The sequence below is a fragment of the Crinia signifera genome, chromosome 12 (assembly GCF_055691185.1).
Source record: "Crinia signifera chromosome 12, ASM5569118v1, whole genome shotgun sequence".
NCBI lineage: Eukaryota > Metazoa > Chordata > Amphibia > Anura > Myobatrachidae > Crinia > Crinia signifera.
In genome coordinates, this window is record NC_139228.1 from 16,751,613 (window position 1) to 16,889,737 (window position 138,125).

Here is a 138,125-nt window from a genome sequence, read left to right on the forward strand (position 1 = left end):
TACATAACAGTGTCCTTAACGGTTGTGTTTTTCTTCAGTTTAGTTTCAAAAGTTGGGTAATATTTATTCATCATAATATACCGCAACTGCATTACTCTGCATATAATTTACCACGTGCCAATAAAATGAATGCAGGGCAACAGACATTTAGGCAGTTATCCGTTTACGCGGAACAAAAAAAAAATAATGGCCGGGGAAAAAAAACGGCCTTCACTTTTTTTGCCCGATGGTAATCCAATTATAGCACATTTTGTTTTGGCCAGAACAAATGCAGTTTTGAAGCAAACATCTAGGATCTGGCATAAGTTTGCAGATAACACAGGACTCTAACTGCTGCCGTGGGGGATAATAGTATATACTACCCTTACACCTGTAGTCCTATATTCCCAAAGATTATTTGATTTATTTAAAGTGTAAAATAATTCCACATAAATGAATAGCAATGAGGAGAACTCTAGGAAGGAACTTTAAGAAAAAAATGTTTACACGGATAATAAATTGTTCAATAGGAATCGGAGGAATGTTACGCACTGCAGCCTATATAATAGCAGTCTGATAAGTTACAATGGGGCAGATGTATTAAAGCCACTGGAAGGAGATAACGCACCAGCCAATCAGCTATATTTGAAAGTGACAGTTGGAAGCTGATTGGCTGGTGCGTTCTCTGCTTCCTCTTTATCTCTTCACCAGGCTTAATACATCTGCCCCATTGTGAGGTATGTGTAACTATCTACCCTATTATTGCCTGAATTACAATTCACATACTATGCATTTTATGTTTTCATATGTTCCATAGTTTCACACATCTGTTACCATCTTTTTGTTGATGCATTTGAGGGCTATTCAAATATATTAAATGATCAGTCGCTTTCATCCACTTAGTTTTGTAGGCCAGTCGGGGACATCGGCTACAAACATCTAATGGGTTCTGTTCTGTAGTGCATGCTCTAAGGCAGAAGCAGCCTGTGGTTCATCAGCTGTGCTGGGACAGATCACTGCTAGTCCCTGACTAAGCTGGGTGTGCAAACCTGATATGACAGCTGGTAAGTCCACAAGCTTCATAAACCTGTTGTAATCCAATGCACCATTTGGAAATGACCTTTAACCTAGTATAAATATGACGACTAGAAGGAAATACCACAATGGTTACAGCAGTTTGAAACGTGCTACTTGCAGCGTACTGTATCTCTGTCATTGGGCTCTTAGCCATCAGTTTGTGCTCCTAATGCTTGATGTCTGTTATCTGTAATGCGTTCCCGATTGTAAATGATGCATCAACGTCATTTAAACCAGGAGCAATTCTCACCGTGTTTCTTCCTAGTGCAATAAGTTCTACATTTAAAATCTTGTTAAAACGAAACACTTTATGTAACAACGTTCAAAAGAGTGAAACAACTGTAAACCATTAAATGGTGTTATTTTCATTTATATTGTGTATATTGACTTTCTAGTTCTCAGTGGATTTGTTTTTCTTATTGATGTTTGAGGCTTCCTCTCTGGAGTCACCATTAACCATAACAAAAAATTGCCTACATAATTCAGTCTATAACTAATATGTTTTCACCTCCCCATTTATGATGCCATGTCTCATCATTCATTCCTGTAACCTTTTGAGTGCCAACATTGCTGTGAGATATGTGTAAAATATCCTCTAAAAATGAAGGGCCTTCGTCGATTAATAGGAATCACTTTAGTTATTGCCGGCAAATGATCTGAAGTCAATTCATTGAAGTTTAGTTAAATATTGCTCCCAAAGAAAAGAACAGTCCCTGTAAGCGGCACTGGCATTTTTAACTGACATTTTGCACATCTCACAGCAACATTGGCACTCAAAGTGATATATTCAATAACTTTTGCGAGCTGTGACAGCGAGCAGTGCTGACTGCTCGCTGTGACAGCTTGGTCAGTCCGTAATCAACTGACCCCCTGCACACGCCATTTCCACGTCGCTAGGTTTTTACAGCAACGTGGTAACGGTGTGTGCGGCCGCTAAAACAGCGAGGGTCGCGGCTAAATGCAGCTGCTTGCATTAGCCACGAACCTTGCTGTTTGGGGGAATCCTCCCAGTCATCTGACAGCGAGGGTTCCCCCGGAACATTGAATTGGGTGAGTGGCCAGCGGGGGGGGCTTAAACGGCGAGGGTCGCTTGTTTTGGCAATCCCCGCTGTTTAACATCCTCACTGGCCACATTGAATACTGCCCAGAGGGTGAAGCTTAACTGTTTTCATGCATTAAGAATTTACGTGCGGAGTAAAGTATTTCAGCAATGATACAAGTTAGTAGTTGCTGTGTTTTGTGTTATTAAATATGACTGATCTATTTCCAGGATAGTGTGATCTTCCCTATTCTGAAATAGTTTATGCTCTTAACCCCCCCCCCCCAAAAAAATATGTGCTATATATTTTGTGTGCAATATATTTAGGCTTTCACCCTCTCCAGTAACCTGGCCATGTGTTGAATGAACAGGAAAGATCTCGTCCTGCATAAGGTAATATGGCTGCTTTCCTTATAAGGTTAATGCATCTTTGTACCAATCTAGTAACCGGCACAAAAGGAGTACATTGAGTGCATATATAATTCCTTTCTGCTCTATGGTAACTAGAACATGGCTTATTACAGTGTTCTAGCTGTGGGATTTTAAAGGGTAATTATTCCAATTTGGTGAGTACTTAATGGGTGTATCAAGTTGACATTTTTTTATTTTACGTTGAATGTAAAGTTATTTTCTTTAGTGCGTGTTAGATCTTTGTGTGGTTCTGCTTTTGAATAGTGATAGAAATCTACATAGCTGGAATACTGTTTTTAGTGAAGTTGAATTGTCCTTGAAATTCATCTTGTATTCCGATTACCCTTGTACTCATTACTAAGGGTGGGATGGTTTCAGATTTAGGGGGATATTCAATCTCCCCAGCCGCTATTCCCGATGGGACCCTTTTCAATGCTGTCTTTCCCGACAGCACTGAACAGGTATCTCTGCAGAACGAGCCCAACTTTAGAAGCAGTCGGCCCTGTTCTGTCAAGAGTGGTCGTGGATTGTCGAGCTCACGGCCACAGCTCGACGATCCACGGCATGAACTTGCGTCCACGCCCCCTTCTCTGCATTTGCCAAAAATCAGAGTTGGGCCAGCCCAACAGTCGTGACCCGGGATTGATTCTCCCCCTTACTCTGTAATCCTGGATGCAGAGGGAAAGAATGGATTGTAGACTAGAATGTCTGTAGAATGTAGACAGATACATTCTTTTCAACATAATCTTTCATATTCCCTCATTGAAGTATGGTCTAGGGCCTTCATGGCTAACCTTGACACTCCAGCTATGGTTGAACTACACATCCCAGCATGCTCTGCTTCAGTTTTGCTATTTGGCCATGCTAAATCTGAAGCAGCGCATGCTGGGATGTGTAGTTCAACAACAGCTGGAGTGTCAAGGTTAGCCATCAACGGTCTAGGCCAGGCATGTCCAACCTTGGCCCTCCAGCTGTTGTGAAACTACAGGTCCCATCATTCCTTGCCACAGTTTTGCTATTAGAGAATGCTAAAACTATTGCAAAGCATGCTGGGATGTGTAGTTTCACAACAGCTGGAGGGCCAACGTTGGACATGCCTGGTCTAGGCTGAGCTGTGACATACATCTTGCCATTAGGTCTATATGTTATTGAATAAAATCACACCGAACATCTGATGGAATGGTTCGTGCCTTCCATTTATTTCTGCCGGATTGTATAGTTTGTCACTTTCACATACAAATAATTGAGTATTCAGTTATCAAATATCACACCTATTTTATTGCTACAGGGCAAACAACATAATGAAGTCATTGAAAATTCACATGACTAAAAAACAAAATGTGAGGGAAGTGGGGGACACTTTCTTCACAATGATGGCTCTACGTTGCACACTTTAAAAGTACTACCCATGTTGAGTAATGATATTCACACACTGATCTAATTAGGGACTTACATATAGTCACATGACCATTGCATTCTAGTATCACAAGACCGGAATCTGCACTGTAACCCACAGCTATGTAACAAATGCTAAACAATTCTATTTATACCAGGACAGGAATTATATTCAGTCTTTGCTGTAGTACAAGACGCTCAGTCAGCAAACAGGAGACTTTAAAGAAATCTGTTCCTGGTATTGGACAGTTAGTGGCAACTACTGTGTAGATATCCTTCTATGTACTCAACTTCATTGACAAGCCCCTCTGTTCTGGGGTATAAGAAAATTGTGTTTGACGTGTGTGTATATATAAGAGCTATGAGGTAAACATTTGCTGAGATCCTGAGTCAGTCCTTGAATGAAAGTAACTGAGAGACGTTAGCGGAAGGAGATTGGTGTTGATTTTAGGCGTACATCGTAAGCTGCAGCCACTGAAATGCAAATAAGAAATAGTGTAGTATTAGCTTGTTGTTCACTTAGGTCTACAAATACCTGAACATATAGTTAAATAAACCATCTAATGATAGGTTGCTCAAACAGCAGCACTGGGGTGAAGAGTGCTAAACTAATCTAAGAACATTTACAGTGATGAGCCATATTACCAACATGCCTGAGATGGTTCAAGAGAAAATAAACTTATTTGTCATCCTATGGGAAACATCTTAAGGTTATGACTGTTGGGTGTATATTCCAACCACCTTCCCAACCTTGTGTAGAACCCCCCCTCCCCCCCCCCCCCCCCCCTCCCTCCCTCCCTCCTACTCTCAAAACAGCTGAGCCATTGGGATATCTGAAGGCTTCCTGTGGTATCTGGCACCAAGATATTCGCAGCAGATTATTTATGTCCAGTATCCTGCGTTGGCACCTTCATTGCATGGAGTTATTTTACCAGCCCATCCCACAGATACTCTATCATATTGAGAAGGCTTTAACTTTAGTATAAAAATGCCATGTTTTGCACACTCTCTCTGGTTAAATATCTCAGCTGAACGGCTATCTTCTACCTATCGTCTGCTGCCAGTAAATGTTTGTATTCTATAGGAAAAATAAGACTTTGAGGACACACAATGGAGCTGAGTAAGTTTCAACTGGGTGGAGATCCAGGTTATGGGGTGATTGTTTTCATTATTTAATGTGAGGATGGGGGGAACCTTTTGGCTCTCCAGCAGCAGTTTTAGCATGGCCAAATAGCAAATCGGTAGCAGGGAATGCTGGGGTGTGTATTTAAACAACAGCTGGTGCGCCATTTAGTGGGATCCTTCATGTTCTGAGAAATGTTCTTTACATCGTTTTATATAAATAACAAAACTGACTACCATAATGCCAAGTTTCAGAGTAATCTCATGATGAAGAGAATGAAATGCTGAATATTTACCTCCAACACATTGAGCTTAATAAGACCATCCCCGTCTTTATCAAAAGCATGGAACGCTCCTAGAGAACAGAAGATAAAATATTTTGTTAGAAATGACCATGGTCTCAATATGGGAACAGTCTGTGCTGTCATAGTTTTTGTCTAGCCACTGCCTTAGACCTGGAGTCTGCAAGGGAATACGTGGGATAATAATAGCTACTTGACTAAGCGACCAGTCTAATGGTGATATGCGGTCGTCGCCGGTTCAGATCTTGACCACATGCATTTAAGATCGTCAGATCGCCAGTGTTTTACCCAGAGAACACTGGTTAGCACAGATCACTCATACACACATCGCTACATGTATATGGGTAATCTAGCCAACGGGAAGCTCGAGGGCAGTTTCCCTAGCCAGCATCACTCCGCATGTGGGCTAGGCGAAATCACCCCGTGTGTACGATACTTTACGCGCTTATTCAAACATATGTATGTTTTATTTGATTCAAACCCCACAGAGCCAATGGGATCTAAATGAGGCCGAATGTCAAACGGTTAACATGCGCTAGGTGAATATTGACGGTCGAAATGAGGGGTACACGTTAGATGTTATGGCCGTGTGGGGATTCGCTCGGCAGGGGGGGGGGGTGGCCTTTACTTGTGCGCTAGGCAGTGAATATACACTGCCTAGAAAGCAGGTCTAAGTCTGCCTAGAAAGCAGGTCTAAGTCAGGCACTAAGTGCAGAGTCTGCATGATACGCAGACCTTCCTTCACAGTTGCTGTGAGAGAACTCCACCTGCGGGCACTTAATGCGCAGGGTTCCTGCAGCTAACTGCATTAGAAGAGTCTGTAAAGGTGCCCATGCACTGTGTGATCATCGCACCCGATGTGATCAGCGGCCAGTACAAAAAATATGTGCAGCACATCCTTTTTGTAATATGTGATACCCGTGGGAGTGCGCATCACACCGCTATCACACAGTGTATGGGCACCATTAGACACAAGGTTTACCCTGTAGCTTACTGAATGCTTCCAAGTGCCTGGACCAAGCCTGGCTTTACATTCTCTGAACATTCCCCTGCACCTGTGGCTCTCCAGCTGTTGTGAAACTACACATCCCAGCAAGCATCGCCACAGTTTTAGCATTCCCTAATGGCAAAACTGTGGCAAGGCATGCTGGGACTTGTAGTTTCACAACAGCTGGAGAGCTACAGGTTGCCCATGCCAGTACTAGCCAATCTAAATGATTCAATATGGAAATACAAGTGATATTTGTGTATAAATATATATTATATCGGCATTCACCCTATAAATGATAGTATTCTCTTTGCTTAATCTGTTGCCTAGATACAGTATACTATAAGAACTTGTGTGTTTATACAGGGATGGAGATTATATCTATCAAATTGTATGGTTTTACAACAATGTGTCACTCTCTGGAGATTTAAAGTATTAGACCCTGAGTCACGTGGCCTAAAGAACATCGATCCCGATGACAGGGGACTGTGGCATCTTGCAAAGACTGAGGAGCAGGAGTCCGAGAACCAGGACATCCAATCATATTCACTAGTAGCCAGAGCAATCGCAGAACTTTAACCCGTTTCAACTACACTGCAATTTCCAGGCTATTAAATCATAATTTGACTTTGTATGTATATTGCATTTCATTAATAAAATAATTTGTACAAATATTCCATTTTATTCTATTCCTTTTTTTTTTTTATGACTACTTAAACTCTACTTAGTCATTCGAAACTATCAAAATCTTATGGTGCCGGCATTGGCAAGTATGCTTGCTGATGCCGGCATGGGCCCAGGGGCAGAGGCTGTGATGGAGGAGGTCATTACCGACCCATGGGAGTGTGCATTGACCTTCGGACAGAGCATACACACATGGAATTATAATAAACGATATTTCTCAAACGTGACAAAGTAATGTCGCTCATTATATTGCTGTGTGTACAGGCCTCTACAGATAAATCATATAGACCATGTAATATCACACAACTAGAGATGACATCCAGAAGACGTGTTCCTGGGAAATGATGAAGGATGTGTTGTTACCGCTGTATACAAATCTATGACTAGGTGTATTATGATTAATATTAATATCGGGGGGGGGGGGGGAAAGAAGCTACTTACTAAACATTCCCTCCAGACGAACAAAGCAAGAGATGAAGCTGTTAAAGTCTATGTTCATGTGCTTGTTAGCGTAGCGCATTGTGATGATGTCATACAGCTGGTTATTCAGATGGAAACCTGGGAAAGGAGACGAGAATTACAATGAGTCAAACTATCTTATTCCTGGCCATTCATTATGCAGACACCATAATGTTAACCGGTACAAAATGTTGACCTGGTTAGAATGTTGGCACCCAACTTAAGCTTATCCCCATAACCCTAAAAATGTTTGCATGTCGTGATGTTAGCAGACCAGTGCCCCCAAATGCAGCCCAGCGACAGTGGGCCTGGGATGACATGCACCGCTTTTGAAGGTTGGTGCTGATTACCACTTACAAATACTGCAGCGTGTTAGACTCCCCGTTCTGCTGACCCACAGACATCAGCTTTGTATGTAAACCAGTTTGTAACATTCCATGCCTCTCTAACCCTAGAGGTGTGTCTCTGCCCCTCATTGGATTGGTTACCTGCTTCATTGACTGCATTCCGCATCTCATAACTGTTGATGGTACCTGATTGGTCTGCATCATATCGCAAAAATATTTTCTGGAATTAGAAAGAAAGTACATTATTTATTAAGCAGAGAGTAATTGAAAGGCATCCAATAATTCTCAGGTTACATACTGTATTAACATTACAATAGAACAGAGTACTTTCCCCATATCAGACCATGCCACGTCCTAAACTGTTCTCTGTCGTATCGCTCAGCAACCTGAGAAGGGGAGCAAGGGCTGATGACACCCATGGCAAATAAATAAATGATGCCCTTTTAAAATTGTTCTATAAAATTCAGTTCTTGGTGTTGACATAAGCACACACTAGAAACAAATTATTCCGCTTCCACATCGCAAATGCTGGGTCGCACTAGAGATTTGGACATGGGTCCATCCCGGCATTTGCGAGGTGAAGCTCCCCTCAGCGACCTGTCAATAAGCCGGTTGCGGATGTCACATGGGGCGGCATTGAGGGGCGGGGGAGGAGGCAGCACTTGGAGTTGACACTGCCTTTCCTTATAGCGGAAGTCGGAATAATGATGGGTTTTACCAAATTTCGCTTTCACACCGCACAGGGACCTGGGTTATTTGTGCGGTGTGAAAGGGGTATTAGAGACATACAGAAGCTAGTGCTGAGTTAGTGACATCACTTGCTCTAGGTATCCACACCATTACGGCATCACAGTCATCATTAACTTCTTTATAGGTTTCGCAGCAGAAAGTGTGCGCCATGTGGACAGATATGCCGGGACTCAGTATGTCTAGTGAGGTTTAAGTAGATATCCAAACACGGGTATTTGGTAGAAGGTGTATCCACTAGCGGGATGCGGTCATTTGGTCTACAGCATTTTGGTCAACAGTCATTAGTTCGACATTGTCTAAGTCGACATGGAGTTTTCACTGTTTTTTGAGCCAACATGAGCCGACAAGCGGTATTTCATGCCCTACCATCCACTAGGGCGTGGTGGGAGAATAAAATAGTGTGCCGAACGCAGCGAGGCACCGTGCCCGATGCATTGCTAACGCAGCGAGCACAGCGGTGCATTTTAAACTGTGTCCATGTCGACTGTTGACATTCAGGTTAAAAAAACCAGTGAAAAACCCCATATCGACCTTTTGACTGTCGACCTAGACAATGTCGAACAAATGACCTGTCGAACTAATGACCTTTCGACCTAGAACCTTTTCCCATGTCGACCTAATGACTGTCGACCATAATGCTGTAGACCAAATGATCCCAACCCAAACTAGCAATGACTGCCGAAGCAGCTGTGGAAGGAAATACGTTCTCATCTGCACAATTCTACATATAAATACTTCTCTTACTCTTTTCTGGCCCCTAAACCATGGGTCCTCAAACTGCGGCCCCCCAGATGTTGTGAAACTACAAATCCCAGCATACCTTGCCACAGTTTTGCTATAGGGAGTGTTAAAACTGTGGCAAGGCATGCTGGGATTTGTAGTTTCACAACATTTGGAGGGCCGCAGTTTGAGGACCCATGCCCTAAACCATACATCCTAATTTTGGCAGGACAGTCCTGCATTTTGGGAACTGTACCGCCGTCCCAATCATGGGACGCAGCGTGGATGAAGTAAGCCACTTCTCACCCATTGCTCTGCTGAGCGGGGCAAGCGGTAAAAAGATGCCATGTGCACAGGTGTGTGGCATGGCATCTTATGTATGGAGAGAAGGACTGTGGGTATGGAAGAGAGCTGGCACAACATCGGCTTTGAGTGATCTTTCCTATCAGCGTCAGTCTGCCTTGGACTTTACCAAACACGGTTTAACAACAATTCAATTCTAATTAGGAGTTTAAGAAATGGCGCTAATAATGAATATGGGCTACTGTGTTTTCTTACTGTACTTATGAGTTTTCTCCTTTGCTGCCTTACCTGCCACTGCTTAATCTTTTTCCAAAGATGCTGAAATTCCTGCAGATTCAATCGCCCACAGCCGTCTGTCTGTAAGGAACTTAGGGTTAAGGAGTCACAATACCTTTTTAGAAGGTAAAATCGATCAGGCAAGAATCCTGCTTCAGTTTTAAAGAAATATGCAATTGCATGTGAATTTACAACCCTAACACTGGCAGCACGGATGGTGTAATCGTTAGTATTACTGCCTCACAGCGCTGCGGTCATGGGTTCCATTCCCAACATGGCCTTAACTGTGTGGAGTTTGTATATTCTTCCCATGTTTGCGTGGGTTTCCTGCGGGTACTCCGGTTTCCTCCCACAATCCCAAAATATACTGGTAGAATAATGGTCTCACAACAAAATTAACCCTAGAATGTGTGTGAGTGCGTGTACATGTGGTAGGGGATATAGAATTGTAAGCTCCACTGGGGCAGGGACTGACGTGACTTTTCAAATATTCTCTGTAAAGCGCTGCGGAATATGTAAGCACTATATAAATAACTGGTAATAAATAATAATAATACTCAAAATTGGTGACCTGCTTCGCTGTATTTCAAAAATAAGAGAAAAAAATATGCGGCAAGAGAATTCTGTGGTGATCCAATTAGGTCTGTGAATAGGAGCCTGCTCGCACCAATGATCATACTAAATTGTTGTGAGATCCAATTAGAAATGCGGTAAGTGCAAATTTTCATGGACCTCAAGAAAAGGGACATCTTTAGCATGTAGCAGATTCACATAGAGGGCTGTTAGGTGGCATGAAGATAATACAGGTTGCTCTAAAATGGGTTCAAATGACTAGCTTGATTAAAAAAAAAAATAAGATTGAAAAAATTTGCAAAGGAATTAAATGAAATCTGAAAAGAAAAGGTGCTTTTGGGGTAAAAATGTGTTTTTTGGGTACTTCTGTAGTTTCACGGCGCCGCCGTGCACACACTCAGAAACTTGGCAGACTGCCAGAGGCTCTGATTAACCGTGCGCGTGCCGCTCTAGCTCAGACAGAGTGTGCTCGCGCCGCTCTAGCTGTACTGACCGCTACGTAAACAGCGTGGCGGCCGGGCAGCAGCAGCGCGCTGCCCAGGCGCTGGCAGGTCACTGTGGTACTTGTAGTTCCACAGTGAAATAGGCAGCGCCTGGGCCCCGCTGACAACAACGGGGGAAGTGGACACACCCCGGGCACAACGCTGACGTGCCGGGGCTTGTAAAGTACACACCCCGGCACACTGCTGTGTCCCCCATGTACACGCTAAATTCAATGGCTTGCAGTCTAGATCTAGGCACTAATGCGCCTGGATTCACACTCCCTGCAAGCCTGGGTGTAGGGGTACATCTAAATTTAGACGCAAAAGCATCTAAATTTAGCTGGGTTTAGGGGTACACTATTAAAACCCGTCCACAGTGGCACTAGTCGACGCAACAGCTGTCGACTGTGTAAATCCCACTATCCACGCCCACCTGAAGCGTGGCGAGGGGCGGCGGTACGCGTCCTACGACCTTTACAGCTATCCGCGTCCCCTCGCGGGCTTCACAGGTGTCAGCGTCCGCTCGCTGCGCTCGCCACACTAATCTATTCTCAACTCCACGCCGACGTGGATAGTGGGGGTATGAAAAGGTCGTAGGACGCGTACCGCCGCCCCTCGCGGGGCTCGCCACGCTTCGGGTGGGCGTGGATAGTGGGATTTACACGGTCGACAGCTGTTGCGTCGACTAGTGCCACTGTGGACGGGTTTTAATAGTGTACCCCTAAACCCAGCTAAATTTAGATGCTTTTGCGTCTAAATTTAGATGTACCCCTACACCCAACTAAATCCAGACGCTTTAGCGTCTAAATTTAGATGCCCCACCACCTTAGCGGCTCCCAGGGAGCCTAGATTCAGACGTCTAAATCCAGACTTCCCCGCATCTTAGCGGCCAGCAGGGTGCCGCCTGGATTCAGAGACTTTTGCGCATAAATCCAGGCGCCCCCCTCCTTCTTAGCGGCTTGCAGGGAGTGTGAATCCAGGCGCATTAGCTCCTAGATCTAGACTGCAAGCCATTGAATTTAGCGTGTACATGGAGGACACAGCGGTGTGCCGGGGTGTGTACTTTACAAGCCCCGGCACGTCAGCGTTGTGCCCGGGGTGTGTCCACTTGCCCCCGTTGTTGTCAGCGGTGCCCAGGCGCTGCCTATTTCACTGTGGAACTACAAGTACCACAGTGACCTGCCAGCGCCTGGGCAGCGCGCTGCTGCTGCCCGGCCGCCACGCTGTTTACGTAGCTGTCAGTACAGCTAGAGCGGCGCGAGCACACTCTGTTTGAGCTAGAGCGGCACGCGCACGGTTAATCAGAGCTGCCAAGTTTCTGAGCCAGAGTGTGCGCGCGGCGGCGCCGTGAAACTACAGAAGTACCGTTTTTTGTTTAGAAAAATCTACTGTAACACTTATAAAAATCAATTACTTTTTCATTGGAATAAGTACATTACATTTGGGGGTACGTACATTTTTATTTGGGGTTAGAGGCCTTTTTAACTACATTTTAAGAAATAAAAATCCCCATTTTATAAATATCTTGCTTATGCATTTTTAGTGGTTAATTCGGAAGCGGGACCATTTGTCTACAGCAAAAAGATAGACATCCATTAGGTTGACACCATTAGTTAGACATGCCAAAAGGTCGACAGTGTCTAGGTCGACAGTCAAAAGGTCGACATGGTGGTTTTCACCATTTTTTTTACCCAAATGTCGACACATTCGACATGGACACAGTATGAAGTGAACCGCAGCACCTCGCATCGCTCGCAATGCTTCGGGCACGGTGCCTCCCTGTGCTTGGCACACTATTTTATTCTCCCACCACGCCCCAGTGGATGGTAGGGCATGAAATACCGCCTGTCGGCACATGTCGGCTCAAAAAATAGTGGAAAACCCCATGCTGACCTTTTGACTGTCGACCTAGACACTGTCGACCTAATGGCAGTGTCAACCTTTTTGCATGTGGACCTTTTGCCATGTTTAACTAATGGTGTCGACCTAATGGTTGTCTATCTTTTTGCTGTAGACAAATAGTCCGGATAGCGCTTAATTCTTTAATCTGTGATGCTAGCAAAATTTAATTTTCTCATTAGGGGGGTGTCCAAGGGGTTCTCAAGCAATTCCCAACATATATATATATTTTAATAAATATTTGCCCTACCTTTGGTCACCGCCACTGGGATTCAAACACAAATAGAACCCACAAATTTACCTCTGGAAAAGCAATGAGAGTTTGCAACAGTTTAAGGTGCAGTGAAAACTGTTTGCACAAGGCAACCCATAGCCCCTTGGAGTAACTGGTATGTTTTGACTTTTTAAATATAGTATACATGTACCAAGCTTGTGGTTATATGCATTTTTTCTAATAGAGAAAATTCTATTATTTATTTAAATAGTTCAGTATGACGGAATGGACTCTCACAGATGTATGTCAGCGGCGCTTACGGAACAACATCTGAATCAATTCTTTTTAAAGAGACACAAACATTCTGAATTTGAAGATACAGCTGCAGATCTGCTGTAATGACATCTGTCACTAAACTGAAGACAAGGATACATCCATTAGAGCAATCATACTGTGGCAAGAATCTAGAGTGAATCCTTCAGACTTCAGATTTTTATCTAGAAAAAAAAATGGCAATACTTATAGCAAAGGTAGGTATAGCGTGATTACAGTCTCAATTTAAAAAGATCAATTATGAAAATGAGATGGTACTTGTGTATTATCTGGGCGCCCGATTTTTTTTATTGCATGCCACTACTTAAGGCACGCAATGCAATGTGATTTTTCATTGTAAAGACCAGATTTTTAATTGTATAGTCACCCATGGGTGATTTCATACCCCCACTATCCAACTACGCATGGAGTTGATGTTATATAGTTTGGCGAGCGCAGCGAGGCGAGCCCCACGAGGGGACGCGGATTACTTTACATGTATTCTGCGTCCGCTCGCCACACTATATAAAATCAACTCCATGCGTAGTTGGATAGTGGGGGTATGAAATCACCCATGGGTGACTATACAATTAAAAATCTGGTCTTTACAATGAAAAATCACATTGCATTGCATTGCATTGCATGCCTTAAGTAGTGCGATACGATGCAATACAATGAAAAAATCGGGCGCCCAGATAATACACAAGTAGCATTCAGATTTATAATGAGATAAATAAACACAGGGATTCTATTTACATTATATAGACCCAGCACAATACCGGTTCTGAATTATCCTGTACTGAACTACTGATTTATTAAAAATCCACCCCCCAAAAAAACTTACATTAGTAATGTTGCCAATTTACTGAATTGCTATACAGGTCGGGTCTCTTATCCGTGTAAAAACTGTGATTTTTTTTTTTTCGGGTTTTGGGGGGGGTCCTTTTTTCATACTTACCTCGTCCCCCGATGGCCTCTGGGATCTTCTTCACCAAAATCTCTGGTCCCAGGGGTGCATTGCCTGAATGTGCGGGCGCGCCAGTGACGTCACCGGTGCACTCGCGCAATGCACCCCTGGGACTGGAGATGCCACTGAAGAGGATCCTGAAGGCCACCAGGGGACCAGGTAAGTATGAAAAAAAAATATTCCAAAATCCCCCAAAAAATCCCTTATCCAAAATGCTCGTGGTCCAGAGCATTTCGGATGAGGGATACTCAACCTGTATTAGAACGTAACTAGTGAGGGAGGAGAGTTAAAGGGCACTTGTCACAAATGCATGGATGGATAGTAGATGCCGGTACCCAGATCAGAGGCGCAGAGTCCAATGCACCAGGGTTTTCACCATAGACCCCGTGCAAGCAAACGTGGACTGTATCTGATGCACTGGTTGTGGAACTCTGTCTGTGCTTCTAAGTATGGGGCGAGTATACACTGGTGAAAGAGAAGGGTAGTCACTTTGAGGCATGCAGTCATCAGACTGGAACAGGACCAGGTAGTAACTAGGGTTACATGGTGGAAATTCCAAATTGACGCTTCCACTCCTTTTAAGTTTGAATTCTGTTATTTCTTCCATAAGATAAATATTACACGTTATCAACTGCTGAATCTGACATGAATAGAACCTGGATTGTAGATGTGGTCTGAGTCTGCTACTTACGCTTATTAACTATTCGGTTCAGAACGCTTTGAAGTTCTTCAGCGCTAATTTCCAGGTCCTAGAAAAGACACAGAACGGATATAGTATTCGTTGCATCCTTCAGTGCAATTTTTTTTTAAAAAATGTTAGAGAAAACATAACCTAGCTATATAAATGTATAGAATTATCTTAGCAATATATAAATACATTAGCAATATAAGTTTTGCCATTTGTGATTATGTCCACATTCAGTCTGGGCACAGAACTGTAGAAGATACAATGCCTGGCTCGCTGCGCTTCTAATGCTGGACAGGTTTCCCCATGGATAGTAAAGCATGAAAAAGTTAAAAAAAAATGTGAAAAACATGTCGACGTTTCTCAGTTTTGAGCTAATGTATGTCGACCGTTCTTCAATATTACCTAATGCGTGTCAACCTTTTGGCTGTCTGCCTAAACACTGTCTGTGAGCCATCCGGATTCCAACTCCTGCTCGCACAATTCATTTGTTATCGCAACCAAAACATTCTTAATGGTGCGTAGACTATGGAGTCGGCCGTAATTAGCTTGGCAGTCAATAGATTTACCCCATATGGTCGACATGAAAGAGTTCGACAGGGAGAAAAAGTTGTCAGGGTCAATTATGTCATCATGTAAAAAGTAGACACTTGAAAAGGTCAACAGGAACAAAAGTTCAACACAGTCAAAACATTGTCATGGAGGAAACATGTAAAGACATTTTTTGGGGGGCGATATTAACCATTTTAAACCATGTGACCCCAATTAGCGTACTGTGTCCCCTTGCCACGCTATAGGCGATGGTAGATGATAAAAAAAGTTAAAAATAAATAAAGGATGTGTTGACACAGATACGTCACCGGTTGTGGCGATACCCGATGCACATTCTGCCTTACTCTTCCCAACTCCATAGGTGCAGCTGCCCGAAAAGGGGTCATGACCTAATATAATGGGGACATAGCCTTGCAGGGTCTCTGGAGATTCCTATACGCTCTGGCTGTCCGCGCACGGAATCTGTTAACAACACCCCTCCAAAAATGTCCGCCACCTATTGGACCGTTAGCGTCAGTCAGGGGAGTGCAGTATATACAGCATTACCCAGAAATCCAAGATTCCAGGAATGTTTACGCACCAGCAAGCAAGAAACTCCTGCAAATGATCATGTAAGCACTGACAACGGGCAAGAAACCCCTGGCAATGTGCATGTCGGTAAAAAAAAAAATGATAATTAACAGCCAGAAACTATTTTGGCTGGGAGGTTGGCAACATTTTTTAGTTACGCCCCTGTCAGGGAATACAGATTAAATAAGGGATGACTGCACAAGATGTCCAATATTAAATGTTTCAATACTCACATCCCCTGCAATTTGCTTGAAGATGTTCATGAATTGCTTCTCCTCTTCAGTCTCTTTGTCAGTGTTACCAGAGGTCTGCAAAAAACAAGGTACAGAGAAGGATAAATGGATATTTTAGAGATTGTTTCTCTAAAACCTGGTAATCCTGGTCTCGTATTTACTGGTCCTCCAAGGAGTAAAAATGTCTCATACTTTGACTTAATCCAATTTACTGTATTATAAACACGGTCCAGAAAGAGATTTGCAATTAGGGTGGATTGGAACCCGTTTGCAATACCTATTGAAACTAATTTTGTAATCATACATCTGAATAATGTATTAAAAAAACTTAAAGCAGTACAAAGGAAATATATTATTAAAAAAAAAAGATGTGCTACAAAATTAACTTCCACATAAACACGTATCCCACTTGTGTTACGAAGATATCTTGTGGATGGAAGCAAGGGTGTAACAGAACTGTGTGGGCCCCATATCAACATAATAAAAGGGGTCCCAGTACTTCTAGAGAGATAGCTCTCCGCAGCAGTTATTCATGTTAGTCCCCATCGTAGTGCCCTAGTTTACAGTATGCCACATTGTAGGGCTGCCAGTACACATTATACCACACAGTACCCCCAATTCACAAAACATTTTCCCCTAGTTCATATTATACCACAATACAGTTTGCCCTGTTCTTACTGTGCCACATTACATAGACTTCCATTTCACACGCATAAGAGCCCTGTACACACTTCTATCACTGACAATGTAATGTCACACAATTCAATTTGTTAATGACATATACATTTAAAAAAAAAACACACACGAAATATAATCCACTTCTAACAGGAAGTTACAGGATGGGTTTGAAAAATGACAGTTAGCTGGTTGGTACTTTATATTTCCCCTATACTTAGTATATCTGCTCCTAAATATCTTTAGAAGCCGGCAGACTGCAACAGACAGGTGGCTTTGTGGCCAGTTTGGATTCTTAAAAGATCAGTGTAGCGGGCTGCCCTGTAATCTGTATAGAGCAAACTCAGCGCTAACGTCCCACCCCTGGAAAAAGGTCTTCCCCAAACTGTTGTCAAAGATGGAAGCACAGCAATCTTCAAAATGGTTTGTTATACTGAAGCTTTAAGATTGCCCTTTACTGGAGATAAGGGGTTTACCCCCAAACCCAAAAACAGAAAACAGTGATTCATTACTCCACAGTACACGTTTGCACTGCATCACAGTCCAGTGTTGGCGTACTTTGCACCACCCCATCTGATGCTTGGCATTGTACCTGGTGACGTGAAGCTTGCAAGCAGCTACTCGGCCATGGAAATCCATTCCATTAAGCCCCCGAAGTACAGTATCTGTGCTTACATTAATGCCAGTGACATTTTGGAACTCTGCAGCTATGGAATTTGGATGACATTTCAAACTGTTATTGAAAAAGTGGCATCCTATCACAGTACCACGCACAGGTATCATTCTACCAAAGTACCATGCACAGGTGGCATTCTATCACAGTACCACCCAAAGGTAGCATCCTATCACAGTGCCACTCAAAGATAGCATCCTATTACAGTGCTACTCAAAAGTGGCATTCTATCACAGTACCACGCATAGGTGGCATTCTATCACAGTACCACGCACAGATAACATTCTAGCACAGTACCACGCACTGATAACATTCTATCACAGTACCACACACAGGTGGCATTCTATCACAGTACCACGCACAGGTGGCATTCTATCACAGTACCACACACAGGTGGCATTCTATCACAGTACCACACACAGGTGGCATTCTATCACAGTACCACACACAGGTGGCATTCTATCACGGTACCACGCACAGATGACATTCTAGGACAGTACCACGCTTGAAGTCACTGAACTCTTCAGAATGACCCATTTTGTATCACAAATGTTTGCAAATGGAGACTGCATGGCTAGGTGCTTGATTTTATATACAGTGCCTGTGGACAGGTCTGATTGAAACAACTGAATTCAATCATTAACAGGTGTGGCCAAATACTTTTGTCCGTCTAGTGTATATAACCAGGTACGATGCACGGTTATGGTCAGCTTTTATAAACATCTATCCAGTATGTGCTGGTCACAAGCTCTCTGATCGGTCCTGTGTAGGAGGGTGGTCCTCATTTGCCAGCTGGGGTTAGTGGGGGTTACATGTGCTCTGGAGTACAAACCATGTGGATTTAGGAATTATGCCATCTGCCTCAGACGCTGTATTAACCCATGGACCCAGTATAGCCAATGGCTCTAAAGTCTGGGGATCGTTATGGAGGCTGATGTGTTTAATTCGAATCCTGTGTTGGGTAATTTTAAGGGGTATATTCCCTATTTGTGGTGTAGGATTCAGAATATTTTTAAAAGGGAGGGATTCCCTCAGTGGAGGAAACTGCTGTTTATGTCAGAGTGCCTGATATTGACAGTAAACGGGATCTGGCTACAGCGAATGGGAGTTTGTAATAGCAGGGTCTGGCTGCAGTGCAGAGGTATCTGACAGCACAGTGTGTCTTTACAGAAGCTACTTTTATTTCACTATATTCAAGTTGCAACAATGTTTTTATTGTTGCTGTTTGAATATTATGTCTGCCAGGGATCGCCTATGACAGGGGTCTTCAACCCATGGCCCGCGGGCCACAAGTGGCCCGCTGAGTTGTTTTGACTGGCCCGCCTGTATATTCCAGTATAAAAAAAACAACAACCCTGTAAGTGCCATTTAAAAAAAGCCAAAACCTTCCACGCTCATCCCTTTACATGGGGGACACGGCGGAGGAGGACGTGCAGTGGCTGGGGTGGACGGGACATGCACATTGTGGATTTCCTGAAGCTGCGCACACGTCCCGCCCGCACCCTTTCAGAGAAGACAGCCGCCACCGCGTGACAACCGGCTCCAGACCTCTGATGCTGCGCACCCGTCCCTGCCTGCCTCCTTCTCATTGAAGACAGCCGCCGCCGCCAGCAGGAGCAGCCCTCTGAAAGGGGAATACGGAGATTAAGGCAGGTTTCTTAAGGGGAGGTGAGCTGCCTGCCTGCAATGCGATGCTGACTGGGGGGGATGAGATGGCTGCAATGCGGTGCTGAATATTGGGGGAGGGGAGCATCTGGCTGTGCAGTGCTGACTATGGGGAGGGGGGCTGGCAGTGCTGTGCTGATTATCAATGGGGGGGGGCTGTGCGGAGATGCCTATGTTTTGGGGGGAGGGAGCTGTGCTGTCTATCTATGAAGTGCTGTGCTTTATGGGGGCTGTGCTGGCTATCTAGAATTACCCCTTTCTGACCAGTGACACTACTGGTGTCATTTTATGGGGACACTACTGGTGTCATTTTATGGGGACACTACTGGTGGCATTTTATGAGGGACACTACTGGTGGCATTTTATAAGGGACACTACTGGTGGCATTTTATGAGAGGCACTGCTGCGGGCATCATATGTATAAGCAGGAGTATTGGGGGCATTATAGTGTGTGGCATAATGTGGTGTGTGGCATAATGTGTAATGGGCATTACGGTGTGTGGCACAATGCGTAATGGGCATTACAGATAAACAGTGTATATTGATTTAAGTAGCCTGTCATTGCTTGGGCTTGATTTGTGAGGAGTTCTAGGTCACTCTGTGGGCCTTCATGTTTATATGTCACTGTGCGGCCTTTAGCCAGCCAACTTAAGCGTGGAAGGACAACAACCATTCCTGCAGTAACCAATATCTGGTCATGCAGGTTGCAAAAGTGAAATGTCAGGTAATGGTGTTCCTGCTAGTTCACACGCTTATAATTAGACCACGCCCCTTAGAATTAGGCCACACCCCTTTTGGGGAGCGCGCGCCTACGGCGCGCACAATTTCTTCTATATAATATTATGTATGGGGGAGCTGCATTTTTTTTCTTTTTGCACTGGGACCCTAATTGTCTAGAAATAGCCCTGCTGCTGATTATATATCGGGGGCAGGGTTTATGTGTATTGGCAGCTGTGCCAACTATGTATGCCAGGGCTGTGATGTCTATCTATGAAAGGCTGTGCTAAATACCACAGTAGAGATTAGTGGCCCTCGGGCTTCGTTGAATTTTTTAATGTGGCCCACACTGTCGGAAAGGTTGAAGACCCCTGGCCTATGAGCTGTTATCCCAAACGGCAGACCATGGATCTTAGAGGGTTAGTCACCCAGAGCGGGTCGCGATCGTCAATACAAATATAAGTGACAGGTGTGTCTGTCAGAGATCACACTTGCCCACCATTACACAAAGGTAGGTAACAACATAATAGTTAGCTTTTCATATAATATGGTCTGTCACTCAATCGCCCAGCCTTCCCAGCGTGTGGAACCCGCTCAGACAGTACTGCACAAAAATAGACGCTCAATCGCCCGGTGTGCACGTGCAATCTGCACAGATGCTCCGTTATTATCGCGCCAGACAATCAAACAGTGGATCTGCTCCTGTATCATGCAGACGAACAGCAATTCAAACGGTGTACACACCCGAAAGCATAGTCATTGATGCCCCGCACTGTATGCGTGTTGTCAGATGACCTTTGCAGCAGATCACAAGATTTTTTAAAGATTTTGTCCCTGTTAGATGACAGGGACAAGTTGCACTCCTGCGCACACACAGCAGACGTATATTCTAAATCCCTATCACAATTCACAATTGGTTATCATTGCACACAGAGATAATGTATCGATAGTAAATTAATAATTTGTCTAGACCCAATCTATCAAACAATCTCTAAAATCACCCAGTGTGTAGGTGCCGATTGCACCAATCGAGAATTATTTATATTCAGCAGTATATTCTTGTGCTACCAAATCGGTTTTGCAATGACCCATTGATTGTGTCCCTGCTATTTTAGTGAAAAGGTCACGTCTGGGTAAACAGTGGTTTAATCTGTTCAATCACTATTTGTCAGGGCCGTGTTTGGCAGAGGTTACACTGAGGAATATCCTCATGTGAGTCAGCCTGGCCCTTTGGTGCCAATCGGATTTTCTGCTTTCTACTAGTCGTGCAAACGTGCATAGGACTAGAGATGAGAGGGTTTCCGATTGGACTGCAGGGTCATAGAGATATAGATAAAGGCAGGGCCGGCGCCACCACTAGGCAGCTCTAGGCATTTGCCTTGGGCGCCGGCACCTGGAGGGCGGCAGTTCGCCCTCACCCCCAGCATGGAGGGTTAGCGAACTGGTGTGGTACCTGTGAAAAAACTTGCGTCCCCGGCATCCCTGCTGAGTGCTGGTGCGTGCAGGGGTGTCCGTGCCGCCGGGGGAACCTGCGGCGCTGTTATTGTGTATAAGCTGGCCGCGGCCGGCGGGGTCCCTACAGTGAATAGAAAATAACTAGCGCTATGTGCGCAGCAGCGCGGGAAGCGCTAGTTATTTTCTATTTCACTGTAGGGACCCCGCCGGCCGCGGCCAGCTTATACACAATAACAGCGCCGCAGGTTCCCCCGGCGGCACGGACACCCCTGCAGGCACCAGCACTCAGCAGGGATGCCGGGGACGCAAGTTTTTTCACAGGTACCATAACACAAACACCCCCTGGCACCAGGGCGCCCCCACCCCGACTCGCCTGGGGCGCTCCGGTGCCTTGCACCGGCCCTGGATAAAGGTTGACACTCCTTTTATTGCCTGCTGTATTTAAGCAGAGCCCTGTTGCTAATTGTAGCAGTGCAGGGTATTATGCTATATACTGTTTAGGCAATCAGTGGAGTGTCCTGAAAACAAGGGGTTAAAGAGTGATTGTGGCTACCTGAACAGCAATATAGGTGGTAATGAGACAGAATGCTGTGAGTTACCTTGGAGTTCTACCTTCTGCTGTTAAGGAGTCATGCTCCAGCAGCGGACTCGATAATGAGAGGGGTAGGTCCTGTAACTGTTTCAGCAGAAGGTACAGAGTAAATATAATCGCTTCTGCTGTCGGAGTTAAATGCCACAAACTTCCCTGTTGTTCCAAAACAGAGCAGGGATAGTTAGTGTGCAGGTCTCCAATGAGAGAGCGATAAGGTACCTGGCTGTGTGCCTAGGATGGCAGAAGGTGCAGACAGGGGTAGGTCCAGTGTCTGTCTGGGGTGTCAGTCACTGTAGTTGTCCTGTATAGGATGCGGCTGTGTTGCCGAGCAGTCTCCGTCCGCACTGACCCGCCGGCGCCGGCGAGCAGTGTCTGATACTGATGACGCGCGTTTCGCCTCTCAGAACGGCTTGATCACATCAAGTGATCTATGTCGGGCTGAGCCCTGTGATATAGTTCGTTCGGGGATACTCCCCCGATTGGTATGGCGCCCTCATCATAGTGTGGGATGAGGGAATGGTGATGGGTATTGCCGCTGCAGATTTTTTGGCATATTTGCGGTACATTTATATGTGATATTAAACTGTTAGGAATCTGTCAGGGAGGCATTGGGACTCAAAGAAAAAATTTATTATTGTATTTAATGCTAGTGTCCAACAATAAGTTGGTAGCGTAGCAGACTAGACCAGGTCTTGGAGTGACCTAATCGGGAGAGAATAGCTGTGTTTTATTCACAGTGTGTCAGTCTCTGTTAGTCTCTAATTTAGGGGAGTGAGGTTTTCTCCCAATGATGGAGAGAGACAGAGTATAATAAAGATGTTTGGAACATCTGGTTGAATTGTTTAGTTAAGTAGTTTAGAAAACCATCATTGAGTATCGTAAAGTTTAGGATTTAGTAAGTGTTGTGGCAAAACAAGACAAAAACAAAAATAAAAATAAATAAACATAAAAAACAAAAACAAAAACAAAAGCAAAAATAAAAATAAAAATGAATATAAATAAAAGTAAAAATAATAATAATAATAAAATAAATTAAATAAATAAAAATAAAAAATAATACATAATAAATAAAAATAAAAACAAAAAACAGAAACAAACATAAACAAACAACAAACAATAAAAACAACAGCAAAAACAAAAACTGCGGAGGTCTTGGAGGTGACTTGGACCACATCTGGGTCTCTATTATCCTCCAGTATAAGGGGGTAAGCGTTTTTGGAGGGCAATGTGTATACCACTTGCTATATGTAGGTCCTGTGGTTACTAGCGGTGTTTAGGACGCGCATAGTGTTTATAAAGAAAAGAAAGTAATGGCGTGTGTGGTTGTGTCACGTGGACTATCCATATGTGTGGTTCGTGTCTGGGTTCCTGTATTGAGGCAGGTCCTTTCTGAAAAATGTGTAAATATATAAGTGTGATACACTCGTGCAAAACAATATTGTGGAAAACAGTGAGGCGTGAGAAAGAAGGAAAGGAGGTCTTATGCATGGCCTGATTAGTGAGGGCTAAGGTGGGTCGTTTCTATAATGACTAGCATGTGGTTACCTAGTGCTGATTAATCGTGTTGTAGATTGTGGTGGGTGGGGTATGTGGAAGGGTGGTATCCTGTTTCGGGTTAGTGTTAGTGTTCATGGGGTGTTGGAAGTAGACATTCCCTTAGTGGTTACCCCTTACGGTGGGGTGTAGACTAAAATAGTGGTGTATGCGCTCCTGAATGTTAGGGGTATTTATAAGGGGTTTTAAAGGAAAGCACTGAAGTTAATGTTTTCATTGAGGCCTCCAGGGGCCAGGGCTCCCAATTCGAAGGTCCAGAAGCTTTCCCGTCTTAGAAGTTCTTGTGTAATATTTCCTCCTCTTATGCCCAGGTGAATTTTCTCCAGGCCAAAGGCTTTGAAGGTTTTTGTATTACCCTTGAGTTTGAGATGAAAGTGCTTGGCTACCGTCGTAAGCTGCTTCATCTTTTTCTTGTCCTGTTCGGCGTTCCTAATGTTGCCCAGGTGTTCCAGTATGCGTTTTTTTCAGCATTCTTGATGTCATTCCAACATATCTCTGTCCGCAGTCGCAGGTTATGCAATATATTACTCCTTCGCTCTTACAGTTTATGTAGTCTTTGATTTTGATCGTATCATCATCTCTGTTTTTCACCTCTGTGGTTTTGGGCATGAATTGGCAGGCCTTACACTCTCCACATGCAAAAGATCCTGTGGTGTGGTTTTTTTTTTGTTTTGTCCTTGTGTAATGACTGCTTACAAGGTGATGCACGTTTGCACGACTAGTAGAAAGCAGAAAATCCGATTGGCATCAAAGGGCCAGGCTGACTCACATGAGGATATTCCTCAGTGTAACCTCTGCCAAACACGGCCCTGACAAATAGTGATTGAACAGATTAAACCACTGTTTACCCAGACGTGACCTTTTCACTAAAATAGCAGGGACACAATCAATGGGTCATTGCAAAACCGATTTGGTAGCACAAGAATATACTGCTGAATATAAATAATTCTCGATTGGTGCAATCGGCACCTACACACTGGGTGATTTTAGAGATTGTTTGATAGATTGGGTCTAGACAAATTATTAATTTACTATCGATACATTATCTCTGTGTGCAATGATAACCAATTGTGAATTGTGATAGGGATTTAGAATATACGTCTGCTGTGTGTGCGCAGGAGTGCAACTTGTCCCTGTCATCTAACAGGGACAAAATCTTTAAAAAATCTTGTGATCTGCTGCAAAGGTCATCTGACAACACGCATACAGTGCGGGGCATCAATGACTATGCTTTCGGGTGTGTACACCGTTTGAATTGCTGTTCGTCTGCATGATACAGGAGCAGATCCACTGTTTGATTGTCTGGCGCGATAATAACGGAGCATCTGTGCAGATTGCACGTGCACACCGGGCGATTGAGCGTCTATTTTTGTGCAGTACTGTCTGAGCGGGTTCCACACGCTGGGAAGGCTGGGCGATTGAGTGACAGACCATATTATATGAAAAGCTAACTATTATGTTGTTACCTACCTTTGTGTAATGGTGGGCAAGTGTGATCTCTGACAGACACACCTGTCACTTATATTTGTATTGACGATCGCGACCCGCTCTGGGTGACTAACCCTCTAAGATCCATGGTCTGCCGTTTGGGATAACAGCTCATAGGCGATCCCTGGCAGACATAATATTCAAACAGCAACAATAAAAACATTGTTGCAACTTGAATATAGTGAAATAAGAGTAGCTTCTGTAAAGACACACTGTGCTGTCAGATACCTCTGCACTGCAGCCAGACCCTGCTATTACAAACTCCCATTCGCTGTAGCCAGATCCCGCTTACTGTAAATATCAGGCACTCTGATATAAACAGCAGTTTCCTCCACTGAGGGAATCCCTCCCTTTTAAAAATATTCTGAATCCTACACCACAAATAGGGAATATACCCCTTAAAATTACCCAACACAGGATTCGAATTAAACACATCAGCCTCCATAACGATCCCCAGACTTTAGAGCCATTGGCTATACTGGGTGCATATTTTCCATTCAAGACCCCCAGAGGTGGAATCACTCTTTTCATTAATTAAATATATTCCCCTGTGCATAGCAAATATGATAAAAGCTCACTGCAGAAGGGACTAATTCATTTTATTTTAAATTTTCTTATCCTACACAGAAGGCCTTTTCTGTCCCGATTATTTTAAAAGATAATAAATAAAAGCTACGTATTAACATATTAAAAATTCAAACAATTGACATAGCAAGAGTGCCCCACAAAGAGAGTCCTCTTTTCTCCTTTCCATTGCCATTGTATATTCGGACTCAGGGGAGCACCACCAACTCTTCAAAATAGCTGCACCCACTTTGGGAATCACATTTTGTTTTTTAGAGACTTGGTTATAGGCCACTCAGGCCGCCCCCCACCACAGGTGAGAACAGATCTCTCTTGATCTCCCTCACCCTAGGTGGGAAGAACCTAGTGCGGAATCCATAAACCAGATTCCTATGCTGTATTAACCCAATAACCTGGATCTGGCATTGTCCGATAATTGAGGCCATATACCATTGTCTAGCATTATCCTCTAGAATGAAAAATGTACCAAACGGTTACCATTAACCTGCCTGCACTTATTCATACTTCTATCTTCTCTAGTGTAGGTGACCGCTTTGTTTCAGGGCAATTGTAGTACAGACACATCACATACTATGTGACTACATTACATTCACCTTAGATTCAGGCTCAATCACATACAAACATCCGCCAGTATATGGAGTACCATGAGCTGGGCCCTACCGCTCCCAGCCTTCCTCTTGCAAAAGCAAAAAAGGACAAACCACCCTCACCCCACAACCCCATTCCTGTATTATAGCATCCATTGTACACTGTCAGCAGTGAGAGAACTGTGTGCTATGGGGCCCGAGGTGCCTCTAGGGCCCACAGCTCCCCCTGTACTACCCCACTGAAAAGGGCCCACACCACAACCCGCCATTGGCAACAGGATCCAGGAGCCCAACGCAAAGACCCTGTTGTAGTCTGGGCAACTGGAATACCCCCCCCCCCCTACCCCTGAATATACCAATTGTCAAAATTAAGCCCTAACCCGCAAATAAAAGTTTAAATATGATCAGCAAGATAGCACACAGAAATAAATGAAAACAATATTCAAGAATTCGGTAAAACTGTGTAACGCACACATACGTAACAGGTGAATTATTATTCTGTGCAATACTGAAACCCTGCAGATGTTTGCTCTGCCTGTATCATGCATATATACACAGCTAACACTATTCCAGGTATAGTATGGACAAGAGTAGGGCATGGAGATGTGCATGTTCTAAAGATGAACCTGTAATAAGACGAGTAGTGTGTCTGGTGGTGTAGGCCACACCACCTACAATGACTACGCAGTGTTGCCCAGCAATGGCACAGTATGAGAAAGACGGAAGGCACAATGACCTTATCTTTTTTCTCTTTTTCATCCGCTCTCTTTTTTTTCTTCTCGTCGTCAGACACTTCATCCACACTCAACTCCTTATTGCTGTTTGCTCTGTCCGATACAAAGATGATTGGCTGGAAAGGGGGAGGAGGAGAGGGGGGAGAGGGAAAGAGAGGGAATGGTTACAAAATGAGAGTGTAATGTGCCTGATGTTAAGCGTTCTGGAACAGTGCTCATGCATAAACCGCTTGTGGGTTAGAAGAATGGCGGGGAGAAGTTTTGGTGGGGATAAGGTCACTAGGTTGACTCTATTTAAGTTGACATGCATTGGGTCAACCACTGAAGGTCGACCCCGTCCCCCTGAAATAGGGTAACATGGCTAAGGTCCACAGGGATGTAAGGTCGACAATTGTCATGTCAACCTATTTCAGGTGGTGACCGGATTTGGTGACACTAACTGGAAGCTCGCTCTGCTTTGCACAGTCATGCAGTGGCCTTTACATGAAAGGTGAGAAGTTATTTAAAAATAAAAGGTTAAAATGATTACAAATATTAGAGAACTCTCTGCGGTTATGGATAGAAATAAATAAATGTACCGACTTGCTTAACACGTTATCATAGACAACAACAGCAACTGTGACACACAAGGGTCATAGATTGTAAGCATGCGAGCAGGGACCTCCTACCATATTGGTCTGTTTATATATAAATAACATAACTATACCCAACATAATAAAGAAAACACGCGCATGGTAGAGTCTTGGGGCTTAGAGCAGTGGGTACCCTCGATTGGGAAAGGGTCTGATAAAGATAACCAGGTCGGGTTACCAGGGATTCCTTGTAGCTACCAGGGTCAAACCTGGAAAAGACCGTTGGCAACAATGCAGTGTTGACACGCAACCAGGATTTTCCAACCCGGGAAATGTTAAAAGTTTAGAGATTGCCAGCTCCCCCACAATTGCAAACTATGTTATTTCCAAGCACTGTCAAAAGGGAGACAAAGCCCCTATCCTGGGACCAGCATGTGGTGTGGACCCTGGGTAGTGGTTTGGTACTGTGCCCAACTACACAGGTTGGACTAAAAAATTGTATTTTTATTTGAGGAGTTGATGGAAAAGGGGTGTACTGTGGCCGTGATCATTAGATCACTTCTCATGGGGAGTAAACTGCTACCTTTTGCACGATTTTTCCTAAAGGAAATTTTATGGGTTATATGAGCAAATATTATGGGCTACAGTATTTCCAGAATTTACAGGCTTTACATGTTCATAGGGATGTACATATGTAGTAGTGCCTACCAGACCCTTATTGCTTTGTCATCTAGTCTAGGTCATCAGTTTGAATTATTCGCCTTACTCTGTCCAAACCTGATGAAATTTGGCTTGTGGGTGGCATGTGAGCGGGGGGGCACTGTATATGCCATGGACCCTAATGCACAGTCAGTATTAAATCACTACTGGATGCATTTGAGATCTAGTGTGTCCAGCAAAACCGCACACGTGGCATGGTCATATATATATATATATATATATATATATATATATATATAAAATGAATGGCGATTTGTGAAAATCCTTACCTATAATTTTTGCAGTGGACTGTGATATTGTTAAAGGTAATGGGATACAGTTAACCTCCCAGAAGCCAGGACAGCAGCGTTCAGTATACAGACGCCAGCATTGTGACTGCCTTCACAAGACTGAGGGAAATCCAAATACATCAACCGGGATCCCAATCAGTAAGTGTGTTGGGCTACCTAGTGTGTGGCCAGGGAAGAGTGGGTTAGGTATGAGCACTAGTTGGGTACTTAGGGTTAGCCTGTGGGAAGGGGAAGGTTAGGGTAAGACTGTGGGGCAGGGGGGTAGGTTTAGGCACTTAGAAGTAGGGTTAGGGTGCAGGCTGGGGGAGGGAGCAGTGTATGGTTCAGGCGGCGGGGTGCGGGAGTTATGGTTAGTCATTAGCAGTGAGGGGGTTAAGGTTAGGCTGCTAGAAGGGAGGGCTAGTGTTATGGGGGTAAGAGAGGGTTAGGATGCCTTTACAAGCCCCTGTCTGCATTTTCCAGATCAAGATGACAGGGCCGTTATTATGACCACCGGTATCCTAAATATCTTGATACCGTATGTACCTCAAGGTAATACCCATTTAAATTCCTTGGTAAGGATCATCTTATCTCACAAATCACCATTCATTACATTTCCCATGTGGGTCTAATATCCTCTGACATTAATCAGGGCTTTTCCCAATTTTTATTTATTTATATTTAACTTCTTCACGTTAATTTTAAATAAAATAACAATAAATTCTGACGCTATAAAAGTCTGTAAGCCTTATGTAACAGCCTGTGAGATGCAGGTAAGGATTGGTGGGATCCTGAGATTTAAGGAATTTTTGGCTGGGATTTCAATTCTGGGATTGGTGCCTCCAATTCAGGTACAGTATTTCGGGTTTGAATTGCATATGTGCATCTGATCCCTTTTGGTCGGGCAGCACTAGCCTGTAAAACACAATGTGCGGCCGAGTCACCAAAAGTACAATCCCGGGAAACCGGGGATTGACAGTTCTTCAATCCCATGATTTAAAAAAAAAAAAAAAAAAAAAAGGGCCGGGATTGGCTTTCCTAGATACTGGCAAATTGGGTCACTCTGGCGAGTTAATTTAGCCTGTATTTCTAATGTAGCAATTATTTCCAATACAAAACCAGGTTGGGATAACATTTTAAATTGAGAAAGCTTTTGATGATTGAAAAGTTATCTTCATAGACAACAGCAACACCGGTTGCTCCTAACATAATGATGCTCTATATATAACTATAATAAAAATAAATTAAAAATAAATATTGAAATTATTGATCCTTTAAAGATATAGGCAGGTTCTTATATTTTTAATAATAATAATAATTGTATTTATATAGTGCTCTTTCTCCAATAGAACTCAAGGCCCAGTATGTGCTTCGTTGCCATCATTAAAGATCTTTTTCATGGACACTCAACTGTGCGTCCAGTATACAGAACAATATTAATTCTATTTAAAATGAGTCAATATAGCTACAGTATATAGGGGCATAGTGTAGTTTGTATAGGGGGAAATGAGAGATAGATGTATGTTGCCGCACTGTCATCTCAGATGATGAATGCAGAATAGTTCTCTATGTGAATGTAACATTAAATACTGTACAAGGTTCTTAACGCATGCAGAAACTTACACAACACATAATACCAGCTTACTATGGATAAGAGAGAAACACCTGCATGCAATAGAAAAACAACACTCAACACAAAGGAATCCACAGTCACATAAAGCCATAAACAGTATGATAAAAAGGAGTACAAAATACCATTGCTGGGCAACACTTCATGCATCTATTAGGAAATCTGAAATGCACACAATTCATAGCTGCGATGCACTACATTATACACACAATACCATGCAAAGGTTTGTTTTATTATTTAAAAATCTCATGCGGTTACACCTAGAACGTTCAATTCACACAGCGGTACACGATCTTGTACGCCTGCCTGCGGTACAGTATATTTATAGCGGTGATCACAGGTGTAACTACTACAGCAACATCTGCTAATGGATTCATGGGGATGGGGGGGGGGGGGACACATGGCGTCTTACAGAATTGCCCGTGGCTAGAACGTTTTAAGTGAAATGTGGTTCAGTATAATTTTGTTTTAAAGCTTCAAACATTTTGTCTTCAAACTTTTTATTGTTATCCAGCATCAAATAAAAAAAATATTTCTTATATGGGGGAAATGTACTAACATGGGGTGTTGCTATGGACATCCAATAAGAATCTACGTATTTATTTTGCACCTTCTAAAAGAGAATAGATAATATCTTATAGGTTGCCCATAGCAACATCCCATGGGAACTAGAACTCCTACCTTAGAAAATTTCGAGTACCGGACAGGGTCCCGACAGTCGGCATTTACCCGACATCGGGATCCCGACTGTCAAAACACAGACAGCCGGGTTCCTGACAGCCGTCGGCTATTTTCCCTCGTGGGGGTCCACAACCCTCATAGAGGGAGAATATAATAGGTGGCTCACGTAGCAAGCCACCGTGCCCGCTACGTGGCAAGCGCTGCGAGCCCGCAAGGGGCTTAGTTGCGCTCACCATGCTGTCTGGGTCCGGCCAGTCGGGATCCCGACGTCAGGCTAATGACTGTCGGGATCCCGACTGTCAGACCCATGTACCACACCCAGAAAATTCCCCCCAATGTGTCGTTTAACTAGAATTGAGTAAATGAGTGCTTACAGATGGAGCAGCTCCTTGTGCTAGAATCGCCAACCGCTGCCATCCGCCGGAAGGGGGTGCGCGTATGAGACGCGCATGCACCCCGATCCGACGGAGCCCTCCACCACCCTCTGCAGCTCCCCCCCCATCCCTGCCCATATCCCTGAAATGGAGACAGACAGGGAAAGCTCTCCCTGCCACTGTGTTAATGGGGACGCACGTGTGTGAGACGCTCGCACGTCCCCGTCAGATGGAGCACCTCTCCGCCAGTGATCGCCAGCTAAGGGAATCTGGCGACTCCCAGTGCTGGCTGAGATGTGCTCCATCTGTAAGTATCGCTTTGGCCATAGGTGTAGAAAGATATTGGAACCTGTCTTTATGGACCTCTCACTTTACATGCAAAGGGAGCAAATAGTTAACTCAAGATTTCCTGTACGTCCCAGTATGGCGGGTGGATGGATAAACACAGACTTTTATGAAAGCAGGACTGCGTTGTGCTCATGGGTCGCTGGTCTTCGTATGATTTGTTATTTTGGTGTGTGATTACATTGTGTATGACGGTTAGACCGGCACAATGACTTCCACGGCTGGTTTAGCAGAAGTCAGCAGAAACGTTAATCGGAGTCACTCATCTAAAAAGTAGGATTCTCTGACCGTAAGTATATAGACCAGAGACTTATTACAGATAGAAGTCATGTACACAGGTTACTATGCTCTCTTACTGTACGTTGTATTCAGCAACATAACAACGTGCTGGTGTACATCTCTTCCTCATACTTCTGGAATGCTCCTGTGCAAGGGCGGAACTAGATATACGTAGGCCCCATAGCAAAAGTTTTTAAGGGCTTTTTAGCAACTGATGGTCTGCAATGTGTGTAAAACATTGCTTAAACAGTAAAAATGGGCCCCCTTCAGCTCTGGGCCCCATAGCAGCTGCACCTATGATAGTTACGCCTTTGCTCCTGTGTATTTAATGAGGGGACTTCATTATTAAGCTGAAGGTGCCCGTCACACATATGGAAGCACTAGTCTCCACATTAGTCACTGATGGGGTCGCCTGATATTCATTAAACTCCAAAAACGGAATGTGTTCAGAATTAGCTTACTGGATCATCTTTAGCGCCTTCCTAAGGGAAGAAGGATTCAAAAACACCTGTTTTTGGGGGTGCAAATGTTATGTATCCCCCAAATGCAGGTAGGCGGAACTGTAGCAGGCATCTGCAATACCTGCCGCGTTCCCTCCAATCCAACGTGAAGCGGCATACCCAATAGGTTTCTATGTGGAATATGATACTAACGGCTTAATCAATTTCAAATACCAAAAATTGACCCCTGCAGCTCATTTCAGCCTATGATCTACTCATCACCTTCCTGGCTGGCATAGGGATCCACTGGAACCCTCCCTGTAAGTGGGAGCCCATGCCCCTCCGACTGCTTATTAATGCATCCCACAGAAGTGATAGCATGTTGGGTAATAATATCATGCCCAGATTGCATTAAATATATGTGTACATCATTTTTAATGTACTAGCGGCACCTGCATGTTTATTCCCTAGTGTGAGCAGCTTTATTGTGTGACAACAACAAAGGATAGTAATGGAATATAGGGTGAGTTATTTTGTTTCTGTGCAGGGTAAATACTGACTGCTTTATTTTTACACTGCAATTTAGATATTAGTTTGAATTACAAACCTTACCCAAATGTAACTCCCTGCACATGTTACCATCAGCCCCACATGCAGTGCAGCATGGTTTTGTCCATTAGCAAACCAAGGGCCTAATTCTGGTTCACTTGCAAAAGCAAATTCTTTCTCTAATGGACAAAACCATGTGCACTGCAGGTAGGGTTGATGTAACATGTTAGATTTGGGTGGGGTGTGTACTTCAAACTGCTAGGATGCTAGCTTCCTCAAAAAGTGTCTGCTGTTAAAGGGGCAGACATTTTGTGTGAGCTAATTTTTTCATTAGCATTGCAGGAGCCAGCCAGGAGGAGAGCCGGGACCGCAGACAAGTAGATCAGCGGGTCCTAGCCACACACCCGACGGTGGCGGTGGTGGCGATGGCAATGGCAAGCAGCACCAGCGGTGTAAGGCAGGGCAGTACAGCGCATCGATGGCCCCGCAGACTCTCGGCGCCCACACCTACTCAGCGCCTCCCCACGACCACGGGGTATGCGGGGCTATTGTTATGCCCCTGCCTCTAACCCATACCCATGCTTTACAGGCTATTATTGATATAGTGAGGTGATTACACTCATGTCTACATCTTCATCCACCTTACATGTATGCTTTTTCTTGCACATGTACAAGTGGATGGTTTGCAGAAGAGAAGGGTGATGAACAATGTTGAAGGCAGCAGAGATGTCTGGGAGGATGCATATGCAGAAGAGACTCTTAGGGGTAAATTAAAGATGGGAGTTCTATTGATAATGGGATATTCCCCATATTAGTACATTTAACTCATAGGGTTTTCTGTAAGTAGATCATTGTTCCCTATTGTGAAGGCAGGCCCAGTGTAACCTTTGGGAGCAGAAGCCCAATTGTAGAGATGTGAACAGGAAGTGAGAGAGGTGGGAAAATAGGCGGTTGTGCACTTTACTCAGGGCAGAAAGAGCCCTGGGCAATAGTTACAGAGAGAGGCTGGGTCTGTATAGCTAAATAAAGAATGTGATGCTATAGACCAGGGATGGGGAACCACCTTCTGGCCCTCCAGCTGTTGTTAAACCACACATCCCAGCATGCCTTGCTACACTTTGCTATTTGGCCATGCTGTTGCAAGACATGCTGGGATGCGTAGTTCAACAACAGCTGGAGGGCGTAAGATTCCCTTGCTATGTACAAATACACTTCAAATGAGTAATCTAGTTAGCAAATATAATGAATGACAGAGGGAAAAGAGCAAACAATAATTTGTTAGGTTAACTTTGATTGCTATGATAAAGTGCAAAAATAACAATTAAGTATTAGTAAAATTAACAGGAAAATGCCGTAATAGTAGTATTAAGAGAAAGACAACGTTCTTTATTTGAAAACACTGCACAAAATACATCAACCATAGGCTAGGCAATACATGCCTGCAAAACCTCACACTGTAGCAGTGCCCTGCTCATGCAATGTAACCACACTGGTGCGCACTACAGAACACCCACCTTGGCTTTTTTCTTTTTCTGGACAAATGAAACAAAACAAATAAGCAAAAAAATGGACAATGAATGTTTCCGTCTGCTAGGACAATAGTCTACAATTACCCTGGTGCAGTCCAATACTGTACATGTAACAGAGACCACGTACTACAGAACTTAGGGCCTTATTCTAGTTCACTCTTTCTGACAAATTCTTAGATGGACAAAACCATGTGCACTGCAGGGGGGCAGATGTAAAATGTGCAGAGAGAATTAGATTTGGGTGAGTTATTTTGTTTCTGTGCAGGGTACATAGTGGCTGCTTTATTTTTACACTGCAATATAGATCTCACTTTGAAGTAAAACCCCACCCAATTCTAATTCTCTCTGCACATTTTACATCCCCCCCCCTGCAGTGCACATGGTTTTGTCCATCTAAGAAGGATTTTGTCAGAAAAAGTGAACTAGAATAAGGGCCTTAGTGCTGATCCTTTCCATATCTGAGTGTCTGGCTCAGTGACACAGATCACACAAGCTGTAATTGATAATACAGTTTTCCGTGCTGCCTCTGTCCTCCACTGACATATTGTATAGAATGTAATCAGCAGGTGAACCAAATGACAGAGATACTTTACAATATAGTATGATCACATATTCAATAAAGAGATGCAAAATGAATCTCCATGATCCTAAAACCACAGATCACATACAGTATGCTTGAAGAACACGTAATGAATGTAGGGTGACCAACTTTCCAATGGGCCAACCTGGGATGGGGGGGTCTGTGTCATTATGGTGTAGGTATCAAGTCCCAGACACAGACACACCCCTGAATCATATAAAACATAATAGACAGTGAGTGTTTATTATCTTCAAAACTCACACTGGCTGGCTGGAATCACACACTGGGGCACAGGCACTGATGATGGTGGCGTCGCTGCTCGCACCTGCCACCACACACAATATGCTGCTGCGTGGCTCTGTCTGCTGTCCCTCCTCCACTACTCCCAGCATGCGCCGCGACGGCTGGCAGAGGTGGGACAGAGTGAGATGTCACGGCGAGCACTGAGCCGCCCGCCGCCAGCGTCACGTGGGGGTGCGCTGCGGCTGGCCGGGCGGACATGACTTAAGTAGCTGCCCCTGCTGACATCATTGCTAGGGCAGCGGGGGGCGGCCGCAGCGACTCAGGAAGCTATGTATGCGGTGAATTCGGGCGAAAAGTATGTAAAGACCGTCCGTCGCCCAGCCTAGCTGAATGCTATGCTGCTGCCCCTAGGCATAGGCTGCCGCCCTAGGCAACTGCCCAGCATGCCTATGCCTAGGGCCGGTCCTGGCTGCCCTTCAATGTACCAACAATTTTAGTTAGTTAAAACCAGGACATTCCGCGTCCCGGGATGGGTTTGGCCGGGAGGTGGGATTTTAGGAGTCAAAACCGGGACAGTCCTGGGCAAACCGGGACGGTTGGTCACCCTAAATGAATGTCAAGGTTAATAAAACAGACATATGAGCTTGTACACTACGTATAACTTCCGTCAGCAAGAGCGATATAAAAGCTTCCAATAAAAAGTTAAAACATGGAACATTTTAACCCAACAGCAGAGAAGCAGCTCAGGGTGCAGCTGCACACTGGTCACATTTCTTCCATGAGCCCTTCAGTGTACCTAGCAACACCAAAGCCTGGCTGGGCATTAGAGAGCCTGGGCGGGCCCAAGTACTTCAGGGGGCGTAGCCTAATCACAGGAGGTGTGGCCACTTCCCCAACCTTAGAATAAAATACAGACATTATATCACTTTAAGAACCTCTCTGGCCATGTGCTGGGGTAATAATGTAACTGGGGTCCCTACATCAGACAGTGGCCCAGGGGATTAGTATACCCCCCCCCCCCCCCCCGTCTCGTGGTGCCACTGATGCCTGGTACACACTGCACAGATATATATAAGATCAGATAAACACTCCGATCCTCGGTACGATTATCTCAGCAGTGTGCAGCCTGATCACACAGCTATTGTTACATCATTCCTCAATGGGAATATGATTGGAAGATCGGGCATCTCCATTTGTAAAAAGTTTATAAGACGCCACATCCCCATTGCAAGAGCATTTACAGCTGCTGGTCAGATAACTCTCCTGCATACACACAATGTAATTATCCGGCCTATCCGCCAATATCGGATAATCAGCACAATCATTGCACACTGTAGCTGTGCTTCCAGCTTACAGTAACTCTCAGGATCAGACGCTAGTAGTAGAAATTTAGGTTGTCTACAAACAGTAGGAATAAAGCATGGGTCTTCAAACCGTGGCCCTCCAGATGTTGTGAAACTACAAATCCCAGCATGCCTTGCTACAGTTTTAACACTCCCTTATAGCAAAACTGTGGCAAGACATGCTGGGATTTGTAGTTTCACAACATCTGGAGGGCCACAGTTTGAAGACCCATGGAATAAAGGGTCAATACAGAGTTTAACACCAGCCGCCCTTAAGTGTACCCTCATCTTGTACGCAAAATAAATATGCAGATGTTTGCCCACATCCATCGTCAGAAAATGGGGAGGGCATGAAATTGGGTGGTATTGGATTGCAATAGTATATACCCAACTTTACATTCAACTATGCCCCAGCCCCAGATTACTGTACTGAGATCTATAGGGAAACCTCCACTATTAATAATACCCCTTTCAGACATACGGCAAAATCCCGGGATTTTTCACGTGCACGCGCACAATCCCGGGACTAGGGTATGTCTGAAAGGCTCTACCCGGGATTTTAGTCCTCTAAAATCCCGGGTCCTGCGCACCTGCAATGGACCCGGGATTTTTAAAAACCCGGGTTTGAACCGGGTCTAAAATCCCGGGTAGTATGTCTGAATGGGGTATTACTTATTCATCCTAATTAAACAATTCTTCTAACAATCAAATGGTCGTCCTTCCTTACGTTTTAACTTAGTAGTATTAGTACCTACACAGTTGAAGGTTGTCAATAGGCAATTACTAAAAAGTCTTTGAAGTTCAATTAACAACCAGTGTCACCCCCCGATGTCAGGTGATGCAAACAGTGCACAATGCTGATGATGTAATAGCTGCCTCCTCATTCACCTGCCATCATGGTGGTGGTGGCGGTGGTGGTGGGAAGGGGGTAAGCAATTGTACGCTGCATTGATAAACAGATGTCACTGGTTTTATTTGGCTAGGAGCAGTGGCGTAAGTTCAACCCAATTGCCCAGAGGCAAGATAAATATTAGTGCCTCCCAAATAGCTCAATCAGTAAGGTGTCTGTCTCCAATAAGACAGGTCATGGGATCTGATACAGGGTGTGACACTTGCAAAAATGATGTTAGGAGGGGGAGTCAGCCACAGAAGCGATCGGCTTTCAATTAACTGATTAAAATTCAAAGGGGAGGAGAGGTGCCCCCTTGGGAGCAGGAGCCCAGTGGCAGATGACTCCATTGCCTCCTAGAGTTACGCCTCTGGCTAGGAGACTGAAAACTTAAAATAACCAAGAACAGAAGTTCCCAAGCACACAGTCCTTAAGCCACCTTAATAGTCCAGTCCATGCTTGGCCACAGGTGACTTAATTAGTAACTCAGTTAATTTAATGTAAGCATTTGTGCTGAGCCATGGATATACCTAAATCCTTGACCATTATTTGCCTTGAGGACCACAATCGAGAATCTTTGACAATGGGGCAGATGTATTAAGCCTGGCGAAGAGATAAAGTGGAGATAAAGTGGAAGGAGATAACACACCAGCCAATCAACTCCTAACTGTCATATTTCAAACACAGCTGATTGGCTGGTGCATTATCTCCTTCCACTTTATCTTAACTTTATATCCAGTTTATCTCTTCGAGAGGATTAATAAATCTGCCCATATGACTGTTATCTGTAAATTAGGTGGGGGTCACTTAAGGTGGATGGAACCCTGGAATGGTGGCATGAATCTCTGTATGGTAACATGCTACGTAGGACATGAAGGGCAATGGTAATACTTACACTTGGTCGGTCTACTTCAATCTTGTTCTCAACTTCTCTAAGAAAAGTAAAAACAATTTACGTTTTCCTATTACACAAAATAGCAATGATTACACAGTCCTGAAATACATATACAGTAGCTATAGATATTATCCAGAAGAAATATGTAGTGGCCACCTGATGTATGTGAGGGTGGAGGCTAGGGTGACTTCTGTGCATGCAGAAGACGATGAGGCTTTGTGGGTTAGATTCGTCCTCTGCCTATTGGCAGGTGGAAAGAGTCGCTGTGTATCATACATAATCGGAGCAGCTGGGTGGGATCTCCTGTCCTCCTCACGGCCCATGGACCTTTGTACAAATACAGGAATGTATTGTCCCAACTTTACTATGGATTCTGCTCTTTCCAGAATTAATTATGGGGTAGATGAATGAAGCATTGATATGGGAGGAGAAGTGAGCCCATGGCAACCAATCAGCACTGAAGTAACATTTATCATTTGCATACTTTAAAATTATACAGAGCAGCCGATTGGTTGCCATGGGCCACTTCTCCTATAGCTCACTTCCCCCTTACCACTGCTTCATATATCTACCCCAACTGTATATTTTTTAACTCAGATTCTAGTTTAACCTCAGGACCAATTTTTGATTACGACACATCTGGGGTTTTATACAATGATTAGTTAAAAGACTGACAAAATGACAGCTTCTGCAATGTACTCTCACTTTGAGCTGTGACAGTTTTTACTTTCACTTTGAGCTGTGACAGTTTTTAGCCCACAAACTCTCCACCCCGCCTCCAATTCCTATTTGCTCCTACCTCCAATCTCTGTCTTCACAGCTCCCTCTCTCCCCATATAAACCAATTCTGATACAAATCAGTGTCTCTGCTAAAATGGCTTTCACTTTCTGTTATGACATCTTTTAGCACACAAAGGAGTCATTTGGTCCATCGAGTGGCCTCTAGTGGTCAGTAGCGGTACTTCACCTCATAGAAGTGAGGAGTAGTTAGCCATATATATGTATCTCATGTAAAAATGGGGTAAGTGCTGCTTACCAGCAAACAGGGTTCACGTTGTCATTGTATATATAGATTTTTACAAATGTCCAAAGTATGTGCTGGGGTCATTACATCCCAAATATCTAGTTAGCAATATTGTTTATCAGTTTACACATATAGGGGAATATATAAGGGGGATATATATTAATCTTAGGAGAGAGATAAAGTGGAGAATTTGCCCGAAACAACCGGTCAGCGTCTGTCCAATTATCTAGCGCAGTCTATGGAATGACGGGTGTGGTATAATACCCCGACAGTCAGTACTCCGACGTCGGAATCCCGACTGCACAGCGTGGGGAGCGCAATGAAGCCCCTTGCGGGCTCGCTGCGCTCGCCACGCTGCGGGCACGGTGGCGAGCTGCACTCGCCACCTATTTTATTCTCCCTCTATGGGGGTCGTGGACCCCCACGAGGGAGCAGTCGGGATTCCGACGTCGGAGTACTGACTGTCGGAATCCCGACTGTCGTGGAGCCGTCCGGCACCCGGAATGACAATTAGAAAGCTAATTGGTTGCTTTGAGCAATTCTCCAGTTTATCGCTTTCATATTCTTGATCAATCTCCCCAACCTATTTTATTATCTGCTCAAATGTGTACAGATGACTGCCCGACAATCATAGATGTCTTCCTTTTTCATTGGTCAACCTATTTCTGGCTGACGCAATAAGCCACACCCATCACATACAATATAATGATCACTGGAAAAGATATTTGCAGGATTTGATTTTAGAATCAGTAATGACTGAGTACTGTGTATGGATATTGCAGGAGACAGGGGTATAGGTCGAAACATTAAATAGGTTGACCACGTCGATCAATTTGATGTGTTGACCTACTGATGGAGCGCCTCCCAGCCAGCCTGCAGGATCGCCAGATTCCCAGGACTGGCGCAGGCTGGCGGAGAGGCGCGCCATCTGACGGGGATGCGCAAGCGTCTCAAACGCTCGCGTGTCCAGTCAGCACGGTGGCGGGGAGCGGCTTCCCTGCCCGTCTCTGCTTCAGGGAGATGGGCAGGGCATCGTGGGGATCTGGGGGGGCTGCTGAGACCGGCGGAGGGCGATGACGGAACAGGGCGTGCAAGCGTCTCGTGCTTCACTCGGAGGGTAGCGGCAGCTGGCAAATGGCGATAGAATCGTCATTGACTTGTAGACCTTTAGTGGTCAACGTAGTGTATATCGACCTTCTTAGTTTTGACCCAGCAACTGTATCCCGAAAACAGAATGTACAGGGGACGATTCATTACATTTGGCAGTGTCTCTCTTGGACTAGGCATATATTATAGAACATTACACCCATGACAATGAGCCTGCACATGCGCTTACTCTGAGACGTTTCTTTTTTCGGAGAAGACTCTTAGAATGAATTCTCCCTCTTGGTGCGGCTCGTAGGTGGAGGGGATGATGACGTATTCGCTGGGAGGTAGTCGGAAGCGTTGGGAGACTTCTCTCATGTTGATGTAGGACTTGCACTTGTCTTTGGACGCATTGTACAGGAAGAAGTCCTTCTGTAGATGCTGCTTGTTGCCATGCATCTGAAGAACGGCAGAAATATCAGAGCTTAGAAATGGCCAGAAAAGGAGCTAGCACATACAGATGGAGCGTCTCCCATTGCGCCGTCCACCATGCAACACCCTGTGCCAGAATGGGACGGGCGCACGTCGAGACGTTCAGGCGCACCATTATCGGCAATGGACCATGAGCATTTGAGCCGCTCGTGCGTCCATGTCCTGTCCCCTGCCGCCAGATCGTCATCCCCGAGGAACCTGTGGATGGCAGTCTGGCGACAACGCTGGGCCTGGCCCCATCTGTACAATGATCTGTTGTAAAAACTAGAATTGAGTAAGGTTTCAGGAACGGGGAAAATAGGACACAGATAGGAATGTACTGTGCATGCTTCAATGAATTGTAATGTTTTAAAGGCTATCCATTCACTAAAGCGGGATAAGCGGGCAGTGGTTAGTACAGCGGGAAAGCACAGATTGGTATTAGTAAAACAGTAACGCAGCCCAAAATACAGCCTGTGCGAGTCTTGTAAACCGTGCAGAGTATTGGGCGTGGGAAGGGATAAGTAGCGGGTTTTGGTGAATCACCATGGGCTGTTGCCCACTAAGATGGGAGTTCTATTTAAAATGAGATGCTGCTATAGGCAACCAATCAGAAACTCCTTCTTATTTATTTAGCACCTTCTAGAAGATAATAGATATAATCTGATTGGTTACTCATAGCAACATCCCATCTGAAATAGAACTCCCATCTTAGTATATTTCCTCCACTGTATCTACGTTGCATTGAGAATTTTTGTGTTTAGGTCAAAAAAGTTGCAAAAACGGTAAAAGTTGTGCGTACACAGCAAGTGCGCAGGCCAGACTGTGTGACGGTGAAAGCATAAGGGAACACTGTACAATTATATTGTACATTATATTATATGAGGTCTACCCATGGTTAATAAAACAAACTGGACAGCATTGCAGTGGCCGGCTCTCACCAGGGGCGTGTGCGCACGATATGATCGCACGTGCCCCATGGCTACGGAGCTTTCTCTGCCTCCCCCGCCACCTCCCCTGGTGCCCCTCGCTGCCTCGACCCCCCCCCCCTGAGCCCTGCCCATCTCCCTGAAGCGGAGACGAGCAGGGACCCACAGCGCCGCCGTCAAGAGACTGGGACGTGCGTGCTTGTGAGACTCTAGCGCAGGCATGTCCAACGTTGGCCCTCCAGATGTTTTGAAACTACACATCCCAGCATGCTTTGCAATAGTTTAAGCATTCTCTAATAGCAAAACTGTGGCAAAGCATGCTGGGATGTGTAGTTTCACAACATCTGGAGGGCCAACGTTGGACATGCCTGCTCTAGCGCTTCTCTGTTCAGTGTAGCCCCTGTCCGCTGGTGCTCACCAGAGGGGAGGCTCCGGCGAGCCCCGGCCAAGGATGGTAGGGGCTACATCTGTACACTAAACATTATGTAGAGAATAGCTGTACAACACTATATTTAATAAGGTGTGCTATAGAAACATATATGACAGCAAATGAGAACCACTTGGCCCATCTAGTCTGCTTCTTTTTTTAACCATATTGTTAACTTTAACCATGGATATGGAACCTTCGGCCCTCCAGCTGTTGTTGAACTACGCATCCCAGGATGCCCTGCAACAATTGTAGAATGGCCAAATAGCAAAACTGAAGCATGGTGGGTTGTGTAGTACAACAGCTGGAGGGCCAAAGGTTCCCTATCCATGCCTTAAACCCTATTTGATCCTTATGTATTTCGAAGGATTACAATATGCCTATCCCAAGCATGTTTAGATTGCTCTACTGTATTTGCCTCTACCACCTCTGATGGGAGGCTATTCCACTTGTCCACTACTCTTTCTGTGAAGTAATTTTTCCTCAGATGTCCCCTGAACCTCCCTCCCCCAGTTATATCCTGGACCTTGGTATATTCCTTGGTATGTGTGAAACTTTCTATAATGTCCCCCCTTTCCCTTCTCTGGTCCAAACTATACATATTGAGATTTTTTAAGCCTTTTTGGGTATGTTTTGTGATGTAGGCCATGCACCATTTTAGTTTCCCTTCTTTGTACAGTCTCTAATGTATTTATATCCTACTGGATATATGGCCTCCAGAACTGGACACCGTAGTCTAGATGGAGGTTGTACCCATGGCTACACCGTGGCATTGTGCACTGTATCAACAATGTTATAGTCAACACTAAATTGATGACATGCATTAGGTCAAAAGGTTGGCATATGAAACGTCGACATTTTATGGTTTGACAGGTACAAAAGATCAATGTTGTCAAATGGTTGACATGACAAGGGTCAACAAAAAAATGGTTGAAACAAGTTTTTGGGGTCAAATCTTGTAAATTTCATGTTCTATGACCAGGGGTCCGGGACTGGGCAGAGTAGGAGGCTCAACCCTCGATTAGTGTTGGTATATAGCTGTCCGTGGAGAAACAGTCGTCTGCATTTTGAATTTTGTGCTGGCAATGAGCCAATCAAAGCTCATCATGGCCAATCAGGAGTTGGCTCTGCACAATCTCCTGATTGGCTGCCAGTCCACAAGCTGATCGGCTTGCGGCCTGTCCCATAATGAAATTATGTTGCCACCGTCTCTCTAGTCTACATAGCTGCCTACAAGCTGATTGTTCCATGCCAATCCAGTCGGCAGATTGGAGGCCAGATGCACTAAGCTTCAAAAGTGATAAAAATAAAGAGTGATAAACAGCCAGCCAATCAGCTCCTACCTGCCTTGTCACAGGCTGTGTTTGAGAAATGACAGACAGGAGCTGATTGGTTGGCTGTTTATCACTCTCCATTTTATCACTTTTGAAGCTTAGTGCATCTGGCCCTATGTGAGAAGTGACTGTGGGGACACAGGAGCTATGAACGGAGCAGGTAGTCACGGAGTGAGTCATGGAATCTAGCCTCCTTATGTGAGACAGCCAATGATTCCTGATGCTGTGGAGCTGTTCGCTTTAACTTGAGGTGACCTACAATAGCATATCACAGGTTTTACCACTTCCTTCACACTCCAAAGTGCCTCCCTCCACCATCATATTTCTCATCTACAATCTTTGCTTCTCTACTCACATATCTGCAGCCAAGAAATGTCCTGCATCCAGCTTCCTCGTGACATACACCACCTGGCACCCACAGTACATTCTTATTCCTCTAGCTCTGTCACACCTCCGTCTCCTGCTGATCACTCTCTTAGTTATGTGATACCCTATGAATTCCCTCTATCGTGCCTTGCTCCTTCTGAGTCCCTTAGGTAAGAGGGTATATCCGCACAGGCAAGTACTTCAGCACTTATTGTAACCCCAAGCGAGACAACCTAAATCTGCAGAACTCATAGGGGGTGCAGCCAAAGACACTATGTAGTATAGATAGGGTGGATAGAAAAGAATGTCTTTTTTTTTGGCGCATAGACTGTGTGCCAAGAAAAAGGTCATTCTTTTCTATCCACCCTATCTATACTACAGAGGTAAGTTGAAAGATTAGGTATATATATATATATTAATTAAAAATTACAACATTTTATTGGATTCCTTTCAAAGCTGTCAAGCATTTGAAATATCTTTGTTAAATAGACAAATAAAAACTCTTTATGTTCTCAAAATAAATACTGCTGTCCTGTGTGTTTTTTCATGTATTTACTTCATTGGAGAATTTTCAATGGTTTCACAGTATATTTTTGCTTTTTTTCAGGGAGCTTTCAATGAGTCAATTGATCTGAGTATACCAGAAAAATGAATTCTGTGTTACATACTTTGTATACAGTTTGCTACTATTTATAATAATCCCTTTCACTTTCTGGGCCTGTAGCGAATACTGAATTATGTTTGTATGTTTGCGCAGAATTTTTCGTAAATGACTCATTGATTTTTTTCTTTTTTCAGTATACCTGTAAATATTAGCTTTAACCCTGAATATGTCAAAATTAAGCTCCAATTAGTATATCAGGCGATTGGCTGTATTATATATATTCTATCATAATACAGTATGTACCCTTTTGTCATCGGCGGCTTCTATTTTTGTTTTATCTCTTATGGTGTGTACACACGGTCAGATGTGCCTTAAGATACTATCCACGATCCGATCAGATCGGATCGTGGATAGTATCTTAAGGCACATCCGATTTGCATACAAGTCTGACTTTATAGTGCAGATCTGCACTATATAGTCAAGGCAGACAAGACTTTCTGCCTTGCGATACGTGAACGCGCATCGGAATTGGATCGGGATCGCAAGGGTTAAAACCCTTGCGATCTGCATCCGATTCCGATCCGATGTCTATATCGTCAACATCGGAAGGCAAAAAGTACCGTGTGCAGGGCCGGCGCTACCCACTCAGCAGCTCCTGCAAAGCAGGTAGGCGCCATGCTGAAAAGGCGCTGTCTCCCTCCCTGCTCTGCTAAAGCTGCCTCAGCCTCCACTGTCACTGCCTCCTGCACGCCGCCCGCAGCGCCTATCTGACAGCGGGCGGCAGTATAGAGAGGCTGAGCAGCTCCATGCACTGTGCACACACTGCCCTTCTCCTGCGACCTGCCCCCTCTTCCTCATGCTCACTTGCGCTGAGGCATGTAGCGCTGTCTGTGAATGCCATGTCATGTCCGGATCCGCCCCCTACCCATTGCTCCCTGCGCCTGTCAGCTGTCAATCAAATGACGAACAGGCAGCAGCACCGCCTCCTCTTCCTTCCCTCTTTTCAGTGTGCCAATCCTCAACACTCTGCCCCCTCTATCTCCTCCCCTCTTCTTCCATCTCCTCCTTCTCTCCCCTCTTGTCCCCCTCAGTCACGAGAGGGGTGTATTGGCGTCCTCATTGTCCTGCCTACGCAGATAGAAGAAGAGGGACTGCACAATAGTTAAACAGCAAAAGAGCAGAGAGTCTTTTATTATACATGTTTATAACAAATTTTTTAATAATTGTAGATTTTTTTTATATTATTTAAGACACTATTTAAATATTGGGCTGGGTTATGTGCTTAAAGGTAGCCGTACACGCTGCAATAGCAGTGTGCAATGTGATGTGTGCTCCTGCGGGCATCGTATCGCACAGTACAAAAAGTATGTGCTGCACATACTTTTTGTACTACTTTCGGATCGCATCGCACACACATTGCATGCATTCCATGGGATGTGATCTAGCCCATAACGTATGCGATTCTCGCAGCGTGTACGGGCACCTTTAGTGCCTGCAACATTTTGCGGACACAGCACTGAGATGTGTATGCATACATGTACATGCACCCGAGTTCCTCCATAGTATCGCATATTGCATATGCTCCCACAATTGGGCTGCCCTTTCACATGGCAATGTGAAAGGGCGCAAAATGTATGGTTTGCAGGAGGGCGCCGGACACCCTAGCACCGGCCCTGACCGTGTGTACACACTATAACTCTTAAAGTGGTCTGTATCTTATGAATTCACTTTAATAGAGATATAGGGCCTTATTCTAGTTCTAATTCATTCTCAAATGGACAAAACCATGTGTACTGCAGGTGGGGCAGATGTAAAATGTGCAGAGGGAATTAGATTTGGGTGGGGTTTTACTTCAATGTGAGATCTATATTGCAGTGTAAAATAAAGCAGTCAGTATTTTCCCTGCACAGAAACAAAAATAGTCACCCAAATCTAATTCTCTCTGCACCTGTTAAATCTGCCCCACCTGCAGTGCACATGGTTTTGTCCATCTGAGAAGGAATTTGCCTCTAAGAATGAACTAGAATAAGGCCCATTGTATGCTCTGGGGTGTTTTTACAGCACTGCGAAACGCGTTGGTACCTTTTTGTCTGGACCCCATTTGCATCAAGGATTTGCCCACACACACCAAAGGACTGCCCCACCTGCTTATTTCTTCTGATCGGACGTTTCCATCTTTGGAAGTCTCATGCCATATAACCGCTGGATACCGGACCACTCGCAGCAGTGGGACTCCCGATAGGCTAATTCCACCTGTGCCATCGGTTGCAGTCCACCATAACAGCTTCAGGATACCACCAAGTGGCCAATAAGGACTTCCTCACAACTCTCCCCAGGATCAGAGCAGGTTTCAATATCCTTGAAATTGGTGACTATACAATTGGGTCCATTTAAATATTATTACTAAACACCATATGGCTTTTTAATGTCATTATTATTGTTTTTAACAATGTCAATTGTTACCATTAAATATTGTTACATTGTTAAAGCGCTGCTTTCTTTTATTTATTTATGTGTTTTTATTTGTGTTTATAATTCACCCTTTGTGTGCTACTCCTCCTATGTAGGAGGAAAGTACAATACAGAAATTGATATTGTCGAGCTTTATCATATGAGAAAGACGAAGCTGATCGAGGGATACGGGTGAGGGGATCAGTCAGCTGATACACTTACACTTACACCTGCGCAGTACCGCCGTCAGTTTTGTATAGCTGGTTATGATTGTGGCTGTATATATAGTATATGTGGCGGCTAAATCTTCAGCCTTATTGCTGCCACTAATTCATGTCTGCGCTTCTGACTTTATTTATTGTGCGTCCATCCGGGTCACATACTGAATGTATTAGGCAGTTTTGCGCTGAATGGAGAATAGATAATATATTAACAGCCGGATTGCATATTATGTTGTCAGTAATTAAGGATACAATTCCCTTACATTAGCTTGATTCTGCAGTCTGTTATTATGTTATTTAGACACTTGGTAAGCGTACACAAACATGGGAGAGGTACAGTTTATATTAACCTTATTGCTACTAGGACAAATGTTTATATACATGCACTATGCCTCTATTAATTGTGCGCCTATCCAGGTTGCATATTCTATATGTTGGGCAGTTAGTGCGTGTAAGAACTGAAATACACGCCTAGAGCTGTAGTATGTAACATGGTATGTAACACAGAATTAATTTTTTTTGGTATACTCAGATCTATTGCCTCATTGAAAGCTCCCTGAAAAAGCAAAAATATACTGTGAAACCGCTGAAAATACTCCAATGAAGTAAATTCATGAAAATACACACACAAACAAAGACATAAGGACACCAGTATTTATTTTGAGAACATAAAGAGTTTTGGTCTATTTAACAAACCAAAAATATTTCACATACTTGAATGGAATCCAATAAAATGTTGTAAATTTTTAATATATATATATATATATATATATATATATATATATATATATATATATATATATATATATACCTAATCTTTTAATTTAAGACCCAAACGGATCCATTTAACGGACCGTGTATGGGCACCTTTAAGGTGCCCATACACGGTCCGTTAAACGGATCCGTTTGGGTCTTAATTAGCATGCATCGTATTGGATTGCATGCCTAGTGCATGCCTAGTGCATGCAATGCGATCCGATACGATGTTTAGCTAGTACAAAAAGTATGTGCAGCACATACTTTTTGTACCGTACTATGTGATGCGCGGGAGCGCGCATCGCATAGTACAAAACGGACGGTCCGGGAACGGACCTTCTATGGGTACCTTTAGTCCCATCACGTTCCTACTTTACCTGCTTTCCTACTCATTCCACATCATCTATGACCTTCTCCTCCAACCTTTGCTAACCCCCCCCACTTGTTTCCACAGTAATCCTTTTAATTCATCCACACAAGTATCAAATTTCTTATAGTATTTTATGTCACCGTTGGCTATACTGCCACACAGCTATTCTTGCCACAACACACCCCTTGCTCATAAATTTTCCTCATGCATCTTCCTCCTATTACCCAACTCATTCTCCTCGCTGCCAGTAATCCTGCCACATATTCCCACTTTACTCCCCTTGTGTGCATTCTGCAGTGCTACAAACTGCCTATATAGCCTATATAGTACACATGGAGTCTGCATGCATTACATAGAGGGACCTGCCTGTATTAGCAGGGGGTGTGTACTATATAGAGGGACCCGTCTGTATGAATGTGCAGGGTGTGTGTGTTATATTGAGGGTCTTAATGTGGAAGGGGTTTCTGAAATTCATACAATGGGAGTTACCACCAAAAGATCTGCTCTCTGGTCTCCCCATTTATGAGCCAGACAGTGGCAGCGCTGAGCAGATAGTTATTTAGATCTGTAGGGGCAAACATTGCAAGGATGTCATATCTGGGATACACACAGGGGCAGAGGGTCTACTCCCTGATTGGTGCCTTACAACTAGTACTATTCTCAATAAATGTCCGATGCATAGTAACCCAGGCAAATGTTGGTAAAAATAACTTTGATCATCATTGAGGCAACATCTTCAACTCGTCTGTCTTAAGCACAGTTGTGCTTTCAATTGCCAAACTTCTGCACCTGTTTACCCTTTCTACTGTCATCCATATCGTGTTGCCCTATTGACTATTGACCAATACATTGTCAATCTATCATCTGGATAACCTTTAAGCAAACTCACTGATTTATTTTTGACATGTGGATTGGAAATGATGCCTTAAAGTTGATTTTTTATTTTATGATTAAAGTCTTGTGAAAGGAGGGCTCTACGATGTATGGTTTAAGGAGGTCATTCTGGTTGACTCACAAAGCCAACTAAACACCACCCACACGAATGCTGCCCCCCCCCCCCCCCCCCGCTCAAACGGCGTATGTCCCTGCATGCTTGAAAATGGGGCCAAAATCATTTGATGGCTGCCGACCATGGAATGATTTCTTAAGCGCTCGCAAATCAAAGTCACTCTGTGGTGACTCAGATTTGCGGCTCCCCGCTACGTGAACAGAGACTGCACATGCACATAAATGGTTATGCACATGCGCAGAAACAAAACATTGTTCCACAAGGACCTCCTAAATGAACTTGTTATATATCTTTTTCCACAGAAATGGCTCTGGTTCTATCTAGATATATCGAGAATACGTCAGAGATGTTTTTGAGGGGATTCTTATGGGAAGGTTTGGAAGCCACCATTGGAAACAGATTAGGTCCATTGCACAAGCTCGAGGGTCATCAGAATGAAAATACTGCAATGTTTGATACTTATCCAATCCACGACATACCTCTTTCGGTACCTTGAAAGGGTAAGAAAAACACAGCGTAAAAATTAAGTATATGTAATTATAACTCTCTACATCAAAAACACTAGTATGAGCCAAAATGTAAACTGTGCTCCAGTATATTAATGTCATGGATAACACACTAAGAGGGGTATTCAATCTGTGCCTATTTCCGCCGGGGGAAATAGTGGCACTCGCCTATTCAGTGTTGCCAAAACTGACAGCACTGACGCGGATTGGCAAATTCACGGTCTTTTTTTCAACAATCTGCGACCGTTTTTGCTGATTTGCCGACCTTCCAACACCCGGAAGTTGGTACATTGAATACGGACTGTCGAGTTACTGTTGGTGGGGAAGAAAACCATCTGGGATTCCGACTGTTGAGGCGTTTTGACAGTCAGAACCCCGACCTTGCATTAAAGGATTTTCAATATAAGCTTTAACTTGTTATTGTAACAAAAGAGATGGACTTGTGAAAAAAAATTATTCACTTGAAGATGTTGCCCATGGCAGCCATTTATATTCCATCTATTCATCTGATTGGTTGCTATGGACAACATCATATTTTCAATAGAACTCCCATTTTAGTAAATTTACCCCTATGAATCTGGGGTGCGATCGTACCACGAGGAGGGCAAATTGCGAAGCCTTTGCCGGCATATAAATGCCATTGCAACTGTAACTGACCGTCATCACACCTAATATAATCAAGCCATCAGGTTTGATACACCTGCCTCTAAAGAAGTTTAGTCATTTATGTAGAAAAGATCATACAATCTATATCTATTCATAAAACAAAAATCTTAAATAAATTATATATCGCTGAAAATACTGTTGAATATAGCAAATCTAAAGATCTAAAGCAAGAAAATGGTTTTTCATCCGTAGCCACTAGGATCTTGAATTATAATAATAAAAAAGGCAAATTTTACCATTTAAAATTTTACCATTTAAAATTTTACCCCAACAATATTAAAAGTACTGTACTTCTGCCTTATTGATCCCATTCAAGTTTATTTTCTACTAAAATAAAACAAAGATGGGAAGAATATAGACCGATGAGTAGATCACCGACTTAAATTGCATGAATTACACAAATGCAACATTTACATTTGGGATTAATAGTCATTTATGGATGACTGAATATAAAAAGTTTTATACATCATCATGACTTGTAATGTTTTATAGGATTACAATCTTTTTTTACACAACAAGTTACCTCATAAATTGCAAAACCAATAGTGAAGAGATTGGCTCCCGCCTTTCTATCTTTCCGGCGGTTTTTCTGCATTAAAGCCACAAGGAAGCTACAGACCACCTCATTGTCCTCTGGATCATCATCTTCTTCTAGTAGCTTCAGGCGGTACTGAGGGTTGGTCCAGTAGGTGTCTGTTAGATTTTAATTGAGGCGGTTACTGAATATTCATAATACTGCAAAAAGTAATTATGTAATGATACCGTATATAAAAAATAAAAGGTGATTATCGAATTAGATGCAGTTAGGTTCAATCTCCCCTTCTTTTAACGATGAGATCAGAATGGACCTTCCAAACATGGGCCCTTATTCTGGTTGGTGCGGTCAGAGCCGCACACGGGGCTCCGGCCGCACAAACCAAGGGCCGCCCACCAGACGGATCGCCACGGCCGTCCGTACACGGACGGCTGGCGATCCGCACAAAAATGGTGGAGGCGTACGCCTCCACCATGGTGGGAGCTGCCCCCTGCATTCGATGGTCGTCGACCATCGAAGGCAGGGCCGCACGCCGCGGCAGCTCCCGCAAGCTGAGACCACACGGACAATCGTCCGTGTGGTAGCTTGTATGGGGGCTGAAAGCTGACATCCGGCGACGTCAGCTTTCCGCCCCCATGTCATGGTAATGAGGGCGTCATGCCCTCATTACCATGCATACGCCCCGCGTTTGCATGGGAACGCCCATGAAACGCGGGGCGTACACATAGGGAAATGAGGGCTTGAAGCCTCTCACGCCCCTATACGCCCCCTTTGCGGCGGACGAAATACGTCTGCGGCGAAGGGGGCTGCACATGCGCAGATTGACCTCTGCGCATGTGCAGAGTCCAAACATCGGCGGTACGGCCGCACGCGGGCCGTACCGACCGAATCAGAATAAGGGCCATGGTGAGATATTGGCTAATGGACAATGTTGGCTAAGCAATTTTGACTAGATCCACAAGAGATTTTGACTAAGCGGTTTTGTGTAAGTAATGTTAGTCAACGATCTAGTCGATATTGCTTTGCCTGCACAGTCAATCTATGCTAAGCAATCTCTGCTAGACAATATTGACTAAGCAGGAGAACACTGGGAGATTTTGGCTAAACTTCTAGGAGATTTTGACTATCTAGTCAAAATGTCCTGCCAAACTCTCTTGGTGTGTACACCCATTAGGGGCCTGACTGCAGAGTCGATGTTTGTGCAGTTGATTGATTTGTGTTCCTGGAAGCCCTCACTGCATGTGCGACAACCCAGGGGTCCAATGGAGTTTGCAGTTGCATAACCAATTAAGAAGCTATATGTTATCCCTGAGGGTCTGAGGAGTGTCTTACAATAAACACAAAAAGAGCCCGTTTCATGGTCATGTTATTGGTATGTCACGCTGCTGTGTTCCCAAGCTATGGCTTCACAGGCCATGATTATTTGTAGTTACGGAGGGAAGACCTACATACATTTGTAGTAACTAGGGAAGACCTACATACATCTCCGATGTTTACTGACCTGCCCAGATACAACACTGCACATGTGCTCACCGTGTGCTAACAAGATCACTCACCGTGTCCTCATACCACATATTGATTGACACAGTGGCATTGCCAGAAAATAGAAGCATATCAACAAGGCTTTCTAGGGTTAGGGTTAGGGTTATACAAGTCCGCCTTCCGGAACATCACTGGGAAGATGGAGCTGCCACAAAGGAGGGCATAAAGATCATGCACTCCGGGGTGCAGAAATTATTATTTTATTGGTAGCAAATTTATTTAAGGGATATGGCTAATCAAGCCACACCCCTGATCCGCATCTGGGCCCAGTGCAGCCACACAGGCCGGATGACCGATGTGCGATTTTGCACACAGTAACTGGGGCTTGTAGAGCTGCCAGTGGTAAAGCAAAGCTATAAAACCAGACGGCTGCTTCAGTGGAAGGTTTTTGCCCAGTCGCTGAGTGCACATTTACAGCTGCTGCGGCATTAATGTACATCTCTGAGCAGCAAATTAAGCCGGGCACCACCACTATTGAGGTAAAAGTGTTGAGTTGTTATGGACTTAAGTTGGACAATGGAACCTTTGTCACCTTTATGTGTTCATTATTTGTGCACAATAGAATAAAAAACAAAAATGTTTGTATCTAAACTAAAGACAATCATTACCTGGAAAATTTCGACATCCCCCAGCTGAGCAACCTCTGACCCAACGTCCCTCATTAACGGAAACGGTCCATGTTTGGAGTTGGTCTGACTCTAGAGCGTCTGCGGTCAGATTGCAGATTTCTAGTTTTGTAAAGTTCTTCATAAAATCATCGAATGACATCCTAATGTGCGAAACACAACCAGGGAAAAATGAAATCGTTATTGCAAAGAAGTTCTAAACATGGTTGTACAGAGAAACGAATCTCTGTGACAATGCCATGCAAATAAAGACTGCATTTCGCTTTGTGTTAGAAATTGTTCTTTTACAGTAAGTAACATTTTTATTCAAATAAGAAAAAAAAGTGTTTTTAAAGCAAGGGACTGCGTGATGTATTTTACTTGGTGAATATATGTGGTGACCAATACATTCCTTTATCCATTTGCCCAGAGTTTCCCCAAACACCATGATTGCAGACCAGGTTTCAAGGATATCCATGCTTGTGCAGTGACTTAATTAGTGCCTCAGTCAATTTGAGTTAACCATGCGGGCTGAAGCATGGATAGCCTGAAATCCTGGACTGTCAAGGTTTGGGAAACTGCACTGGTCATCTTCATCGGGACATAATTTATTTATTTATTAACAGTTATTGATATGGCGCACACATATTCCGCAGCGCTTTACAGAGAATATTTTAACATTCATACCTGTATCAGTCCCTGCCCCAGTGGAGCTTACAATCTATATTCCCTACCACATGTACACGCACACATAGACATTCTAGGGTTACTTTTGTTAGGAGCCAATTAACCTACCAGTATATTTTTGGATTGTGGGAGGAAACCGGAGCACCCGGAGGAAACCCACACAAGTACGGGGAGAATATACAAACTCTGCACAGTTAGAGCCATGGTGGGAATCGAACCCATGACCTCAGTGCTGTGAGACAGTAATGCTAACCATTACACCATTCATGCAGCCCGTGTTATGTGGAGGCATGGGGGTTGCAATATCCCCACCCCATTGTTAATACGACCCTGGATTCATGTGCCAAGTTGTCTCTCAGTGGTGGAGAAGGAATTTATATTAGGCTGTGGAAAAAGAAGGATGGATCAAGGGTGGTTGGTGTAAAAAAGAATCATTCAATGGTAAGCCAAAAATAGTGTCCTGCTATGGAAAGTGGTCCCCCCCCCCCCATGAAAAATAGCTGAAACGGGTGTATGCACTGAGCAATTGTCAGCCCAGCAATTTCCCCCAACATAGGTCTGCATACACGCTAGGCAATATCGCCCGCTGTGTATGCACCTTAAATATAAAGTGATAAAAACAAAAAGAAGATGGTCACAGTTCTGATCTTATTTTTACTTGTTTGTCGTACCAAAACTCTCCGTCCTCTTTTATCTGATGCTGTAGGCGTGATTTCTCTGATTTCTCAATTGCCGTCCATTCCTTAGAGCTATGGAAAGGTAAACACAAAACACAGCCATGATATAAAGTAGGATTACTATACAGTATGTAATATGGCGGAACAGGTAAGTTAGTTCAATAACCTAATATCTCACAATAACATAAGAATACAGTGTAAGAAGCCTTACTTGTCACTCCAGGATCCATTCCATTCAACTTGCCCCCAAGGATTTCTCAGACGGACCAGTTTGACCTTCTCTCCCTTAAATGGCGTCTGGATTATACAAAGGATCAATCACCATATGTATGTAAAATAGTTATCATAAACGTTTATAACAGGGACTATTAACCTTTTGAGTTGTATGACCAGAAACTTTCCAGGCATACTACCAATATGCAGGTGTACGCCAGTGGTGCTTGCAGATATGCACAACTGCCGCATCACCTTTCGGGGCACCCCCCAGTGGTCGATTCCCCCCTCCCCTCGTGTTGCTCCCTCCTGGCTCCGGTGATCGTACGCCAGAGCTCCCCTACATTACGCACATGCTGGCGGCAGGCCCTGCTTGGGAAAGTTTGGGGCTGCTCGAGTGTTCGGGCGCCCGAGTCCCCCTGAGCTTCCCCAAACATCGCCGAGCCTGCCGCCTGGTCACTGCTGTGTATGGGGGAAATCCGGCCTACGACTGACGGAGCGGAGAGGAGTGGGGGGAGTGACAGGAGGGATGGAGAGGGGGGAGGGGAGGAGTGGTCTCCGAATACATACTAGCGGTCAGAATACCAACGCGGGCATCCTGGCGGAGGGAAACCCAACAGGAGATAGGCAAGTTCTCACACAACCCAAGGCATTTGCACTGTGAGAGGAGGGAAGGGGGCGGGCAATGGAACGTCCAGCATTCTATGGGCGTCCCCTTAAAACCGCTGGGCGTTCCCCTGCACACACAGGCGTTGCGATGCCTGCTCAGGGCAGGCGGCTGACTTCCCATTACATCAGTGCCCGCCCCCTTTTTGGTGATCTGTGGCCGGAATAAAAGTCAGTCTATTTCTCAAGGGGGAAAAAAAAAAATCATACGATGGTACGCGACAATCAAATGATTTCTCTCCCATTCAGCCGCATGTGAAGGAATGTGTTCGGGAACACATCCCCTCGCATGTTAGAGAGTGAATTCACGCAACGGAGGAGGAGGGGGGGGGGGGCGCCTAGCAAACCGGTATGAATCAGGCCCTTAGTACAGATAAAGTAATTAAGGAGATATAGTACAGAAACACTTTGTACTCGAGCGCACCCATAAATGACATTAGATGTAGGATCATTTCATACTGTACCTCTTCTACTCCTGTTACAGAGTACGCATGGCCTTTAACCAGTCCACTGGCCATGCGGGTCTCAAACTGCGCAGGAACAATAGACTAGAAGAGCAAGAAAGCAAGACAGAGACGATCAGACTGAGGACACGTCACCCCTGTACACTGACCAATGGCGTCGTCTTCCTTGGTAATAATAATGGTAGTACACATGGGATCATATGCAGCTTTAGGGGTATCCGTTCCGGGACTTATAACAATAATAATACAGGAATCAAGCCAAGTAGAAGCTAAATATCAATTCATAATAGCCACATAACATAGATGGCATTTGTGTACATCGTCTCCTCATGCTGTATATACAGTAGCCATGCTCACATATTGCTCCATGTAACGTACTGCATTTAATATACCTGTGAGAATGCCGACACTGGAATACTGACACCCAGAATCACAAAGTATGTCAGGATGGGATAGAGTTAGGCTGTGGGAGGAGGGTTAGGTTGCAGGGTAAGGGAGGTGTGGTATGACGGGTCGACAGCCTGCATTCCGATGGTCAGCTTCGCTTGTCGCTGGTTTTATTCTCCCTCTACGGGGGTCGTGGACCCCCACATGGGAGAATAGCCCCCATCAGTTGGGATCCCAATTGTCGGGCATTTAAACAGTCAGGATTTAGATGACGGTAAACTGACAGGCACCCCGGGAAGGTTAGGGTTAGGATGCAGGAGGGAAGGTGAGTTCGGGTTAGGCTAAAGGAATTGAGGGGTGGGAGATGCTTATTTTAGTTGTTTGTACCTGTGGGGATTATAAAAGAGTAGGGGGCAGGTGATAGTCACATTAGCATTCCAATAGCAAAATATTCACACTCCAAATGGCAAATTATACAGAGAAGGAAACTCAGTCCATCATGCAGCCACACTCACAGATCTTCTATGTAACAGAATCCTCTGCACTGACTAACACAGAAGCAGCAGAGGAGACACTAGAAGTGGGTAAGCCTGTATTAAGGCCCATACACATTTGCCGATTCCTGCTGTGAGCGACGGTCGTGTTGCCGCCGCAGCAGGGCCACCGTTAGTGAGGACCTCCCTCGCCGGACATGCTTGGACGATGGAGGGGGTCATTAATGACAGGGAGAGTAAACAAGAAAACCCTTTTTTGAATGATAATGTGACCAATTTCATCTAGTGTGTATGGGGTTTCAGAAGCACTTTTGTAATTATCAGATATTGTAGCCATACACTTTGATATACCTCACAGTGGGTGGAATGCTCTAACGCAAAAATGTGTTAAAAACCCAGTTCTGGGGTTTTTTACTGCATTTTGATATGCAGGAAAACCTGCACGCCGGGTTTTCGCTGGGGGGGGGGGGGTATCACCAGCTTTACACAACCCAGCACCGACCACCCCCCTCACCTGTGTCTGGGCAGCACAGTGCTGTGCTTCCCGGACCAGTGACCTTCTCCTCCCTGCACTGCACATCCCCTTCTGGGTGCAGGGAGGAGGAGGCGGAGCCCACCCTGCAGCAGATGCAGCCAGGTAGGAGGTACGGGAGTCGCTGGGGACCTGCCCCCCCCCCCCCTCTGCCAGCTGCATCACAATGGGCAGCTCTTATCGCAAGAGCTGTCTGTTGCTATACTAATCGCCGGCGGAGGGGGACAGTCACTGGCGGCGGAGAATAGAGCATCCAGCCCGGTGTATGGCCACGATATCTGCAGGGCTGGATTAATGGCCTTAAGGGCCTGGAGCTGAAAATTTTCAAGTTCCTATTATGAGAAGTGGAGGTGAGGCCAATGCCATGTAGATATGTAGAACCCATACACCAGGGGTGGCCATTACATCGATCGCGATCTATTGGTCGATCCCGGACCTTCCGTGGGTAGATCGTGATCATTTCTTTAAGTATTGAACCTGATGTAGCCTCTAGTCTTCTGGCCTCAGTGGTCCCAGCAATGCAATGCGCAGGTGCACGGGTGACCTCACCACGCACCCGCGCACTGAGAGGGCTGAGGAGCATGGGAACTCTGAAAGGTGGAGCTGGCAGGCTGAGAACAGTGAAGTCAGCAGGCATAATACTGCGGCGGCTGCAGGCATGATACAGCGGCGGCAGCGGGCAGAATGTGTAAGAAAGTGTAAGTGGCTTTTAGTGGTTGTTGTGGACTTGTGAAGGGGGTGGAGAAAGGGGGTCTCTGTTCATCCCCGTTCAATGGGATGGAGATTTTGGCCCCCATAATCTGTAATTTCTCAATGGAAAAACGCTCTTTTTCTATGGGGCGGGGGGTCCTGAGGGGCACTGTGGGTTTTACATGGCAGGTTTACTTTTTCACCACCAGGTTAGGTAGCAGGATGGATGGGCACAGTATAGGTGACCCTTTGTGTTAGGTTAGTGTGCATCGTTGCTCTGATTATCGCATTCTTTAGTGTGTCATAATGTACATTTTGGCTCATACTGTGAATTTTGGTTTGTACCGTGTGGCATAATGTGAATTTTGGCTCATACCATGTGGCATAATATGTAATTGCACTGGGACGTGAATATTTGTCCCAGGGGGAGACACTGGTAGATCACCGGTACATAAGTGTACAAAAAGTAGATTGTGGGTTACAAAAGTCCAGCCACCCCTGCCATACACTATACGCCACAATGTCTCCCTACATATATACAATTCCAAATATTGCATAATTGTGTGGAAAATAGAATTACTTTTGTAATATGCATGATTTATGGTGTCTATGGTTATATGACAGCCTAAAGCTGCAGTTCCATCCGCCTCATTGGTAATCTAGCCCTGGTAGCAAAATCTTGGGGTTTTCTCAGGGTTTTATGTTTGTGATTGAACATAAATTGCATCCAACTCAGCAGGACGTCTCTCCTGTTCCTCTCTCACCTCTAACAAGAGGATGCAAACAGACACTGACACAGAGATATAGATGCAGAAGATGCAACAGGTATTCCTCTAGGCCACGCCCATTATATTGGGTCACACCCCCTATTCTGATGGACGGGCATCCTGTGCATGGTATGACTGTAGAATGCCCACCGGGTGTCACCAGACCCAATGAGGTCAAGCATTAATCACAATGTTAGTACAGCGGGCAAAAAAACAATAGAAAACATATATGTGTAGACCACAGGTACAGAAGCAAGGCCAAGACACTTAAAATAAATATAATTCAAGTATTAACTAAAGAATCAGCATCAACAATATCATCTGTATTCATATATTTAAAAAAAAAATCCAAAAATGTTATGGTAATAATATCGTAACATTTCACATATATAGGCTCGCAATATCAAATTAAGTAATCAGCTTTGTGGAACTACAAGTCCTAGGATGGATAGGAGCAGGGCCGGACTGGCCATCTGGCAAATGCCAGAGGGGCAGATTTCTTCCCCCAAGGTGGAGACTCCGCCCCATGGGCCATGGATCAACGCCCCCCCCCCCCCCCCCCTTACGGGCACGCTACGCTCGGCACACTATTTTGTTGATGCATTAAATATGGATGCTAAAGTCTTACCTCTGGGAGAGCAAGCTGTTTTGTTTCGACAAACAGGGGCGCCGACAGGTTGGCCGGGCCTCGGTAAAATGGAGAGGGCAGAATGCAGGGTGCAGGCGGCATTATAGATAGAGGGAGAGAGAGAGGACAGGCTGCTGCAGCGGTCTCTCTCCCCAGCTCAGCACATGGCACTGAGCTGGGGAGAGAGGCTGTGGTAAGGCGGCAGCCTGCCTTGTCTCCCCACTGCTCGGCTCCCTGCAACTGGGGAGGGGGATCGGGCCCCTCCAGTAGACCCAGGCCTGGGTGAAAAGTATCCACCCCCATCCCCTCGATGCCACTGACGGCAACTAGTGTAAAACCTCTGGCATATTACTGAACATATTGTTAACATGTGGGATGGGGGGGGGGGGGGTTTCAGGCAGCAGAATGTAGGAGTTAGGCACTAGCTGTCACTAGGTTGAGGCTGCAGGAAGGGGGGGGGGGTTAGGTGTAGGCACTAATAAGTGAGAGTTAGGCTGCAAAGTGGGAGGGTTAGGTGTAGGCGGCGAGGTGCGGGGTTGAGGTTAGGCGCTAGTTACATACCTCCCAACTGTAAAGATTTCCATGTAAAATGGGCAACGTGAAAGGATGAGAGAGTTCTGGGGATGGTAGGGAAGGTGGATATTGGATGGAGGAAGGGTTAATCACATTGATTTGTCACATGATCACTGGCATGTGTAGGAGCTATACTCACATAACATTGCCATTGTATTACAGCAGAGCATTTTTATCTGCAGTACTGTTTGTATAACACAGAGCTGGGCTGCACCCAGGAATTTCCCCGGCTCCAACCCTGGTGCGACCTGGCTCGTGACTTTTTCCACTGCCATTCCTACCCAGCATAATGCCGGGTGATATCAGCGGAGGCGGGACCTGAGCCGGTGCTGGGAGATGAGATCATCTCCCAGCACTGACTATTTCATTGTAGTAAATGGGTCCTGGGTCACATTGACCCGGGTTACCCGTTTACAGTGCATCGCAACTGGGTGCATTTCCACTGCACAGTATCCCGGGGTGGTGCTTGTTCATGTGCAATAACCCAGGATATATTAGGCAGTGTAAAAGCTGTGTAAGTTATGTGAGACCATGACACCATACAGTAGGTCCAGCTCTTTCCCCAATATGGCACCGAGCCATCTAGCTGCAACCAGGATATGAAAGGCTGAGAAGAATTAGTAACATCTTTCCTGTACAAGCTCCATGAGAAATGACACTTTAAGCCATGCAAATGACAAAGATTCCAATGGATGCAACACAAAACATTATGCTATGCACAGTAATACATTTTATACTTCAATCTGGGAGTAATAAACCTTATGACATTAAAAAGCATCATTCCAGTCCAGATGCGTACAGACACCATACCATGCGTGGAGTATACAAACCATAGATTTATTGGGGTCCAAGCCTTTTCCATCTAAATTCGGCTGTATGTCACCCACACTTTCTACCATTCGCTTTAATGATTCCCCCATATCAGAGGGGGGTGAAATCCCATAGGAAAACTCATTTTTATCCTGGCATCAGCAACAGAAAGTACATGGATTAGGACACGCTAAAGTCTATGTTTAGAAGACTGAAATATAAGGACACTAAGGGAAAATTTGCAATAATACCTGATGTTCTATCAGAAACAATGTGGCTTCAGTTTGCACTAGAGTGGAGTGAAAAGAGAAAATGCACTCGCACGCGCCAAGTACTAAACGCTGCTAATCGCAATTAACTCTGCAATATAACAGACAAAAATAGTTTTGGACAAAACTATGGCTCCATCATTGATCCAGGTGACCTAATCTGGTGGTTCCTAATATTCGTGAGGTGCAAGTCCCGAACACAGAACTCCCCCAGCCAGCCCGGTATCCAGGTGGCGGATCAACAGGGTTTATGTTGACAATACCATGGTCGCCAGCATCTAGTTAGATGCCTATACTTGGTCATCGGCGTTTAGATAGACAGTGACGCTAGATCAACACGAGGAAGGCATCAACAGGAACCTGATCTACAGTAGCAAGGTTGACATGGATTTTTGGTCTTTATTTGATGCCGGTGCACTTAGTTCCCATGCTACTATCCAAGTGGGAATACAATAGTGTCTGCGGCACCGTGCCCGAAGCATGACAAACACAGCCAGCCATGTGATGGGACATTATGCACATACACAGTGTCCAAGGGCACCTCTCGGACATTTCGCACCAAAAAAGACGAAAAACCAGTGTTGACTTTGTTGCGGTGGACCAGGTTCCCGTTGATGCCTTCATCCTGTCAATCTAGCGTCACTGTCTATCTAAATGCCCACGACCAAGTATAGGCGTCTAACTAGACACCATCGACCCCTAGTGGTCAACCATGGTATGGTTGACCTAAACTAGGTTGATCCGTTAATCCATAACCTGCCAACAAAAGCCGACTGCCCCAAGGCATTACACCATTGAGAGTTGTTTACATTAGTAAGAAGAAGAAGCAGCAGCAGCAATGTGTAGAGAGTGGTACATGGGTGAGAGGCAATAATTAGGGTGTTAAAAATGGTTACATTGGTAAAAACAATATAGGTGCTAAAAAAAGTGCTAGAATAAGGGGTGAGATGTACTAAGCTTGAAAAGTGTTAAAATGGAGAGTGATAAAGTGCCCAACCAATCAGCTCCAAATTGCCTTTTTTCAAATACAGCCTCTAACATGGCATTTAGGTGCTGATTGGCTGTTGGTTCATCACTCTCAATTTTATCATTTTTCAAGCTTAGTACATCTGGCCTTAAGTGTTAGAATATGATGTATATAATACTAATTTAATACCTTTTAGCATGTAGACGTCTCACTAGTATGATACCTCTGGTGCAGTTGTCTTGTGTTGGTCTGTGGGGCCCTGTGCTCTGGACTTGACCCTTCTATTTTTAAGGACCCACCAGATGACTCACCTGGTTACAGGCTGTGGGCCCATATTTTTGGCCAAAATGATGCCAAGCACCTTAATATTACTCTGTTACATTGCAAAGTTTATTGTAATTATACTGATTAGCAGTGTTTAGTACTTAGGGGTAAATGAACTAGGATGGGAATTCAATAAAGATGGGATGTTGCCCATAGCAACAAATCAGATTCAACTTCTTAGTATTACCAGCAGATGAGCAACGGGGTGGACAGTTTTCCATAGTGTCCTGCTATGGAAAGCAGTCTACCCCAGCGAAAATCGACCAGTGTGTATGCACTGAGAGATTTTCAGCCCAGCGATTTTCCCCATCATCCCTGTCTATACACGCTGGGGGTAAATGCCCAGTGTGTATGCACTTGTAGAGCGTGCACCATCCTTTTCTCTATTTTCTATGTGCATCTATCTCTCATTGGGCGAGATGTACTAAGCCTGGAAAAGTGATACATTGGAGAGTGATAAACCACCAACCAATCAGCTCCTAACTAATTTTTAAAACTCTGGGCCAGGATGCACTTAGCTTCAAAAGTGATAACTGGGAGAGTGATAAGCCACCAACCAATCAGCTCCTGCCTGCCATGTCACAGACTGTGTTTGAAAAATTACAGGTAGGAGCTGATTGGCTGGCTGTTTATCACTCTCCACTTTATCACTTTTGAAGCTTAGTGCATCTGGCCCTCTGTCTGCAACATGGCCGATGGAATCTGATTGGCTGGTGGTTTATCACGCTCCATTTTATCACTTTTCTAGCTTAGTACATCTGGCCTCTTATGTTTAGAATTAGGGAGTGCTTTTCAAGTCCCCCCAATATATACTAAAGCAGAGTGCAAATCACGCTCCCAGTAATGTATAGATGTGGAGCTTACTTAATAAAATGTAGCAGTGTGATCAAACCTGTGGTAAGTCCTAGCAAGCAGACATTCATTATTTTCAAAATGACGCAGACAAATCATGACTCATACGTCCCAACATTTTAGATAGATTTTGCCTTAAAAGTAGGTGTTGCTTTGGGTCTATAGACCAAGACCCCTGCATGACCATATTTTAGCATACCCTCCAACATGGCTCATTCCATTAGGTACAAAATGCTCTGTTCCTGGACTTCCCTGCCAGTGGCAGTTGCAGAGGTGGGGCTCCAGCACAGTCCAATATTCAAATAGGGGAGCCACACCTAATGCCACTCCAAACATCACTGTCCTGGACTCACTGGCAGTTGATGTGACCCCCTCCCCCCCACACCTTTTGAATTTTGGACTGTGCTTGAGTCCAACCTCTGTAACTGCCACTGGCAGGGAAGTCCAGGAACAGAGCATTTTGTACCTAATGGAATGGGCCATGTTGGAGGGTATGTTTTAGGGGTGTATTTGCATAACAAGCTCCCAATAATGTCACACTGGGGGCGGGCCCAGAACTGCGGTAGCATGCGATCTGAGCACGCGTGTAGCATCCATTCAACACTTTTGACACGCATGGGTAGATGTATGAAGCAGTGGAAAGGGAAAAGTGAGCCAGAGGAGAAGTGGCCCATGGCAACCAATCAGCACTGAAGTAACTTCTATAGATTTCATACTATAAAATCATACAGAGCAGCTGATTGGTTGCCATGGTCCACTTCTCCTCCCTTATCACTGCTTCATACATCTCCACCTCAGTTCCCAAACCACCGACAGGACACTGCAGCCCATGGCTGGGACAGCAGGTCAAACCTTGAATATCGCTCCTGCTATAAATCGGGAGGGTTGGGACATATACTGACTGGTTTCTAGGGGTTACAGTACATTAGTGCGCATTGCATAATTTTAATAAAAAATCCCCATTGATGTCACATGTATGTTGCATTATCATGTGTTATTGCCCTTAGGCAAAAGGAGAAATCATTAAATGATTATATTGATATGACTAATATCTAATAGCAGGACATGAAAAACATGGATTAGACACGGCATCATGGATAGCAATCTTGCTTTTTGCTGAAGAATGTGATCTACTCTTTGAAACCATTTTACTCTTATGCGATACCATTTAAGTTTGCTGAAATAGCATTGCCACTTAAAACAAAGTTAAATATATAAAGCAGAACGTACAGTATAGGGCAGCTGTACCATAAAACAAGTGACGTGTAGAGAGATTTATAGAAGCAGGTGTAAATATCGTGTAGTCTTCTGCATTAGTGAACCAAAAATAAAATCTCCCAGAATCCTCTACTTTCTGGACAGCTGTTGGCATCAGTAATGCATCGCAATTATCACCACTTTAATTGGTGGCCTCAAGAGCCATGTTTTGCTATAAACTAATATAAGGGTGGGCAAAACAACATGGCACGGTCACAGAAGATGCATTTCTGTTACCACATTTCTCTTGGCGTAAGCAACGCTGATCCGAGATAAGTGCTTATAAATATAGTCATTGGAACACTTTAGTAGGAAATAGAATAGGTTATTTAGATTTATATTATAAATATAATTCTAAATGTATAGCCCCAGATTTTATTAATGCATTGATATAGTGGATAATGTTACTGATAATGCTTATTAAGAAAAAAAAAAAGATATTGTATATTTAATATGGTGGAGTTTGTTTTATATTTAGTAATGTATTATTTATCTCAAATAAGATCTACGGTAAATCAATGCATTTATGTTGCACTTGCCAGTATAATTTGCAGAGGGTTACCACTATATATAAGGGATTATACCATTAGGTCTAGAAGATTATCGTGAACCAGATTTTTTCGAAGTTGAGTGATTATTGGTAACACAGAGGATTTATTCGCAAAGTTATGGACTGTCAGGGACCATTTGGGGGAGGTAACTGGGGAGTGGCGGTTCACCGCTTGCAGCCTGTGCACAATTACAGTGGCCTTAATGGGTCCTAATGCTATGCAGCCACAGGGTTAGTCAGACATATAAGCATAAAATATACTTACAAAGTGGTGTTGTGTATTTACTGTAAAATATAACCCTGTAAATTTATAATCCATCTTTTGTTTTATTTTAGTTAACCCATAAAAAAAAAGTATATTTTACATTTGCGATCTACTTCAAAATGCATTTGCTTTAGTATACTTCAGGGCACAATGAACATAAAATGTGCATAAAAACCATTATAAATCACTAGCAATAATAATACATGAAGCCAAAAAAGGGACTAGAGAGACAACAAAGAAACAGAATTGAGGGGCAGATGTATGAAGCAGTGAGAAGCGAGGAGAAGTGAGCCAGAGGAGAAGTGGCCCATGGCAACCAATCAGCACTGAAGTAACATCTATAATTTGCATAACATAAAATTATACAGAGCAGCTGATTGGTTGCCATGGGTCACTTCTCCTCTGGCTCACTTCTCCTCCCTCACTGCTTCATACACCAACTATAGTTTCCATGAACTGTTACACTTTAGAGACCGATACCAAGGGCCTTGCTGTATGTAACAGCATGTGAGGGGCAGGTACAGGCGCAATTCCGGCAGAGACTGGCCTGACGAAGCGGTAAATAAACCCCTAACAATGTCGTGACTATTGCTCAGCAGTGCCACCAATTTATCTATTTTTTTAAAATTGAGAGCAAGTATCAAATTCTTATTAGTGTTTTCATACATTTTATACATATAGAACATTATTGTATTATAGCATTTTTAGAAATGAAACTTTTCTTCTAATAACTAGGCATTTTACGAGTTTGTCTCCTTATACTTACATCAATTGAGCATCCAATTAGGGAACCCCTCTCAAAAGCTTTCTTCAGGATTTTAAAAATGTCTTTTGGGGCATCTTTAATCTCATAAAATTCAGTCACACCGCCGGTGAAGTCCTCCATGGCTTCAGTGGTGTTTCCACCCTTGAGCGCCTCATAAGATCCATGTAACCTTAAATAGATGATCAGACACAATGAGACAATGACCATTCCCCTGTGTTGGCAATGACCTGGTTCACCAATACAGAGAAGTCTCTTTTTAACCTAGAAGTCTTAGATTACATTTTATTTATATAAAGTGAATTTTTATTTTGCAAAGGCTTCGTGCCCATTGTACAAAATTTGGCATAGCCGAAATTGTTAACATGATTGGTCACTGACCATTGAATGATTTCTCTCCCCTTCGGAAATAAAAGATGTATTTAAAAACATTTTAAATTAAAAGTAATTAAGTAGAAAGTATATGTATGTATACATTTTTATGTATATTTTCTAGTCTAAAATAAATTATTTTATGTGATACCCAATTGATCATATTATCTATATACTGTTAATACAGTCAAATTGAGCGCTCCACCACCATTCCTTTTCTTCCCTTTTCCGATCTTGCCTGATTTTGACGAGTTGGGCTGAAAAATCAGACGAAAATTGGAAAATCGGATATGTTTAAGCTTCGGGACCATAGATCGCTAGTGATGTACTAAGGATATATCAAACCTGATGCCTTGGCTGGGATCGCATGCAAAAGGACCGCATGCGATATAGCCAGTTGCGGCGAGAGGGTGGGGGTAGCAGGTACTTTTTACATGGGCCTGAGTCTATTGGGGGATCTGGGTCCTGCTCCCCCCTCCCTCATTGCAGGGAGCTGGACAGCAGAGTGAGAGATTGCAGGCTGAGAGATGGCAGGCTGCCACCGCAGCACAGCCTTTTCCCCCAGCTCAGCGCACACTGCTCTCCCTTCTGCTCCACCCCGCACAAATTACAGTGTTTTTCCCATGAGGGCATAGCCATGCCCTACCAGAGACCACGCTGATGTCCAGTGGCCATGCCCCCTCCATTTTACCAGGGCCCATCCAACCTGTTGCCACCCCTGGTATATCACATGCAATCCTGCCACATGGGAAGCTGTCGGGCAATTCAAGGAGGTCGGCTGTGACTTCACCCCTTGGAGAAGTCGCAGTATTGTAAGGGAGCCTTTTGAGTAGGCATTAATTTCAATTTCCTGCAAGACTTACAGACCAGTCATACAGAGCAATATTACGGGGGGGGGCAGTTCCCAAATCCAGAACAGGGGCATTTCAGAGGCGAACGCTTTGTTCTATGCCAGACAAACAAATTCAACCTACTGTACACAGTGGCGTAACTATAGATTTTGCTCCCCCTGCCAAAAAGTGTGTGGCGCCCCCCCCCCCCCCCCTTCAGGCTCCTCTCCAGCGTGTTTCACGTCACACGCATAGCGGAGAAGCTGAAGCAGGAGAGAGGAAGAGTGACCAGCAGCCACTGCTGATTCCTTTGGCTCTGACACATCCCAGGCCGCCCTAGCACGCCCATCCGACCACCCAACCTGCACACAGTAGCCAATAGCTGGCTCTGTGTACAGTCAATTGAATCAGTGGGGGAATTTGTCATCTCTGCCATGACCCCACCCACGCTGCAGCTGACTCGTTTCCAGTGCTCAGTCAGTGCGCAGCGGCATGCAGCAGCATGTCAGTGCCGGCGCCCACACAGACCCTGCTTTTGCTTGCTCCCCCAAGCGGCTGCTGGGGCTGCCTTTCAGTAGTTACGCCACTGACTGTACATACTCGAATACACATGTACTGTACACTAACATATTTCCCATTTAGTCAATGTCAGTAAATCAAACAACGGTACTTACTTTGCATAGGCCTTTTCCAGCAGTGCGCTCCAGAACTCATTGCGCTGAGAAGACTTGGTGAATACTAACTGGTTGTTAAAGGTTGGTAAGCAGTCATCGATGACCACGTCCACCCAATCTCCATAGCGCCAGAACTGTAAGAGACATTCATCAGATCACTGCAGACTAAAGCAGTTGTGAAGGTTCTGTTCTATTCATAAGTCTATTTCTGTACTTATAGAAATGGAATATAACATTGTGACATCTAAAAATAATTGAATGCTTTCAGATCGGTGTTAATGTGTATCCTCAACAATAATTCCTTTACACATTTCCTCAATATGGGGGATTTTAAGTAATATATTTTTACCTAGAATCGACCTCATTTGGTCTTTGGCATGTGCTCCATGTGAAATTCCCCTTTTTCTTAAGCCTGCATTTCAGGACAATGGAAATATTCTATGTTGGGTCTAGGCAGTGTTTCCAAAGTCCAGTCATCAGGGACCCCTAACAGTGCATGTTTTCCAGATCTCTTAGCCGGTGCACAGGTGTATTCATTATAGGCTGGCCCATTTTAAAGATCTGAAGCGTGCTGGATATTAATCGCCGGGTGATAGCGCATCGCTATAGCTATGGCCCCTACACACGGAGCGATGTAGGGGTATTTTCTAAGCGATCTAGTGAGATCCTATAGAAAAGCCCTCAAATCACCCCGTGTGTAGGCTCCATTAGTGCTTTGTCTTATCAGATTTCTTGGTTGAATGGTAGACAGTCATTAGGTCGACAGGCAGAAGGTTGACATAATCAAAAGGTTCATATGGACAAAGGCTGACATGAGTTTTTTGTTATTTTTTTTTGTTTAAAAAAAGACTTGTTCATACTTTACCATCCAAGTGGGCATAGAGGGAGAAGACAATAGAGGGGACGTGGTACACTTATTATATACGGTGTCCATGTCAACCTATGTCGACAAAAATGTAAAAGCTCATGTCGACCCGTTTCCATGTCGACCTTTTTAACATGTCGTCCTTTTTGCTGCATTGACCAATAGTGGTGACCTAATGACTTTTGACCTAGTGACTGTTGACCATTTAACCCACAGATTGACTATTAACCATTCGACTGCGCCCTGGACTTAAACCTAGTATGAAGGCTCACCAGACGAGGGCAGCTTGGATGGGTTATGGTCCTTTGGTCTACAGCATGTTGGTCAACAAGCATTGGGTCGACAACATTAGGTCGACATGGGTCAAGGTCGACAGGTCATTAGGTTAACACAAGCATTAGGTCGACAGTCAAAAGGTCGCCATTGGGTTTTTCACTGTTTATTGAGCAAACGGGCGATACTTCATGTTCTACCATCCACTAGGGCGTGGTGGTAGAATAAAATAGTGTGCCTGAAGCATCGCGAGTGAAGCGAGGGGATGCGGTGCACTTCAAACGGTGTCCATGTCGACTGTGTAGACATTCCGGTAAAAAAAACTGTGAAATACCCGTGTCAACCTAAACGCATGTCGACCATGTCCCATGTCGACCTAGAACCATGTTGACCTAGTGGTGTCAACCTAATGCTTGTCGACCAACATGATGTAGACCAAATTATCCCAACCCGCTTGGACACAGGTTGGTGGGTCTTTATTTTTGGCCAAAAGGTACAGTATGCTAAGCACCTCAATTTTGCTCTATGTTAAATTGCAGAGTTCATTATAATTATTCTGATTAGCAGAGCTTGGTACTATAGAGTATGCATCAGCATTACTTTCTCTTTCTGGGTTTAACATTAATCAAGATATTGTGATCCACACTTTGGACTTGGTCAGGAGACTCATATGTTGAAGTCATAGGTTGTTGGGACGAAAACAGATGTCTATAAGACCTTAAAAGGCCTGCTTCCAGGCAGCCTGGGGCCAGAAGGGCTACTTCTAGCATAAAGCATGCTTACTATGGGGCGACGGACAGTTGTTCAGGACCTCAGTGCACATTTGACTTGGTGCTTTAGCTCAGTAGCTGTGTATTGCCGTCACCTGATCACATGCACTGTATTTGCCTCCAGGGATGACACATGCCAGATAAAGGGTGCCTCACACTTAAATCTTGGAAGTAGCTTTGAGATGATATTGCTGATATTGATGATATATTAACCAATCAAATGGATGTCTATTATTTTCTAGAATGTACTAAGCTAATGATAGACTGAATCTAAATTGGTTGCTATGAACAACATAACCTCTTACTTTTTAAAAGCTTTAGTAAATTTCCCCCCTTAATGTAAATTAATGAACTGGTACTTATGTAGTAGACGGGAGCCCACTAAGCAATTTGCTTAGTGGGCTATTCTGCGTAGGAAAATCACATTGCATCGCATGGGCCATTTTAAGGGCCGTGCGATGGGATGCGATGCAAAGCGATTTTCCTATGTCATTTATTCACTGCTCTCTTAGCCCCGAGGGATCGCATCGTGCCTCCCGCAAAACTGCATGCGATTTCATAGGGTGTGCGATGCCATTACATTAGCTATACAATAATATCATTGTATGACATACAATGAGGTTTTAGGCACCCCCCCACTATCCACACCACCCCAAAGCATGGCGAGTGCAGCGAGCCCTGTGCTGTGCGGCGGTACGCGTCCTCCAACCTTTTCATACCCCCCACTATCCACGTCGGTGTGGAGTTGACTTTCTATAGTGTGGTGAGCGCAGCGAACCCCGTGAGAGGCCACGGAATACATGTAAAGTAATCCGTGTCCCCTCGCTGCACTCGCCACACTATATAAAATCAAGTCCACGCCGACGTGGATAGTGGGGGTATGAACAGGTCGGAGGACGCGTTCCGCCGACGCTTGCCATGCTTCAGGGTGGCGTGGATAGTGGGGGGCACCTCAAACCTCATTGTATGTCATACAAGTGTATATGTAATGTAATGGCATCGCACCCTATAAAATCGCATGCAATTTTGCGGGAGGTGAGATGCGATGCGATCCCCCGGGGGCCAAGAAAGCAGTGAAAAAATTACATAGGAAAATCGCATCGCATCGCATGGCCCATAAAAAGGCACATGCCTTGCGATTTTCCTAAGTAAGCGTACGTATGCATATTGGACGCCTGACTACTACATAAGTAACAATGAACTAATGGACAACATAGTATAATGTTTTATTCCACCAGGAATTCCCAGTCATGCAAAACAAATAAATAAAAAATTAGTATGAAAATTGCAAAATAAACATTTTTATTCATCACAATGACCTGTAATGGTTGCCATATAGAGATTATGGGAAATATAATCTTTTTTTCACACAACATTTTTTATTTCAATTTATATAACAAATGTGAGCGACGGTGTAATTTATTATCAGATAGTTTGCACATCGCTCACAGAGAGGCTGGCATTCAAAGGGTTAAACATTGGGTCACAACAGTTCTCATTCCTAAATCTATCTAGGTGTTGACCCGTCATGTGGCTACAGGGAGTAAATATGATATGGACGGTACATAACCTCATTCCTTTTATTCTTAGAATATCAACAAACAAACAACAGAAGAACTAGGCCTGTTTTTGTCACCTGAAAGTGGAATATTCCGGCATAGTTTTCTGTGAAATTCTGTTCAGGAGGTATGACGCGAAAGAGTAATTTTTCATTGAGGGTCAAGCAGGCAATGGCAGCCAAAAACCAGCAGTCCCCTGGTGAAGCAAGCAGTACAGGAGAAGGGGGTTACCACATAATGCATGTTTGCCACTGTTACCCCCCCCCCCCCTCCCCCCCAAATGAAGTTGCCCATAGTCTTAGGAATAATTTTCTAAATGCCAATATAGATAATATATGATTTGGGGCGGGATGTTGTAACATCCGCAGCCCTCTATCGCCGGGCATCGCATTATTAATAAAGGCATATGCTGTAACATATGCTGTTATTAACGCAAGGGACAGCTCTTGCAATAAGAGCTGTCCCTTGCAATGCGGTGCCGGCACTGGACTTCCGGATCTTTGACCCGGGAGTCCATCTGTGCATGCGCAGAGTGATGCGCCGGGCATGCTGGGAGGGATCCATGACGGATCCCTCAAACAGCGCTGCGGTAAGAAGCCCATAGGCTTCTGCACAGCGCTGCCACTGCAGAGGAACAATACAGCATACAGAAATGCGGTAAAAACCCTGATAACAGGGTTTTTTCCGCATTTCTGTGTTATGGGGAGACTTAAGGTGCCCACAGACGCATCGATCCTGGCGTGCGTTCTGTGCTTAAATAGCACACATAGCATCGCATCGTATGCCTTGTGCATGCGATGCGATAAAAAGCTAGTACAAAAAGTATGTGCAGCACATACTTTTTGTACTGTGCGATGAGGTGCCGCGGGAGCGCGCACCCCATCGCATAGCATCGCACCGCCGGGATCGGTGCGTGTGTGGGCACCATTAGAGAATCGCCCCCTTGGTATGTTCTAGAGATATGGGTGGAGCACCTTGTTTTGGTTTTGACTCTAATTTCCTAGTCGTGTTTTGGTTTTCCAAAACCACCTTCAAGTGTTTTAGGTTCAGATATAAAATCAGAACCTTGAGTTCTGGATTTCGTGCAAATTGATCAAAACAAATCATACTAACCAATGGATAGGGTGCAATTAAAAGACCAAATTAATGACACTTACCTATCTAATGCCTTCCTACATTAGGCCTGATTCTGGATTGTACACAGTGGCGGCCATCATTGAACCTTTTACCAAAGTCATGTGACTTTGGGCGGGATGCAGCAAGCTGAAATATATGGCCACACCTCTAAAAATGCCTTTTTTTTTCCAGAGGTTTGGCTGCTTAACGCGTTAGATTCCGCGGAATACATTTTAAGTAATATGCGTCTGCTCCCCACGCTTCGCGCTCGCCACGCTATATAAAATCAACTCCATGCCCACTTGGATAGTGGGGATATGAACAGGACCATTTAACATTGAATCCTATGGAAAAATCGCGTCCATTGCATCGCATGCGATTTGGTCGCAATGCGATCAACGTGATTTTTCCGGAAAATCGCATCCATCGCATCTGATTGTATGCCTTAAGTTAAGGCATACAATCAATCGCATCGGGCACCCAGATATTACACAAGTACCCTGACCTGCTCCATGTCTGGGTTGGGCTGGCAGTGTATCTCTTGGCAATGATGACATGGCAAAATGCCAGCCATTCACTCAGACGATCAGAGGATGCTGGTCTTTCCTCCCACATGCCAAGCAGAGATGTACAGTGGGTGCCCACACAGCTAGCCTTTACCCTACCCTGATAATGCAATTTAGATGTATGACATGATCATTGAACAGCAGAAATTATTATGGTAATTCATATTTTTTAAAGGATTTTAATGAATGGACTTCCAGATAAATGAGCTGAAACGTTTAACTATCGTAGGGACATGACTTATCTGCAGGCATCTGACCGGTCCGTCTGTACTGTTGCATGCAGAGCTGGCACTAGGAGAACCGGGCATTGCATATATCACATAACATCACACATGCCTAGAATGTAATCTGAGGCATATGAAACACCACCGGTATTTTGGCAGGAAGGTCTCACACACTTGTCATTCTAGATTCTCGCAGGCAACCTGAGCTACAGCCGCTCAGACCTTGTGACTCAGAATAGGGCGTAACTGGCCGGGTGCCTGGTCACCCCCCCCCCCCCCCGCCACCTGGGCAGACCAGCTCTGACAGCTATTCATTCATCATCTGTTCCACCAGAGAACGCAGGGTGAAAGTGGGAAGCATGAACTATACACGTTACTCACTATCAAAGTGGATAATTCAAATTATATTGGATCTATGGTTAATATCACCTTCCATTAGAAGGCCTGACCAAACCAAATCCAATTACATTTCATTGACTTCATACTACTGCAAACCTCCCAACATTACCCACTTGAGTTTGGTATGAGGGCCCAACAGTCGGGATTCCAATGGTCAGTATACCGACATCGGAATCCCAACCACCGGTACGCCGGTGGTGGGGGGGGGGGGGGGGGGGGCGGTGGCGGTGTGAGTGCAAAGAACACCCATTCGGGCTTGTTGTGCTCGCCACGCTGCGGACTCCTGGCTCTCTACCCTGCTGTTGCAGATCAAAAAGATGGGATGTTGCCCATAGCAACCAATCAGATTCTACTTATTTGTTTAGCACCTTCCCATCTTCGATAGAATTCCCATCTTAGTAAATGTACCCCTAATTGTTTGCTACGGAGTCACTAACACAATGGTCGGCCAATCTGGTGTAGTTCATTCTAACTCACATGGAAGTGATATTGTACATGGAACAAGCAAACAATACTCACAAAACTTTGTTCAGAAACACAGGAGATCAATTTACAATTGTCTAGATGAGTAAAATACTTTAACAACTACAGTACTGCGTACAATACAAAAAGTCTTCCATGAATGTGTACATCAGAGGTGGATGTAGGGGGTCAGGGAGCCCCTAGGCACAACATGATTGGGTGCCAGCACCTGTCAAAAAACGTATACATCATACCATCCAACTGTACCGTTTTAGCCGGTACAGTTTTTTTATGATCTACAGGATCCGAGCTGATTTGCACAGGATCGCACAGCGGGTCGGGTCAGGTGTCAAACAGGTCCGATTTGGACAGTTTTCATCCGATATATCTGGCCGATCCACCGAATCAGATGAAAACAGGCCAAATCGAACCTGTGTATGGGGCCAGTACACCTGTACTAGGGGACAGGGTGGTTCCCACCTGGTACTGCTCAGCCCAGGCTGCAGCAAGTGACCCTTCTGTGGATGGTGTAATTGGACCCACCGGTTAACCCTGATTCTGCATGCTGCAGACCGCTGAATCTCAGGAGTCTGACTCTGACCCACCGGCCGTTGTCACACCTGCCAATTCATTGTGGGCTCTGGTCCCTCTAGACTGGCTGAGAGTGCTATCAAGTCAGTCAAAAACTCCCCGAATTTCACCCGAAAAATGGACAAAAAAACAGGTGGATTTTTATCTATCTATCTCCCTATCTATCGTTCCAGGAGTCTACGGAATAGGTAAGTACAGGTATGGACCTATTTGTTGTTGCACAGATACATCTGAAAACATGATTTATTATGTCACTGTGCATTGGTGTGTGTGTGATAGCGCCCAGTGTCAGCCCTTCAGTTGTAAGCGGAGATGCTTTCGATGTTGCCAGCACACCCAAGCAGTTTATGGCCAGCCGGGATTACTAAGAACAGTAGTACAACATTTACAATACTAGAAGTTATCAGAACTCCACCAGGCAAGGGTGTGGAAAAGCTCTGCTGCTAGCTGTACGTGGTTGGTTTTTTGCATTTTGGGGGGATTAATTGTGGCTGCGCCCATGACACTCCCATAACATGCCCACGAGGTGCATTTTTTTTGTGCTCGCTCCCAGTCACCACACTAGAATGTTCATGGTTGCAAGCCCCACATCTTGTCTTGTGCTGGAGAGCAGGTCCCTCCTCCACCATGGCACAAACTTCCCAATGATATTCAGGAAGTTGTGGCATGCGCATAAGAGTGCTAAGTCTTTGCTTTCACTGTGTGGCGCCATCTTCCTGAAGATATCTCTAGGAAGATGGCACAGTGACCGATGGAGCCACATATTGGCACAAGGTAAGTATTCTATGGGTGTGAGGTGTGTGGTGCCATGCCACAGGTGCTCATGTGTACCACACTCCATACAACCATTAAAATGACCTCTGTAAGAATATAGATTTATATCAGGTAAACTCTATAGCATTGTACCATAAGTACACATTAAAGAGACGTGAGCATGTGTCTTACCTAAGTCCCCTTGACAGATATCCGTCCTGTTGGCTCCTCCTATTATAAACTGGGGATTTTCACAGATTTCCTGCAGGCGACAGAAGTAGCACTCTGTGAATAATACACACAGTAAATGCAATACATATGAGAATTAAAAGGCAAAGATCAAGGAAAACAAGAAACTCACTGCCGGACATAAATATTCAGCAATCCCTGATTGGTTCAAAATGGTGTCATATTCTTACACATACTGTACATAACGGAATGGGATCATTGGATAGACAGTAACTAGGTCGACATCACTAGGTCAACATGCATGAAAGTTGACATGGGTTAGGTCGACATGTCATTAGGTCGACACAAGCATTAGGTTGACATGGGGAATGTTGACAGTCAAAAGGTCGACATGGGGTTTTTCACTTTTTTGTCCTTAATTTCAATACAGTCGACATAGACACAGAAACGTGGCACTGCTGTACTCGCCATGCTTCGGTTACGGTGCCTCGCTACGTTCGGCACACTAATTTATTCTCCCTCTAGCAGAAGTAAAGGCCCATACACACTTGAATAATACAATTCTGATGTCTTTAGCGCAACAAGTGAAATTTCAGCCGGGGTGACACAAAGAATGAACCTTCACCAAAATGGTTCAAGAAATAAACAATGGTAGACAGAAGAACTTGTGCACCCTCGGCGATAAATCACAAAGAATTAATAAACACACTACTTAATAGTAGATGCATACAATCCCCCTTGAATAAACCTTGGGGACAGAAACAACCATAGGGCAAATATTGTTTTAAATTGAACACATAAAGGGTAGTTTATTTTCCACGATGCACTCACACGGATGTCATTTTCAAAAGCATATATCAAAGAGTCTTTTCGTGAAGCCTCATTTGAAATCCACTTTGAACTAGTGCAACACGGTTTGTATATTAAAAACAGAATATTTACTGTACAAACTCAGATGGATAACACCGAAAGCCAAGATCCTCACCCACAACACTGACCATCAGGGTAACAGGCAGGTTCCGGCAGATGGTCACAGTCCTCACATCCAGGAGGGGTCAGATCAGCAACAGGGGCAAGCTTGAGCGCGCTTTTAGGCAATTAAGCCCTTCATCAGAAGCATAGCCACTGATGCTGAGTGGGGCCCTTTTAAACCCTGTACATAATTACTAAAACGTACACAGGACACTGGAAATTCCCCAGACCAGGATGACGTCACTACGTCAGGATGAAGAGGCCATGTCCAATGCGTTTCATCAGAGGTAGGACTGCGTCACGTGTCTACCTGTGATGAAACGAATTGGGTGTGTATGGCAATACGCCTGAAAAAGCCGGATGTGGACTTCTCATTACACAGCATATCCCTTTCAGACTATTATAGGCGCATTAAAAACATACCCACGATAGGGAGGCACAAAGTAGATTTCAGCCACAAATGGGCTGCCATCCTCAACAAAGCATCTTTAGATCTTATGCTATTAGATATTTAAGAAGCCACCAAAGAGTTGTAATTGGCTAAATAAAAATAAATTCGAAACTATGAATTTACAACTTATTTATTGACGACAAATCAGAGAATTTCATGGAGAAACTTAAGATCCAAGTGGATAAGTATCGCAAAGACTCGATCCAGTTCAAGCAGGACAAAATTGTGACTGCAAATAAGGTCTACGCTGAGAATAGGGTGTATGAATGGGTTATCACCCCTCCTCTAGACCACAAGTTAAAAGAATGGGAAGAAGTACAGTAGTATTTAATCTTTCCTCTAGGATACTTTCCACAGAGGAGATTGCCGTCTCTTGTTTGTACCCACTAACCATCATGATACCTTCACGAGTAAAGTAGAGATGATAAATGTAGTCGAGCCTTACGGTCCATACAAACTGGGTGACTATGCCCAGCGTGTATGGACAGTTAGGATCACTATCATCGCTGGGGGGAAAGCTGCTCGCTTTCTTGCGTAGCCTTGACGTATACAAATGCACTTATGTTTGAGATGAGGACAAGCTGATCCTCTCCCAACCTGAGGCCAAAAATGGAATTGCGTTTTACATCAGATACATCAATGGATGTCCTACTTATTTGGACTGGCACACGGAAGGCACTGGAAGCTACTATCACATTGGCGAATAGCTGAGATTGTAATATAAAATGTACCTCCAATATTGATGCCAAAACCATCAGTTACCTCGATGTTCAGATCACTCACTGTGGTAATATTATTTCTACCTCACTGTGGGGGTCATTTTGGTTCACCATGTGCACTGCAGGGGGGGGGGGGGGCAGGGCATATGTAACATGTGTATAGCAAATTAGATTTGGGTGAGTTATTTTGTTTCTGTGCAGGGAAAATACTGACTGCTTTATTTTTACACTGCATTGTAGATATGACTTTGAAGTAAAACCCCACCTAAATCTAATTCTCTCTGCACAAGTAATATCTGCCCCACCTGCAGTGCACATGATTTTGTCCTTCTAAGAAGGAATTTGTCAGAAAGAGTGAACCAAAATAACCCCCTATATAACAAAGAAACAGACAGGAACATGCTTCTTGGTGTTAGTAGCTATCATCCACATGCATCAAAAAAGGGTTTGCCGTTTTCTCAGCTACTCAGAGTAAGACGTATCTGTAGTGATGACGTTAACGTAGAGATCCAGATGAATGAGATGGTGCTGAAATTTGAACAAAGGGGTTAGGATGTACTCATTCAAGCTAAGGAGAAGGCACTATCAATCCCTCGTGAAGATACTCTGGTGAGTTCCCCAAAAAAGCCCTTTCAGAAGCTATCCCATTTGTAAATACATTTTCCACTGCCAGAGCAAAAACCATTGGAATACTAAAAAAGTTTTGGTCGATGGTTAATCAAGATCCTGAAAAATGTAAACATCATGCCCTGCTATAGAAGGGGCACTAACATTTGGGACCAAGTCGTTAAGACTGATATCACTCATCTAGGGAAGGGATCAACCAAACATTTCTTATCCAGGAAGCCAGGTAACTACAAGTGCACAGGCTGCGTGACATGTGGCTTTCTGGAACCTGGGGACTCTTTTGTACACCCGGTTCAGTTCAGCGTTCTAAAATTAAACCGATCCTTACTTGTTCTAGTCGATATGTAGTCTACATCATTCGCTGCCCATACGGGCTACTATGTGTGTGCAAGACTAGTAGAACTTTTAAAGAAAGAATGGCAGCACATGGCTCATCGATCAAGTTGACAATTGAAGGTGCGGCATCGGATGTACTCGCCATGCTTCGGTTACGGTGCCTCGCTACGTTCGGCACACTATCAGAAGTAGAAGTAAAGTAAAGTAGCAGAAGTAAAGGCCCATAAACACTTGAATTATACAATTCTGATGTCTTTAGCGCAACAAGTGAAATTTCAGCCGGGGTGACACAAAGAATGAACCTTCACCACAATGGTTCAAGAAATAAACAATGATATACAGAAAAACTTGTGCACCCTCGGCGATAAATCACAAAGAATTAATTTACACACTACTTAATAGTAGATGCATACAATCCCCCTTGAATAAACCTTGGGGACAGAAACAACCATAGTGCAAATATTGTTTGAACACATGAAGGGTAGTTTATTTTCCACGATGCACTCACGGATGTAATTTTCAGATGCATATATCAAAGAGTCTTTTTGTGAAGCCTCATTCGAAATCCACTTTGATCTAGTGCAACACAGTTGGTATATTAAAAACAGAATATTTATTGTACAAACTCACATGATAAAAAGAATATAAAGCATGTAACCCCTCCTCAGATGGATAACACAGAAAGCCAAGATCCTCACCCACAACACTGACCAGCAGGGTAACAGGCAGGTTCCGGCAGATGGTCACAGTCCTCACATCCAGGAGGGGTCAGATCAGCAACAGGGGCAAGCTTGAGCGCGCTTTTAGGCAATTAAGCCCTTCATCAGAAGCATAGCCACTGATGCTGAGCGGGGCCCTTTTAAACCCCGTACATAATTACTAAAACGTACACAGGACAATGGAAATTCCCCAGACCAGGATGACGTCACTACGTCAGGATGAAGAGGCCATGTCCAATGCGTTTCATCAGAGGTAGGACTTCGTCACGTGTCTACCTGTGATGAAACGAATTGGGTGTGTATGGCAATACGCCTGAAAAAGCCGGATGTGGACTTCTCATTACACAGCATATCCCTTTCAGACTATTATAGGCGCATTAAAAACATACCCACGATAGGGAGGCACAAAGTAGATTTCAGCCACAAATGGGCTGCCATCCTCAACAAAGCATCTTTCGATCTTATGCTATTAGATATTTAAGAAGCCACCAAAGAGTTGTAATTGGCTAAATAAAAATAAATTCGAAACTATGAATTTACAACTTATTTATTGACGACAAATCAGAGAATTTCATGGAGAAACTTAAGATCCAAGTGGATAAGTATTGCAAAGACTCGATCCAGTTCAAGCAGGACAAAATTGTGACTGCAAATAAGGTCTACGCTGAGAATAGGGTGTATGAATGGGCTATCACCCCTCCTCTAGACCACAAGGGCAACTTGGTCACAGACATTATCAGCCGAGAGGCAAACATAATATGGGACAAGGCATCTCCAGTACAGGCAACTCATCTGTAAGTGACACTGAGCAACAGAGTATCTCAAACGCATCATTTTCACAAAAAAACCCTTTAGGGGTGAGCACCAGGGCCAAATTGGAGGCCCTAGGAATCATACCCACAGAGGTCACCAGTGGGAAAGAATTCGAAAAAAAGTTAAAAGAATGGGAAGAAGTACAGTAGTATTTAATCTTTCCTCTAGGATACTTTCCACAGAGGAGATTGCCGTCTCTTGTTTGTACCCACTAACCATCATGATACCTTCACGAGTAAAGTAGAGATGACAAATGTAGTCGAGCCTTACGGTCCAAACAAACTGGGTGACTATGCCCAGCGTGTATGGACAGTTAGGATCACTATCATCGCTGGGGGGAAAGCTGCTCACTTTCTTGCGTAGCCTTGACGTATACAAATGCATTTATGTTTGAGATGAGGACATAAATGGAATTGCGTTTTACATCAGATACATCAATGGATGTCCTACTTATTTGGACTGGCAAACGGAAGGCACTGGAAGCTACTATCACATTGGCGAATAGCTGAGATTGTAATATAAAATGTACCTCCAATATTGATGCCAAAACCATCAGTTACCTCGATGTTCAGATCACTCACTGTGGTAATATTATTTCTACCTCACTGTGGGGGTCACTTTGGTTCACCATGTGCACTGCAGGGGGGGGGGGGGGGGGCAGGGCAGATGTAACATGTGTATGGCAAATTAGATTTGGGTGAGTTATTTTGTTTCTGTGCACAGAAAATACTGACTGCTTTATTTTTACACTGCATTGTAGATATGACTTTGAAGTAAAACCCCACCTAAATCTAACTCTCTCTGCACAAGTAACATCTGCCCCACCTGCAGTGCAAACGATTTTGTCCTTCTAAGAAGGAATTTGTCAGAAAGAGTGAACCAAAATAGCCCCCTATATAACAAAGAAACAGACAGGAACATGCTTCTTGGTGTTAGTAGCTATCATCCACATGCATAAAAAAGGGTTTGCCGTTTTCTCAGCTACTCAGAGTAAGACGTATCTGTAGTGATGACGTTACCATAGAGATCCAGATGAATTAGATGGTGCTGAAATTTGAACAAAGGGGATAGGATCACAATGTACTCATTCAAGCTAAGGCAGTGATTTTCAACCTTTTTACCTTGCGGCACACTAAATAAGATTTTAAAATTGCCAAGGCACACCACGAGATCCCCACAGGGCAAAACACATTGGCCCCCACAGGAAAAAAACAAACCTATTGGCCCCCATGTAAAAAACAATCACACTGGTCCCCACAGGTAACAAAAATAAAGTACATTGACCCTTTACATGAAAAGAAGAGACCAGTAAATAACATTTGAACTGGTGGTGGCTGTAAACTGGTTTGGGCATCTCTAGATCTGGGGGCACACTTGAGAACAGCTCAAGGCACACTAGTGTGCCACGGCACAGTGGTTGAAAAACACTGAGCTAAGGAGAAGGCACGATCAATCCCTTGTGAAGATACTCTGGTGAGTTCCCCAAAAAAGCACTTTCAGAAGCTATCCCATTTGTAAATACATTTTTCACTGCCAGAGCAAAAACCATTGGAATACTAAAAAAATTTTGGTCGATGGTTAATCAAGATCCTGAAAAATGTAAACATCATGCCCTGCTATAGAAGGGGCACTAACATTTGGGACCAAGTCGTTAAGACTGATATCACCCATCTAGGGAAGGGATCAACCAAACATTTCTTATCCAAGGAAGCCAGGTAACTACAAGTGCACAGGCTGCGTGACCTGTTGCTATCTGGAACCTGGGGACTCTTTTGTACACCCGGTTCAGTTCAGCGTTCTAAAATTAAACCGATCCTTACTTGTTCTAGTCGATATGTAGTCTACATCATTCGCTGCCCATACGGGCTACTATGTGTGGGCAAGACTAGTAGAACTTTTAAAGAAAGAATGGCAGCACATGGCTCATCGATCAAGTGGACAATTGAAGGTGCGGCATCAGACCAACTGGACCAACTGGTGGCCGCCATTTTCATGACTATAAACATCCTCTACCCACACTAAGTATAAAATGATTGACCAGATTCGTTTCTGTTTCATTAGGTGATGGTTACTTCTTTGTCATTGCCATAAACTTGTCTTTTATTTCCTAGACAACGCTCCCAGAGGAACGTGCTGGCGGTGGCTGATGACATCAAACTGTTGCGCTGCTGATAGATAGGTGACGCTGGTGCCTTGCATGGGTGTTCTTCTATTTAGGCAAGCATGTTTGTATCATTTTTTTGTCTTTGATAATGGTATTAAATTACCGAAATGTTAGCACCTTTCTTGTTGGTGTGGTCTGCAATTCTTTTGCTGTAAAGTCCTACGAGTGCCGCCTCACTTACCCCGGTACTATCTGCTCTGTACTTACCCCTTGGAGGGCACCTAGGCAGCTGAGTGGACGATTGGCGGACCCCCTACTGTGTGTGTGTGTATTATATATATCTATCTATCACATACACAGGTCCGACTTGGGCCGATTTAATCCGATTTCGATGAATCGGGCCGATAGATTGGATGAAAATGGCCCAAATCAGAGGTGTTTCAGATATGATCAGATCTGATTAGCTTTCCCGTGCACATTGGATTGGACCCTGTAGATCATACAGGCAGCACATATAATCTATCTGAATCAGATCATCAGTGGAGTGGCACATCGCGGGTGCCTTTTAGTATCAAGGGAAAGCGCAACCGAGGCTGGCGCTATCACTGGCAATATGGCTGTGTCATTGAGCCAGATTCTCTAAGCTTCAAAAGTGATAAAATGGGGAGGGATAAACAGCCAGCCAATCAGCTCCTACCTGCCATGCCCCAGACTGTGTTTGAAAAGTGTCAGGCAGGAGCTGATTGGCTGGCTGTTTATCACAGTCTATTTGATCACTTTTGAAGCTTTGAGAATCTAGCCTATTATCTGCTGAGATCACAGTGACCCAATGAGAGACCGATCGCATGTAATGAGCATCGTTCTATAGTCATTATAGCTGCAGTGCTACCCGGCAGGACCTGTAATGGTACTGTGGATAACTATTCACAGGTTGCCGCATTCTGACACTTATTGGACAAGTATAAACTAAATATATCCACGGCTGTTGTTTTTTCTTTAGTTGTAATGCAAAAATTACCTACTGACAGTGACAACGCATTGGTGGACAGTTAGTTAACCATGGACAGAGATAAATGGGATACATTGCTCACAGCAACTAAACATTTTTTGGTACTTGTTTCCTAGCACGGCCACAAATCTTATGGATCGTGTACCTTTAGTTAAGGTACACGATCCATACGATGGACCCGATTTCCTTTGAAATCAGGTCCATTTGGCCGGCTAGGACAAAATATCGGGGGCATCGCGTCGGTCGGGACCGTTAACAATGGTCCCGACGCGACCGACGCGATGCCCGCGATTTCCCCATAGGCTTCAATGTTAACAAATATTTTAACATTGAAATCGTGTCGGGAAAGGTAAAATATCGGGGGCATCGCGTCGGTCGGGACCATTAACATAGGTCCCGACGCGATGCCCCCGATTTTTACATAGGCTTCAACGTTAAAAGATTTTTTAACATTGAAATCCTGAAAAAATGTGAAAAATGTGAAATGGGCCAATATGACCCATTTCACATTTTAGATGTCCCCGTCGTCACCCCACGATAGACGCCAACCCGAAGCGTGGCGAGCGCAGCGTGCCCGCGAGGGGACGCGGATACCTTCACAGTTATACGCGTCCCCTCGCGGGCTTCACAGGTGTCCGTGGCGACGCGGACACCTGTGAAGTCCGCGAAGGGACGCGTTTACCTGTGAAGGTATCCGCTGCGCTCGCCACGCTTCGGGCTCGGTGGCTCGCTGCGCTCGCCACACTATTCTATTCTCAACTCCACGCCGACGTGGATAGTAGGGGAATGAAAAGGTCGGAGGACGCGCACCGCCGCCCCTCGCGGGCTCGCTGCGCTCGCCACGCTTCGGGTTGGCATCTATCGTGGGGTGGGGTGTACGCCGTGACATTTGGGGGGGTTGGGAATATTTTACATTTAATCCAATGTAAAATCGGGTCCCAGGGACCCGATTTACATTTCATTAAAAAAAAAAAATCGGGTCCAAAATCGGTCGGTCGCGTCGATCGCATCGCATGCGACCAAATCGCATGCGATGCGATCGACCCGATTTTTCCGACACGACCACCCCGATGTAAATCGGTGTGGCCGTGCTAGGAAACAAGTACCCATTTTTTAAACTATTATTTATCTAGCACAGACTGTACAATGCCGGTTAGAAGCAGAACCTTAGCTGTCCGCAAGATTTCATTAATCTCCCCCATTGTTTTAGAATAAATAAATGGATATTATTATTATTAATAATAATAAAACTATGTATATAATTATCATACTTGCCTACTTTTAGAATTTTACGTAGCACCCCATTGAGTGGGCGTGTCATGCTCCACCCAGAGGGCGTGTCTAGTACCATACATGGAGAGATTGTGAAAAAGAGATTGTGAACTTGGCACCTAGAAGCGTGGCTGTGTACTGCTACATCTGAGAGGAAACTTTTAAAATGACTTATATACAAATGTAGAAGAGCTCCAAAGCAGTTAGTAAGAGTTATTATACTTGCTACAGGAAAGTCTGTTACCTGTGGGGACCAGTGTGATTGCTTATCATATGGGGGCCAATAGGTGTGTTTTTTTCCTGTGGGGGCCAATGTGTTTTGCCCTGTGGGGATCTCATGGTGTGCCTTGGCAATTTTAAAATCTTATTTAGTGTGCACAAGGTAAAAACGTGGAAAATCACTGTTCTAGCATATTCTGTAGCATTTTAGAATTAGAAACTCAGTAATATAACAGTCTGGGCTTCAGTACACAGATAGCTAACATGAAACCCTAGCTCCAAGATAATTTACTGTAGGTGTTGACAGACATGCAGCTGACAGCTTGCACCACATTTATCATATTCCTTGGAGGCAATAGAAGGATTGACACAGTAGGTGTACTATATCATCTATTTACTAATTTACCTAACACCTAGAGCCTGATTGACCAATAGCGTGATTAGGCCGCAACCGAGCACGCCAGGCAGGGCTGCCACTTGAAATTGTGGGGCCCGGGACTAAACAGATACACAGGGCCGAACCCCCATAAAAAGATTGGTTATTATATAGAAATATATGTAAAGCAGTTTAATTGCATTATATAAAATAAATGACATACAATAAAATACAAGCTGGTATGTATAGTATTTTTTTTTTTAATGGATAATAAAGGACCATTATCCTGTCAGTTTTGAAGAAAGTCTTTTTGCATGGAGGAGGGAGAGGGGGAGGACTGGAAAGCGGTCTTCCTCCTCAAATTAAACAGCCTTAAGAATCACGAATGCTGAGTAAGCAGTGAGAGAGCATAAACCGCTGATGGGTTCTCCAGGTTACACTTGGAAGGTGTCATGTGATATGGTAATTAGGATGGGCACAAGGCCTATCAGAGCAGGGGGGGGATGTAGACAGGCTAAGAAAAATCACATGCTAGATGTGAAGCTTCCTCTGTCCTGCAAAGCATCTGACCAGGCAGCTGACCAGAGCTGCTGTACAGCAATCTCTAAAAAAAAAAGTATCTTATATGGTCTCTTTATCTTTGCTAAATCTTTCTAAAATCTTTCACCTTCTCTCTCCCCTGTATATTCTTCCTCTTCTGTCCCTCTCCTATCTGTGTGCAGCAGCATTTAGTTCACCAGGAAGTAAATCAAGTGGGAGGTGTAACACAGGGATGCAGTTAAAATCCCAGCGGTCAGGATCCCGGCGTTCAGAATTACGACGCCGGAATCCCGACCGCCGAAATCCCGACACTTTCTCCCTCCGTGGGTGTCCACAACACCCCTGGAGGGAGAATAAATTAGCGTGCCGAGCATAGCGAGGCACCGGGCTCGCTGCGTGGCGAGCGCAGCGAGCCCGCAAGGGGGGGCAATCCACGTCCCCCCCTTGTCGGGATTCCGGTGGTCAGGATTCCGGCATCAGGATTTTGAACGCCGGGATCCCGACCGCCAGGATTTCATACTGAATCCGTAACACACAGACAGACAGAGCCAAGTGTAACACACAGACAGACAGAGCCCAGCAGCTCCATAAGGCTAATTTACGGCATCTTTAATTACTGAATCTATAGTTAAAAGTACAGCAAAGCCCAGCAAATACAGATCTAATAAAATGAAAATATGCACTGCCTAGCCAAAGTCTATGTGGTGTGTCTGAGTGAGAATGTGTGCTCATGCTGCTCACCTTTCTGTGATACTATCACTATACTATTAATCCAGATGTCCAAACACTTGCTGCTGCTTCAGGTACTGGGTCATGAGCATACTGCTGTGCTAAATCTTCTGCTGGGACCGGTGTAGGTGCTTCTGCAACAGCCCTGTTGTTCTGCTCTCATGCAATACACAGGAGGCAGTACATGATAGCTGCCACAGGTGGCGGTGCTGAGCTCACACATGGGCCCTTATTCTGGTTGGTGCGGTCAGAGCCGCACACGGGGCTCCGACCGCACAAACCAAGGGCCGCCCACCAGACGGATCGCCACGGCCGTCCGTATACGGACGGCTGGCGATCCGCATTAAAATGGTGGAGGCTACGCCTCCACCATGGTGGGAGCTGCCCCCTGCATTCGATGGTCGTCGACCATCGAAGGCAGGGCCGCACGCCGCGGCAGCTCCCGCAAGCTGAGACCACACGGACAATCGTCCGTGTGGTAGCTTGTATGGGGGCTGAAAGCTGACATCCGGCGACGTCAGCTTTCCGCCCCCATGTCATGGTAATGAGGGCGTCATGCCCTCATTACCATGCATACGCCCCGCGTTTGCATGGGAACGCCCATGAAACGCGGGGCGTACACATAGGGAAATGAGGGCATGATGCCTCTCACGCCCCTATACGCCCCCTTTGCGGCGGACGAAAGACGTCTGCGGCGAAGGGGGCTGCACATGCGCAGAATGACCTCTGCGCATGTGCAGACCAAAAACATCGGCGGTACGGCCGCACGCGGGCCGTACCGTGCCGATTAGAATAAGGGCCATGGTCTGGACTCTGCGGATCTACATTGACCTGATGACTCATGAGTCCTGCAAAAAGTTCAGTAGTTCAATTAGTTCACTGATTCCTACAGATCCCTGAACTAATCTCTGACTCATACAGCCGTAATGAGACTGTACAGTACCTCTGAGCTACCATGTGTGGCACTGCTGTGCTCAGGCATGTGTATTGTATGTATGGAGCAGAACTGCAGTATGCACTGCCGTGCTGCCTTCATATTAGGTCACGAGCTACACTCCCAATCAGCCACACACACAGTGATGGGTGCTGTATGTTATATACTGTAGCTCTGTTTACTCCACAGGACAAAGATGGATATGTATGAACCTTCATAAAACATAAAGTGGAGCAGTTTCCCCTAGCAGCCGAACGGCTTAGGTCATATTTTAGACTGTGCAAGATAAATGACAGAAGCTGACTGGATAATTTGCAAACTCTTTACTTTACTGACTCTAAGGTCAGTTACATTGGGGCAAAGGGACATGTTAAATACTGTATTTTGAAAGCAGAAAATAATGACAGTATATTACTCTGAATTTGGGAATTTTACTTGCATATTATGGAAGTTAAAATAATAACCAAAATGGGATAAATATTGCAGAGCTAAACAATAAACAGGTCACTATAGTGCCACTTTCGCACTGCCTTAACGTTTTAAAAAAAAGCTGTATTTTAAAGCCGTATTCAAGACAGGTCTGAGCCTTAACATTGCAGTAGATTGCCGTTTTCAATGCCATTTGAATACCATTCACATCAGTCAACCCATTTTGATCCCCTCAACATGTTTCAAGGCAGAATGCAGGGGACAGGTCTGTAGTCTGTTGTTTTTTGCTAAATACAGTTTCAGAGCCATTCTCACTGCATAAAAAACAGCTCTGAGACGTGTAGGACTCTGCATTTAAATGTTTTGAAATATCGGTTATCTTTAACTTGTAAACCAACTCTGGCACTTTCCGTTTGCCTTAAACGTGTTTGAAATGTGAAAAAACGGTAATATACCGTTTTACAAGTGCAATGTGAATAAAGGTAATAAAGGTGCTGTATAATTTACTGCTTTTCTAAAATGGAAAATAATCTGATTTATTAAACCTATCTGATCATTCTAACAAGACTATACTCCTCCAATGAGCTAGTATTAGAAATCCCTGCTCTGCGTGTAATAATGTAGTCTGCTTCATCTAGTTCTAATCACTCCTCTCAGTCTCTGAGTCAGTGATGGAATAATGAACTAGACGAACTGCCGTATATATACTCAAGTGTAGGTCGACCCGAATATAAGCTAGGCACCTAAGTTTAGAACAAAAACTGGGAAAGCTTATTGACTCGAGTGGGACCCTCACTTGAGTATAAGCCGAGACGGGCATTTTCAGCATAAAAAATGTTCTCAAGAAGTAGGCTTATACTCGAATATATATATATATAGCCACGTACTTGCAGCGGCACTCAGGACCAATGAAAAAACACACAGGGGCAGCCCATGTGTGTTTTTTCATTGGTCCTGAGTGCCGCTGCAAGTACGTGGCTGTGTGGGTGACTACAGCGAGTTGTCCCTTTCGGCAGATGGCAACAGGCAAGATATGGTTTCATTATAGCGAGTGCCAGAACTAGGAACTGTATATATATATATATATGGTAATCTTCTGAACTAATCTTTTGGGTGAACTAGATCATAATGAAATAGTCACAAAAATTAACTAGATTTCCCATCACTAGGGGGTAGGCCGCGGCAATGGCGCCAGGACCTCCAGGCAGCCTGGGGGGTCGGGCAGAGCTAGTGCCTATGGCGCAACTACCCGGGGACGCATCAGGGCCGCCCAGATGATACCACTGCCCAGTCCCCGCCATTGCAGACACCGGGCGTGTGGGGGGTGCAGCAGCCTGGCGTGATGGTCAACGCCGTGAGGCAGGCTGTGGCCCCCATAAGGGGCACCACCATATTATATAGTGATGCCGTTAGAGGCAGGGCATGGGGTACTCCTGCCCCAAGCACTGCACGCCCCTCTGGCATTCCCAGACTGGCCAGCGGGGTGGCGCGTGACGGGGTTGTAGGGCTGGTAGTGCAGGCTACTGGGGACGGCCACAACCCTATTGTGGGACCCCCAGTCACTCCTGTCCATCCCCGTGGACTTGCCTCCTGCAGGACCGGCCAGGCGACAATGGCTGCGGAGGACCAGGCTGGTCCCTCCGCGCAGCGCTAAAGGGGGGTCTAGGGTAGTTCCTGAAAATACTTCCCCTCTGTTGGCTGACGCGGTGCAGGGTCCCCTGCCACCTACTTCCGGTGAGGGAGTACAGCAGTTTATGGCCCTTCTGACTTCCTTCATGGACCGCATGTCTGGGCTTTTCCCTACTGGGGCTCTGCCAGCTCCCAACCCTGCCATTTTTCCAGCCCCTGCTGAGCTGCCTGGGGTTACAGCCTCTTCACAGGTGGCTCCCGTAATTGTGTCCCCAACAAGTGCCGTGGCACTGGAGCTCAGGCCTGTTGCCACTTCGGCCTCGCAGGGCGGGCCGGCTCCTCCTCTGGCGGTTGTTCCTGGAATCTCGGCTGTCGAGACCCCTGGCGTGTCCACAGAGATGAGCCTCGTGCCGGCGACTGGCACTTCAGGTTATGAGCCTGGAATGGAGGGGCTAGCCATGCGGGCTATCGCACCCAGGACACTGTGGTGCTATCAGGAAGGATGGCACGAGGGGGAACCGTTTAGGCTGTCTGCCCCTCATGCAGGTAAGACACCTGGTGCGGCCATGGTGGCCTTTGTCTGGAGTTTTTACTCCTTGGGGCATTCTGTTGCCTCAGTACGCAGGATGCTGGCAGGGGTGTCTTTCTTTTCGTCTCTGCACCAGTCCTTTCTGGTGTCCAGGGCATTGCGTGGATGGCTGCGCACCTCGCCTGTGCTCCGACTGCAGGCGACCAATTGATTTGACATTGCTCCCAGCCTTGCTGGGTGCCCTGAGGGACATTCGCTGGCCTGACTATGAGCTCCTGTTGTTCTGAATGGTGTATGCAATGGCTTATCACGGTGCCTTCAGGATCGGGGAGCTGGTGGCGCCGTCAAAGCGAATGCCCTCACCACTGGCCGTGGATGACCTGGTGGTCCATGTGGATTCGGTGCTATGTCACCTGCGACGCTCCAAGACGGACCAGGCTGGTAGAGGGCGGTGGCTGTCGTTGCTCCCGGGCACGGTGGACGGGGTGGGGTGTGCCCTGTGGAGTTGGTTCCGGCCTTCGCACAGGTGCGCCCAGATCTACCGGGTGCATGGTTGATGCATGAAGATGGGTCACCGCTTACTAAGTATCAGGTTTGCCACGTATTGGGGCGGGCGCTGGAGGCCACGAGTCTTGACCTGAAGGAATTTGGGCTGCTACCTCGGTGGCTGCGGAGGGCCGCTCTGATGCAGAGATTCAGTCTCTGGGTCGATGGCGCTCGGCAGCATTCCGTAGGTACATTCGGCCGACTTTATCTGTCACTTTTCACCATGGCCGACTGGACGAATAAGCGCTCGCCAACTTCCCGTGGGGGCCTTGAGGTGTGTTTTCGCATTCGCCTGGGGGTACAATTTGGCTTTAATTACAATGTGGCATGGCGTACCGGTTAGTTTACTCCAAGTGGTGTGTTTTGTGCCTCAAGAGCTGGTCGGCCATGGTTTTCCCATCATCTCTCTTTCTAACATGTTTTTGTGCTTGAGTGCAGTATGAAAGGATGTCGACAGATTACTAACCTCTTGTATGCATATTTTCAGGTCGACAGGACGTAAAGTCCGTGTTGATGATGGGCCATTCCTTTGTGTATTGGGCCTCACAGGCGAACATTGCCTCTGATGTATGTGTGTCTCCACAGGCTGGGGATGTTAGGTGGCTGGGTGTAAGGGGGATGATGTGGAGTGGACTGCAGACTGGGCTGATTCGAGCCCTGAGGATGTTTGGGGTCCCGGAGGTCATTATATTCCACCTGGGTGTAAATGACTTAAGGCGGGGATCCGCCTTGGAGCTGGCGCTTCGTGATTGTCCGGGACCTACACATCATTGCCCAGTGTTTGCCAACATGTAGGTTGGTGTGGTCCTCCATGATATCTAGGAGAGTGTGGAGGAATGCTAGATCTTGCCCCCGCCTGGAGCGTTCGTGGAAGAAAGTGAACACTGCAGTTGAGAGATACCTGCTGACCAATTGCGGGGGCGTCATTCGCCATGACGCCATCGGCTTTCAGCGACCTGAGCTATATAGAAGTGATGGTGTTCATTTGAGCCCGGAGGGCGTGACTCTGTTTTTGGGCGATGTTTTTGACTGGTTGGGTACACAGTGCTGAGCGTTTTTACTTAGGTGGTGGCGGTGCTGCGGCTTAGGGCCTAGCTGTGGCGGTAAAGAACGGTCATCCTTGTAAGATCTGTGTGTTTGTGTAGATAGTGGGGTGCACTCTCCCTTGACATCGATTGTCATGGGCCTTTCTTCTGTCCGGGGAATGGCCACACCACCTGCCTGGGTGGATGACCAGGGAGAGTGATCACCAGCGATGGTGTGTATGTGTATTCATCTTTAAACTCCACTTTCCTATAGTGACCGTTCTTTAGTGCCGCCACCATTTATAGTTATAGTTATTTTTCTAAATAAATTTGACATTCATTTTGGAACGCCAGCACTTTGTGTCCGTGTCTTTTTTATTAGATAAGTTAGTTGATTAAGGTTAAGTTAAGGTTTAGTGTGTGATTTGTAAAGTGTGGACCTGGGGATACCCAATGGCGAGTTTAAGAATCACGAATGCTGAGTAAGCAGTGAGAGCATAAACAGTTGATGGGTTCTCCAGGTTACACTTGGAAGTTGTCATGTAATATGGTAATTAGGATGGGCACAAGGCCTATCAGAGCAGGGGGAGGGTTGTAGACAGGGTAAGAAAAATCACATGCTAGATGTAAAGCTTCCTCTGTCCTGCAAAGCCCCACCCACCCTTCCCTATTTTTCTCTCTTCTTCGGCGGAGGTAAAGAACGGTCATCCTTGTAAGATCTCTGTGTGTGTAGATAGCGGGGTGCACTCTCCCTTGACATCGATTGTCATGGGCCATGCTTCCGTCCAGGGGATGGCCACACCACCTGCCTGGGTGGATGACCAGGGAGAGTGATCACCAGCGATGGTGTGTATGTGTTTTCATCTTTAAACCCCACTTTTTTATAGTGACCGTTCTTTAGTGCCGCCACCATTTATAGTTATAGTTAATTGTCAAAATAAATTTGACATTCATTTTGAAACGCCAGCACTTTGTGTCCGTGTCTTTTTTATTAGATAAGTTAGTTGATTAAGGTTAAGTTAAGGTTTAATGTGTGATTTGTAAAGTTTATTTCAAATGCAAACTTTCCGGCAATGTTCTTCAGTCCTCAAGGGCTGCATGTGTGAGAAGTCCTGCAGGATGTCAGTGTTCTGTCTCTCTCTCTCTCTGGGCGATATGTACTAAGCTTGAAAAGTGATAAAATGAAGAGCGATAAACAGCCAGCCAATCTGCTGCTTCCTGTCATTTTTCAAACACAGCCTGTGACATGACAGGCAGGAGCTGATTGGCTGGCTGTTTATCACTCTCCATTTTATAACTTTTCAAGCTTAGTACATCTGACCCTCTCTCTCTCTCTCTCAGAGCAGGACTCAATGGCATCATGGGATTTGTAGTTTATCTTTAGCTGCTCAACGTCTGAGCAGTAAAAAATGAACTACAATTCCCATGATGCCACTGTTTCTGCTTCTCTGCCTGCCCAGCCGGGTCAATGATAGCTGAATCCTGGCGGCACCTTGCACCTATAACTAAGCGCATGCTTACCCAGTGTAATGGTCGGGCCGGCCCTGCTCCCAAAGTCACTGAAGGGACAGTGGGATGAGCAGCCCGGGCCCTACCCTCTCTGTCAAAGTGTTGGGGCCCGGGACAGGTGTTCCCTCAGACCCCCCTTCTCGGCGGCCCTGGCGCCAGGACTGGGGAGGGGGGCAAACCTTGTAGGTGACAGCCGGTTCATTCCATGCTTATTAGCTATCACCCACCCTGATGTCTGTGCCAATGTAACTTACTGATGAAACCATTACTTTATGTACATACATACATACTACAGCACCAGCTGGGCAGCCTAAAGCCAAAGTCTCCTTCACACCCTACAAGGAGGGACCCCCGGGATTAACCCTTCTTCTAACCCAGGTCGAATTGCCGGGTTGGTACGCCCAGGTTATTAGGTATAGGGTTTTCACACTGCACCTTGACCCGACAGCAACACAGCAATTATCCGGGTTCTCACCTCTGTATAAGTGGGAAGCCCTGGAGCCGGGGTATAGGTCATTGGGTCAACAAGCCTTAGGTCGACATCTGAAATAGGTCAAAATGGCTAAGGTGGACAGTTTTGGAAGGTCGACAAGCATTAGCTTGACAATGTCTAGGTTGACATTCCAAAGATCGACATGTGTGGAAGTAAAAACTGTCACAGTTTAAAGTAAAAGTACATTGCAGAAACGGTCATTTTAACGGGCTTTTAACTTGTTAAAAGCTCTTAAAGCTTTAACATTATTTTGGCTACTGCAGTGCGTACAATAGGTAGACATTGGTAGCCCCTGCCAAATCACATGAACCCCAGCCTGTGCCCAAGTTAACTCATTAGGTCCTGCTATTGCATCATGTTTCCGAATCCGTTTGCTAAATAATGATTTGTTCGGGGTTACCCTAGACAAGCAACCTCTGTGTTGACTTTGAATACTCATGAGTAATGAGTACGTAGTAGGACATGTTATACAGCATTATATGCACTATGCGTTCTGTAATTCTCAATATATACATTTAACATGTCGCTTGTCAATCAGATGGAGGCCTAACAGAGTTCACTGGAACGAACACTTTCTAAATGTGCTTATCTGTTTGGAATGCACTCACAATAGGGAGAACACTAGGGTCGACCCTGCTGCTACCCTGTGTGGCCCCTTCTGTGTTTGATTCTGGTAAATGACTATTGAAGCTAACACCAAACTATGTTCCATATTAACAATAACAAATAAACAATCACAGACCAAAATAAACTTATAGATGAAATCCTCTTTGAGTATCGATCATGGAAAATTATTATAAAATGTTCATGGAGCACATTCTGGCCTGGTTTTGAGTTGAATAGTTAGGTGGCCATACATTACTGCAATTCTGCCCGATTTCACCCGATTCCGACGCATCTGGCAGAGACATCAGGTGAAATCAGGACAATCGCATGCGTTTTTGATCTAATGTGATCCGATGTGCAGTCCTGTGTGCATCGGGTCGGAACCCCTTGATCACAAGTACTGTGTATAGGATCTGTTGGGTCAGACAGCTTCAGGTAGCACTTGCTGGGATCACATGCGATCTATATCACATGCAAAAGGGCCGCATGCTATATGTCGAATGCGATCCTGCTCACCGGGATGGTCCAGGACGCTTCAAGGAGGGGAATGCGTGTGACGTCTCACCTCAAAGAGGTCATACAAGGTGATTTCTGCCGGGATATGGTCACTAGGTCACCCCTATGACCCATACACTTTCTGTACCCTTTCTGCCAGTATGATTTTATCAAATAATAATTTGTCAAATAAATACAAAAACTACTATTAGGCCATATAACACCATTCTGTCAATCAAGTTCTACAACTACACAATGAACTGGTACAAGATAAAAACACTAATGCTACCTCTATTGTAGTGCGATAGGAGCGTTCTATCAATGGTTATAGATCTGCTTTCTGCGATCACCTGCGTTTGAACAAGTGTTTTATGTAATACATGTACAAGGATGAAACACTCAGAAAGCAACGGGGGCAAACTGCCCTTGTTCTGACCCACGTTACAGTCTAAACTTTGAACTAAAAGAATATACAGTATAAATATTGTGTAAACATAGCTGGGAGCACTTTTCATGCAAACCAATGATAAATCCTTCTTGTTATCTATCCAGGGTTTTATTGTTAATTATGGGAGGTGCTTTATGTTGTATGACTATTTTTTTTTTACGCTCTACATCATGGGATAGGGTCCACCTGATATGACGAACAGTATTCCAGAAGTAAACGTTTGTCTAAATACTGTGTGTATGAGGGCTTCTTTGCCTGAGTCCCTAAATCCCATAACCATCTCTACATTTTCTTGCTCAAAATAGTCAAACCAACAAAACAACTGGAAGCAGCAAAATGTATTTTATAGACAGCACAGATCAGTTTGATGAGTGACATTTGTATATGTGTGTGCGACTGAGTCTGAACCTGCATACAGTTCTACGATGGAATGACCCAGGTAAATTCACACACTATATCCTTGTGCTTCATCTGCAACGTTCTATGTGTTTAAATCAAATTAAAGTCGCAGCCCAGCATCTGTGGTGAACCGTGCGCTTCACTTTGATTCATATTAGATGCAAAATAAAGAAAAGGCAGTACGCAACGATACTCAGAGCAGCTCACTCAGGCCTGGGGGCGCCTTGCACCGTAAGGTACATCGAGGCAAGGTTTATGTGGCCACATCATTACCTAGCAGGAAAGCGCTTTCCCCTGGTAAGAGGTGTGAGGATCCCACCTCATTTCTGTCCAGAGTAAATCTGGAGGATTCCTATCAGGATTATTGTGCACAATTGCTTGCCTATTATATCCTGGTTATAGTCTGGTTTGGGAAAGACAATTACTGTAATTCATTTACAGAAAATAAAATCGGTAAAATAATATACTTGATAAAAAAAGTAATCAAAACTTAAAGACAATCATATTTGGAGACACATTTCTTGTTCCCAGTAAATAAGGGTTAACAACAGGGCATCTGGGGTAATCACCAAGCATGTAGCTACACCACCAATGTGGGGAATTGTGGTATATGTGAACTGGTGTTTCTGTATGGCGTAATATGACATGGGGGCAATAGAGTGTGTGAATGCAGTTTTGGAGCTGGGGGCATTTTCACATTATACTTTAAAAAACATCGTCAATATATCTTCTGGACAATTTTATTCATGAGGCCTCTACACGTTTGTTACCATGGAGCTCCCACAAACTTTAACCGTGCATTGGTTAAGAACCCCTTGCAGTATTTAGATATTCCTTACAGATATATCAAACTATTAATGGAATTTGTATTTGAAGTGAGGGATTACATATATCACAACATACACTGTATACTTGTATATATATATATATATCTGCAAACTTCCTCAGAAAAACAATTATTAAAAAATAATATTCTAAACCTTTCCATGTTTTGAGGATTAAAAGTGGTCAACAATGATTTCAAATACAGGAGAATTGTACAAGACCTATTTCGACAGCTCAACACAAGAGGAGAAGTTGCCCAGGGCAACCAATCAGCTGCTCTGCAGAATTTAATAGAAGGCACTTATTAAATGATACCTTAAAATTGATTGGTTGCATGGGCAACTTCTCCACTGACTCACTTCACCACTCTTTTCATCATGAATAGATCCCATTCTCAAAGCCAAAGGGCATGTAAGCAGATTAAACTAAAGCACCATCCAACCTTTGGTCTCTTCCAGACGATGTTCTTCACTTTGGTGGCTTTTTGCCCAAACTCTTTGTAGCCCAGTGACTGCCCTCCGGCCGGAAAGATGTCGTCCTCGAACAATTTCTTCTTGTTGATGCACTCCTTTCTTAAGGCAACATAGTCCTGTCCTTCAAACTTCAGTGGCTTGATGAGCGATCCTTCCCCGTTGCGACGATCTCTTTCCCGGATCACCCGGTCACAAAAGAAACCCGAAGGGATGAAAGGCATGGCTTCGGACAGGATTGGATGGGTGGCACTAGTAATCAGCCTCTTCAAAGTGCACTAGGCAAATATCCAAACCAGATAATTCCCCTTATGGCTACAATGTGGTAAAATAACAGTCCGAGGTCACTAAAAGCTGCAACCGCTCTGAGCAAGTGATCTACGGCACTCGTATGTTTGAAGGCTTGTAAGCTCCAGCATGTATGTACAGTAAGCGGTGTTCATATATGAACTTGAACAGAGCAACAGCTAGTGCAGAGCTTTACTTAAATTTTTCCCTACTCTTTCTTTTGTTCCGCTTTAACATGTAAAACAAAATAGCGCCCTGGCTTGTCCCTGTCTCAGCAGAAGGCATTCATCCTTTTAAAAACAGTTGTCAACAGAATAGTGCACAAGCCTTTCTAAACAGACAGTATACACTAATCCTATACAACTGAATGGATGCATAGGGGCTCTGCTCTGCCCTATTGTACGTGGCTAATGAAGCCGTCACTCATGTATCCACATCATATTTCTGGCATTTCTACACGGCTACATGTGGACACGGTTAAATGTGGACTCAACTGTGTGAAGGTTATTTTTTCCTCTGCAGAATGACAATACAATGTATTTGAAAGTAAACAGCAATGCTCTATAGTGTGATTTTTGTCTTCGGGGAGCCACACTGCAGTGTTATCAAATGTGAAATAATCATTAAAAAAAATAGTGTTAATTAACTATTTGTTAAGGGCCCTACTTTTTTAAATGAAAAAAATAAAGTCAGTCCTGAAACTGGAGGATTGTGGGATAAATGAATATAATTCCCAATATTGGCCATCTTTAGATGACGTTAGATGACGTTAGCAGTCACGGCCCACGGGCTTCGGTATTGCAATTAGTAAGTACTGCTTGTACATATCCTGATGTGATTGCATGGGAATCTCTACAATTTAGCCTTCGTTGAGGTGAATAGTCCAGAAGTGGGGAATTCAATTGGCCACAATGTTTTCTCATGGCTAAATGCCAAGACTCTGCCTATTCAATTATCACGATAAACCATAACAAGCAGTGGCTTAACGGGGATTAGGAAACAAATTCCTGAAAATATAGCAGCCGTGTTTTTGGGTGAAAATAGCCCTGTTCTTAAAGACATTTCTTGAGAATTTGTTTTCTTTCAGGTGACTGAAAAGGACCCCCCCACAAAAAAAAAAAATTGGGGAATCAATCAAAATGTTTTCCTCCTCTAATTATACCCCCCAGTATTCCAAATCACTGGCGATAAAGAGCCTGATTCAGATGTACTGTAGTTGCTATATCGATATTTACACAGTTGAACGATTAATGTGCATGCAGTTCACCAGGCATGAGCTGTAAAAAAAGAATCTCAGTTACAATTACTGTACATTAGTGATCACATTTTAAATCAGCCAAAAAAAGAGTGCTCATTTTTGGGGAGAAAATATGGTAGACCCCTAGGATACTCATGCTTTGGAGTTGGCATTTAAAAATATGGCCTCAGATATTTGTGGTTTAACCATCTTGATCCTTTGGCTATTAAACAACTAGAAAACTATTCTCTGAACATGTTTAACACATCCCCAGTGGAGTTCTGTGTGAGCAGTCCTTAATACTTCCTCAGCTGTGCAATGTCAGTTGTTGGCAGTGTATAAGGAGAACCTGCTGTAGCTGCCGTGCACTATACAGAATACAATATAGATCATTGCACAAAACCAGGGGAAACAATACAATATTCTATGAATGAAGACAACATTAGCATTTACTTTTAGTGCTGCACATATTAAACAGCTCTGTACAAAGAATATGTAATCATTCACATCAGTCTCTTCCCTACTGAAGTACATTCTAGAATTTCTGCCCCCCCTGCCGCCTCCTCTAGCATCCTCAAAAAGTGTCTGTTGTAAGGGGGGGCAGCCATTTTGTGATGGTCACTTATTACCAGCAGCCAGGAGGAGCTTTGCGGGTCCCGGCAGCGTCGGCACCGGCACATTGTACAAGGAGCTTTGCGGGTCCCGGCGACACATTTGAGGCGTAAGGCAGGGTGGTCCTGGAGTGCTGCGTATCCATAGCCCCGCAGATCCCCGGCGCCCACACAACTCAGCGCCTCCCCGTGACCGCGGGGTCTGCGGGGCTATTGTTACGCCACTGATTGTGGTGACCTAATGATCCATACCCGACACATGAATGGGCAGTGATATAATGGAAAATCAACAAGGATGGAAACCTGGAGGCAGCAATTCCTCTGATTGCAGGCACAAAGACACAGCAGCCCCAGAGTCCAGAGACAAGTGATGATCCAGCACTAAATAGCCAGGACTCAGGTGTATCCATGGTGGTGATTAGGCATTTACTGTACCTAACACCGGACCAGTGACAGTCAGATTGCTTGAGGAAGCTGGTGACCCCTGGTGGTGAAGAATGGATACTGCTGGGAATCATGACAGAGGTATGCTCATTTTCATCAATAAACACCTCCTCATTTGATACCATAATAATAAGCTGATTTTGAATTACTATATACATTTATACTTGTGCAATGCATTGTGGGTAATGATGACCTTTTTGACTCTGGGGCAGATGTATTAAGCTTGGCGAAGAGATAAACTTGAGATAAAATGGAAAGAGATAACGCACCAGCCAATCAACTTCCAACTGTTAGGTTTCAAACACAGCTGATTGGCTGGTGCGTTATCTCCTTCCAATTTATCTCAAGTTTATCTCTTCCCCAGGCGTAATACATCTGCCCTATTGCGCCCTAACTGCAAAATGCAGTGAATCTTGACCGTCTACAGTGCTCCATCCCTTACTGTTGCAGCGGAGATCCTCTCTTCAGGATCTCTTGAAGGGGAGTCCCAGAGTGTTACTAAATATGGATATCATATTATTCATACACATTTTAAAGTATTTCATTCAATCTCAAGATAAAAAATAGAGGGTATTATCTAAGTGAAAAAAAACCCATAGAAATCAGTATTTATTGGTGGCTGTTAGAAACGCACGCCAAGTCTGTGTGAAAAAAAAAATTGCATATGTTGCTGCCACCTGGATATCTAATGTCATGTCCATGGCCATCCTGAAAATCTCAGTGGCTCTGTACAAAGGGCCCAGGGCCGCCGACAGGGGGGTGCCGTGGGTATAGCTGTCCCGGGCCCCGGCCTCTGGAGGGGCCCATGCAGCTGCCCCCAGTGGCACGGATCACCCTCCCTCACACCCGCACCCCACCTCCGGGCCTCCCCAACCTGGCAGACCCCATCCAGGCATGCACAGTACACAGTGCAGCCTGCAGAGTGCCGAGCCTAGGACACAGAGGGGCTAGGTGCTCTGCACGCTGCACTGAGCAGTGTGCACTCCGGACCGTGAAGGAGGGAGACAGAGATGCCGACGCCACCGTCGACGCTGCTGAATGCTGGTAAGTAATGGGGGTGGGGGGCGGGCGTGTGTGCGGGTGGGGGGCACTGTGCCGCTGTGGACCCGGACTGAAGGTCAGTCCCGGGCCCCAACGTTTCTAGCGGCGGGCCTGATTCAGAGATAGACCCTTTTTTGCACAACACGCTTGCTTTGGTTGTGTTGCAATCATTCCAACACACAAAGGACGGCACCAAGTATTTGTAGCAAAGTGCGACTGCTCAGAATGAGTCTGAGGGACCTGTGAAAGAAATGCACTCTGGGAGAATACAGGCGGAAACTGTCCCCTCCCTGCTCTTCCCAAGTGTGAGCAGACATAATGCCATCTAGGGAAGGTGTTATTTTTTTTTTTAACAAAAGAGGAGAAAGGTTTTGCTTCTTTCATCTTTTTAAACGTTATACCTATGAAGCCCTTATTGTAACTTATTATAATTCTGCTGTTTTTCCTCTCTTTCAATGTGCGAGGTATTATTCTAGAAGGCGCCTTCCAGAGAACAAAGGACAAAAAAAAAAAAATTCAAACTGTAAATTTGGACTGGGGCAGATTTTACGGACATATTGGAAGTGTCAGTCTCCAGGAACCAGCTCGGAAGGGACCCTGCATTACCCCGGTGTCTGAAAATAGTGCAGAATAACTAAGGCCATGGGGTGAGCAGCCGACGGCGGACTGTTCATCGAGCAGTGCCAATAACTCACTGTCAGAGTATTCAACCCCCCCGCCCCCCTTATTACCCATTTCCACCTCACCTGCTCCCTAAGGCGAGATGGAAATGGCAAGTGTGGTCATCAAAACGCAGAGGCTCGCCTCAAAATGCAGTGGGCTCACTGCATTTGTGTCGAACCTCGCCGTTTCCTGGAATCCTCGCTGTCCTCTGACGTCGAGGATTTCCCTGAAACACAGAATATGGTTAGGGGGCTGGACAGCGAGGATGGCTTTTCCTCACTTAATAGCACCATCCTCACTACAGACAGAATATAATTAGAGATGAGTGCCGGGGCCGAAGATTTGGATTTGTCGAGCGGCGGTGGAAAGCTTTGGATTTGGATTTTTCGAAAAATGGTCAAAAAACTCCCAATTCACGTAATTTTTGCATTTTTTTTGTCCCTTGAGTAATATTAACCCCAATAACATTAATTTCCAGCCATTTCCAGACAATTTTGGCTACTTTACACCTCACAATATTGTTTTTAGGGCAAAAGGTTGCACCGAGGTAGCTGGATAACTATGCTAAGCCACACAAGTGTGCAGTACAAACACGTGGTTCATGCAGCATCGGACAGGATGGCAGTTTGAAAAACTGGGCCCCAAAAAGCACATAATGGCAAAAAGAGGTGCAAGATGGAATTGACACTGACCCACAATTAAAGAAGCAATGATCAAAAAAAATAGTGCATCATTCATATAATAATTAAGTTTTATAACGAAAAGCAATCCATATAATAATCTCATTGCTGAACTCTGTGATTATTACCACTCGTCTCTCAATACATTGCCTAATGGGTGGAGGGGAGGTGTGTAATTAGGTGGCAGATGGAAAAGAGTTTCAGTTTAGTTTAGGCACTATTGAATGTTTGAAACTCTCTGAGGAAAAATATAAACTCAAGGGTTTCTCTTATTAAAGCACATTGCACAGATTGAAGGGAATCAAGAAAGGGATTGAAGGAGCAATTAAGAAAATAGTTAGGAGGTAATGGATTAAGGATAAGGGGGTCGGGGGGAGGAGGGGGGGTATTGGGGGGACGGAATGTAGGGAGGACTGTGTCTCTTCCCTAAGTTATTTATGTACTTTATTTTTATATATAAAGAATAAGTGAATTAAGAAAATAGTTAGGAGGTAATGGTTTAAGGATAAGGGGGTCGGGGGGAGGAGGGGGGGTATTGGGGGGACGGAATGTAGGGAGGACTGTGTCTCTTCCCTAAGTTATTTATGTACTTTATTTTTATATATAAAGAAGAAGTGAACTGTTATAAAACACAGAAGGTGAATTAAGATTTTTAGAATGAGCGGTGAAACCCCTAGGAAGGAATGAGAAAGAGTAAAGAAAAATAAAATAAAGAAGAAATAAAAGTAATTATAAGTGTATGGAAATCTTTTAAGAAAGTGATATGATTTTAAATATCTATCATACATGCCAATACAACTTAATAAGAATAGACCCAAACTTAAAATAAAGAAATAAAAGGGCAGCTTAAGGGTCTCTTTAAATAACCCTTATTCCCTCCCTCCCTCCACAGTCGAAGTCACACCTTGAGGATTTTCCCTCAATGAGGGTTATCTCCAAGAAAGGCGTGAAAACCCGTAAATCTAAAAACCTACGGGTATACTAAGATACCAAGATGTGCAGACGCACATCTTTTGTTATGTGTTTGTCCGTGATGTATTTAATTTATGTACTGTCGATTTCTTGTTATCCTCGTGTCTCCTCCCCCGGGTGTTTCCAAACTAAAACTACCCAATTAAACACACATCTCATGAAGAGATTCTACCATCAAATGATTCCATGATGTTAAAAATAATGTCTTTAAACGTAAATGGTTTAAATTCACCTCGTAAAAGAGCGATGGCATTGCAGTTTTTTAAAAGGCAAAAAACTAATATTATATTATTACAGGAAACACATTTCAAAGAGCAACACCCATGTATGGCCTCTCGGGAGTTTCCTAAAGCGTATTTCTCAACATTTGAAAAAAAAAGAAAAGGTACAGCAATACTACTTCACAAGTCATTGGTATATAAAGAAGAACACTCTTATTCAGACCCAAAGGGGAGATTTAATATTTTGGTGATGCAGCTATCTCAGGGGTTCCTGACAGTGGCCTCAATATATGCCCCAAATATGGAGCAAAAAACCTTCCATGCAGACTTCTTTAAGCAACTTAACAAAATATCTAAAGGGAAGATAATTATAGGGGGCGATTTTAACGCAATCCCAGACTTGAAGTGGGACAGAGAATCAAATTCTACCCCTAGCCCTGTAACAGTTAAAGAATCAAAACGACTCAAAGAAACGATGACCTCAAACAATTTATATGACGCATGGAGGGTGTTATACCCAATAGAACGTTCATATACACATTATTCAATTCCGCATAAAATTTATTCCAGACTGGATCTGTTTCTGATAGACGCAAGCGTGACCTCAGACCTGGTCAAAGCTTGGGTTTCACAAGTGGTTTGGTCGGACCACGCGGCGGTATCGATAACAATACAGTCTGGAAATACAAGTCACCCAGAGTTTCGATGGAGACTTAATTCCTCCTTCCTATCAAAGGCAGACCACACTATGCAGATAGAGGGAATGCTGAAAGAATACTTTGAAATAAATAATACAGAAGATATGACACCCGCGATAATATGGGAAGCACATAAATCAGTAATCAGAGGTCAAATAATAAAATTGACCAGAGCTCAAAAAATAAAGGAAAATGAAATATGCAAAGACTTGGAGCAGGAGATAAATGAGCTAACAACGAAACATAAAAAAAATCCCAAACGCAGTATCTATAGTAAACTTTTGGCCCTAAAAAGTCAGGTACTTGTGTATTTTGGCGGCGCCCATCGCATCGCATACCATAACACATACGATGGTATGCGATGCGACGCGATATCGTACGATAGTGCACGATGGCATACAATTTTGAAATTGTATGCCATTGTACATGGCATACGATGCCATACGATGCGATGTGATGCGATTAAACATTGTATAAGCACCCTAATGGGTGCTTATACAATGTTAAGCACCCAAATGGGTGCTTACAATGTTAAATGCACCCCCACGCCACCCCCCACTATAAACGTGAACCCGAAGCGTGGCGAGCGCAGCGAGCCCGCGAGGGGCGGCGGTACGCGTCCTACGACCTTTTCATACCCCCACTATCCACGTCGGCGTGGAGTTGAGAATAGAATAGTGTGGCGAGCGCAGCGAGCCACCGAGCCCGAAGCGTGGCGAGCGCAGCGAGCCCCGCGAGGGGACGCGGATACCTTCACAGGTAAACGCGTCCCCTCGCGGGCTTCACAGGTGTCCGCGTCGCCACGGACACCTGTGAAGCCCGCGAGGGGACGCGTATAACTGTGAAGGTATCCGCGTCCCCTCGCGGGGCTCGCTGCGCTCGCCACGCTTCGGGCTCGGTGGCTCGCTGCGCTCGCCACACTATTCTATTCTCAACTCCACGCCGACGTGGATAGTGGGGGTATGAAAAGGTCGTAGGACGCGTACCGCCGCCCCTCGCGGGCTCGCTGCGCTCGCCACGCTTCGGGTTCACGTTTATAGTGGGGGGTGGCGTGGGGGTGCATTTAACATTGTAAGCACCCATTTGGGTGCTCAAAAGCACCCTTTAGGGTGCTTATACGATTTTTGGTCGTATAGGGGGTCAAAATCGCGTCGCATCGCATCGCATGCCATCGGGTGCATGGCATGCGATGCGATGCGATCTGTTCGTCGTACGACGGACATCGGGGGCGCCGCCAAAATACACAAGTACCAAAAGTCAATTATATCAGATATACTCCGAAAAAGCAGCAAAAACCATGAAATGGCTCCAATATAAATTCTACGCCAAAGGAGATAAGGCCGATTCCCTTTTAGCATACCGTCTACGTAAACGAAAACACCGGGATCGGATATTAGTAATAAAAGATACACAAAACCAATTGATTTACGATCCAAAGGGAATGTCACGATGCTTTAGGGAGTTCTATCAGACCTTATATAATATCCCGGGGAATACGGAAGAAGGATTTAAGGGCCGATTGGATAATTTTTTAGCAACATGTAACATACCAAAACTGACCGTTATCCAAAAGCAAATACTAGAGAGAGCAATCTCAATAGAGGAGATAGAAACAACAATTAGAACTCTAAAAAATGCCTCGGCCCCGGGACCAGATGGCTTTTCGGCCGTATACTATAAAAAATTCGACAAAATCTTGTCCCCGAATTTAAAAAATCTTTTTGATTCAATATTAGAGGGCCAACCATTTGATAGGGCAACAACTGCAGCAGAAATTATAGTAATAACAAAACCAGATCGCGATCCCACACTATGCAGTAGTTATCGCCCAATATCATTATTAAACTCAGATTTAAAACTCTTTGCAAAAATTCTATCAAACCGCCTAGCTAAGGTTATCCCCTCACTGGTCCATCCAGACCAGGTAGGCTTTATACCTGCCAGACAAGCCTTTGAAAATATCAGACGGGTAATAAATACAATACAGTTTGTTAATAGCTCTAAGACACCAGCTATGATTATGAGCCTTGATGCTGAAAAGGCATTCGATAGAGTGTCTTGGGACTATATGAACCAAATATTAGAGAGATACGGAATAGGAGGGCGTTTTTTGACTGGAATTCAATCATTATACAAATTTCCAATGGCCTCAGTAATTATAAACGAAATCAAATGCCCGCCCTTTGAGATAAAAAACGGGACCAGACAGGGTTGCCCCTTATCTCCCTTAATATTTGCTTTAATGATAGAACCCTTAGCAGCGAAAATAAGAAATGATAGGGAAATTGGGGGAATAAAAATTGGGACGGAGGACTACAAAATAGCGATGTATGCGGACGATATTCTCCTCACTCTGTCGGAGCCAATGCCCTCCACGACAAAATTATTTGAGATACTGCATGAATTTAGCAAGGTGTCGAATTTCAAGATCAATGAGGCAAAAACTGAAGTCTTGGACTTTCATTTACCCGACATGGTGAAAGAGGGGATATCAGCCGCATACGCACTTAAGTGGAAAAAGACACAATTGAAATACCTAGGAATTAATATTACAAAACAATATAATCAATTATATGAAGCCAATTACCCTAAACTGATAAATGAAGTTACAAGGGACCTTACGGGATGGTCCGGGCAGCACATTTCATGGACAGGTAGAGCAAATTCCCTGAAAATGAATGTACTGCCACGCTTCCTATATTTATTTCAAGCACTAGCGATAACGATACCACCAATAATCTTCAAAAATCTACATAAAATGTTTTCAAAATTTCTATGGCTAGGAAAGAGACCAAGGGTCCGGTTAAAAACTCTGCAAAAGGGTACAAGAGAAGGAGGACTTGGAGTACCAAATCTGAAATTTTACTATTACGCAGTTCACATGGCCCAGGCGGTACTGTGGCATACAGATACGGCTAAGCGTAGATGGGTCCAATTAGAATCGGAACTGCTACAAGTACTATCTCAACATTACTGTGGTTACCTAAAAACCATAGACCAATAAAAGCTAAAAACTCTGCAGTAATCTCATTTACATTAAATTTGTGGGACAAGTTAAATAAAGGATTTAAATGGCTATCCTCCCCTCCAGCATTAATACCCATGTGGGATAACCCACAATTTAAGGTTAGTAAAGATAGACAACTTTACAAAGACTGGGCAAAAACAGAAATACTATTTATAAACGATCTAGAGGTGGCTGAACACTTCCCTACATTCGCGGAGTTACAATTAAAATATAGTCTCCCAAATAAATGATTTTATCAATATCTGCAGATCCGCAGTTACTATACATCAGTCCAAAAAGATAGGGCTAAAACAAAACTAGAAGATCTGTGCCAGAAAAGGGTAAATTCTAATGGTCTAATCTCAACAATATATAAACAAATGCTAAATTATGGTAAGGAATTACGAACAACGTATGAAACGGCCTGGGAGATAGATTTTGGAAAACAAATAAAGCCTGAGATATGGGATAAGATAAAACAAAACCTGATCTCAATTTCCCCTTCGATCCGATATAGGGAGAATGCTTATAAACTATACACGCGATGGTATTTGACACCAAGTAGGCTAGCACATATTTACCCAGACGCCACAGATCAATGCTGGAGGGGATGTGGAGAAAGAGGTACCCTGATTCACATCTTTTGGGAATGCCCTCGAATACGGGATACTTGGAAATATATACATAAACTAATAAAGCAAGTTACTGGCCTTTATACACCAATGTTGCCAGAATTTATGCTACTCCCACAGAACATACCAGGGACATCAAAGTCGACTCAAAAACTTATATGGTTTATGACCAGTGCAGTCAAAATAAAAATAGCGACACACTGGAAAGCAGATACAAGACCATCTAAGAATGCAATAAAGGAGGTAATTTGGGATTTATATCAAATGGAATTTTTAGCAAGTATAGTGGAAGAGAAATCACTAGATTTCAGAGAAATCTGGACCCCATGGCTAACATACCATGCGTTATCGCCCCTATAAATAGGATCGAGGAAAAATAAAATAAAAGTAGATACAACAAAACATGGAATAACGAATCAAATTGAGTAAATCAGAGAGAATGAAGCAATAAAACACCCCCCTTCCCAAACTCTCCTTCTACCCTAAACGTCGTTCCCTTCTTTGCTAAGAGTACCCCACGGTGCGTGAGTAGAAAAATTACCGCTATGGGCAACTCATGAATGCATATAAGGTGATCCCTCATCCTTAAGATCTGAACATCTTACTTACATGTCGGGAATTGTCTAAACCTGGGCATACAAAGTAGATGACAATGTCCCAAACTTATAGGGTAGAATAGACCCGGGAAAGAGCCCACCCCTCTCCCCCCCCCCCCCCTTTAATTTGTCTGTCTTTTGTGTTTGAGTATGTACACGTATTTGTATGTCGGTAAAGGCGCCTATATAGGAATACAGATTAAGGTGTATAGATTTATGTAAGTGGTCGTATTTGTATAAGGTTAACGGTTACTAATACTCAGGGCATTGTCGGAGGGAAATTTGAATAGTTGTGAAAAAAGGTTAAGACGTTATCCCTGTGACATGTGATTGTTTGCTGTCAGTGATCCAATTTTGCATTTTATCTATTGTAATGTATGAACACAGATTGGTAAGACTGCTTTTCCATATGGCAAAAAAAAAAAACCCTCAATAAAATATTAAGTTAAAAAAAAAAAGGAAAAGAGTTCCCCTACCTCTCTAGGGCCACTTTTACCCCTGGGTTGGAGATGTATACCTGTTCAGAAACCGGGGCTTCCGTCCTAATTGTACGTGTCAGTTTAACACCCAATAAGATATAGTAAGATATACTATGACAGTATATACTATGGGTGCAGTACACACAAATAATGAAGAAAGACGAGAAAAATTTATAAGAATTTTTTACATTTCATTTGTTTTTAATGCACAGCTTGTATAACGCTGCTTGGACGCAGAACAATCACACACCCACCTTCTGACAGTATATACTATGGGTGCACTACACACAAATAATGAATAATTAACGACGAGAAAAATTGATTAGGATTTTTTAAATGTCATTTGTTTTTAAAGCGCAGCTTGTATAATGCTGCTTGGACGCAGAACAATCACACACGCAACTTGTTCTGCTTCTGACAGTAGTATATGGTGTATTGGATTGCAGCGCAGCACACCACAGTGACCACACACAATGAATTTTACCAAAAAGCTGACAGCCTGCCTGTGTACTACTGTATCCCACTACACTGGCTGAGAAACTGCCTAACACACGACCAGTACAATCAATATAATTAAGTATATTCAATTATATAATATTAATATATATAACCCAGCACACAAACCCCTCTGCACTGCACAAACCCCTCTGCAGAGTCTGCACTGCCACAAACTCCACTGCACAGCACAACACCCCTCTACACTGCACAAAAAACCCTCTAGTCTGCACTGCACAACACCCCTGAGTCTGCACAGCACAAACATCTCTGCAGTCTGCACAGCACAACACCCATCTGCAGTCTGCACTCTGTCTGCATTGCACCCCTCTGCACACTCGATTGATGTGACAACTGACACGTGATTGATGATTCAAGTTCACCCAGACTCCTGCACGCAGCACAACTAGAAGAGCTGTGCGCAGCTGGAATTGTGAGTGTGAAATGGCGCAGAAATCTCAGGACGCCGAGCTTTTATAGACTCAGCGTCTCGCGAGAATCCGACTGCAGATTCCCACGTTCGGCCTCTCTCTGGTTTCCGAACAAAGCTGGAAACTCGCGAGCGCGGCTTGCGGGCACTCGGGCGGGCTATGTTCGGAGCGGTTCAGATTCCACGGAATCCGAACCGCTCATCTCTAAATATAACAGAGGGGCAGCACTTGTTTGGGGGCGGCACTTGGATGCTTTTATTAGTACTGTTCGGCAGAAATGTACCAGTAACTTCAAACTATTTCTGCTGTACTGTACTATATGCCATTTTAAATGGATTGTAAAAAAAAACATTAAAAAAAAATCATTGTTAGTAGCTTTTCAATATTATCCTATTAAATTAGTGATCATCATAAACTGAGGGCTTTTAACTCACGAATCAAATTAATTATTTTATATTAGGCAGGGGGGGGGGGGGCAGTCGTCACTGTTGTGCCTGGGGGCACCCTCACGGCCCGGTCTACCACTGTAACGCAGACGACACACAACTGTACCAGTTCTTCGCTCAGGTACTGAGACCCCAACAACAACCCTAAATGGCTATCTAGCTGAGCTCCAGAAGTGGATGATGCCAGTTGGCTGCAACTGAATTCCAGAAGTCCTTATGATAGGTATCAGGGCTGCAGCATAGCCAAACAACAGGGCTTATGCCTCATACACATGGTGTGATTCTGACTAGCTTTCATTCCATTTTTACTATATAGTCAAAATCAAATCGAAGTCGAATACACATAGGTTTTCAGCCGCATTCGATGCTGACTCGATCCCGATGCTTGGCCCCACATCATCGAAATCGGATAAAAAAACTGTGCAGGCAAGACTTGTATAGTACAGATCTGTCCTATATAGTTAAAATCAAATGTGTACACCGCACCATGGGATTGGATCGAATCAGGATCGAAGAGAAAATTAATTGCTCTCTGTGTACAGGGTTTATACTTGGAGGTTCGGAATTACTAATCAGCAGAGGTGGCTCCAGAGAAGAGGGCGCAGCACAGCTCAAAATTAAAATAGGGGAGACAACAACTGTCAGTGAGTTAGTTCGGAATGACAGTTGGTGGCAGTGGGTGTGGTTCCCCTATTTGAAGTTTAAACTGTGCTGCAACCCCTCCTCTGTAGCCACTACTGTTAAACAATGATTGTGTGTGGAATCTTGGCATTGTCCTGGATGTTGGCTTGACACTTAAACAGTTATAAGCCACAATCAATTCCTCATTCTTGTATCTGAGGCACGTAGCCAGAATCAAACCCTTACTTCCCTCTGAAGTTCTGCCAAAAAAAGTCATGCATTTGTATCATCTCAGTTAGACAAATGTAATGCCCTCTACCTTGGCATTCCAGCAAAAAGAACTGTATTGCTTACATATACAGCTGGCACAGAATGCATCTGACAGACTATTAACCAACCAGCCCTGTTCCAGCCATATAACACTCATTCTCCACTCCCTTCACTGGCTGCCTGTAAGATGGCAAAGCCTTTTCAAGATTGGCTTATGTGACCAGGTTCCCCGGAGCAGCTTCTGATTCCATACTTCCCAGCTGGATTACTGAGATCTGTACATGAAGGACTTCTAGCAGTACCTAGAATCTCCCAGAATTCACTTGGGGGGGTCAAGCTTTTAGCCATGTGGCTCTGACTCTACAGAACTCATTGCCCCACACAGTCCGAGAGGCCCCCACTCTAACATACCCTCCAACATGGCCCATTCCATTAGGTGCAAATGCTCTGTTCCTGGACTTCCTCACCAGTGGCAGTTGCGGAGGTTGGAATCCAGCACAGTCCAATATTCAAAAAGGGGGGCACATCAACTGCCACTCCAAACATCACTGTCCTGGACTCACTGGCAGTTGATGTGACCCCCCCCCCCCCTTTGAATTTTGGATTGTGCTGGAGTCCAACCTCTGTAACTGCCACTGGCAGGGAAGTCCAGGAACAGAGCATTTTGTACCTAATGGAATGTGTCATGTTGGAGGGTATGCTCTAGAATCCATCAATAACAGACGCAAGACTTCTCTGTTTATTCACATTTCCTTAATGTCCCATCCTGGTCAAAAAACAGAAGTGGATCTAGATGTTAACTGATATATTCATAAAGTGTGGTGCATCCAGTGATTTCACAGCAGCTCAAATGACTGCAGTCTCAGTTTTAGAACCTACTGTACATCATAAAACTTCTTCGGTACTTGTTTCCTTAATAGGTGCTTACAATGTTAAATGCACCCCCACGCCACTGCCACTATCAACGCCAACCCGAAGCGTGACGAGCACAGCGAGCCTGCGTGGGGCAGCGGTACGCGTCCTCCGACCAATCCACGTTGGCATGGAGTTGATATTATATCGAGCCCGAAGCGTGGCAAGCGCAGCGAGCCCCGCGAGGGGCCGCGCATTACTTCACATGTATTCTGCGTCCGCTCGCCACACTATATAAAATCAACTCCACGCCGACGTGGATAGTGGGGGTATGAAAAGGTCGGAGTACGCGTACCGCCGCCCCTCGCGGGCTCGCTGCGCTCACCACGCTTCAGGTGATAGTACGGATGGCGTGGGGGTGCTTTTAACATTGTAAGCACCTATTATGGTGCTTATACAATCATTTATCTTATAGGGGGCACATTTAACATTGAAAACACCCATAAGGGTACTTATACAATTTAAAATCGTATACCATTGTATATGCCATCCACTGGCATACAATTCGATGGTATACAATTTAAAATTGTATAACATCAGCTAACATCGTATCGTATCGCATACCATCGTATGCCTTATGGTATGCGATGCGATGGGCGCCGTGCTAGGAAACAAGTACCACTTCGTCTTAAAGATATGGGTGATGGCTTTGGCTATCTGTAAACAAATGAGGAGGCGGTACTTGTGTAATATCTGGGCGCCCGATTTTTTTATCGGGTCGAAAAAAATCGGGTCGATCGCATCACATGCAACCAAATCGCTTGCGATGCGATGGACCCGATTTTTACATTGGATCCAATGTTAAATGGTGCCTGAGACCCGATTTTACAATACATGTAAAGTAATCCGCATCCCCTCGCAGCGCTCGCCACGCTTCGGGCTCGGTGGCTCGCCACACTATATAAAATCAACCCCATGCCCACTTGGATAGTGGGGGTATGAACAGGGTGGGTATACAATAGAAAATGGGGTCTGGGGGGCATTTAACATTGGACCCAATGTAAAATCGGGTCTCAGGGACCATTTAACATTGGATCAAATGTAAAAATCGGGTCAATTGCATCGCATCGCATGCGATTTGGTTGCATCGCATCTGATTGTATGCCTTAAGTTAAGGCATACAATCAAAAAATTGGGCGCCCAGATAATACACAAGTACCGAGGAGGCCATCTTGTATTATAATTTACATTTTTTACAATGTTAAGCTAATAAAGAAGTAGATCCATTTCTGCTTAACATTTGAAATGAATCATTTTGGAGATTACTCTGCTTTTACAGTCTCACGTATTAAAGCTTTCCAGAATTAATTGGGCAAAAAAATATAAATCACATGACATACTAAGTTTTATGTTTATGAAAGTGACCTTTGAATATATATTCCGTGCCATGTGGGCATCTTGCTTACCTTGTAGATAACTTGGCCTTGGATGCTGTCTAAAAGCAGCTGTCAGTACGATCAAATGAACAGGAACCTTGAAAGTATAACTCCTCCATTTCCCGTCTGACTCACAAGCAATTTCTAGAAGTAGTACAAGTATGGCATGGACTAATACCTACTGTACTGTACCAATATTGTTTCTGAGAAAGTTTGTGATTTTATAAGAAGAATAGTTGTCAACATTTAAAAACTATTTAAAAGGCCATTTCTTTTCCAAAAAGCATAACAAATAACATATATATATATATATATTATAATAGTAAGACAAATAACGTCTTCTAGGACAGCAGATACTGATATAATTGCATATTTAATTGCATATTTAATGAAGGGTACATGCATAATTCTAAATTTTGACAGTCCAATAGATAGAAACAAGAGGATTTTACTGATGGAGCATGTCCACATCATGGAAACACAACTAAAGACACCAGCGACACACACACAGAGCAGAATTTAGAGTACACTTGAAGGCAGAGATGCCATTTGTCTGGAACTACTATAGTTACCCCTTCCATCCGTCCTTAGTTTTTTATTTTAAATTAAAGAAAATTCCATTTCAGGCTTGAACTTAGAATTGACCCCCATGTCTGACACAGAAAAAAGCGTCCATATCTGTTATGCACCGTTTCCCCACCCTATAAGTGATGTCACAACCAAGTCCCTGGGGACTGGTTAATTAAACCAGGATGCATACTACAGTAGGTCTGTCCTCATAAATCCACTTAAGTGCAAATAACTTTACCTAATTGATCTTGCATACTAGCCCCATGAAATATGGGATGTTTATTTTAATCGTATTTAAGATATAAGTGTAAGCAACACTGTTCTGTGATGGGTGATTGGATAGATACCTAATTTCTCTAATACCATAAGCTCCACTGATTCCAAATCACCTCAGACCCAGATTTCATGATGGTATACAAAACAAAAGCGCTCCAAGCTGATGCAGGAGACAGAGCACAAAGATACTGACACAGGAACCAACGTAGGTCAAAGGCTGGTGGGTTAAAGTACGCATTAGAGCAGCGGCACAAACACATGGAAGAGCAATAATCAATTACATTTACAAATTGAGTATCCCGTATCAGAGTATCCGTTATCCGAATTATTCCGAAAACCATACATTCCAGAAAGTGAATAAAAAATATTTTTTTTGCTAAAAACTCACTGGGGACATTTGTAACAGCACTACTGGTGACATGATATGTAACTGGCACTATATGTGTGCAAGAAAATGATTGCTTGGCATTCAAATTCAATATCTGAGATAGTACACACATTTTGTTTCATGTTTTGAAACCTTGTTTTTTTGAACAAATAAAATATATTTGGGTGTATTTTATGTGGTAATAAAATATATTTGTGTGTATTTTATGTGTTTATACAGCATACATGCAAGATACTTCAAAATACATAATTGAAATATTAAAATATTCCGAAATACGGAATAATCCGTTATCCAAAATTCTCCTGGTCCCGAGCATTTTGGATACGGGATACTCAACCTGTATAAAGAATCTTGTATGGAATATAATAGCTTAAAAGTAGTAGTTAGAAAACAGCAAAAAAAAAAGTGTAAAATAGCAACAGCAGACATGAATGCCCCCTACACAAGTGCACCGGTATGGAAATGTACTTTGTTCAAGGGCTAATAATAAAAATATGCTGTTTAACTTTTTATTCTGGTGTGGCTGATTTTCAAACACCACATGGCACATGCTACTTGTTTTCTATTTTTTTTCCTCTCCGGGAGAAGGAAATGCTCATCTGTGATTTGTGTCTGTTTAGCTATGCCCCCCTCCCCCAAAGACCTGCAATTGACAGCAGAGCCGGCCCTAGCCTAAATGACGCCCTAGGCAAGATTTTGGCTGGTGCCCCTAGCACCGCCACTAGTTCTGCCTCTGACCCTGCTCCCCTTTCTCAGCACCATCAACCCTCATCATAGCAGTCATCATTTTGGTGCCCCTAGTGCACACATTCGGTGCGCAGCCCAAACAGGGGTGTGTTCTTGCTGGGAAGGGGCATGGCTACCCAATAGTTCCCCCAATTCAAATTATGCCACACAGTAGTGCCACTTTATTCACATTATATCATGCAATGGTGCTCCTTATTCACGTTACATCACACAGTAGTACCACTTTACCTTATGTACATCACTCCTCACATTATTCACATTATACCCTTAGAAAAAAATCCTGAGAAAATATTGTATTTTAAGCACCTCCATGGCCAGACTGCAACCTAGCACAAAGCAGTGTGTGCTGGGCAGAGGAGAAGAGCTGCAGCTGCTGTTGTCACTTAAGGGGAGGGGGCCCGGGGCCCCCACTGGGCCCTTCCATCAGATTTTGGCCTGGCTAATTTTTACCCCCTACTCCTTTCTCTCTGCACCCCTGATAATACCACACAGTAATGCCCCTTACACATGACACACATTATTAATTTCCTTATAACCATAATGCCCCTTACACATTATGCCAACCTTTATTAATGCCCTTCATACACATAATGACACACATAATGCCCCTTACACATATGTTGCACATTATTAATGCCCTTATACACGACACACATAATGCCCATTACACATATGTTGCACATTATTAATGCATTTATACATGACACACATAATGCCCCTTACACATATGCTGAACACTATTGCACAACCAACCCACCCACAAACAGCACTCGCACAGCCGCTAACACTGTGACCTCTGCCTCTGCTTGGATACAGATGTTTCCTCATACATCTTGCCTCTATAGGCCATGCAGTTCCTGGCCAGTTCTGCTAACAGTGGGTGCATTTTTTGCTAAAAATTCGTCTTCTTTGCATTGTTATGACCATCACACACAAGGAGCTTCCGGTGATTAAAATGATATGCGGCATGACTATATTCTGGGTGCTACTGTGGCTGTACCTGCATACGGAATGCTATGTTACAGTCAGTTCCATGAATACACCATTTCATATGCAGATACAGCCTCACTCACACACAGAATATAGGCATGCTGCATATCATTTTAATCAGCAGAAGCTGCTGATGCCCCTAGGCATTCCAAATGCCCTAGGCAATTGCCTAGTTTGCCTATGCCTAAGGCCGGTTCTGATTGACAGTATTTGATGGGGGAGGAGGGGTATGCGGGGGTCCAGGGGCATGCAAAAGGCTTGCCCACATTTCCAGAGGGTAGGGAGGGCCACCAAATTAATCGGAAGCTTTCCATATGTTCCAGGAGGGTAAGCAAGTATGTCACACGTGCATACGGAGGACCACCATGGGAACTTTCGGGGGCCTGAATTTGGATAGAAATGGCCGAGTATGTGGCAAACTTGAGGGTGTCCTGCATCTCTCTGGCATACATGGATAACAGAGAGACCTAAGTCCATCTCAGTGCTTTGCATATGCACCACCAATGGCACTGCAAAGGCTACCCTTCTTAGCCAAGCTAGATTTTCTCTAATACCACTTAATAGACCAACCAGTGGCGGTTTTTACCTATGGGTTGCAGGGCTGCAGCACCCCCCCCCCCCCCCGCAGGTAAAATCCACCACTGTCTCCGCCTAAAGTGAAGCCAGATACAGTCTGTGAGACTGCTCTGGCTTCACTGTGACTGGCAGTGACTTCCTATTGGAAGTCCGACCTGCCAGTCACTCAAGGCATCCCATTGGGAGGTGTTCCGTCCCTCCGGGATGCCTCTTTCTGTACAAATGCACAGCAGCCCCCAAAACGGGTTCTGCGCATGCTCATTACCGCGGACCATACTGCGCATGTGCCGGACCCGGGAACCCGATTAAACCTCCAGGGGCTGCTGCTAAGGGGCGTGCAGGGGACTCGGCAGCGCGGCGGCCTTTGGAGCACGCGGTGGCAGGGGACGACGGCGGCAGCAGCAGCAGAGGCAGCGGAGGGGGGGGGTGCATTGTGGCAGCCCCTCTCCTCCATACTGGTAAGAGCCACCACTGAGACCAACTAAACTTTGTGGGCTAAAAACTGTCACAGCTCAAAATGAAAGAACATTGCAGAAGCCATCATTTTGACGGGCTTACTAATGTATTAAAGTACATAATGTTTAATAAGGAAATGCAGATTTTTTTCTTAAAATGTCTGTGTTAAAAACTAGATTCATATATTGTCCGCTACATTGATAAGTGCTAATCCCAGAATCCTAAATAAATCTATTTAGCAGAAAACTAGCAGTTGTGTTAGTCAGTCAATCTGGTGAGGGTGTTTTACATATACTGTAGGTCTGAAATCTAGACCTCTACCATGATAGAAATGTCATATTACATGACATTTGGCTCATAATGGGTCAGTGCTTAGGTTAATAATGTGGCTTAACCTTTGCAGTACAATTTTACATTTGAAATGCTCAGTAGAGGATGACTATTGCAGCACTTCTAACAATTAGGACGCCTAGCCAAGCATGGTCTAAGTAGAGATGAGCACATTGACAAACTTTGTGTGTTTTGAAGAGCAGCCAATCAGTTGCTTTCCCTTCCACACCCTGCAGGAGGCTCCCGTTTCTGCCATAAATCTCCTGCTGTCCTGCATTGTGCTCTTAATCTGTCTGATTCTTCAGCTACTGCCAGGGATGTTCTTTGCAAGAACAGTTAATTTGCTATAAATTAATCATTGTGATTTGCTGTAGCTGTCCAGACATCCCTAATGATGACTCGCATTATCCTCCCTTGTGGGAACCCCTGACATGGTATGGATCATTGGGTACACAGCAGTATAGTCAACAAGCATTAGGTCGACATGAATTAAGGTTGACATGCAGGAAGGTCAACAAGTCGGCTCAAAATAAATGTGAAGAACCCCATGTCGACATTTTCACTGTCAACCTTCCACATGAAGACCTAATGACCCTGTCAACCTAACCCATGTCGATCAACAGTCCTGTTGACCTAAATGCATGTCGACTTAATGCTTGTCGAGCAGGATAAGAATTTCTGCAAGTAATCTTTCTGTAGTTAAAACACATTTCTTTAGAGCAGGGGTGGGGAACCTTTTTTCTACCAAAGGCCATTTGGATATTTATAAAATCCTTCGGGGGCCATATAAAAATTATCAATATATTCATGCGGGCATTATACACACGGGCAGCGGCATATACATGTGGGCATTATACACACGGGCAGCGGTATATACATGTGGGCGTTATACACACGGGCAGCAGCGTATACATGTGGGCATTATACACACGGGCAGCGGTATATACATGTGGGCGATATACACACGGGCAGCGGTATATACATGTGGGCATTATACATACAGGCAGCGGCATATACATGTGGGCATTATACATTCAGGCAGCGGCATATACATGTGGGCATTATACATTCAGGCAGGGGCATTTTCATGTGGGCATTATACACACGGGCAGCGGTATATACATGTGGGCATTATACATATGGGCAGTGGTATATACATGTGGCATTATACATACGGGCAGTGGTATATACATGTGGGCATTATACATACGGTCAGCGGTATATACATGTGGGCATTATACACACAGGCAGCGGCATATACATGTGGGCATTATACACACAGGCAGCGGCATATACATGTGGACATTATACACACGGGCAGCGGCGCATTCATGTGGACATTATACACATGGGCAGCGGCGTATACATGTGGACATTATACACACGGGCAGAGGCGTATACATGTGGACATTATACACACGGGCAGCGGCATATACATGTGGACATTATACACATGGGCAGCGGCGTATACATGTGGACATTATACACACGGGCAGAGGCATATACATGGGGGCATTATACACACGGGCATCGGCGCATACATGTGGGCATTATACACAGGGCAGCGGCATATACATGTGGGCATTATACATACGGGCAGCGGTATATACATGTGGGCATTATACATACGGGCAGCGGTATATACATGTGGGCATTATACATACGGGCAGCGGCGCATACATGTGGGCATTATACACAGGGCAGCGGTATATACATGTGGGCATTATACACAGGGCAGCGGCGTATACATGTGGGCATTATACACAGGGCAGCGGCGTATACATGTGGGCATTATACACACGGGCAGCGTCGCATACATGTGGGCATTATACACAGGGCAGCGGCGTATACATGTGGGCATTATACACAGGGCAGCGGCGTATACATGTGGGCATTATACATACGGGCAGCGGCGCATACATGTGGGCATTATATACATGCGGACATATGCATAACAGTTCTGCCCACCACTACAGAGACACCAGGGTGGGCTAATTAATGTACAGCAGTGTGAGGGTGATATGGATGACTGACAGATCCAGGGGATGGAATTTATTCATAAAAAGTGGCAGTGTGGAGGAAGGGGGGGGTGTCACCCCCAAACAGGTTTATGTGATTATGTCGGATAATCAGACATACTCACATAAACCTGTTTGGGGGAGACACCCCCCCTTCCTCCACACTGTCACTTTTTATGAATAAATGACAACCCCTGGATCTGTCAGTCACTGGGGAAGGAGGTCGGCATGAGTGAGGCTGGGTGGTTGGCAGCTAGGGAAAGTGATGAGCCAGGAGCAGCATTTACCTTTTTTTTTTTTTTTTACAGTAATTACTGTATTTCCGGCTGCACAGGGTAATGGCGGCTGCTGCTGCTGTGGCTGATGGACTCCGTCCTCTCGCAATGCTCCCGTCCATGCAGTGCATGATGGGCGCATCACAGCACTCGTGAGAGGATGGAAGTCCCTACAGCCCGCAGTGATTGGCCAGCGTGTCTCCACAGCTCTCCCCCTTATCTGGCCAGGCGATCGGGCGGCGCATCACCGCTTCTGTTTGACAGGAGGGAGGGTAAGCGGGCATGTGTGCCGGCGGGCAGCCGGGCCGGACAAACTGGCTGCGGGGGCCGCATCCGGCCCGGGGGCCGTATCCGGCCCGCGGGCCGGAGGTTCCCCACCCCTGCTTTAGAGTATCTGGAGTCCATAATGATTTGGCTAATGCTATAATGGTATGGAATACATCACATCACAATTATTATCGTTAATTTATATGGCATCTCAAGGGTTCTGCAGCACCCAACAATACATAAATAAGCAAAAAAAAAAGAAAGAAAATACCAAAATTAAGGTACAAGGCAATGTATATGGTAAATAAATATAGTTGCATCAGGGGACAGGACACAGAATATCTATCTCTGCCACACGAATTGCTTCAAAGAAAAGCACAACAGGAGAGAGGGCCCTGCTCGTGAGAACTTACATTCTATATATCTCTTATCTATATATCTCATTCACACAAGGTCAGATTGCATTTGGAATTGTTGCTCATGCTCACTGTTGCTGTGCCAATTGGCAGGTGTGACATCTGTGGTGATTGGCCCGGTTAAGTCCCCATGTTCATGCATCTGATTGGCTCCCTGGGCTCATAGAAACACATTAAGTGGCCACGGAACAGCATTGCCGGTGCGAGTTTGGCGCTACAACCGCACGTGTCCGGCAATATCGTAGCACTGATGAGCGCGGCTACATGTGTACATTGTGATGAGCGAGAGGAAAGATCACAGCCAGTATATAGTTGCAATCAGGAAACTCATATTGAAGACACCAATGTTAGTATCAATACAGGTGGAGTATCCCTTATCCAAAAAGCTCGGGACCAGCAGCATTTTGGAGAACGGATTATTCTGTATTTCAGATTATTTTTTTATTTCAATGAGGTATCTTCACAAACACATGAAATATATACAAATATTTTATTAGTGCATAAAACAAGGTTTTAAAACAAGAAAACAAAGTTTGTGCACTCTCTCAGGCACGGAGGGCCAGATGCATATCATGTCCCCAGTAGTGCCAGTTACAGTACACATGTCCCCAGTAGTGCCAGTTACAGTACACATGTCCCCAGTAGTGCCAGTTACAGTACACATGTCCCCAGTAGTGCCAGTTACAGTACACATGTCCCCAGTAGTGCCAGTTACAGTACACATGTCCCCAGTAGTGCCAGTTACAGTACACATGTCCCCAGTAGTGCCAGTTGCAGTACACATGTCCCCAGTAGTGCCAGTTGCACATCATGTCCCCAGTAGTGCCAGTTACAGTACACATGTCCCCAGTAGTGCCAGTTACAGTACACATGTCCCCAGTAGTGCCAGTTACAGTACACATGTCCCCAGTAGTGCCAGTTACAGTACACATGTCCCCAGTAGTGCCAGTTACAGTACACATGTCCCCAGTAGTGCCAGTTACAGTACACATGTCCCCAGTAGTGCCAGTTACAGTACACATGTCCCCAGTAGTGCCAGTTACAGTACACATGTCCCCAGTAGTGCCAGTTGCACATCATGTCCCCAGTAGTGCCAGTTGCATATCATGTCCTCAGTAGTGCCAGTTGCACATCATGTCCCCAGTAGTGCCAGTTGCACATCATGTCCCCAGTAGTGCCAGTTACATATCATGTGGATTAAAAAAAAAAAAAAAAGAACATTCGGGAAACTATGATTTTTGGAATAATGTGGATAACGGATATCTGGATAAGGGATGCTCAAACTGTACTTGCAGAACTACCCAAAGTATATTGTTACTAGTTATATAGAAATATCTTGCAACAACATACATGTAAGCATAGACACGCCCATATTTGAAGCTAGACACGCCCTTTTAGCAGATTGGGACACCCCCCCTAGATGGCATGCTACATTTTGCACAGCGCATCCTACTGTAGTCTCCATTATTCTAGTTTTCAAAAGAAGCTAGAATGATGCAAACGTCTGGCCAAACATTTCCATGAATTTATTTTTCTCTGCCATTGCTGGGATTACCACTGTGCCCTGTGGAGCTGATATTTACAGTCCTGCACCTAACTAAATAGAAGAGCATGTGGCACTACTGCCAAGGGAATGGCACCCTGCAGCCACTAAAACAGCTTTAAAGCCATCAGGAGTGTCCAAAAAATGCGCTGTGCAATCTGCGTAACAATGCCACCACAGCCCAAGCAGTGAATTGGGGTATCCAGGACCGGGTGGGGATGGGGGGCACAGGGTCTCTGCAGATTCCATGCGGTCTGGCCGTCTGCACGGAATCTGCTGAAAACTTCCCTACAGAAATGGCTACTGCCTTGGTGGAGACTGATGCTAGAGGTCCAATTGGACCATTAGCATCTGTCATGGAACGCAGTGTTACATGTAAGTGACAGATTGCCTGCAAGCATGGAACCCCTGGCAATGAGAAAAAAAAGCATTGGCAACAAGCATGTAACCCTTGGCAATGAGCATGTAGGTAAAAAAACAAACTATAAATAATGTATGGGATTGGCACCAATAACTTTGTTGGGCGCAAAATTTCTCACTACGCCACTGTTCCATACATTAACCATGCAGACCTTTACAGCCAATCGGAGTGCCCCAAGAATTCCTCAAGCAGTACTCTACTTCCTGGTGCTGGCAGCACCACCACCTCAGCATGACATCACATGTTTGGGGGCCTTGCTTCTTGTGCTGGCTGCGTGATCCCCAGACTTAAGGTGGCCATACATCAGAAAGATATTGTACCCAATCATACAATCTCAATTGATTGTAAGAGGGATTGTATGCAGATTGTGTGCACATCTTGTGTACACAATCATGCAGCAGATGGATTGTATGACTGATTGTATGATGGATTGTGAGTTGATTGTGTGTCCAAAAACCACCAAGGACTGCCGGGGATTTCAAGGGAAATTGTACACAATCATGAGCGCAATCGATCTTAAGATCGATCTTTCTGATGTATGGCCAGCTTAACTTTGTATGCTTGCATAAGGGGAGGGGATGTCTAATGGAAGCTTAGAATAGTGGATGTGGTTCAATAGAGCTACAGTAAAAAGATAAACAAACAGTTTAACCATATCTGAGCCAATTTAACCTATACCCTTGCAGTCTTGCTTGCTTCCCTCGCTACACTTCAGACATGGTGTATCGCTCTGCTACCACTGCGCTCCGCACATGATACTATTCCCAATCCTAGTCCACGTGAGTGGTAAATGATGAAAAAAATGGAAAGTGACGGAAAGTGACGCCCGTTTAAAATGCCGCACAAATTAAACTAAACATATACAAAATGCATTTCAAGAGGGGAGGGGAGGCAGGGGGGTTTACACTGCGGGCGCAGTCGGTCTGCATACGCTTCGCAGTTAAGCTTCATTAGGTCCTAACGAAGCTTAACTGCGAAGCGTACGCAGACCGACTGCGCCCGCAGTGTAAACCCCCCTGCCTCCCCTCTTGAAATGCATTTTGTATATGTTTAGTTTAATTTGTGCGGCATTTTAAACGGGCGTCACTTTCCAGTGAGTCCGTGGAGCCTGAGAAGCGGTGTGGTGGCGCCACTCACCGCAGCTCCTGATAGGGCAGTGTCTGACCGGCAGCGTTACTACCTGACACTCCAGCACGTACCTGACACCCCTATACTACAAGAAGCGGCGGCGGGTCCCTTCAGACAGCCGGGAACTCCAGCGCTGACTTAGTTGCCAGCACATGGATTTGGCTGCCTAAGTTGAACCCAGCCAGCGTCAGGGAGATACATGCACGCTGCCTTATACTACAGGCTCCGAGCTGTATTACCTGTCTCACATATGTGAAGCACTTGTCATACATACCAGTACCTGTATTGTCACCACTATATATGGGACATCTTATTAAAATTCCCTTGTACATACCGTACCAAATGGGACACTTACAGGATTAATAAAAATCTGTGTACTACTTATAACACACACTAATTAAAATCAGATAATCATTAAGAATTATAGGGGACGGCTGGTCAGTGGGGATCACTGTGTGAGGATCTAGTATCCTTTTAACCACACTGTCCGTGTCTTATATGTTTTGTTTTAGTCTATATTTCGCAACATTTTATTAGCTATTCCCATTAAAAGTTACTTTTTAAGTGTATAAATTTATTTTCTCTGAAGTGTACCACCATAGTGACATTCTTTCTTTTCTCAATAAATATTGATGATGAGGGTGTTGGTGGTGGAGGGTACAAGTGTTTGTCCAAACTGCTGGAATATATAGGAATTCTTGTCATTTACCAACTAGTTTTTCTTCTTATTAATACACTTGATATTATACCGGGTGTGGTATGGGACTCCGACAGTCGGGATCCCCACAGTCATTATCCCGACGTTGAGATCCCGACTGTCCAGAGTCAGACAGCATGGCAAGTGCACCTATTCTATTCTCCCCCTATGGGGGTCGTGGACCCCCATGAGGGAAAATAGCGGGTGGCCGTCGGGCACCCGGCTGTCGGCGTTTTGACAGTCGGGATCCCGACGTCGGGTAAATGATTGTCGGGATCCCGACTGGCACCCATTATACCACCAGACAGAACCATGGTATTTCTACCATATACGTGGGCTCAGTAAAACTATTATTGATTACTAGTCGGCTTTTCTGTAAGAAATTAATTATAATATTCTTATTTATGATCACCAAGGTCAGAAGATGGAATATTTTAACCGCCTGTAAGAAGTGTAACATTATTATGTGTACATTGTTGAAAGTATCGGGCATTGCCACCATAACAGAATAACACAAACCTCTTGTAAATAGTCATACAATGTCTCTACCACGCTCCCGCACACAACGTTACTTACCGGCGGTCGCTTCCAGTCAAACTTGATGGGAAAAGTCTGACTATAGAACAGAGAGCTGTCATTGGCTGGAAACTCCCGATCTTCAAAAAGGACCTTCTTTTCCAAATATTTGTTTCGCAGTTCCACAAAGTTCTTTGATCGTTTGTCTATAATTTGCAAGTTCCTGCTGAGGATTGCAGAGTAGATGCCCCCGCCACCTGCGGACCCCGTTTCATTGGCACTGCTAGTAGGGACAGAGCCAGATTCAGTGGGCTGTACTACCTGGGCGAGCACTTCAGACGGCATGAAGACAGTGTGCCTGGTACAATAGCAGCACAATTAATACACACACGGGTTTCGCAACAGAGAACACAGGAAGTTTACCAGTGATGCAACCTCTGCCTCAGAGGGGGGTTATTTACTTATTTTAACATGCCAACGAAATTCTGCAGAGAAAACCATCACTTTCTAGGTTCTTTGCAAGGAAATCCACAGGGCGGGCTCCGTTATGAGTGCACCAGCGGGAGAGTCTGTGCCTTCTGTGCCCTGTTGCTTGGAAGAAGCTTCTGTCAGGGTGCTAAAAATAAACAAAGTGAAAGGCTCTTTCTGGCCAGCAGATTCCTCAGCCCATATTGTGGCTGCAGGAAAAGAGACGCTCACTCGCAATTTGTTTCAATAGCTTTCAATGAAGGTAACTAGAGAAGAAATGTTGGGTTGCACAGAACAGAATTCTGCTGAATGGGGAATGGAATTCATTTCTATAATAAAATGGCATAATATGAACCAATCGATAAAAGGTTTACATTTAGCTATTGAAAAAGATAATCAGGATATAAGACCCTGGTAAATAAGTTAATGGGCAGGGGGGGGTTAGTACAGACAATTGGATCTGGCCTTTAACACAGACCCAGATCTAGGTTCATGCACAATACTACTGCATGCTGATGGCGTATGCGGTCCTTAGGTTGACACTCCAGTCCTAAGGTTGACCACTGGCTTAGGTCAACACCTGAAATAGGTTGACATGCCGAAGGTTGCCATGGATGGAAGATCAACACAAGTATTAGGTTGACAACGGCAAGGTTGACAGTCAAAAGGTCCACATGGGTTTTTCACTTTTTTTTCAAGCTGACATGTGCCGACAGGCGGTATTTCATGCTCTACCATCCACTAAGGCGTGGAGGGAGAATAGAATAGTGTGCCCAGCATAGCGAGGCACCATGCTTGAAGCATGGCGATTGCAACAAACTATGCCAGGGGATGCAAAGGGTGAAAGGGAGGGAAGAATAACTGTATGTCTGATGGAGGGGTTGAGAGATTGAAAGAGTCCATCAGTAAGATACAGTGGCACAGCCACCAGGCAGTCACCTTAAGAATCTTAATCCCCCCCCCCCCCTCCCCTAGTCCTGGTGCCTTAGGGTGCAGTCTAATCAGCCTATTGGTTTATCAGGCACTGGAAAGAGATACAAACAGCGAGAGAAGGAGAGGTGTAGGGCTGATAGTGGGAAGGAGGGAATGAGGTGCAGGGGTGAGGGTTGGAAATAAGTAGAGGGAGAAGGAAGGAGAGCTGTATTGCTGATAGAGGGAAGGAAGAAGTAAGAGGTATGAGGGGTGCAGATTGTAAAAGAGGGAAGGAGAAAGTAAGAGGGTATGAGTGGTGCAGGGGGTAAGTGAGGGAAGCCCCTGCACCTTCCCTCACTTACCCCCTGCACCTTCCATCACTTATGCCCTGCACCACTCATACCCTCTTACTTCCTCCTTCCCTCACTTACCCCCTGCACCTCTCATACCTATTACTTCTTCCTTCCCTCTATCAGCCATACAGGAAGGAGAGCTGTATGGCTGATAGAGGGAATGAAGTAGTAAGAGGGTATGAGAGGTGCAGGGGGTAAATAAGGGAAGGAATAAGTAAGAGGGTATGAGAGGTGCAGGGGTAAATGAGGGAAGGAGGAAGTAAGAGGGTATGAGAGGTGCAGGGGGTAAGTGAGGGAAGGAGGAAGTAAGAGGGCATGAGAGGTGCAGGGGGTAAATGAGGGAAGGAGGAAGTAAGAGGGTATGAGAGGTGCAGGGGGTAAATGAGGGAAGGAAGAAGTAAGAGGGTATGAGAGGTGCAGGGGTAAATGAGGGAAGGAGGAAGTAAGAGGGTATGAGAGGTGCAGGGGGTAAGTGAGGGAAGGAGGAAGTAAGAGGGCATAAGAGGTGCAGGGGGTAAATGAGGGAAGGAGGAAGTAAGAGGGTATGAGAGGTGCAGGGGTAAATGAGGGAAGGAGGAAGTAAGAGGGTATGAGAGGTGCAGGGGGTAAATGAGGGAAGGAGGAAGTAAGAGGGCATGAGAGGTGCAGGGGGTAAATGAGGGAAGGAGGAAGTAAGAGGGTATGAGAGGTGCAGGGGTAAATGAGGGAAGGAGGAAGTAAGAGGGTATGAGAGGTGCAGGGGGTAAATGAGGGAATGAAGAAGTAAGAAGTTATGAGAGGTGCAGGGGTAAATGAGGGAAGGAGGAAGTAAGAGGGTATGAGAGGTGCAGGGGGTAAGTGAGGGAAGGAGGAAGTAAGAGGGCATGAGAGGTGCAGGGGGTAAATGAGGGAAGGAAGAAGTAAGAGGGTATGAGAGGTGCAGGGGTAAATGAGGGAAGGAGGAAGTAAGAGGGTATGAGAGGTGCAGGGGGTAAATGAGGGAAGGAAGAAGTAAGAAGTTATGAGAGGTGCAGGGGTAAATGAGGGAAGGAGGAAGTAAGAGGGTATGAGAGGTGCAGGGGGTAAGTGAGGGAAGGAGGAAGTAAGAGGGCATGAGAGGTGCAGGGGGTAAATGAGGGAAGGAGGAAGTAAGAGGGTATGAGAGGTGCAGGGGGTAAATGAGGGAAGGAAGAAGTAAGAAGTTATCAGAGGTGCAGGGGGTTAGTGAGGGAAGGAGGAAGTAAGAGGGTATGAGAGGAGCAGGGGGTAAATGAGGGAAGTAGGAAGTAAGAGGGTATGAGAAGAGCAGGGTTAAATGAGGGAAGGACAAAGTAAGAGGGTATGAGAGGTGCAAGGGGTAAATGAGGAAAGGAGGAAGTAAGAGGGTATGAGAGGTGCAAGGGGTAAATGAGGAAAGGAGGAAATAAGAGGGTATGAGAGGTGCAGGGCGTAAATGAGGGAAGGAGGAAGTAAGAGGGTATGAGAGGTGCAGGGCGTAAATGAGGGAAGGAGGAAGTAAGAGGGTATGAGAGGTGCAGGGGGTAAGTGAGGGAAGGAGGAAGTAAGCGGAATTGGGTTGGCATGAAACATTAAGCAACGTTAAATAAAACTAGTATAGTATTAGTAACTTTTGGGGGGAGGGGACATGGCCACACCTGGATTTAGTCACACTCCTTGAATTGGTCACAGTGGGTCTGCAATTTCTATTTTTTTAGATCTATCAACCTTAACCTGTGGTGTCCGGAAACCTCCCTCAGTCCTTGTACAGTACACATTCTATATGAATGCAGTAACGTCATTATTCCGGTGTCTAGTGCAATAGCTTCATCAATCAATGAGATCAATAACAGAAGAGTAGTCTTCTTCTTCCCTTACATTTATGGCATAAACTGTACAGTATGTGCTTCTACATATATAAGAAATGTGTAAGTTGAGAATAAAGTCCCTGCTGTACATTCCTGATTAATACTCTGAACTAAATGAAGATTACAGCCCGCTCCCATTCATTTACCCCTCCGGTTACACCATGGCTTTGTGGGAAAGTGCCAGCTGTTTCAGGGTGTATCATGAGCGGATTTAACCCCTGCTCTGTCACATTACAATGTTACACATGAATTGGTCATTTAGGCTTCCTGGCAACTAACTTTTCAAACTTAAAAAAATAAAAAGACATTTCTGAACATAAAAAATGATGATCAGAATAATTATAATAATGAGCGTATTAACCCTTTGAGTGCCAACATCTCTGTAAGAGATGTGCAAAATATCCGCTAAAAATGCCGGCGTCGCTCACATTTGTTACATAAATTCAAATTTTTGATTTTTTTGTATAAAAAAAGATATTTCCTGTATAAGGTAACATTACAGGTAGGATGAATAAAAAGGTTTGCTTGGCAATTTGCACACCTATTTTGACACATTCATTTGGCACCCAAAGGGTTACATATTGGGATGACATAGCGAGGCATTGGGGGACACATACTGTATAATCCAGTTACTAATTTCTATACAGATATTTGTCAGTTTCATGCTTCTACTTTTAGACAGTTTACAGCAGAAATAAAGATCTAACGGACCCCTAGGCATAGTACTGTACTGGGACTCACCCGGTTACGTTTACTTCGATTGAAGTTCTGTTTAAGATGGGGTGTTGCCCTTAGCAACAATCTGATTCTATTATCTCAGGGGTTAGGGAACTATTTGACCTTTTACCCAAAAATATATTTAGATACACTGATGTTACCCCCTTGATTTGTACCACATACATGGTATTATTCATCATCATCATCAATGGCTGTGTGCTGTATAGCATCTTCATCGGCTGGCAGGCTGTGTGCTGTATAGCATCATCATCGGCTGGCAGGCTGTGTGCTGTATAGCATCATCATCGGCTGGCAGGCTGTGTGCTGTATAGCATCATCATCGGCTGCCAGGCTGTGTGCTGTATAGCATCATCATCGGCTGGCAGGCTGTGGGCTGTATAGCATCACCATCGGCTGGCAGGCTGTGTGCTGTATAGCATCATCATCGGCTGGCAGGCTGTGTGCTGTATAGCATCATCATCGGCTGGCAGGCTGTGGGCTGTATAGCATCACCATCGGCTGCCAGGCTGTGTGCTGTATAGCATCTTCATCGGCTGCCAGGCTGTGTGCTGTATAGCATCATCATCGGCTGGCAGGCTGTGTGCTGTATAGCATCACCATCGGCTGGCAGGCTGTGTGCTGTATAGCATCTTCATCGGCTGCCAGGCTGTGTGCTGTATAGCATCTTCATCGGCTGCCAGGCCGTGTGCTGTATAGCATCTTCATCGGCTGCCAGGCCGTGTGCTTTATAGCATCATCATCGGCTGGCAGGCTGTGTGCTGTATAGCATCATCATCGGCTGGCAGGCTGTGTGCTGTATAGCATCTTCATCGGCTGCCAGGCCGTGTGCTGTATAGCATCTTCATCGGCTGCCAGGCCGTGTGCTTTATAGCATCATCATCGGCTGGCAGGCTGTGTGCTGTATAGCATCATCATCGGCTGGCAGGCTGTGTGCTGTATAGCATCTTCATCGGCTGCCAGGCTGTGTGCTGTATAGCATCTTCATCGGCTGGCAGGCTGTGTGCTGTATAGCATCTTCATCGGCTGGCAGGCTGTGTGCTGTATAGCATCTTCATCGGCTGCCAGGCTGTGTGCTGTATAGCATCTTCATCGGCTGCCAGGCTGTGTGCTGTATAGCATCATCATCGGCTGGCAGGCTGTGTGCTGTATAGCATCATCAATGGCTGCCAGGCTGTGTGCTGTATAGCATCTTCATCGGCTGGCAGGCTGTGTGCTGTATAGCATCTTCATCGGCTGGCAGGCTGTGTGTGGTACAGCCATTTATAATGTGACGTCCAGGTAACTATTAGCGTCAGCATTACAAGATGATATAGTGACAGTCTGTGCACATTGTTTCTCCCTAGACTAGAGCTGGGTATAAACCTGACAGGAGCCTGCAACCAGGCAAAGAAACTTGGTGCCGCAGTACAGACTGAGCACTGCCGAGATGGAGCAGCAACTAGTCCACTCTACTGAAGAAGTGGGCGGACTTGGAGGCGGGGCCCGGGGCATCACACAGGGAAGCGTGTTATACACAAGGGCCTGACGCACTGCACTGTGTCAGGTCCTTGTACACTACAGTACTGTAACACACAAATGCTTATAGAATCTATATATATTTCTCTTTCTACATATATATATATATATATATATATATATATATATATATATATATAATATATATATATATATATAGCGCCGGGTATGCATATAGATTAATTTGCATCCCCGGCTGTCTCTCGGCAGCGCGACCGTCCATTACCCACAGGAATTTCATTTTTACCCCATTTGGGATAATTTACCCCTGTTCCCTGACCAGTGTATTATTTTCTTGAAGGTGCTAAATAAATAAGTAGAATCAGATTGGTTGCTATGCAGAGAGGTTGCTATTGGGAGGCAATGGAGTCATCTTCTGCCGGGCTCTTGCTCCCAAGGGGGCACCTCTCCTCCCCTGTGAGTTTGAATTAGTTAATTGAAAGCCATTGATATGGCTTATGTGGCTGACTCCTCCTCCTAGCAGGACCATAGGTGTCACCTTCTCTTTATTTTAAACAAGATATCCATAACATACATACATATATTTATATAAGATGGTGTGTGTGTGTTGGAGGGGGGGGGGGGGGGGGGCACCAATATTTATCTTGCCTCCGGGCAACTGGAACGAGCTTACGCCACTGTTGCTATGCCATCTTCAATTGAACTCCCATCTTAGTAAATTTAGTCCACCACCTCTTCCAGTACATCAATATCACTGTTTAACCACAAATTTGGTGATATAGATAAGATGGTGACACTGTTCTTCTTACCTAGGCTTCCTAATGATTTATACGGGGAAGCAGTAACTGGCAGGCGTTGTTATGATGATTTAGAATAAATTATAATAAATCCTAAAAATTGGTTATAGAGGACCAGCTTTGAACTGTTTTATCAATTTTTTTACTTTTTAAATCTGTGGATATGGATTTTAAAAGAAATCCAAAACCATTGAAATCTGAACCAAAACACTTGAGGGCAGTTTAGACAAAAGCAAAACATGATAAATTATAATGAAAACATTGAGGTCACGCACATCTCTAATCTTAAGCCCCATACACACTAGGTGATATTGTTCACATTATCACTCAAAAAGGGCCAATATCGCCTAGTATGTACATTTCCCGCGATACACACTCCCGTGGGTCGTTAACGACCTCCTCCCTCATCTGGACGAGGAAAGTCCTCGTTAACGATGGCCATGCCGCAGTGGCACGGCCGCAGCTCCCCCTGCTGTTGTTTCCCTTGGAGCCAGCATCGGCAAGTGTGTGCAGTATATACTTGCCAATGCTTGCCCCCCCCCCCTCCCGCCGCAAATGTGTATGGGGCTTTAATTTGTGGGATACAGCCAAAGTCAGAAATAGACAAGGTCCAACCCCTTCTCTAAGGATCATACTATGGAGGTTATTACATACACAGCAGCTGCACATGCGCAGTCGCAAAAAAATCGGTCAGGACCGATTAAACCAGAATAACCTCCTATGAACAGAGCACAAATCCCAGAGCTAGACTACAACTACCAGCAGCTCCCACAGTACTAATTGGCCCGCATCCAAGCTGTAATAGCAGCCTGGTTCTCATGGTGGCATTGGCGATGCGCTATGACCACACAGTAAACACACGAGGTGATCATCATATTTTTGGTGTTATAATGCACACGCTTGATGAATGATGGTTCAAAAAAAAAAAAAAAAGAAAAATGTTGCTTCAAGGGCCCTGAAGTTTTGGGTTTATTAGTTTAACAGTAGATCTGGTTCTGATACTTGATAAAGCCTACTGTAGCTGGGATTCTATTAGACAGTTCTGTATCCTTTTTGGAACCGCTGGTGTTTTATTCAGTTCAGTTATCAGGATAACTATTGAAATATCTAGTAACATGCTGCCACCTTGTGGTGGCCATGCTAACTGTCTGTGATGCTTAATACAATATATGATATTTATGGTTATAGTATAGATCAGTGGTTCTCAACCTCAGTTCTCAAGTACCCCCAACAATTCATGTTTTCCAGGTCACTCAGTAGGTGCACAGGTGCACTCATTACTCACTGACACATTTTAAAAGATCCATAGGTGGAGCTAATTATTTCACCTGTGATTCTGTGTGGAGACCTGGAAAATGTGAACTTTTGGGGGTACTTGAGGACCGAGGTTGGAGAACCACTGGTATAGATAGACAGACCATGTCTAGGTCGACCACTAATAGTCAGCAGTGACTAGGTTGACGCCTAAGAATAGGTGACATTGACAGAAGGTTGACAAAAGCTTTAAGTTGACGTGGACATGGTCAACAAGACTTTTTCATATTTTTATGTCTGTTGCCGTACGTCGTTATGGAGACCGTATAAGTGTACTGCCACCCCTCGCAGGGCTCACTGTGCTTGGCACACCCTTATATTCTCACTCTATGCCCACTTGGATAGTAAACCACTTTAAAAAACAAAACCCTAGTCTGACCATAGCTTGTGGATAACATTCTTAGGTGTTGACCTAGTCACGGTCAACCATTAGTGGTCGACCCAGGGACCGCTTACCCCATTTATACATAACCAACTGTAGCTCCTTTTGACAGGAAATATTTGCTGTACTATGTTCTGGAAGCAGAGGCTTATGGGGCCCACAGTAACTAACATTAGGGTATTTTTATGCGTCAGCACAAAAACAAAACCTATACAGAATCTAGGTGTCAGAGTTTGCTGTGGTTCCGGCGGAACTGCTAAGGTTTGGACAGACTTGGTACATGGCGCTTGTAGAATAGCTTCATATAATGTCTGTGCATGAACGGTAGGAAGCAGAAACTATCGGTAGGGATTGATGTGACCCAGAACAGGGTCGCTGAGTCTAACGGACCGGGGGTGTTCTCCGGGAACCCCACAAGGAGGTATAGATGTCAGTGGCACATAGAAATCCAGGTTCACTTGTGTGGCTGCTTTTTTTTTTTTTGCACCTGGTCTCCCCGGAGCCCTGTCCTTGGGCTATGACAGTATCAGCTGGCAGCACCAGGTACAGCGGGAGGAGGGGCCTGTGCGGTCTCAGAGTATTTAACTCTTTGGTGCCCATGCTCCTCCAGCTCCCCCTCCGCACTGCTGCTGCTCTGCTTCCTGTGCCACGCCCCCTAAACTACGCCCCACCCTGCTCTGTTAACCTGGCTGCCCCCTCCAAGAGAGGGAATTCAGGACGTTGGCAAGTATGTACAAAAGCACCGCCATGTTTGATGGAGCAGATGCAGGTGAGCACAAGTTACCGGAACGCCTATTTATAATGGGTGCGGAGTGTACAGTATATATGGACCTCGCCCTGTGTATACCTACCTGGTGCCTGTGTGTCCTCCAATGCAACATGGCGTCATCTTCCTAATGAAACCTTCCAAATATGGCACCATGCAATGAAAGCAAATACTCTGGCAACGGTTCTAGCTTTCTGGAACATCACCAGGATGATGGTGCCGTGGAAGAGGGGGAACCTGCTTGTCCGGGAGGTAAACCATTGAAAGGAAGTGGGGATTCGGTCGCTAGGTCGACCACTAAAAGGTCAACAGGGCTTATGATCGAAACACAAAATCAGTCAACATGGAGGTCATTAGGTTGACAAGCATTAGGTCGAAAATGGGAAGATCAATTGTGAAAAGAACGACATGAGTTTTATAATTTTTTGCACCAACTTGTGCCGACATAATACGGTCAATGGGTCTACAGCAAGTTGGTCGACAATCATTAGGTCAACACCGTTAGGTCGCTACCATTAGGTTAACATGGTTCTAGGTCGACATGATTCAAGGTCGACAGGTCATTAGGTCGACACAAGCATTAGGTTGACAGTGTCTAGGTCGACAGTCAAAAGGTTGATATGGGGTTTTTCACTGTTTTTTTGAGCCGACATGTGCCAACAGGTGGTTTATGCCCTACCATCCACTAGGGCATGGTGGGAGAATAAAATAGTGTGCCAAGCACAGGAAGGCACCGTGCCCGAAAACAGTGTCGACGTTCGGGTAAAAAAAAAGTGGAAAACCCCATGTCGTCCTTTTGACTGTCACTAGACACTGTGGACCTAATGCTTGTGTAGACCTATTGACCTGTCGACCTAAACCCATGTCGCCCTAAACCCATGCCGACCTTGTCCCATGTCGACCCAATGACTGTCGACCAACTTATTGTAGACTAAACGATCCCAACCTGTGCCGACCGGTGGTATTTCATACCCTACCATCCACTAGGGCAAGGAGGGAGAACATAATAGTCTGCCGAGTGCAGCATCGCGAGTTCAAGTAAGCCATGCGAGGGGACGTGGCACACTGATACGGTGTCCATGCCGACTTACGTTGAAATTCTGGACAAAAAAAGTGAACTTATGTCGACCTTTTGACTGTCGACCTTCCCATTGTTGACCTTATGCTTATTTTGTGTGTCAACCTAAGCCATGTCGACCTTTAGTCGTCGACCCTATGACCAATACCCAGAAGGGCATAAATACACCTCAAATTCAGGGAATGTTAAACTGAAGCGGTTACCATCCACCACCACTGGGAAATATCGCCGTTGTGTTGTAACGAGGGCACACCGCGCTTCAGGCATGAAAGAAATTGGCATACAAACATCTGATCCATGCACTACGCAAAAGTAAATGTATCATTTGGCCCATTGTCTTGTCACTAATCCACCTGAAGCTGTAGTACACTCCCATCTGGTGAGAACTGTCAGCGCTGTAATCTGGAGGCATTTCCTGAACTTTGGATGTCAGTAAACCATTGAAAGCGAAACACTCCGGCAAAGCCAAAGCTTGATGAGCAATTAGTAGGAGATCAGCAGAGCTAACATTACGAAGGGAAGCCTGGAAGCTGCCTGCAGCAAGTGGAATCCCGGAAGCTGCCTGCAGCAAGTGGAAGCCTGGAAGCTGCCTGCAGCAAGTGGAATCCCGGAAGCTGCCTGCAGCAAGTGGAATCCTGGACGCTGCCTGCAGCAAGTGGACGCCTGAGCACACAAGAATCCATACGGCTGCCTGAGGAAGATACCCCTGGTCTGGACCTGCGCTAGATGGTAATTACTGTTTACAACTGAATGTTTACAAACAGGTCTTATCACTTCTAGTGATATAATTAGATTATTATTACAAGTGCAAAATGTAACATGTCCGGGTTTCAAGCTTGCCCTGTTAAATCCTATTCACACTTAAATATATGCAATCTACAGGCTGTCCAGATATGCTGAATATATCACTCCATAAAATGATTACTATTTTTGTTTTGTTATGTCATTCTTGTGGGTCCTGTGCCCTGAACTTGGACCTTCGTGGTAGGGACCTTGCCTGATGAGGAGGGCCCATGGACATGTGACCAAATGTGTACCCAATATTTTCTGTCCAGCCATGTTTTAGGTATATCCATGCTTGGACGCAGGTGACTTAATTAGTACCTGCATCAATTTGATTTAAGGCCCAATACATACTAGATGATTATCGTTTGCTCCTAAAACACTGGAAAATGGTCCTGCCATGTTAGCTCCCTGGCGAAAAAGGCCAGGCAACGTCTTTATCATGTTAGACGGCTGAAGGACTTTAGACTATCTTCAAGGGTACTAAAGAATTTCTCTGCCTGCACCATTGAGAGCATCCTGACAGGAAATATCATGGCCTGGTTTGGGAACAGCACCAAAAAGGACAGACAAGCTCTTCAGAGGGTCCTGCGATCGTCAGAGCGTACCATCCGTATCGAGCTTCCAGATCTGGACACTATATACAGCAATCGATGCCGGACCAAAGCCAGGAAGATAATGAAGGACCTCAGCCATCCCAACAATGGACTGTTCTCCCTATTGCGATTAGGGAAACGCTACCGCTCATTAAAGGCAAACACAGAACGAATGAGAAGGAGCTTCTTCCCGCAGGCCATTAGAGCCCTCAACCAGACCTCCTAGTAACGGGACTTTCCTTCCCTCTACTAGACCTATCCAACACAATCTCTCTCTCTACACTATTCCTCAGCCGATCTACTTACCCTAACGTAATGTAGGGCAGTTGTATAAGCATTTCACTACATATTGTACTATGTATGACTTTGTATGTGACAAATAAATTAGATTTGATTGATTTAAAAAAGCAGTCATCTGCTCCGGAATACCTGGAGGAATGTGTTCGATTTCGATCAGATTTTTCATATAAGAAAATTTTTATTGAGAAATGTAACCGTGTGTATGCCCTATTAGTACAAAAGTCCGCAAAATCTTTTATTTGCCCTGGCATTACCTTTTGGTAAGAAAAAAATGATAATAATAATAATAATGGAGGGTTTCCTTGGAGACAGTTAGGAAGTACATTGCACGCTGAGTGTCAGGGAAGTGTTAATGTGTTAATTAACAGAGTGTTAAATCCAGGACAAAGTGCAACATTGTCCATGTTTTAATTAGTGATGTTTTCTATGTTCTGTGTGTAAAATCTCTAGGAAAAAAGGTATTCTGTAACTAACAGGTGGGATGCCATGGGCAACCATATGAATGAGGTACGTAGGTCTTCCGACTCAAATACAAACTGAGAATCAGAAGCAGTTTGTGCTCAGGACCATAAGAACTGGCAGAGCCCATAGTCATTCTTGCCCTTTACAATTATTCCCGCTGTCCCCTAGACTCACTGCAGTTGTGAGCGAATAAGTATCTACAAACCCTCAGCGAGGGGCCATTTATCAGTAGGCTGCAACGGTTACACCGGATCTGCCAAATGTAAATATGTTACGGGTCAGACGTAGCAGGTGATGCTACTAACCCAGATTCTTTCAGCCCTAGTTCTCATGACCTGTCATTGGGGCATAGTCATCAATTAAATCAATGCTGCAAGCTTCCATTAGCAGAGGCTTTCTTCCAAATCTGCAGGGAGAATGGGATTTTTTTAGATCCCTCTCCTGTCTATTGACTGAGTCTCCTGTCCCCTTCCTCGCCTACAGCACAGTTGACTCTATATATTTAAAAATGTCCATTTTGTTTTTAAAACTTGCAAAGTGGTCACGCGCTGGACACTTTCAGCGGGACAACGACCCTAAGCACACAGCCAACTCTGTGACTGTCCTTCAGTGGCCCAGCCATAGCCCAGACTCCGACTGAACACCTCTGAGAGATCTGAAAATTGCGGTGCGCCGACGCTTCCCATCCAACCCGATGGAGCTTGAGAGATGCTACAAAGAGGAATGGGCGAAACTGCTCAAAGATACTGTAGGTGTGCCAAGCTTGTGGCATCATATTCAAAAAGACTTGAGGCTGTAATTGCTGCTAAAGGTGCATCAACAAAAGTATTGAGCAAAGGCTGTAAATACATATGTACATGTGCTTTCTTAGTTTTATATTTTTAACCTAGATACTTTTTTCACGTGGTCATTAGGCTGCCGGACGGGGTCCCGACAGTCGGGATCCCGACAGTCATTAACCCAACGTCGGGATCCCGACTGTTAAAACACTGACGGCCGGGTTCCCGACGGCCGTCAGCTATTTTCCCTCGTGGGGGTCCACGACCCCCATAGAGGGAGAATAGAATAGGTGGCGAGCGTATCTCGCCACTGTGCCCGCAGCATGGTGAGCGCAGCC

General features: G+C 44.7%; 1 protein-coding gene across 2 annotated transcripts; it reads right to left on the minus strand.

Annotated features, from left to right (window-relative positions):
* Positions 1-3,694: 3,694 nt before the first annotated feature.
* Positions 3,695-97,266, minus strand: CAPN3 (calpain 3). 2 transcript variants are annotated; one of them, XM_083166924.1, is made up of 22 exons: positions 96,978-97,266; positions 75,786-75,855; positions 71,560-71,678; positions 68,016-68,149; positions 66,143-66,311; positions 56,012-56,095; positions 54,880-54,965; positions 54,663-54,740; positions 53,308-53,468; positions 51,146-51,315; positions 49,930-49,941; positions 40,763-40,971; positions 38,403-38,439; positions 27,067-27,180; positions 16,340-16,414; positions 14,991-15,048; positions 13,453-13,517; positions 9,865-9,933; positions 7,945-8,023; positions 7,439-7,555; positions 5,320-5,378; positions 3,695-4,375 (listed from the first exon to the last, which is right to left on the minus strand). In XM_083166924.1, exons 1-22 carry the CDS (start codon positions 97,227-97,229, stop codon positions 4,349-4,351), a joined length of 2,244 nt encoding a protein of 747 aa, XP_083023050.1. In that variant the 5' UTR covers positions 97,230-97,266; the 3' UTR covers positions 3,695-4,348. The 2 variants fall into 2 exon arrangements, with proteins under 2 accessions (XP_083023050.1, XP_083023049.1); XM_083166923.1 differs by lacking the exons at positions 27,067-27,180; positions 49,930-49,941; positions 51,146-51,315; ... (7 more) ...; positions 75,786-75,855; positions 96,978-97,266 and having other exon boundaries at positions 40,763-41,219.
* Positions 97,267-138,125: the final 40,859 nt, after the last annotated feature.

Bases quoted from the DNA above. Each gene is read 5' to 3' on its own strand.
- CAPN3 (XM_083166924.1), bottom strand. From the start codon at position 97,229: ATGCCTTTCATCCCTTCGGGTTTCTTTTGTGACCGGGTGATCCGGGAA. The intron at 15,049-16,339 runs GTGAGTATTGAA...TGTCTTTTCTAG, and splicing joins TCAAGCAAATTGCAGGGGAT to GACCTGGAAATTAGCGCTGA. The intron at 9,934-13,452 runs GTATCCTTGTCT...AGTTCCTTACAG, and splicing joins GTATGATTGCTCTAATGGAT to ACAGACGGCTGTGGGCGATT.